The sequence below is a fragment of the Agelaius phoeniceus genome, chromosome 22 (assembly GCF_051311805.1).
Source record: "Agelaius phoeniceus isolate bAgePho1 chromosome 22, bAgePho1.hap1, whole genome shotgun sequence".
Taxonomy (NCBI): Eukaryota; Metazoa; Chordata; class Aves; order Passeriformes; family Icteridae; genus Agelaius; species Agelaius phoeniceus.
Window position 1 is genome coordinate 89,363 of NC_135286.1, and position 133,825 is coordinate 223,187.

The 133,825-nt window shown below is 53.2% G+C and overlaps 7 protein-coding genes, 1 long non-coding RNA gene and 1 other non-coding gene across 27 annotated transcripts; 3 read left to right on the top strand and 6 right to left on the bottom strand.

Moving 5' to 3' along the window:
* Positions 1 to 10,804: 10,804 nt before the first annotated feature.
* Positions 10,805 to 19,947, top strand: OPRD1 (opioid receptor delta 1). Of its 2 annotated transcripts, none has more exons than XM_077189739.1 (3): positions 10,805 to 10,924; positions 17,044 to 17,393; positions 18,112 to 19,947. In XM_077189739.1, the coding sequence occupies exons 2-3, from the start codon at positions 17,054 to 17,056 to the stop codon at positions 18,642 to 18,644; spliced, it is 873 nt and encodes a 290-aa protein (XP_077045854.1). In that variant the 5' UTR covers positions 10,805 to 10,924; positions 17,044 to 17,053; the 3' UTR covers positions 18,645 to 19,947. The 2 variants fall into 2 exon arrangements, with proteins under 2 accessions (XP_077045854.1, XP_077045852.1); XM_077189737.1 differs by lacking the exon at positions 10,805 to 10,924 and adding an exon at positions 10,939 to 11,420.
* A 4,452-nt stretch (positions 19,948 to 24,399) lies between these two features.
* RCC1 (regulator of chromosome condensation 1) lies at positions 24,400 to 32,312 on the bottom strand. Of its 5 annotated transcripts, XM_054648428.2 has the most exons (12): positions 32,271 to 32,312; positions 31,884 to 31,932; positions 29,435 to 29,512; positions 29,174 to 29,251; positions 28,884 to 29,071; positions 27,879 to 28,058; positions 27,699 to 27,795; positions 26,681 to 26,803; positions 26,337 to 26,492; positions 25,910 to 26,029; positions 25,345 to 25,497; positions 24,400 to 24,835 (listed from the first exon to the last, which is right to left on the bottom strand). In XM_054648428.2, the coding sequence occupies exons 3-12, from the start codon at positions 29,505 to 29,507 to the stop codon at positions 24,660 to 24,662; spliced, it is 1,344 nt and encodes a 447-aa protein (XP_054504403.2). In that variant the 5' UTR covers positions 29,508 to 29,512; positions 31,884 to 31,932; positions 32,271 to 32,312; the 3' UTR covers positions 24,400 to 24,659. The 5 variants fall into 5 exon arrangements, with proteins under 5 accessions (XP_054504403.2, XP_077045850.1, XP_077045849.1 ...); XM_077189735.1 differs by lacking the exons at positions 31,884 to 31,932; positions 32,271 to 32,312 and adding an exon at positions 30,349 to 30,372; XM_077189734.1 differs by lacking the exons at positions 31,884 to 31,932; positions 32,271 to 32,312 and adding an exon at positions 30,062 to 30,115.
* On the top strand, positions 30,066 to 30,704 carry LOC143695611 (uncharacterized). The gene is made up of 2 exons (XR_013185004.1): positions 30,066 to 30,201; positions 30,355 to 30,704. It is a non-coding gene; the product is annotated as an uncharacterized LOC143695611 (long non-coding RNA).
* PHACTR4 (phosphatase and actin regulator 4) lies at positions 31,792 to 82,458 on the bottom strand. 9 transcript variants are annotated; one of them, XM_054648423.2, is made up of 16 exons: positions 82,380 to 82,458; positions 64,995 to 65,041; positions 46,678 to 46,854; positions 46,162 to 46,242; positions 44,063 to 44,227; positions 43,580 to 43,939; positions 40,087 to 40,669; positions 39,265 to 39,488; positions 38,680 to 38,830; positions 38,028 to 38,083; positions 37,059 to 37,120; positions 36,159 to 36,296; positions 35,180 to 35,256; positions 32,725 to 32,771; positions 32,271 to 32,312; positions 31,792 to 31,932 (listed from the first exon to the last, which is right to left on the bottom strand). In XM_054648423.2, the coding sequence occupies exons 2-14, from the start codon at positions 65,008 to 65,010 to the stop codon at positions 32,726 to 32,728; spliced, it is 2,136 nt and encodes a 711-aa protein (XP_054504398.2). In that variant the 5' UTR covers positions 65,011 to 65,041; positions 82,380 to 82,458; the 3' UTR covers positions 31,792 to 31,932; positions 32,271 to 32,312; position 32,725. The 9 variants fall into 9 exon arrangements, with proteins under 9 accessions (XP_054504398.2, XP_077045846.1, XP_077045845.1 ...); XM_077189731.1 differs by lacking the exon at positions 82,380 to 82,458 and adding an exon at positions 62,728 to 62,826 and having other exon boundaries at positions 64,995 to 65,010; XM_077189730.1 differs by lacking the exons at positions 64,995 to 65,041; positions 82,380 to 82,458 and adding exons at positions 62,728 to 62,826; positions 64,705 to 64,947.
* Positions 32,421 to 32,625, bottom strand: LOC129130201 (small nucleolar RNA SNORA73 family). The gene has a single exon (XR_008535517.1). It is a non-coding gene; the product is annotated as a small nucleolar RNA SNORA73 family (small nucleolar RNA).
* Positions 82,459 to 84,027: 1,569 nt separating the features above from the next.
* SESN2 (sestrin 2) lies at positions 84,028 to 90,342 on the bottom strand. Of its 3 annotated transcripts, none has more exons than XM_054648413.2 (10): positions 90,194 to 90,342; positions 89,506 to 89,571; positions 88,557 to 88,751; positions 88,020 to 88,202; positions 87,545 to 87,754; positions 86,669 to 86,819; positions 86,385 to 86,500; positions 85,857 to 86,047; positions 85,140 to 85,284; positions 84,028 to 85,055 (listed from the first exon to the last, which is right to left on the bottom strand). In XM_054648413.2, exons 1-10 carry the CDS (start codon positions 90,269 to 90,271, stop codon positions 84,969 to 84,971), a joined length of 1,422 nt encoding a protein of 473 aa, XP_054504388.2. In that variant the 5' UTR covers positions 90,272 to 90,342; the 3' UTR covers positions 84,028 to 84,968. The 3 variants fall into 3 exon arrangements, with proteins under 3 accessions (XP_054504388.2, XP_054504390.2, XP_054504389.2); XM_054648415.2 differs by lacking the exon at positions 90,194 to 90,342 and adding an exon at positions 88,869 to 89,031 and having other exon boundaries at positions 89,506 to 89,565; XM_054648414.2 differs by lacking the exons at positions 89,506 to 89,571; positions 90,194 to 90,342 and adding an exon at positions 88,869 to 89,092.
* Positions 90,343 to 93,415: 3,073 nt separating this feature from the next.
* FAM76A (family with sequence similarity 76 member A) lies at positions 93,416 to 107,440 on the bottom strand. 2 transcript variants are annotated; one of them, XM_054648418.2, is made up of 10 exons: positions 107,339 to 107,440; positions 106,228 to 106,292; positions 105,375 to 105,429; positions 104,666 to 104,818; positions 103,680 to 103,837; positions 103,195 to 103,281; positions 102,261 to 102,392; positions 97,017 to 97,152; positions 96,622 to 96,723; positions 93,416 to 95,293 (listed from the first exon to the last, which is right to left on the bottom strand). In XM_054648418.2, exons 1-10 carry the CDS (start codon positions 107,417 to 107,419, stop codon positions 95,207 to 95,209), a joined length of 1,056 nt encoding a protein of 351 aa, XP_054504393.1. In that variant the 5' UTR covers positions 107,420 to 107,440; the 3' UTR covers positions 93,416 to 95,206. The 2 variants fall into 2 exon arrangements, with proteins under 2 accessions (XP_054504393.1, XP_054504392.1); XM_054648417.2 differs by lacking the exon at positions 102,261 to 102,392.
* Positions 107,441 to 113,000: 5,560 nt separating this feature from the next.
* Positions 113,001 to 118,778, bottom strand: LOC129129939 (digestive cysteine proteinase 1-like). Its single transcript, XM_077189671.1, is given in 11 exon segments — positions 113,001 to 113,365; positions 113,668 to 113,857; positions 114,431 to 114,592; positions 114,676 to 114,767; positions 115,399 to 115,592; positions 115,684 to 115,876; positions 115,948 to 116,191; positions 116,894 to 117,066; positions 117,143 to 117,235; positions 117,474 to 117,533; positions 118,595 to 118,778. Coding segments are annotated over 11 exon segments (1,743 nt in total). The 5' UTR covers positions 118,749 to 118,778; the 3' UTR covers positions 113,001 to 113,177.
* Positions 118,779 to 120,140: 1,362 nt separating this feature from the next.
* Positions 120,141 to 129,721, top strand: FGR (FGR proto-oncogene, Src family tyrosine kinase). 3 transcript variants are annotated; one of them, XM_077189594.1, is made up of 13 exons: positions 120,141 to 120,305; positions 124,016 to 124,076; positions 124,321 to 124,573; positions 124,680 to 124,782; positions 125,054 to 125,152; positions 125,297 to 125,400; positions 125,471 to 125,620; positions 126,034 to 126,198; positions 127,109 to 127,288; positions 127,370 to 127,446; positions 127,523 to 127,676; positions 128,204 to 128,335; positions 128,559 to 129,721. In XM_077189594.1, the coding sequence occupies exons 3-13, from the start codon at positions 124,333 to 124,335 to the stop codon at positions 128,765 to 128,767; spliced, it is 1,614 nt and encodes a 537-aa protein (XP_077045709.1). In that variant the 5' UTR covers positions 120,141 to 120,305; positions 124,016 to 124,076; positions 124,321 to 124,332; the 3' UTR covers positions 128,768 to 129,721. The 3 variants fall into 3 exon arrangements, with proteins under 3 accessions (XP_077045709.1, XP_054504084.1, XP_077045710.1); XM_054648109.2 differs by lacking the exon at positions 126,034 to 126,198 and adding an exon at positions 126,559 to 126,714; XM_077189595.1 differs by lacking the exon at positions 126,034 to 126,198.
* The last annotated feature ends 4,104 nt before the right edge of the window (positions 129,722 to 133,825 follow it).

Genomic DNA, 133,825 nt, shown 5'->3' on the forward strand with positions numbered 1-133,825 from the left:
CTCTCTGTGTGGGTCCTCTGTGCACAGGGTAGCCAGAGAAGCTGTGGCTGCCCTATCCCTGAAAGTGTCCAAGGCCAGCCTAAATAGGGCTTGGAGCAACCCACTCTAGTGGAAGGTGTCCCCGCCCATGGCAGGGGTGGAATGAGAAGAGCTTTAAGGTCCCTTCCAACCCAAACCATGCCATGATTCCATGACTGGCAGTCTCTGCAACAAACTGAGCAGATTCCCCTGCCCATTCCCATGCTTTCTTCCAATCAATAGGTAATGATCCCTGAGGCACAAGCACTCACTGCCTCCCCAGACCTCAAGCTTTTTGTTTTAATAAACCCCTAAGCACTGGTTTTCCTAAATTCAAGGTGCTGCCTCTGCTAGAAGGGCAGGAGAATGCATGGCTTTGGGTCTGGATTCCGTAGGGGTGCTTGTCAAAGGATGCAGTGGTGTGGTGGTCCCCAAACAGGGGGGAACCAGGGAGTGGTAACTGGCAGGACACTCCCAGCATTGAATGAGACACAAATAGCACTGAAATAGGAGGAAAAAATTGCTGAGCCTCCTTCTGGTTCCAGCCCCAGGTTGGGATGGAAATGGAATTTCCTTTCTCTTTCATTGTTTTGTCTTGATGTGAGTGATTCAATTGCTTTGGAGCAGCTCTGAAAAAATTAGTGATTGCCCAGGACAGCCACATGATCCAGCCTGGATCTTCAGCCAAGCCAAAATACTTGGAGCAAAGCCATGGATTTGAGCTGACTGGGTATTTGCTTAGGGATGTTTTTCTTGGGAGAAAAAAAAAAAAAAAAAAAAAAAAAAAAAAAAGAGGAAAATCAGTTTTCATCTGCAGTGTTTGCAGTCCATTGGAAGGAAATGATTCGTCAAGGTGCATGGCTGCAATTCTGCACACCAGGCTTTGTGATGATTAAAAGCATCAAAGGAGCCCAAACTGGACCCAGACCTTTATTTCTAAAGTGAAATGTGTTGCATGGAAAATTACAGAATATACCTTTCCTAAAGAAAAACCCTGTGCCTTTTCTTTTTCCTGGCCAGAAAGGTTTGCTGAGTCTGCAGAGCACTTTATTCTAAGCCTGCCTAAAATCACAGTGCTTGGCATGGACTTTTTTTTTTTTCCCTCCATTAGCTGAATACTCATAGAACTGAGCAAAGATCCCCCATTAAATGCAAAAATCCCTCCACAAAATACATTTTTTCCTCACTTTCAGCTGGAATCATGCACACTCTTCCCTCTTATAGCCAGGATGGAGAAGATGACAGCAAAAAACCCCCAATAAATGCTATAAAACACCCCCCCCCAATTCCCCCAAACTGCACAAATTCCCATCTCTGTGCTTCCCACATCGACCTAAATATTGCAGAGGAAAAAAACGACATTGGCTTTTTTGCCTGACACTTTTTTTCCCTCCCTGCCAGGAGCTCTTGGGCGCTCGGCAATTAGGAGCTGTGGATTAATCTTGAGTGAAATAATGAAGTGCCAGGTGGCTGGAGGACAGAGCTGGTGAACAAGGGGGGAGGGGAAGGGAGGGACAGTTGCTCTACAGATTGACTTGGTTTAGGACAGGTTTAGTGCAGGCAGAGCACCCAAAGTGATAGGAAATAGGAGGAGGAGCCTGGGGGGCTCAATGGGATATTCAGGCTCATCCCTACTCTGTGATCCTCTGCATCAAAATGCATGGACCAGGCAGGGCTTGTGTTGCAGAGGAAAAATCATCTTTGCACATTTTCTAACCCTCATTTGCTTGTAATGTCCCCAAAGTATCTTTCCACCTGCTTTACACCAGCCCCACGTCAATTATTTATTGAGGAAAAATGCCCCAGGAGGGCAGGTTGGCAGCTCTTCCCCCAGCCATATCTGTGCCCCCTTTCATAGTCATAGAACCATGGAGTTCTTGGAGTGTGAGGGGACCTTAAAGCCCATCTAGCCCCCTGCCACTAAAGCAGGTAACTCCAAGCCCTGTCCAGCCTGGCCTTGGACACTTCCAGGGATAGGGCACCCACAGGGGCTCTGTGCACCCTGTGCCAGGGCCTCTCCATCCTGACAGGGAAGAATTCCTTCCCAATACCCCATCTGACCCTGCCCTCTGGCAGTGGGAAGCCATAACCCTTGTCCTGGCACTCCAGACCCTTGTAAATAGTCTCTGTCTGTCTTTCTTGACAGCTCCTTCGGGTGCTGGAAGGCCACAATTAGGTGACCTCAAAAACTCTTTTCCAGGCTGAACAATCCTACCTGTCTCAGCTCTTTGCCTTTTCTCCAAGGTCTCTGGAAGCCTGAAAGTTGAGAGCAGCTGGCACTGAGGGCCACATTCTTCCAACAAAACGCCTTGTCTTTCCAAAATGAGAATATAAATAGTGTATATAATAGATCTTGAAGGTCTCTTCCAACCTAGAAATTCTGTGACTCTGTGATTCTGTGTCCTGTAACAACGTCATTACCCAGGAGCTCTGCCACCAGCACCAGCCACGCGCAGCAAACCCATCACCCACAGCAGCCAATTTATTCCCAACTCTGGCAGGGTCAGCAGCCATCAGGGAAACAAATGCTAATTAATAGCACTGTGCAAAGCAGCCAGTCTAGGCACGGCATGTAATTAGTGAGCCAACTGCACTCGCCACAGTGCTGGGGCTGTAGGGAAAGAGCAGCCACGGAGGAGGGACCCGCTGCAGCTTCCAGCTATAACTCAGGATGAGGGCACTAATTGTGCTGGAACACGTGTGTCACGCTGCCATCAGTGTGGCTGTGACACTCCGTGTGTGTGCTCCCATCCCTCTCATCCCTACACCACCCTCCCTGGTCCAGCCCCCATCCCTGCTGTCTCCTCGATGTGCTCCCTCTGCCCAGACGTTTTGCAGGTAAACGTGACAATTCCTCGGGGCAGGAAAGATGCTTGGAATATAAAAACTCCTGATGGTGGGAGATGCAGAGCCCAGGGAGGAATCGTACTAATGCCCTTACATCTCTGCTGTGGTGAGTCATCCAGGCCCTCAGAGGATCCTGGCTGTGCTTGGATACGGGGAAGGTAGAAGCACAAGGCAAAATGAAAAATTGCTTTGCTCAGAAGATATCTCGGTTACAGTAAGGACTAAAAACTGTCCCCTTGGCACCCACCCTCAGCTCTGGTCCCACAGCCATGGGGAAGAGGGGGTGTTGTGCTGTTGTGTGGGTAAGAAGGGCCCCATTTGTGGGAGAAATGGGAACACTTAGCCTAATGGAATGCAGTTATTAGTGGAAGGGAGGAGGATGGGTCTTTCCATCAGGCTGATGGGAAAAATCCATTCTGGGATTGGGAATTAGGTTGGAACATCACCTTGAAGATGGTTATGGGCAAACACTGCCTCCCTTCATCCCTGGCAACATTGCTGCTCTGATGCTCCCAGTCTCTCTGCCACATCCATATGGATGTGTGTGTGTTGCTCCTTGATGAGGACAGGGGGACAGCTCCCGAGAGCTGTGGCCATCTCTGACCAAGTTTTGCTGCCTACTGTGCCATGGGAGGGCAAGCCAAGAAGGGCAAGTTAAAAACCCAAATTTAAAAAATCCTTTAAATCAACAACATTTTCTCTAAGCCAACACCGTCCTGAGACAGGGCTGCTCTTGACATGGCTCTGCCTCCACCAAACCCAGCAGTGGGAAGGGATTTACACATCAAATATCCTCTCCCTCAACCTGCTGAAGCCAAAACCTTGGGAGAGGAAAAACCTGTTTCCAGCTGTTTTCTTCTCCATGTAAATAAGTATCTATTTGCAGAGTATTTCCTTCCACCTAAGGCTTTCATTGGACATCAGTTATTTAATATTGCTTTTTTAAATCCTTGTGTTTGGCCCTCAGCTGCTTCACCCATCTCAGAGCAGGGATGTTGGCACTTTGTGTTTAGAAAATATATATCTGTGTTTAGATAGGCAGACAGATAGCTGTGGAAGAAGAGCTGTTCCAATCATTAAATCACCACTTTCAATTTTTCCTTATTACTAGTCTTCATTTAACCACAGGCCAGGCTGGCCAAGTGCTCTCTGGAGACAGCCCAGCTGAGCCTAGCAGGTTTGCAGCTCTAAAAGGGGTCTTAAGAAAAAAAAAACCACAATCTGATAATCAGAGGGGATATCTTCCCTGAAAATGTCTTCCCAATGCGGAGGCATTCAGGAAGGGGACAATGATGTGGCTGGAGTGTGATACTGGCTTCCTGCTAGGCTGGGATATTTTCAGAGAGGAAGAGCAGGAGAGGGGGTGGGAGGAAGATCCCAGCACATCTGCAAAATGCAGGCAGCGAAAGGGTGGGTTTTGTGCCTTTCAGTAGAAGAAAGAAAAGAGGGAGAGAAATCACCTTCTCTGATCAGCTGTCTGAGGTTCTGCAGGCTAGAGAGGCTGGAGGAGGGGGAGCTGCCTTTGAAGCTGGGAGAGGCTGAGCACAGCAGCCTTTGCTGTCACTGCTCCTCTTCCTCCGGCTCTTTCCTATTCCTGTCTTCATCCTGGATTGGGAACCCACCCTCAGGACGGCCAAAACACCCAACATTGGCATGTCAGTGGTGCTCTCATGACAGGATACAAACAGAGCCAGAGATTTCCTCTGAGACCCAGCACTGATGGGTTTCAACTCCTTTCCCTGGTGTCTCTTGCTTTTCCCTGGGTATCACCATGGGCATGGAAGAGCTGTGCCATCCCACCTGCTCTCCAGAGGCTCCCAGTGCTGGCTGATGGACTGGCAATGTTGGCAGAGGCTCTGCCCCATGGCTTGGCTTTGCCCCTGGCAGCAGGGAGGGAAGCAGGTGGTTGTCCTGGAAGAATACAGCACAGGGCATGCACCCTGTGCTGCCCTCCCTGGGTGCTCTCCCAAGGCCACCAGGACCAGCCAGGACAGATGGGAGCAGGCACCTGGTGGAATCAGGCTGGGAACTGAAGCAAAGCAAGATCTCCAGCTCTGACAAAAGGCTGGAGGGGGAATCCCTAGAGGCAGCTGCATCAAGGTTGGCATCACCACAAATGTTCATCGCCAACAAGTGATGCAGTTGGCTTTTCTGCTGGAGATCCAGCTCAGACAAGTCAGGGATGAGCCAGGTGAAAAGCTGGCAGCTGCTGACCAAGAGTTCAGAGATAACCAGGAAAGAGCCTTAATCACATATTTAAAACACCTGTAACCACAACTGCTCCCGTGCCATTGCTTCCCTGACCTCTACGTCTTGGCTCCTGGCAGGGAATGACTGGCTCAAAAACTAAGAGCTGGTGGGAGTTGATGCAGCTCCTGATGCCTCCAGGTACAAATCACCTAAATCTCAATCCTTTAGCCCCAAACTAAACCGGATCCAAACCTTCCTATGCTTTTCCACCAGGTTTACATTGGAAGGAGGTTTCCTGTCCTCTCCCAGCCCCAAACCTAATCATCCCATGGACTTCTGTAGGAGCATGAAAAAGGGGAGGGAAGACCCAGGGTCTGAGTCCAGGGCAAGAGGCTCTGAAGCTGCGCTCTGTGATTGGCACAGTTAGAGAGCAGCAGGATTGCAGCTGACCTGGATTCCCAACATCAAAGATAATTCCCACTTCTTCCCCAGCATCTCCAGAGCCCTTCAAGTAGGTGAATCAATGAGCTGAGCAGCCACGTATCCATCTCATCTGGTACTGGCATCCAGGGCTGTGGGTGATGGCAGCACCATCTCCCCTGCACTGTGGCTCGGAGCTACAAAGCTGCACAAAATGTGACATTTATATGCTGAGAAAGAAGCCTGCCTCCGTCATGATCAGGGTGGTCAAAGGTGACCCTGGCGGTTCAAGCCACATTTGGTGGGGGTCTAACCCCCATCCTCTTGGTACAGTAACAGACATTGGCAAATCTCCTGTCAGACTCACAGGAGACAGACAAATAGACCTAATCCCTTGGGAAACCCAGACCTAACAGTCCTACCTGTCCCTTGGCAGCACTGCATGTGTGTCTGCCCATGTGCACAGGGTCCTTGGCTCTCCATCATGTCACGACCAGCCCGAGGCACCAGGACACCTGGTTCCAATGTTACAACCAGCCCCAAGCAATAGGACACTGAGTCCCCATGTCTCAGTCTAAAAGGACCTGCTCCCTGTCCAGAAAAACCCTGAAATCCCCTCAGGGAGCCCAGGGGTCACATTGACACCAATTCCTTCCACCAGCAGCAAAAAGCTTTATTTTTCCATGCTGCTGTGTTTCCCTGCTCCCTGTGATGGTTCATTTCTGAGATGACTCACAGGTTGTTAATGCATTGAATGGAAGCAGCTCTGCCACCTCTGAGCACCAAGCTGAGGGGGGCACAGCTCAGGCTCCCCGCCCCCCAAAATCCAGGGAGATGCCGCCAGTTCCCAGTCAATGCTCCATTGTCAGACAAAGGCAGCACAGAGGGGGCAGTGGGGTGGTGAAAATACCTAAATAAGCAACAATCAGGGAAAAAGGCTCCTGTGGGGACTGAGTTCCCCAGGGATGGGATGCAATGGCCGTCCTTCCTTCACTGCCAGCAGAGCTTGGTGCCCACAAGCCATTCGCTATCGCTGTCCCTGCCACAAGGCCAGGTATGAGCCTGGGTGAAGGAAAAGGGCTCATTAACCCCTCCGATGAAATAATCATCACTTTGGAGGCATTTTTCACGGAAGGGGATGAACTAGCAGATGCACTCGCCCTGTGCTAGTAAGGAGCCCTGCTACGCCCAGCCCTGGTGGGAACAGTGGGCGTGGGGAAGGCTGGCCCCGTCACCAGCTTGAGCCCGGCAGGAGGACAGCCCCTCTCACATTCAAGGACATCTCAGGGATTCTGGTGCCATCACCCTCAAGATATCACCACCTATGGGAGAGGGATTGTTGCCTGCAAGGTGGTGAGCAGAGATTTTCCATCCAGCCTCTGGACTCAGCTCTGACTCTGGCCATCTCAGGGTGCAGACACCTGGCCCCGAGGGACAGCCCCTCCACACACAATGCCGAGGAAACAATGCTGCAAACCCCCCAGCTCACATGCAGCCACGCAGAATGGTGAGGCAGAGAAGAATCTCATCTAATTTTAACTCCCCTGACGGATGGGCTTTGTTCTTTGCAGCAGCTGCCCCGCAAGGTATGAAAACACTCAGATATGTTGACATGGGAAAACAAAACACACAAATCAGCCCATTTTCCTCTTCAAGGCTGATTTATCTGGAGCTGTCAGTGGAGGGAGAGGAAGTGATGAGCCCTGGGGAGATGGAGGAGCAGCCTGGACTCGCAACTCAGTGGTTGCCAGTGCAGTTGGGCTGATGCTCATTAAGCATCTGGTCCATTCTCTCCCAAACCCCAAAACACCTCAGAGCTACAGAAAACAAAGTGACATTTTCTGCTGCAATTCCCCAAGGTGTGATTCTGTGCATGTCCTGGGTCATCCTTATAAATGAAGGAAGCTAGATGCCAATGAAGCCCCTGCAATGTGGTTCACCACAAGCTGAGCTCCTTTCTGGTGCCCCCATTGTGCTGACTACTTGGTTTTCTGAGTTGGGATGGGTGGGATCAGATACTGGAGAATGGTGAGAGGAGCACAGGGGGAGGAGAGGAGGCTAGGAAGGAAGGAAGGAAGGAAGGAACCTGGTCTAATGGAAGGTGTCCCTGCCAGTGGCAGCGTATGAAATTAGATGGGCTTTAAGGTCCCTTCCTACCCGAATAATTCCCTGATTCTATGAAGATAGGCACTATGAAGGGGGAATAAAAAATGGAGTTTCCTTTCTCTGCATCACAGCTCTGAAATGTACAGACAGGACTCAAGCTGGCTTCCAAAATGGAAATTATATAGAAATATCTAGATATTTTTATATATTTATATTTTAGATATTTTTATATTTCTATCATAGTTCTATACCAGGGCAGAATGCCCTGGCCTCCACCTCAGCAGAGGACACAGCCATCCCAGTGTCACCAGAGATCCAGTGCAAGGCTCTCCCTAACAGCATCATGGCAAGGTGAGAGCCATGGTACGGTTAGGGAGTGTCAGTGTCCTTCTGAATTTCTAAAAATCCTCGTGAAGAATTCATCTCCCCTGCTTCCTCCTTCATTAACCTCCAGAGGTTCCCATGAATTTTGACTGGAGTCCAGCCAGAGCAGATTAATGGCTCTTGCATGTTATTTTTATGTCCATTTTGATTAAAAGCAATAAATTCCAGAGGAGAGTATCTTCTCACCATGAAATACACTTTGTCAATTTCTCAGTCTCTGAGTAAATCAAAACACTGCCATTAGTGGCTCCAGCTGTAAATCCCCTTGGATGGACCTTAGCTCACCAGGCAAAGGAGCGACATGAATTGTGCTCCTCGACAGCCTCAGCATTGCTCTCACCATCTCAATTTGATATATTATTTATTTTTCAGAGTGTGGGTGAGAAAATAAGAGCTAAGGCATTGCTACACAGAACTTCCTAAGAGAAGCAATCCCTGCAAGATCACAGAATTACAGAATGCTTCAGGCTGGAAGGGACCTTAAAGCCCCTCCAGTTGTCACCCCCTGCCACGGCAGGGACACCTTTCACTATCCCAGGCTGCTCCAAGCCTTTTCCAACCTGGACACTCCTAGGGATGGAGCAGCCACAGCTTCTCTGGGCACCCTGTGCCAGGGCCTCCCCGCCCTCCCGGGGGGCCAAAGTGGCATTGATCAAACTCGGGATGCAGATGAAGTCCCAGCAGCAGTGCTGGGGGTCAGGACCTGCTAGACCCACCAGGCTGCATTAGGGTGATGCTCTCCCCTCCAACATACCTCAGTTTCCCCAATTTTGGAACTCCATTCATGGTGACAGCCAGGCTTGGCAGCTGGAGCAGCAACAGCTGAGAGCAGGAAGATGAGCACCAAAGCCCTTTAAAGATTTTCCATTTGTTTTATGTGTCCACTGGGTTTATTTTTAACATTCCAGCTGAAAAAAATTTCTAAAGAAATGCTGGAGCTGAGCCAAGAGGACATGTTTGCTGGAACCTGTCAGGATGATTAGTCCTTTGCAGATAACCCATTGGAAAAGGGTCAGTGTGGGGGCTCTGGCCATGCTGGGAGCCAAGCAAAGGGACGAGTTCTTTTCCAGAGAGCTCCTCAGCCATGCTAAAAGCTATTTCAAACTCCCCACCCTGATGTTTCCTTCCCACTGGGAGAGATCAGCAACCAGCCTGCACCAGAGCTGGGCACAGCAGATGCTCAACACCTCACTCTGGGTCTCGGAGGCTCTTTTCACCCAGGAAGGTGGTTAAATCCCGTATTCTGGACCACACACAGGTGCAGAACATCCCCCTCTGTCCTGCCTGGGCTTGTAAAAGCACTGCAGGAATGGGAACCCCCTCCAGGTAAGGAGGCTGATGCATCCAAAGTGCAGGGCCAAGATATACATGTTAAATCCATCCCTGTGCTCCCAATTCCTGCCTTTACCCATCCCACCAGCCCTGTGGGACACAGCCAGGACCACAGCCACCTCACACCGTGAGGACAGAAACACACAGCACATTGTTCCTGCCTCCCTGCTCAGAGGCGCTGGAGTTCTCATCCCATGGTTACCATCTGAACCATGGGATGATTGAAAAGCCATTAATTCCCTCCTGGGTGTTTTTATTAGGCTCTTGGTGAAATGTCTGAATGCTTCAGTACTGCAGGAGTTTGATACTGGCAGAGCTCTGTGCAAACTGAAAACCCCATCTCCAGCGTTGAACAAGCTGCTGGCCTCTCCTCCATGTCCTGTGTCTCCTGCTCAGTCTCTCTGGAGCCAAATGTACCCAAAATTGCAGCAAATCATCCTCTCTCTCTGTGCCAGCGCTGTCCCAGGCCACAGGGCAATGAATTAATCTATTCCCAAAGCAAATAGGAGATGGGGACACCCCAGGTGTGTGTACCCACAGCCTCCACCTCCATTTGGGCTCCAGGAAAAATAAGGCTCCTGCCTCTCAGCTTTGCAGACCCTGAAAGGGGCGAGCCCTGCCAGAGAAAGGCAGTCCTGCTCCAAGGCTGGAAAGGATCTTTGGAAAGGGGAGGGTGACCCTCAACATCCCTCAAAGCCCAGCTCTGCTAAGCAGGTGCTGCTGCTGGGTCTGTATTTGCACCTTCACTCTGCAGCATCTCCCTAAATCCCTTATCCTGCAGCAGCATCCCTCCTAAGTCCCCCAGAAACCTTTTTTAGCACCCCCATCGTTCCTTACTGCCTTCCAAGCATTTCTCCTAAATCCCCCAACATTGCTCCACAAATCCCTCTTCAGCATTCCAGCGTCATTCTCCCCCCAGCATCCCTCCAGTTCCTTCCTCCACCCCACAATATCCCTCTTAATCCCCCTGCAACATCCTCCCAGACCTCCTCAGCACCCCCAAACTCATCCAGCACCCCCTAACCCCACAACACATGATGGGGAGAGTGAAGGAGAGGAAGAAAAAGCAAAGCCAAGGGGGAACTGGAGACCACCCGTCTTTGCTTTGTGGACAAGAGGACTGCTTGTCCCCCTGCTTTCTTACAGACAAAGAAAACCCAGAACAATCAGAGCGTCTGGATCCATCCAGCTGGGGACCCGTGCGGGCTCCGGGGGTGGGTGACAGGCAGGGACCGGAGGAGAGACCGGGATTAGGAAGGCAAGCAGGGAGGGGAGGCAGAGGCAGGAATGAGGGAGGGGGGTGCAGGTAAGGAACTGGGTGGTGGGAAAAGAGGCAGGGGACTGGGGAGAGCGCGGCTCAGGCAGGGACTGAGGAGACAAGAACTGGGAGGGGAGGCTGGCAGAGATGGGGAGAGAAAGCGACAGGCTTTGGGCGGATGACTGGGGGGGCATAGAGGGGGGACGCAAGGAGGGAACCGTGGGGGAGAAAGGCAGGCAGGAATGAGGCATGGGGCGAGGCAGGCAGGGATGCGGGGAAAACGGGACCGTGGAGGGAAGACAAGGACCTGCCGAGAGAAGAAAGGCAGCCATCGACCGAGGTGGAGGAAGGCGGCGACGGGGGGGACAGGTAGGGAGCAAGGGGGAGAATAGCAGGCAGGGAGCGGGAGAGGTACAGACAGGCGAGGGGGCGGGCGGGCGAGCAGGGCCGCCCCCGGCCCCACGTGGCTTTGGGGACACGCGGGTTTATAAAGCATTCCGGGCCCGCGCGAGTGCGGGAGGAGGCGGCGGCACCGGCCGGGAGCGGGGCTCGAACCCGCGGGTTTCGGATGCGCGCGGCGGCTCCAGCGGGGCCACGGCCGCCCGCGGGCCACGGAGTTGCCCATGGATGTGACCATGGATGTGCCCGTGGAACTGCCCTCGGGGCTGCCCACGGCCACTGCCACCCCCTGGGGCAACGGCACCGCCTGGGCCCCCCTGCCCGGACACGGGGTCAACGACACGGGCCTGCAGCGGGCCAAGAATGCTACATCCATCCTCATCGCCATCGTCATCACTGCGCTCTACTCCGTGGTGTGCGTGGTGGGGCTGCTGGGCAACGTGCTGGTCATGTACGGCATCGTCAGGTGAGAGCTGGGCAGGGGTGGGGTATGCGCCGGGAACAAGGGGGCATTTTGGGCACACCGAGTGCGAAAGCACCGATGGGGCCAGGCGGTGCCACGGGTCAGTGTGCAGCACATGGGAGATGTGAGCTGGTGACACTGAGTGAGTGTGCACCAGGAGTGGGTGTGCACTAGGGGTGAGTGCGCACCAGGGTTGAGACAGAACCAGGAGGGAGTTTGCACTAAGAGAAAGTGTGCACAGGGGTGAGTGTGCGCTGCGTGTCAAACAGCAGCAGAAGTAAGTATGAACCAGGAGTGAGTGTGCAACGGTTGTGAGTGTGCACCAGGTGTGTCTGCACTGGGTGTGAGTTTGCCAGCAGCAGGAGGAGGGTTGGGTATGAACCGGCTGCTTGTGCGCATCGAGACGGCTGCGATGTGCGTGTGAGCAGTACGTGTGCAAGCTGTACAAGTGTGGGGGGTGCAGTGCTGTGCAAAGGGTGAAAGCAGAGGCCATGTGTGCCTGGAGCAGCTCGGGGAGTGCGAGGGAGATGTTTGGGCATGGGCGACACAGCCCGACCCCAAGTGGGTGCCTCTTGTCCTTTGTGAGGAAGAGAAGCCGCAGGGCTGGTGCCGCTGCGGGCTGGGAGCTGCCCTGTTCGCAGGGTGGGTCCAGACCCTGCCCCCCCGCCCTAGCCAGGGGCTGGCGGGTTCCCGCTGCTGCCACCTCACTCCATCAGTGGGAATTACCCACCCAACCCATCCCCAGCTCCTTCTTGTGCCAGCACCTCCTGCAGCTGCCTGACTTCTGTTTTTCTCTAACAAAGAGCGCAAACTGCACGGCCCAGCCCCATCTCCCACAACGGCTGAGCTGTCCTCTGGTCCCCTCAATGTGAGATACCAGCTCCAGTAGCCAAGAGACCTACTTCAGCTGCATCCAAGACCTTGGCACCTATGGTGAGGCTTTCCCTAGGCAGAGGCAGGGTCGGCAGGTTCTCTGCACCCCAGAACAAGCAACATGACCCAAATGCCCCCCACTTTAAAGATGGGGCATGGCAAGATACTGCTGTGTCCCGCAGACACTTGTGCTAAAGTACAAAACCTCATCAGTCCCTTTGTCCGAGACACTGGGCGGTCCTGCCTGGTTAAGATAGGTTGACACAGAAAATGGGACCATACAGCCAAGACCACAGGACCAGTGCCAGCAGCGAGGGCTGACAGAGCTCCTCCACAGCTCTGCCAGCAGCAAAGGATGAGGCTGTGCTTGCAGTCACACTCTGTGAGGGCACAGACCCCCAACACCTCCAGCCTGGCAGGAGGGAGCAGAAGAGTCTCACTAGGTGCCTGGGCTGCACAGCCACCCCCTTCGCACTGGAGGGGGTTTGGTCCTGTAGGTCCAGAATCTGTGGGGTGATTCCAATTTCCTCTGCCTCAGGTGATGCTGTAACCCCAGCTTGGCCAAAACACTGGTGGCTGGATTTAAACAAACCCTCCAAATTCACATTTTTTTACCATTTCCACCCTCATTTCCCCATCCCTTTCAGTCCATAGCTATTGTTACCAGAGGTCAGCACAGCCTGGCACTGCATGCGCACAAATAAATGTGGTGACTCACCGGAGGGAAGGAAACCATCCTGAAATGTGTCTGTGAGCCACCCTGGAGTGCCCATTGCCCTGGTATCAGGCTCTGCTGCCCCTGCTCCCCACTCTTTGTGGGGCTCTGCCGCGTGTTTTTAACCATCCAAGAGGGCAGGCAATGGGGAGTGGCATGGGGGAGTAACTCGCTGACCCGACCTGACCCCTAATGGGATTTTTCATCCACTCAAAAGGGGCATCAAAAATGAGCCCTGGTCTGAAAAAGCAAATTGAGGTAATTGCAGCAGAGACAGATGCCATGAATAATGTCAGGGTGAGGGATGAGTGTTATTAGACCCCTTCCAGCTGGTTCTGCTCAGAGAGGAGAGGGAAAGCATTTTAAAAAGAGTGATTTCATGTGCAAACATCCTCCCTGTTTTACTGAGTAACTCCATGTAACCCAGGCTTTAGCAAGCCTGACAGCCACAGATCCCTTCACCACACCTTCTAGCCCCACATTTTCCAACTGATGCTGGAATTAAACACAGAATCACAGAGTGGCTTGGGTTGGAAATGACCTTATAGACCACCTTGTTTCGCTACGCTGCCATAGGCAGGATTGCCTTCCACTAGACCAGGTGGCTCCAAGCCCTGTCCAAGCTGGCCTTGAACACTTCCAGGGATGGAGAGTATCTCCCATGAAATGAACAAGTATCATCCTCCAAGCCCCTGGGACAGGAGGGGCTGCAGGGACATGTGCCTTCGCCCCTTCCATGGCCAAAGCCATCTGGAGTTTCCCAGGGTCCTTGTCAGAGTCGCTCCATGTTGACAGGGTTTAGGCCAGGACTAGGGGAGACCTGTGTCCGTGGAAGAAAGGGCTATGAGGTAAGATCAGCTTGGATTTGGACCTCACTGCTAGGGAGATTTTGGGTGTTTGCCTTATGCTCTTCTCCTAATGCTACCTCTAAGTGCCCTTGGGGGTCCAGGCAGGGTGTCCAGGTAGTCTGGAAGCGCAGCTGGAGCACATCCTGGGGGTCAGGGACCTCTGGGACCACACTGAGTTTGCCACAAAGTCCATGAGTGCTAGGAGCTGGCAGATGCAGACACAGGACCCTGGTATATAGCTCTGTGAATGGACACACCGCGAGCCAAGCACAGCCAAATTCCAAATAAATCCCTCTCCAGAGCAGCCAAGCCCATCGCACACCTGGAGGGAGCCCAGCACACCCAGCACCCTCCCCACCACAGCTCTGACCAGCACTGCCATGCCCACTGTATTGTCAGATGCTTTTAAAAATACTCCTGGAAGTAATTTGCAGCTGTGAGCTCAGGGCTGCAAGTGCCCTCATCCCCACTAAGCCCATCAGCCCCCCACCAGCTCCCACACAGGCTGCAGGGACAGCTGGGTGCAGGCTTTGTTAAGTCAGGCTCTTTCAGGCAGCGGCTTTTAGCAGCTCCAGGAGTTTTTCTTTCACTTATTATTCACTTTTCTTTCACTTATTTAATTTCCAAGAGGTTTGGAGAGGGCGTCCCCACTTGGGAGTCGAGACTGGAATGCGGAGCTGCCCTGTGCTTGCCCCATCCCCTCCCATCTCTTCTCTCCATCAACACTACCCAGATTGTTCCATTCAAGTGCATAACTTCCCAATCAAGGCACTCACTTAATTGCAATGGGTTTCGAAGCCTGGGGAGGTCCATCAGCAGCAGTGGATGATTTGCTCTAATGTGGGCAATAAACCTCTTTCCTGGAGCAGCAGTTTCATTTGCAGCTCAGGAGGGTCACCAGGATGGATGCCTCAGCCTGTGCAGGAGGTTGAAACCTCAGCCCCAACCTGGAGAGAGCTGAATCTTCCCTCAAAACCCCTGTACTGGAAGCTAAATTGCCATCCTTATTATCCCAGTCATCCCTATCATCATCCCAAGTTATTCCCATCAACCCCATCATCCCAGTTATGTCCTTCATCATCCCAGTTATCCCCAGCCTCATCCCAGTTATCCCTGTTATTCCAGTCAAATGCATTGGCAGAGTCAATCCATCATCCTAGACATTACCATTATCATCCCAGTCATCCCTGTCACTGCTTTGCCCTCACCAGCCCCATCCTGCCTGGGGATGGGTGACAGCTCTGGCCCTCCAGTCCCCCACCCCTGGCACATCTGGCAGGGGGTTGGGAAGTGCTTACCCAGCACAGCTAAGCACATCTTGCAGATCATGGAATGAATAACAGATTTTTTTTACCATTTTACTCAAAAAACAGAGACCAAAGATGTGTGAATCTACCTGAACTGACTGTTCACATAGGAGAGGCAAAACCTGACAATACCACAAATTCTGAGCTTTTTGTTTAACCTGGGAGGAAACTTTTCTGCAAAAGCGCTTGGAAAATAACACTAAAGAGAACAGAAAAGGACTTTTCAAGGACAAGACATTTTTAATGCCATATTTAAATTTAAAAAAAAAGCTCAGCTTGAATATTTCCGCCCTTGGGCAATGGGCTGCCATTTGCAGCCATGGTGAAGGAGACAGGAATGCTCTTGGAGCTGGGAGCTGGGTTAAGCTGCTGTTTTCTGTTTTCTCCCAGAGAGAAATTAGTTTTTCAGCTCCAGTTCTCAGTTCAATTGACAATGCAACCTGGTGGGTCTCTGTCCCCACGAATACACTCTCCTGACCCTGCTGAGATGGGGAAAGGATAAGGGGAAGGGATTGGATACCACCATCAATCCCAAGAGCCTCTTTCCCACATCCGCCTGCTGTCCTGGGCTCCAGCCATGGCAGGACCACCTGAGATGGGAGCCACTCAATCCCCCCACCTTAACTTATTTCATGTACCCCCAACATGCAATGAGCTGTACTAATTATCACAGAATCATATCTGTGATAATCACATATCCTAGAATGCTTTAGATTGGAAGTGACCTTCAAGCCCATCTCATTCCACTCCCTGCCATGGGCAGGGACCCCTTCCACTATCCCAGGCTGCTCCAAGCCCTGTCCAATGTGGCCTGGAACACTTCCAGGGACGGGGCAGCCACAGATTCTCTGGGTACCCTGTGCCAGGTTATTACCACCCTCATATCTGCTTCAAACCTGCCCTCTGTCAGTTTAAAACTGTCTTACCCCTATCACACACGTGAAAAGTCACTTTCTGTCTATTTTATAAGTACACCAAGGAAAACAACCTCTTCAGCTCAGCAACAAAGGGGTCATTTCCCCCCTCTATGCCTTACCCTAGTGCTGCTACAGGCAGGCTTAGGCATGCAGAGATGGTTTTGGGCAAACTGACCCTGATGCTAATTAATGAGGGTACATCTAAAAAAGCTTGAGGCTGGGGAGGATGCTCTCTGAGCAATGGGGATTTGCTGGAAGGGAGCACAGGAAGAGCTGGAGCTGCTGGTGCAGCCCTGCAAAGAGCAGGGTCTTCATAGAGCCACTCCTGCCCCACATGTGTTGCCCTTTGGGGGTGCCCAGCAGATCACTCAGTATCTATTTCCAAGCCACCACACCATTCAAAGCATCCCTTTGACCAACATTTGCAGGATTGGATGCTCCTGGCACACACACACACACACACACACACATCCCTGCTTCTCTGGCATCTGCCATAACTTTGCCTCATCCCTTCAGGAAAGGTTTGGACATGAGGGACCACACATTTCTCTTGCCATGGCATGACAAGAACCAGAAGCAGAGCCAGCCCTTCCCAAATGCCCTGGGGGATACAGCCAGGCTTCCCCAAAGGCTCTGGAGCTCCAGGCTGGCTAATTGGGCCGCTTCCAGATGGCCTGTTTCCGGGGGTAATCGATCCAATTTCTGCAAGCAACCTTGTCAGGGAAGCAGGCTGGATAATCACAATTTACTAGGTGGAAAATCAGATGAAGGAGAGTTGAGGGGATAAAGGACATTGTGCAACTGGTTCAGGGAAATGCTGAGCACATTGGTGCTGCAGAAAGGCACATCACAACACTTTTGCCCACCAAGGCTGGTGTCACCTTGTGAGCAGACAGGCTGTGCCCCCTCCTCATCACATCAAGTGCCCTGACAACCTGTAACATGCCCTTTCTCTGCCACCCCCAGGTACACCAAGATGAAGACAGCCACCAACATCTACATCTTCAACCTGGCACTGGCTGATGCACTGGCCACCAGCACACTGCCCTTCCAGAGCGCCAAGTACCTCATGGAGACCTGGCCCTTTGGGGAGCTGCTCTGCAAGGTCGTGCTCTCTATTGACTACTACAACATGTTCACCAGCATCTTCACCCTCACCATGATGAGTGTGGACCGCTACATCGCCGTGTGCCACCCGGTCAAGGCCTTGGACTTCCGCACGCCGGCCAAAGCCAAGATCATCAATGTCTGCATCTGGGTGCTCTCCTCCCTCATCGGAGTGCCCATCATGGTCATGGCAGTCACCAAGTCAAAAGGCAAGTGTCTTGGGGTACATGTCCCCTCCTGTCCCATCAGTTCATCCCAGGGGTGATCTGGCAAACTTGAGCTCTGGTCCTGTAGCAGATTTGTGGTCAGTAGTGGGCACCTGTCTGTCACACCATAAATGTGCCCTGTCTTGGAAAAAGCATCACGGTGTTATTTCCCATCTTTGAAACTGAAATTGTCCTCCCTTCCCCTTAAGGGTAGGGATCCCACACCTTTCCCCATCTCCAGTCCAACCAGTGTCTCTCCCCACCTCCTGGTATGGAAAGCAGGGGGCCTAAAAAAACCCCAGAGGTGCTGCAAAGTCTCTAAGTGGCTCACACTAAGATCTGCAGCTCCTGTGTGGGGTCACTGGTCCTTAGCTGCTAGGAAAGCTCTGGGCATCTTGAGGAAGTGGACAGATTTCAGTGAAGGGTGATATGTGGATGTGACATGGGGATGTCCATCATGGGGATTGAGAGAAGGCAGGATTGGTCTTGAGTGGCCCAGGAGGCCCTGCAGGGAAAAGGTTCCAGAGTCACTGCATGCACTGCCTCTTCTCAGTGTCTTCTGGACAGGGGTCTGGTGGCACAGAGCTCTTGGGGAACCTCTGCCAGGAGCAGGCAGGTAGAAATGCATCTCCCCGGGGTTTTAACAAGCCATTACTAAGCAGAAGACAGAATATTCTCAGCAGACACTGAGCTTCCTCTTTGACCTTCCTCTCTCCTACAGATGGTATGGTCCTGTGCACTCTCCAGTTTCCTGACCCTCCCATCTACTGGGACACCGTGACCAAGATATGTGTCTTCATCTTTGCCTTCTTGGTCCCCATTTTGGTCATCACCATCTGCTACGGGCTGATGATCCTTCGCCTGAAGAGCGTCCGGCTCCTCTCAGGCTCTAAGGAGAAGGATCGCAACCTGCGGCGCATCACACGCATGGTGCTGGTGGTGGTGGCAGCCTTCATCATCTGCTGGACACCCATCCACATCTTCGTCATCGTCTGGACGCTGGTGGACATAGACAAGAAGAACCCCTATGTGGTGGCCAGCCTGCACTTCTGCATCGCTCTGGGCTACACCAACAGCAGCCTCAACCCTGTCCTTTATGCTTTCCTGGATGAAAACTTCAAGAGGTGCTTCCGAGAGTTCTGCCTGCCTTTCCGAGCTCGTGTGGACCAGAACAGCTTCTCCCGCGCCAGGAACACCACGCGGGAGCACGTCTCCACCTGCACCGCTTCTGAAGCCCGCAACAAGCCGGCATGACTAGACGTGGGCAGCCCCCAGCAGGGCTGCCAGGGACACAGAGGAGATGAGCTGCGCTCCGAAGTCACCCAGGTCACCACCACAGAGTTGTAGCAGAATGGTGGGCTGGGCGCTGCTCACTAACACTGCTGGGTTTGCATACAGACTGACTGCAAAAACTTTTTACATCCTGAGAAGGAAAAATGGGAGAATTGGGACTCACCAAATGATGTAGGGCTCTCCTACAGAGAGAACAAGAGGCAAGTTGGGCATCTCCTCAACCAACAACACCACCCAGCAGAGGCTGTCATCCTCCAACATGTGGCTCTTGGCAGAGCCCAGAGCACCAGAACTGCAATTTCCACGTGCTTATCCTCCTGCACAGGCCAGGATGACACCACAGCCCATGGCAAGAGAGGAAATACTCATATGGCAGAAAGGAACTGTGCCAGGATGTGATCATAGCATCACAGAATCATTCAGGTTGGAAAAGCCCTCCAAGATCATCAAGTTTAACTGTTCTTCTACCACTACAAAGGCCACCACTAGCCTATGTCCCCAAGTGCCACATCCACACGGTGATGGTTAAATCTCTTTGGTGATCGTTAACTCCACCACTGCCCTGGGCAGCTGTGCCAGGGCTGGACAACCCTTTCAAGAAACATTCCTTAATATCCAGCCTAATCCTCCCCTGGAATGACTTGAGGCCATTTTCTCTGCCATCATGGGACCTCATTCCATCCCACTCTGAGGAGGACAACTGGAGATGGAAAGAAAAACTTATGCCACTTCAGAGACAGTTTTCAAAAAGCTCCAGATCCATTGTAAAAACTCTCCTGGAGTTCCTCAAACTGGGATTGTTCCCAGTGAAAGCTTTCTACTGTTAATGTCATTGTTAGGTTGGTGTTATTTAGAGACCTCTGACTGCAGCTAAGGCTGCCCTGGACATGGATGTGATGCTGGGCTGAAAAACTGGGGAGAAATCCTAGTGCAAGCAAACAGCACTGGGAGGGCCTGCCCTGACTGGGCCATGCTTTAGCCAGTATGCTCGGAGGGAACTCTTTGTGTACTTTTATAAATATATATGTATGTCTGTCTATAGCTGTATGAAACTAAAGTGACCCCAAGGCCTCCCATAACACCTCCCACTACAGCAGCTGCTACATGTGTGATGGAGCTGAATATGCCGGATCCAGAGCATCTCACAAAGTACTTGAGACACTATTTCCAGCTCCAACCCTTGGGATATTTGCCTTACTGTGGCATTTCTGTACAGGAACCCTGCTTTCTAAAAGTTAAAGCAAAATAAAATCGAAGATAGGAAGCAGTTTCCAGCTCTCTTGTGACTCACAGGCATCAAAAATGAGCAAGGTCTGGTTCAGGGGGGTGGTCTGGGGAGTGATGAAAGTGCCTCTAAATTTACTCTTTCCTGTGAGAGTGGGGATAACCTGGCACAGGGTGCCCAGAGCAGCTGTGGCTGCCCCTGGATCCCTGGCAGTGCCCAAGGCCAGGCTGGATGGGGCTTGGAGCAGCCTGGGACAGTGGGAGGTGTCCCTGCACATGTCCCTGTGTCAGGGCATGAAACTGGATGGGCTTTAAGGTCTCTTCCAACTCAGGCTATTTGATGATTCTGAATTCAAGTTTTAAAAACATACCTGGACTTGGAAAAACTCACCTTTGTGAACACCTAAAGCCCTTTAGAGCTGAGATTGTTTGCAAGCCCTAGTCACCAAAAACCTCTTCTGCCAACAGTCATCAAGACATAATTTTATTTTAAAAGACAAGCAGCCCAAATTCTGGCCCAAATTACATTTGTAATTTAAATACAAATGAGGATTTAGCGGAAAAGCAACAGAAACGGGTGTTGGAGCCTGTAACTTTGCTCTGGCTTAACGAGACTTTGGACTTTAAGGTACTGATCACTTCTGCAGTGTAGGCTTCTTAGTTCCCCAAGAAGGAGAACCATAAAGAGTGCAGACTGGATGTGAAAACCACTTGAGGACCCCTATCCATTACCCAGCACCCTGGGAAAGCTGAGCCAGGCACCAATTCTGGAGATTTCACAGCCCAGTTAAACTAGCAGCCAGCCCAGATTAATTGTGCAGCAACCTGGGCTGGCACATGCCAACCAGCTATTTCCAGGGACATTTGCAGGCCAAAAGCATGTGCTATTGCAGGAAACATCCTTTCCCCAATTTTTTTTCTTTAATTAATTCACCAAATAATGAACCCTGATGTATTGAGCTTGTGATTAATTATGATGATGCCAGTTTCTTTGTCTGCAGGTTTAGGCTGACTTTGGAATTGCATTAATATGCAGATAGAAATGAATGGATCTGGCTTTCCTGGGGAGGACAGGAGCAAGAGCTCCCACCTTCTTGACCCTGGAGCAGCCTGGGGTGGACCCAGGCTCTCAGCTCAACAGAGATGCTTGTCTTGCAATTCATCATTTAATAGGGAAAGAAAATCACTATGAATAATTAATTCCTAGAGGATTTTTTTTCTCCTTTCAGAGTTACAAATTCTGCTTAATTCGTACTGTTTTATTCCCTGAGCAAATGGGACCAGGAGGAACATGCAGGGAGGGGATGTCTGGGGCACTGTATAAGCACTGGAGCTCCTCCAGGCAGGGAAAGAGCCAGGATCCCCCCCAGCTCCCAAGAGCTGAGTGAGCCATATGAGACTTTCCTTATTTTTGGCCTGTTGTAATGGGAAAGGAACCAGGATGTCAGCAGTTTGGGGAGGGGACAGAGACACCACCACATCACTATTTCAACCCAATTCTCATCCTAAAGAGACCCAAGACACCCTTGCATCAGGAGCCACACCAGAGCACTGCACATGGCAGTTATCCTGGGATATACTGGTCAGGCAACAGCCTCAATGATTGGAGAGACAGCCCAGCACAATGACTAAACCATCATTAAACCCTGTCACAGGCAGCTTGGCCATAATTAAAGCTCATTTCCTCTTCCAGGCAGGAAAGGAATAACAAGAAAACAGTCTGAATATCCTCCAAACCCTCCTGAAGATGCAATTCTCTCCCTGTAGATCCAGCAGCACCACTGCACAGGCAGAAATTTTCTATCTAAAACAGCAACATGTTAAAAAAACATGAAAAAAAATCCCTCACAAACCTTGCAAACAACACTCAAAGTGCTTTTAATCTGGGCCCAAAAGATCTTCACACTGCCAGGCCTCATCCTCCAGGGATGCTAAAGCCCTCGAATACCACTTTCCCAGCTTTTGTTTGTGAAGCAAAAGCCTTTTATGCACTTCCAATAGCAACAGATGGAGACCAGAGTGTGGAGCTGCCAGCTGGTGATGAGGGAGAGTCTGGAGGTGTCAGTGCTAGAAAAACTCCCCCATTGACTATGGCTGGATCCAGGGGTCCACTCCACAGGACCCAAATTCCTCCTCCTAATCCTCAAAATGCCCCCACTCACTCTGTGAGCAAAAAACCTTGTTAATGAGACATTTCCCTTCCCTCAATTAAGCTGTTTTCCTCCATCCACCCTCTCCCCTCTGTGTGGGGGCTCATCCTTCCCCCAGTTTCCAGCAGCTTCCCACTGAAGTGTCACTGGTTCCCAAGACAATTGCTTATTCATCAGTTCTGAATATTTTAAATCTTATTGTTCTCTCCCAGCCCTTTTCCCATGTTTCTTAAATATAACAACAAGCTTCCCATTCACAAGGACATGTTTTCCCCTTTCCAGAAACAGGAACAGCCCCTCAGGGATGGGTACAATCCCATCTTATTTAGGAATGATCTGGGTTTTCTCTGCACCCTCAGGAGCTGGAGCAGGGAATTGCATTGGCTCCTGGCAGGATCCAACCCTGTTGTGTCCACACCACTGATACTGTTCCTGCTGCCCGAATGTGGGAGATGCAAAAACCTGCCAATGCAGGGGACAGGGAGGAACTGGGAGCACTGGGATGTGGGATCTCCCCAATAGCTGAGGCTGGTTTTGGATAAATATTGCTGCTGGGAATCAAGCCTAAGTGAAGAGCAGTTTGTCCATCAGGTATCCAGCAGGTCACATTGCATTGAACAGTATCAAATGGTGATGGTCCCCAGGGAGCAAAATTAGCCACAGGATTAGAGAGCACTTGCCCATGGCTCAGCCTGCAGTGATTGCAAAATATGGGCTTGATCCCTCACAATACAACATTCCCTGTGGGCCCACATCCCAACCTTTTGCTTAGAGGTAAAAATAAAGTCCTTTGCAAGCCCAGGACTGCAACCACCAGAACAAACCCACCTGATGGGATGTGGGTGGCCCCAGCCCCCCAGAGCTGGACCCACTGAGGCCATCCCTGATTGTAAATCCAAGTTCATCCCACATGGGAGCAGCAGAGCTGCTCTCAGTGCCCAGGCTCACTAAGGAACCGGCTCCTGCCCAAATGAATTAAGTGCAAACAGCAACCTGGGGCTCCAGTCACACCAGGATGTGGGAATTTGCCCCATGGCTTCCAGTCTGCACACACATCTGGCTCAGCTCCAGCTGGGAGCACCCAGCACGGACATGCTAGGACCCTTCCAGGTGTGCCACGGGCTTGGCTGTGTTCCTGGAGACCCAAAGATACCTGGGGTGCCCCGTCAGACAGGCTGGGAACTGAAGAGGAGGCGACAGAGAGGACAGGGACCATGCCCTGTCTCCGTCCCAGTTCTCCCAGTGCCATGGCCCCACAGCTGCCAGCGCATCCTCCTGCTGCCACCTGGCGGCCACAGAACACTCGGACACAGCTGGGACCGGGACAGCGCCCCAAAAAGCAGCCACCTGTCCCGACTGTCCCCACGGGACAACTGCCCAGCCCTCCAAAGCGCAGGAAAAGCCTGGGTTTATCAAAACTCAGTTTATTCCAAATGTTAAAAGATTTTTTTTCGTCCTTTCTGCCTTGATTAATCAACCAAAATACATTTTCTTTTTTTTAAAAAATCCAACCCCTTTGGAACCATTGTATAACCCCAGACACCCCAGACCCCCCTCCCCAGCCACAACCCCCCTCCTATTGCTATAATTTAACTTTTTGCAGAGCCCTCCTCACTCCAGGTACCGGAAGGTACCTCCTATAAGGAGAGGATGGAGCAGGCTGGGCACAGGAATCAAGACCAGTTGGATCAGGGAGGAAATGGGGAGGAGTCCTGTTGCTCCCAGCAACTCCATGCATAGCTGGGGTCTGGATGCCTGCTCATTGAGGCCCTAACAGCAAATGAACCTCCTTCCTCAGCAAGTGAAAGAGAAGAAAACCAGTGTTCCCACCCCTGGGATGGATTTGGTTGGGTTTCCAAAGGCAATGGCAAAGAGGGAGTGGCCAGGACTGTGAAAAGTAGCATGAGGTGGCTGCTCCAGGCCATGGAGAGTGGGGAACCTGCTCCTGGCCTCATTGCCAGGCAGGGGCTCAGCTTGAGGGGATGGGAGGCAGGAGCCTCGAGTGGTCACACTGTGCTAGGCATCATCCAGCAGCATTCTCCCTCACCAGGCAGAATTTCCCCAGAGTAGTCACAAGCTCTGGATTAGAGGATGGAGCTTCCTGGGCACATTCCTGCTGGACTCAGATCCACCTGGAACAGGCTCAGAGGGGTTTGGGGGGTGGAAGCAGACAAATCCAGAGGTGATTTAGGTGAAGGGGGTGGAAGAGCATCCAGATATGGGGAACATGGGGACCTCAGGGAGACCATTACCCAAACCTGATTGCAGAGTGAAGAACAAAACCCTCAGCTTTGCTGGGCCAGGAAACATTAAAAAAAAAAAAAACAAACGAGAAGTGGAAATCCATCCAGGCACAGAACTGCGATCAGTTTAGGACCAAGCTGAGCCGGGGAGCTGACAGAGCACTGGGCACCACAGGAAAACAGACAAACGCTTGCAGAGAGAACCCACGGGCACCCTGTTCCAGCCACGCAGGCGCTGCTGGGCCGAGCTCTGTGAGCCTCCTGCCCTCCCCAAGTAATCGGCTCCCCAACCCAGGCAGAAGTTGTGGGGGGTCTGGGGGTGCTGTGATTCCGCTGGGTCCGGCTGCGGTGTCGCTTCATCAGCTCTGCTCCTTGTCACTGACCAGCAGCACAGTGTGCTGCCCACCACTGGACACGGCCAGCACCTGCCGGTTCTCCAGTTGCTTCCCCGTCATCTCCACGGGGCTCCAGACATCATCCTCCTCTCCGGTGCCCAGCTGGTAGTTAGTGCCCATTCCCCACGCAAACGCTCGTCCTGCAACAGAGGTGAAGCAAGCTTTGAGCTCTCAGTTGTTGCACAATGGGAAGGCGACCTCACACCCAGACAGTGCATTGCTATGAGTCCAAAACACAAGCAGGAGGAAGAGAACGAGCACTTGCAACTCAACAGGTGTTCCGTCACAGAGCCAAGGAACTTTCATCCCTTTGAGGGAGAAAAATAAACCCACAGCCCACTCCAAACCTTCCTTCCTGTGGACACTGCACACAGGCAGATGCAGCATCAGAGCATGGAGGTCTGGCATCAGCAGAGTCAGAGAAGAGACTGTCAGGCCAACAACCGCCTCCTGGTAAACACCACATGACCAACCCTGCTGCCCACAAACAGGCCCACAAACACATCTGAGCAGCCACTGCCCAGCTGCCCCCAGGAGATGGGCAGCAGGACCTGGCTCCAGTCCCAACCCAGCTGGCAGTGTGTGGTGACGGTGTGCAGGGCTGGATGGAGGAATGAAGGAAGTGCAGAAGCCAAGACCTGGCACTCACCATCACTGCTGACAGCATAACCAACTGACGCTCCGCAGGCCACCGAGACGATACTGGGGAGCTCTGGGATAACGGTGGGTGTGCTCTTCTCCTCTGCCCCTGTCCCAATGCCCAGCCGGCCATACTCTGCCCTGCCCAGGCTGTAGGCTTTACCTGGAGCACAGCGGACACACAAGACAGGAGACCTGAGCGGGGCAGAAGTTGCAGCAAGGCCAAAGCAGACCAGGACGTCTTCCCAGGCCTGACTCCTGAAGGAGCATCACTCCTCCACACCACACCCTGAGACCCATCCAGAAGGGGCAGGGTGGGATAGAGACCCCTTCAGCTCCTCAAAATCAGTAAGCTGAATAGGTGCAAGAGCAGAGTTCACAACTGAGTCCAGGTTTCTGTTGTCAGCTTCCCTTCGCTGCAATCTCACACCAACATTGTTTCCTTGAACACCGAGAGCTTGGAGGGCTCCAGCACATCACCCTCATCCCAACAGCTCCTTGGCCAGGTTGAGGGCCATGGGATTCCCCCCACCCTGCTGTGTGACTCCCAGCCCACCTGTCACAGAGTCACTCACCCTCAGAGTCGACGCAGACCGTGTGGTGCTGCCCGCCAGAGAACCCAACCCAAGACTTGGTGGAGTTCTTGAAGGACGTGAGGTTCTGCGGGGAGAAGCAGGGCTCGGTGTCCTGGGTCCCTGCAGGGTGGGACGCACAAACCCAGGCAGATCAGGTCCATGGGCATGGACGGCTCTGGCACTGAGCCATCCACCCTGGGACTCACCCTACCAGAGACCAGTACAGAACTGCCCAGCCCCAAAATCTAATTTCTGCTCAAACCCAGTGGGCACGAGGGCTGGGACCTAAACCCAGAGTGAGCCCCACCCCCATTTCCAGCTCTGGTGCATGCAGTGTTTAGATTCTGGGGCACCCAGCAGCTTCCCCCACCAGGCCAGGGCAGCAGTGGACTGGAAGGAGATCTGGAGGGACACAGGTGAAGCTCACCCAGCTGATGGTAGTTGGAGAGGCCAAATCCATAGATGTGTCCCTCATGCGTGACGGCGAAGGTGAAATACGCCCCACAGAAAGCGTCCTGGAAGCGCATTTTGCTTCTTCTCCCTCTTCCTCTGACAGGGACAAGCTGGGGGACCAGCATCCGTTCTGGGGTAGGAGACAAGGCGTTATGCAAGGACTAAGGATTTACACCCTCCCTGCATCTAAGGATCTGGTTCACTGCATTCACTGATTACACATAAGCCCTTGAGCATCAGGGACTGGGGCCCTTTGTTCCTCTGCAAAGGGCAGAGCCAAAGCCAAAGGCTGCACCTCTGAGAACTAAATCCACTCACCCAGTCCTCGCCGTCCTCCTCGGGTGGCAAAGAGTGCTGGCACTCTGCCCAGCTGGCCCTGTTCACCACAGCCACATGTGAACAGGTCGCCGTCCACTGTCAGCATCACCAAGTGGTCGTTTCCTGGGACAGGAAGGAAAAAGAAGTTATGGAGAAGTCTTCAACAAGTCCTCAGGACTGAGATCCCACAGGTAAACCCCAGTTGTCCCAGCTTATGGGGTTTACTGCACTTGATACCTCAACACCAATTGTGTCACCACCTAAAACTCCAGGATCTCCATCTTCCTGATCCCAGGAATTCAAAGCAGTTTGTCTGGGAAGTCGGTAAGGAGACAGAGGTGTGGCCCAACCACTCCTGGGTCCTGGACAAGCACCCTGGCTGCTGTGCTCAGCTTCTCCAGGCCTCATTAGAGAGTAAGTGCTCTGACCCCAGTGGGTCACAATTCAAGCCACTCTTGGAAGGCATTCTACATCAGACTGGTCAAATATTAACTCAATATGTGAATCTGTTGGCGCTAAGAGGTCTGATCTCTGGAAGAGTCAGAGATCAGCAAGTACACCCTTGTATCAGGCTTGGAACAAGCCAAGAGGGAGGAAAAGTTCGTGGACGTTCCTCAAGGGTTGTGACAACCTTGTGTACCTGCCTGACCCTGCACACCCCAGGGCCCTACTTGTGGAAGGGGCTCACAGCTGGTCTGTGAGTCAGAAAGAGATGAAGAAGAGAAGCTGATAAGAGTCGCCTTTGCCCCTGAAAGGAGTCCTACCAAGGCTGTCAGCATGTAAATGGAGAAGAAAAATAAACAAGGGGTCCTGCAGTTAGATCTTGACAGAAAACAGTGGTGTTGACTGCCTTGCACCAATGAACATTATGTTGATTTATTGTGGCCAATGAATAGGTATAAGCTTTGTGAGAGGATATAAAAAGACAGCATGCTGCTAAAATAAAAGAGAGAAGCTTTCTTAAATACACAGTGTTCTTCTGTTTGTTAGGACCATCTCAACAACTACACCTGCTCACCTGAAACTATTTTAACAACAGGTGTATCGAGCTGGAGCAGCACAGGAACGGAGCTCGTCTTCATGGGCTCCAGCAAGCCGATCACTCCATTGTTATCCTGAGGGAAGAGAGAGACACAGGGATCAGCCACAGGAGCAGCAGCCACCAGCGAAGCTTCCAGTATCTGAGGACTCAGCGTACCCGGAAGGAGCCCCAGACAAAGACCCTGCCATCCTCAGTCAGCGCGGCCGTGTGGCTGTCCCCCGCCGACACCTGCACCACCTTCTCCTGCAGCTCCACCAGCCCTGGAGAGCTCTCAGACCCTTCAGCTGAGGTGTCGCGTCCCAGGGCACCTTCATCATTGCAGCCAAAGGTGTAGATCTGCAGATTGGGTGCAAGTGGTCAGGATGGAGCACAGAGGGGCAACAGGCTGAGTACGAAGTCAGGGGACAGAGAGTCGTGAGGCTGAATTATTACAGAATCACAGAATGGTCTGGGATGGAAGGGACTTTAAAGCTCATTTCAGTCCACCCCCTGCCATGGGCAAGAACACCTTCCACTAGCTTGCTTTAAATCCTGTCCAACCTGGCCTGGAATACTTCCAGGGACGAGGTGTTGTCATCTTATTGCAAAGCTCTCATACCTTCTCAGTGATTTCTCACGGGCACCTCCTTGCAGCACTGACTCCTTCTTCCTCACAGCACAGCCAACAAACTCCAAGTCTCTCCTCACCCAGCTAACCCGCTCTTTTATAGCACTCATCCTTATTAGACACAGCTATGGCCTGTTAAGGGCAGGCCTGTTCCTAATCTTTGGTAATTAGTACAGCTGCAACTCCTCAGGGGTGAGATTACCTTCTACACTATCTTTATTTTCTTACATTCTAACCCCCCACAATGAGGCAGCCACAGCTTCTCTGTACCAGAGCCTCACCACCTTCACAAGGAAGAACTTCCCAATATCGCAGCTAAAATGGCAGTGTCATCCATCTACTCTGTCAGTGTGAAGCCATTCGCCCTTGACCTATCACTCCATGCTCTTATCCTAAGTCCGTCTCCAAATCCTTTCAGGTCCTCCTTTTGACCCGCTAAATTTTGTGGTCCATGAGACCAGGCTCACCCCTACAGCCGGAACAAGATGTGGGCAGAGCAGTGGCTGATTCCTACTCCCTGCTCCAGAACACATCCCAGAACCCACTGCACTTACCTTTCCAGTCTGGCTGAGGCACACTGTGTGCATCCCTCCAGCTTCCACCTGCACCACCATCTCCGGCAGCGTGACCAGAGCTGGCTTCTTCCTCTCCATGATGTCTTCACCCAGACCCAGCTGCCCGACATTACCCTGGCCCAGTGTCAGCACCAGCCCAGGCTGTGAGCGATGTGATGGGTGGCTGACTGCGGGGTGTGAGGGGGAGAAAGAACAAGTCAGGGTACAAGTTTCCTGGTAAAAATCCCCCCTGGGAAAGTGGAAGGAAAATTCCAAGGGATTTTTCTTACCTTTAACCTTTTTTGTCTCAGTAGATTCTTCTTCTGGTACCAGGATCTTCATTCTGCGTTTTGCTGGCATCTTGGAATCTAAATGCCAAAAAGAGCCAACATTACCCTGGCCCAGTGTCAGCACCATCCTAGGCTGTGAGCGATGTGATGGGTGGCTGACTGCAGGGAGGGAAGGGGAGAAAGAACACGTAGGGGTACAAATTTCCTGGTGAAAATCACCCCTGGGGAAGTGAAAGGAAAATTCCAAGGGATTTTTCTTACCTTTAACCTTTTTCATCTCAGTAGACACTTCTTCTGGGACCAGGATCTGCACTCTGCGTTTTCCTGGCATCATGGAATCTAAATGCCAAAAAGAGCCTGTTCAGTGAACCGGGCTGTTCACTGTCTGTGGTTCCCCCTCACACCCTAAAAACCACCTGAGGGACTGGTGACTGATCCCTTCTCCTACTCTGGGAAAATAGAAAGTTTTCCCTTGTATGTTTTATCCATACTCTCTATTTTATGTGAACGTCTCCAGATTTCAGGTCCAGGCAGGCGAGGAGAGAGGGAAGGGGAAGAGAAAGGAGAATGAAAACGGGAAAGGGGAGAATGTGAGCCAAGCCGTACCTGCGTCCTCACCCCCTGCCCCGTTCCGCATGGCCCGAGCACGGCCCCCGCCCCTTCCCGCCGTTCGAATTCCCCGCGGCGCCGCCCCACGTGGGGCGGCGGAGGCCACGGCCCGGCCCGGCGGCTCCTCCCGCCGCCTGCAGCTTCTCCCGCTGGCCTGTGGGCTGCGCCGAGGACGGCCCCGGGCCCGCCGGGACCCCCGCGGCCGCCCCCGTGTCCCCATGCCCGCCCCGCCGCTGCCTCCCGCCGCTCTCCCGGCTCGACCCCGCCGCGCTCCCTCACCGCCCGCCGGCGCCGCCGCGCTCCGCTCTGCGCATGCGCGCGCCGGCTCCTGGCGGCGCTGCGCCCCCTGGCGGCCGGCGGCCCCGCGCGGCCACAGCACTGCCCCCGCAGGACAAGGGGACAGGACAGAACGACGACAGGTGGGGCAGGACAGGGGGACAGAAGGGGCACAGGTGGGGCAGCACAGGGGGACAGAAAGGCACAGAAGGGCAGGCAGCACAAGGCGGCTAGCAATACGCTGCCCCACAGACACTAAATCCGAGTCACTAACTCATCCTGCTTCTAACCTGCAGGGATGCCTCCAGCCTCCTAGGCCGCAGCCAGCCGGGATGGAACAGAGCTGCTGCAAAAAACTGGCAATTAAACACGCTGAACAATGATAACGGAATATGGAAATCCAGCAAGTCTGCCACACCACTTTCTCCAGCAACCTACTGCTGCAAAGTGGAAAACACCTTTACTCTTGAAACAGGAACTAGACCAAACTCCTCCGGTTTATGGGAGGACAGCAAACTGTAGCTTCCCCTTCATCCCATGCGATTACCCTTATTCCAGTGATTAACTCTGCTGTTCCAGTCCGAAGGCCTGCATTAGGCCTTATTAGCTCTTATTTTTTAATAAAATAATGTTCCTATTTAACTAACATCTTGGCTGGTACAGCGGCCTTTATCTGCTTATCTACAGCCCATTGGCCAGGGGTCACCCACAGCCCCTGAGATTGGAAAATCTTGGAGAGACATCACCATTATTTATCCCAGGCTCATGCTGGGAGATACACAGCCACTCCCTTGTTTTCCCGGGCCACGTCATGGCCCAGAGCAGGACATCTGGGAAACTGCTGATGCCGGTATCATCGAAGCCACGGCAGCACCTCCCCTAAACCCTCCCTTTAACAGCACTCCTCTTTAAAAGGGCAAGGGAAAGCCGTGTGATCACCTTCCCTGCTCCCCCCCCCACCGGGGTAACAGACCCCACCAATCCTTCTCGATTTAGCCCTTGATATGATATGAAGGTTTTGTGCCCAAACCTGGACTGAAAGTAGGATCTGTTCCTAATCCAGCCCCAATAGAGTGCCACACAGCATTTCTACACACTTTTTCAAGATGGTTCAGCAGCAAACCAGAATTATACTCCTACACAGGAGAGGGACCACCCAGGGCACAAAGCTTCCCTTAATATTCAGATCACTCACCAAAAACACACACCAAGCCATAGCCAAATTCAGTTTATTGAGTTGTCTACTGTAGATAGGTACAGACTTGGACATCAACATGAGTGAGAGCTGTATTTCAGGGCCTAAACACAAACTGCGGCTCCCCCGCCCCCCCCCCCCCCCCCCACATCCTGTAATATAATCCACCCATTTTCAGTATCACCTTTCCTGTAATATCCTGGCCCCACAAGGTCGAATCCACTGGAAGCTTCTTTAGTGTGTTTCACAGGAGAGCACACGCATTATTTCCTTACCCCTTATACTTCCCTTAACCCTCCTCCCTTAGTTAGAAGCATCCCCAAAGCAGCTCTTTGCCAGCCAGACCAGCCAGCCCCTCAGCCCGTGAATTGCCTTTCCTTCCCGTGCAGCTCACCCATAACGTGTAGCTCCAGGCTCTGCTCCACAAAATCCAGCAAGTGCATGTCCCATCAAGGGACCAGGGCCATCTGTTATTTTTCATGCTCCAAGCACGTGCTTTAAAAAACCACTTAATTCACGCAGCCCTGCTTCCATCGCGTTTAGATTTCTGTGGCTACATTTTTATTACACGTAGTGCGCTAACAGGAACTGGGCAACCACCTAGCTTAGGCCAACTCTTAAAATACTCACCCTGTCCCACTAAAGGTGGATTTTCTTTGTCACTTCGCCCCAGCAGATTCTGCAATATTTTAGGAAAAAGAAAGGTATTTTTTCCTGCTTTTTTTCTCGTGTCCAACAATACATTAGTAGAGTTTTAAGTTTAGCACACAAATTTATCTGCAGTGTTTTTTTCTGTCTGCTAAGACTCATGGCTTTTTTTTCCCCCCCTTATTACTCAGGCATTTCTTTTCCCTGTCTATCCAAAATCGAACACAATCGTCAAAGCTAGGAGCCTCCAACCTGGACTCACTATATTACCACCCATGTCACCCGGAATGAAATTTTATCACTAAACCGACGCATTATTCTAGAAACATCTTTGATATACACAGCATATTACATTTTTCAGGCAATTACCTTCAAAAATCGTGTTTCACTCCAACCTTTTCAATTTTGGCACTGGAAATGAAAAAAATAAAAAGGTACTTTAAGGATTTGCTCAGGAGGTCGTGTTTTTATCTCTCTCCCTCCCAGCTCGGCACGTGTTACCCGTCCCACCCCGCGTGTCAGTGTTTCCTGCATGGTTTGTCTCCTCTGTCACAGCCCAAGGGCTCAGAGAAGCAGTAGGAATATGCAGGCTGCAGGCTCGGGGCCCGGCTTGCTCTCCAACGTCGTGGAAAGGGACTATACGTCATGGGCCCGAGGGCCTGCGCTCCCATGCGCCACACGGACAGAGCCGAGAGAGAGCGACTTCTCCGGATATCCACGTTGGACCTTTGCTTTAAACATTTGTAACCACCTTGCCCGCCCCAGGCCCCTGCGCGTCCCGGCTCCGCCAACCACGCGGCGGGGCCACGTGAAAGATACTCACGCTAGAGCGAACTGGGCAAACCAGGTTTAAACAGGCTTTGGTGGAACCTGTAGGAAAAGGAAATGGCTCTGAGGGGCGGCTGAAGTGGCGCGGACTGACTCCGCAGCACCCACAGCCACGTGCCACTCACAGCGTAGTTTAGCGGTAAAATGGGGATGGAGCGGGCATCCGCTGACACCGCAGCGCTGCGCGGCCAGCACGACCACGCGCCACAGCAAGAAAAAGGGTTTAAAGGGTAACAACGGTTAAAAGGGTAAAAGTGAAGCCAACTCTACCTGCATACCACGCCGCTCCTCACGCTGAAAGAGGCCGAACTAAACCGCGCGGCGATTTTTATAGGGGAGGGAGGCGGGGCTAAAATGCGCGCATGCGTCCCGAAAGAGGGGCGTGGACAGACCGTATATGGGCATAGGGGCCGGGGCCAACACCCAGCGGAAAGGGCGGGGCCTGCCGCGCCTGCGCAATGGCTGCAAGGGCGGTTGGTACATGCGCAGTCGGAAGTGAGCGAAAAGCCGCGGCTTCAGGGGAGGCGCTGCCATGGCTGACCCGCGCTCCACGCGTTCAGGAGCCGCCGGTGAGGCTCCTGCTGAGAGCAGTGGAAAAGACCAGACCACACAAGCAGGGTTTAAGAAAAAAAATTCTAAAATACTTTTATTTAATAATTAAAATCTGTTGTTGCGGAGACTGATATACAATGTAATGGCGGCTGTACAGGGGATGCTGTGAGGGAAGAGACGCCAGCGGATGCTGGGCCATGTGGTCTGTGGACAAGACAAAGTTCTTCTCCCCCCCACCCCAAACCCCCGCACAAGTGGCATCTCACAGATAGTTTAGTTTTGTGCATAATACAGCAGTGGCCCTATCAGATTTTTTTTTAAACCCGCATTGAGGAAGAATTTTTCTCTCAGAAGAGAAATACCATCTTTTTAAGGTCACTTTTTAAACCTATTCTTCCCCTCCTTTTGACCCAACACAGTGAAACGCTCAAGTTTCCAGTAGGTTTAGCTGTAAAAATGAGAAAAAGGCAAGCTTCAACCCTGATTTGGGAGAGCAAAAAACATTTGAGAGAAAGCCACAATAAAAAGGACTGACTACTCTCACAGTTTCCCCAAATTAAAAAGTTTTAAAAAGGCAACAGTAATTTTTCCTGGTTCTGTAATTTGTTAAACAAGCCTAAATATCTCAAGATCTGTTATTAAGATCACAGCAAGTGTGAGAGAGTGCAGAGCATTTATACATATATTGGGGTGGTTTTCTTTTTTCCTTTTTTTTTTTTTTTCTTAACAAAAAGATGCAGCATATGTTAATATCTACACAATTCCCTTCCAGGACAGCAAACCGTTGGTCAGTAGTGATTCAGGGCATTAAGGACATGACAAAAAAGCAAAACTCCCAAAACATAGCGAGTGCTATGTCAGTTGTCTGCCAGGGTTCTCTGTACACAGCTAATATACACACATTTGCTTCTGAGCACATGCTCTCCTCAGCTTCCCAACATCAGAGCTGCCTTTGTTTTTAATCTCCCTTCCTGATGGAAAGGAGAAGGGAATGAGGAGTTGCACTCCCCAAGAGAAGTCTGTACAGCTTGGGGAGGAAGGGGTCGTTCCCCTGGGCACGGTCTCCTGGCAGAGTCATATTGCTGAGCCACGCGAGGTATAGTGTCAGTTCCAGCCTGATGGCATGAGAGATGTGTTTGTTCCAGTGAAATGCTACATTCAGACAGGATTCCCCTTCCCTGGCCGAAAGCCCTTTTCTGGATATGTTTGGAAGGCAAATCTTGGAAGAGCTGAGGTTCCACCCTCACTGTATTGCCTGGGAGAGGGATGCAGAGGACTTCCAGCCCTCATGGGTTTCTTGCTCCCTCCTTGGAATATTATGGTCGATGGTATCTGAAAGTCAAGTGAAAAATCTGAGTGTTATCCTTGGAACTCAGGTTAAATGGTTACTTGGGCACTACAAATGGCCAAAGAGAGTAAATTGAATTATTATCTCAGAACTCTCAGCCCTCAGGGAAGCTGTGAACATCAAATAATTTCACTTCCTGTGCTCTGCACTCAACTTTGCCACACAGAGCTGGAAGGAAAGGAATCACTTGGGCCACAATCCAGACCTGACTACACAGATTACATCCAAGGTAACTCATTAGCAAGTTGTTTTGTGGCTACGGCTGCACATCTCTAGCCCCAGAAAAGCTGACTCCAGCTGCAGCTTCACACTAGTTTCAGATGGTCACTGAGCCTCCAGGATGGAAGCCCCAGTTTAAGGAAAACCAACCCACTTTGTGTCTGCTGCTGCTCCAGTCACCCCCCAGGACTCAGACAGAAAGGGACATTCAATCTCCAACTGCTGCACAAATAATTCTAAGGTTTTAGTGTTTTGCCACTGAGTACTGTCCTTGCAGCACAGCTCTGACAGCTCTAAAAGGTGGAAAACTCTTATGTTAACACATTCTCACCTCGTGAACTGCTTGCTCTCCTCGTGCACTTCCATTTCACAGCTCTTAAACTCATTCAGCTCCTTCCTGATGGCTGCCTGCACAGAGAGGGAGATTTTTTTGGAAAGGGCTCAGAGAAAGACTGGAGCAGCCACCCCAGTTTTCACAGTCCATTAATGCCAAGCTGAATTTAATCTGCCTTCCCTGATGAGGGCTGGGCAGTGCCCAGAGGTGGCCTGGGAGGACAAGGACAGGTAGTTCCCTGCCAGTTTCTTGAGCCTGCAGGGAACTGCACTGCCATGACCAATACTCGGTATCCTTGCTGTGTCGAGAAAAGAGAATGGGGCTGGGGAAGGGTCTGGAGCACCAAGAGCAGCTGGGCAGGCTGGGGGGCTGAGCCTGGAGAAAAGAAGTCTCAGGGGGATCTTCTCACTCTCTACAACTCCCTGACAGGAGGGTCAAGAGACTTGGGGGTTGGTCGCTTCTCCAGGTAACAAGTGACAGAACAAGGAGAAACTGCCTCAGGCTGAGGGAGAGGAAGTTTAGATGAGATACAAGGAAAAACTTCTTCATAGAAAGAGCTGTAGTAGAACCACCATCCCAGGAACTGTTCAAAAATGTGCAGATGGGGCACCCGGGGACATGGTTTACTGGTGAACATGGTGGTGCTGGGTAAACAGCTGGACTCCATCATCTTCAAGGGCTCTTCCAACCTTAACGATTCCATGATTTTATGATTCTTACATCACTCAGAAAGTGAGGCAGAAGCCATGCAAGGCTTTCAGACTGCACCCACCTGGGCTCCACCTTGCCATGAGGCAGCAGGAAGCAGAGCTGGGGCAGCACATGCAAGTGAAGGCACACAGGTGGGGTGGCAGAGGGAACGGTGAAGAGGTGAAGGAACAGAGGAACAGAGCAAATCTCCTTGGCTCACACCCGTTTGTGTGGGCCACCCTGGCTGGCTCCTCTTCCCATGTGGGGACAGGAGACTCTCAGTTACCTTGTCAGCTGGAGTCAGCTTTGTCCATGGCTTATCTGCTCGCCGGTCATAGTCTTGAGCATCTGTTACTTCCACATATTCATTAAACCTCAGGATCTTCCTGGCCTGCAGCTCTGCCACTGTAGGCCTTTGGCTAAGCTGAACACCAGGAAAAACAAAGGAGGTTAGTCTGAGCCTTGTCCACAAAGCAGATCCAGGACTAAGCACCCCAAGCAAAACTAAAACTAGTTCCCTCACTGTGCCTTAAGCACAGACACTACCAGATCCTGCCTGCAAGGGAATAGGTAAACCTCTTACAGACTGGATACTCCCACTGGGATCACAAAGCCAGGCTAGGGCAGAACCTGGACCACACTGTCATGGAGGAGGACACTGCAGGTTGTGGGAACAGCTGCTACAAGGGTGAGCCCTGCATGACAGCCCTAAACACAGCTTCAGCAACGGCAGCACTCACACTTCACACCCACAGGCCTTGGGGAAGCTTTTCCCAGCCATGAGCAACAATCACAGTAGCTTGGATGTAAGAGCTAAAAGCAGCTGTTACTTTAGAAATGGATTTCAGGGAGCCTGGTGTGAAGTGGTGGCTGCTGAAGCACTGTGTTAAAGCAGCCAGGCCAGCAAACCTTTAAAGTATCAGGTGCCAAATTTAGTTCTCATCTCACTTGTTACACTCACTGCCAGCTCAGATCTCAGATCTGTCACTGACAAACACACGGCCCTGGTGCCAATGGCTCACCGTGGGTGACAGACCACGTTCCAAAGTCACCGCAGTGCGAGGGCACTGGGGACACTTACACAAGAGCCCCGCTCATGGCCCGCAGCACGGCACCTGCAGCGTGCTCAGGGCCCCCGTGCCCGGCAGCCTGGCCAGGTGGCTGTCACCACAGGAGCCAGCAGTACCTTTCTGGTGAGCCGGCGCTTGATCTCCCGCTTCTCAGCTTGACGGTCAGCTTCATTTTTCGCTGCCAAGGGGGAAAAAAACATTTTTCATGTAAGCATCAGGCTTTGAAAAGTGCTTTCTAGGCTAGAACAAAGGACAGTATTGAGCTGGATCAGATTATCTACAGATCTAAAGGCTTAGGACAGGCAGAGAGCGCAGTACAACTCAATACCCTGTGTCACCTCCTGAACTGGCGGGGCAAATATGCCCCTTACACAGCAGCAGTGAGTCATTCACCTCAACGATTTAGGGCCATATCGCCAAAATACACCCAAGCCACTGTGCAGCCTGCTCCTTCACAAAGCTATTCTAGTTTAAGAGAAAATAACAGCACAGATAAATATTTTAAATGGAAACTTCCTGAACTGACATTCCCATTTCCTCAAGATGTTTATTTAAAACTTTTGCAGAACAAGATATGGCCAAGAGAAACAGTCCTGACTTTGTGATGCACTGCTGCTTTAGAGATCATGCAAGGCAATGCTGTAATGTCTGGAACACAGAAGTCCAGCCCAAACAAAAATACCTTTCACAGTCCTTGCTGTGCAACAGCAGAGTCTGAACCAACCCACACACTCTTCTCTGAGATGGCAGGCATGAGACAGCTATTCCATCCATAATCATATGATCACAGAATAGGTTTGGTTGGAAGGGACCCAATCCCACCCCTGCCATGGGCAGGGCACCTTCCACTCTCCCAGGTCACTCCAAGCCCTGTCCCACCTGGCCTTGGACACTTCCAGGGATGGGGCAGCCACAGCTTCTCTGGGCAACCTGTGCCAAGGGCCTCACCACCCTCACAGGGCAGAATTTGTTCCTAACATCTACTCTAAATCTCTTTCAATTTAAAACCACCCCCACCTGATACATAAAAATGTTAAAGGCAAACTTATGGTATTTCTCAGGACCACCAGAGAAATGCTACTCACGCTGAAGAATGTTCCTCTGTTCCAGTTCTTCTGCAGTTGGTCTCTGACTCAGTCGCCTGAAGAGAAGGGTGAGAAGTACAGAATGTTGTATCTGGTCACTCATCAATAGCAGATGAAGGATGAAACTGCCTGGTTTCAGTGCACTAGACAGCCTTCTCCACACTCCTCACTCACCACTGAGGATCACTGCTGCCCTGTTTTACACTATGCTCCTGTCAAACAGCTGCTCAGCCACTGGCACAGCTTTGGGAAGGGCTACGGGCTCTCCAGCTCAGAAGCAGCTTTGCAAGGAGCTCAGACAGCAGAGCCTGGACTGCCACCAGTCCCAGCTTCATCCACCACCAGCACCCACCCTGCATCCATCCACACCTTTTTATCCACACCTGTGTTTTACATGTCTGTAATCCTTGAGATTTTCCCCTCTCAGTCCATTTAACCTCTGGAAACAGGGGCCTGTCAGGGGGATATTGTTAACTCCAGGAGGAACTCCCAACTTTTCCAACGAAGGAGGAACAGCAACACAACCTCCCAGCCCTGGTCCAGCTGCCATGGCCAGCCACCCACCCTATTCCAGCACAAGCTGCTTGGACAAGGCCCCGACTTTGTGCAATCCCACTCCACACACACTGATCATCATCATCATCATCTGTACCTGATCAGCGTTGTCCCAATCTGGTGACGGATTTCGTTCCACTCCTCCTTGGTCTTCCGAGGGAAGATGCTCTTCTCCTCCTGTGGTGCAGTTGTGTTCCCCAGCTTTATAGCAAGCGTATCTTTCCTCTTCACTTTGTTGGCCAGCATGCCTGTGGAGAGGGAGAGCAACAGGATGCAGCTCAAGCCTGCCACAGCAATCCCAGCCCTGTGCCCCTCCCTGAGCGAGAGCAGTCCTCTCTCCTTGCTCTTCCCAAGCTCTGCACTCACTGCACAGCAGCAGCAGACAGCATTTTTTGTGTGACACCACATGGTCACCTAATGCTGTCCCACCTGAGGGGCTGGGACAGCACAGGCTGTCACAGGAGCCGTCAGGAACTGAAGGAGTGCACTCAGCAGGTGATTGCACAGGTTTGGCTGCAGAGCCTTGGAAAAAGCAAGGCAGAGGACATGTGCTACATCATGCAACCAAGAACCAGCTGCTTTGAGGCGCTGTGGGAACCAGTGCTTTGATCCAGATCTCAGTGCAGCCAGGCACGAGTTCAGCAGAGCAATAAAAATGACACCTGCAATGTCAAAGCCTTACTGTTATGGCTTTCATCTTCTTCCTCATCCTCATCATCTTTATACAGGATGGGCCCCTCCGAGTCAGAGTCGCTCATCCCTTCGTCTCCTTCCTGCTCCTCCGGGAGGACCTGGGGTACCAGTTTGGGGATGACTGTGACAGATGGCACATCTCCAATATACACATGAGGACCTGAATTCTGTTCCTCTTCCTGGTCATCATCTTCCTCTTCCTCATCGTCTGGACTAACAAAAAGCACGCTATTACACCTCTGAACACTTGGCACAGAGCCTGCAGAATATCCCTAGAATCAACATGCCCTTAGCTCTCCCCTCAGGGAAGCCCAGAAACCAGAGGTGCAAGAGGCACTGCAGGGTCCTGCACCATCCCCTCTCTTCAAAGCACAGGGAGCTCTGGCCAAGGAAATGACAGAGGCAGGTTCTGCAGAACCAAACTGCCCTCTGACCCCACTGCTCTGTGACTTGGAGATTCAGCTCTGCTATAACACAAGACAGTTCTTTTCCCATTTATGTTTAGCAAAATAAAAGGCTAAGGAAGGCCACAGATGGATGGAATCCGGGACCTTGTTTGATCTGGGTGCAGTTACAGATGGTCCAGGCCTGGATTCCTGACATCAGCCTGTGTTTGTAGTCTGGAACCCACTTCCCTTTGTGAGCAATAAAATCCCACAGCCAGGGGTAATTTCATGGGGAAGATGCTCTGGTTCTTAAGAGCCTGAAACACAGATTTGGACAACAGGGAAAATGGTTTCAGCAGAGACCTAAGCCCTGCCCAGCACTGCAGGAGCTGGGAGAGCCGGCACACAAACAATGAAGTACTCACACTTTGAGCATCTCAATGGTGACAGGCAGGGATCTTGTCCTGCCTAGGGTGCCATTGTCTTCTCCAAAACCATCGTTCTCAAAGAGCAATGAGTGAGCCCTGTGGGACCCCTCGGGAGGTGGAGTGACAGGCAGAGGGCTGGCCAGAGCCTGCTGGATACGAATGTGCAGTGGGATTTGGGGCAGGCGAGGCAGCACGTGGGGTTCACCAAAGCCTTGTTCTGCTGTCCTCTTCGACGCCTCCATGGACCTGAAGTCTTCAGGAAGAGCAGGAGGAGGAATCTCCTTGGGCAGGTCCAGGGAGCACGGTGGGTCTGGGACAGGGGTGGAGGCGGGCAGGGCCACGCGTGGGGGTTCGGGGGGCACGTGGGTGGGCAGCGGCGGCGAGGGCGAGGGCGGTGGATAAGCGGAGGTCACGTGCACTGGAATCGGTGCGGGGCGACTCCCTGTCACTGTCCTGTCATTTGGGGGCTTAGAGGCGACAGCCTCTGACGTGTTGTTAGGCAGGAGGCCTCTCTTTGGAGGGAGAGGAGGGGAAGGCTTGGACAAGGCTGTACCACTGGTCATTACCTGGGAAAGTTCAGCTGAAAATAAAAACCACAAAAGCCACAATGTTTAACGGTGTATTTTCCAGATAACTTTCCCCAGTGTGGAAGAAGCACGGCAATGCACTCAGAGCCTTGGACTAAGCGTTCTCTGCTACCTTTTATTGGAGCACCATACCAGAAATAGCCAGGTTACAAGGCCCTGGTTTGTCCTTCTAGCAGCAAAGGTAAGACTTGGGAGCACAGCCAAAACCAAGCAGGCTGAGACAGGTTTGTGCATCCTGCTGCTTCAGAGAGAGAGAGAGAGAGAAATGGCACCAGCCCTTCAAAGACGGCACAGGAGCCTGCCCAGGAATGCAGTTATGTGGGCACTTTATGGCTGTATTTACAGCATAAAAGGAATCCAAGACATCCAGGACCCCCCAGTCTTCAGTTGTGTTAACGGCTACCCTGCACATTAAAAAACTTCTCGGGAAGAATCAAAAATTCCTAAGGTCTTATTTTTTGCTCTGAGGCAAAAATCAGCACAGCTACAGGCAGCAGTGTGCGTCCCCCTCTGTGTTCATCCATCAGACCCAGCCCAAGAACGCCCTGCTGCCAGCAATCCTCAGGATGAGGTTCTGCTCTACTCCCTCTGACCTCTGCTCCTTAAGCCCCATATAAACTCATCTGCCACTACTAGAAAAACTTCGAAAGATACCTAAAGCCTTTAGTCTTAAATATTTGCCAATTGATGGAGAAGAGAGAAAGAAATAGAGACATGAAAAATGCCTCCAGTGAGCAGTCACAGGATCCTCAAACCCCCCTCTGTTCCTAGGGAAATTGCAGCAGTAAAGACTGCTGTTGCTTTAGGAGTTTGCAGTTTTAAACACCCATATATCCATGGCTTCTGGGGCTTGTAGAGGCTTTGCCTAAAGTGGCTGAGACTTGCAACACATTACCCTGGAGCGGGTGACAGTGACACCTGGATGCCCTCAGAACAGAGCTGGGGGAATCTGAGGTGCAGACACCACGAGAGGGTGCTGCGAGTGGGAGAGTTTCCCAAGATAAGGCCACATAACTGGAGAGAGGTGGGCACATTTGTGAGATGTTTAGCATTTTTAGACTTTCCCCTTGTAGATTAAGGGCCAGATTGTGCAAAACAGAGTGTCCTCAGCTCCTGCCCAAGGGACTCCAGTGTCTCCTGAGCAGTGCTTCAAGCCTGGCAGGACCAGGCCTGAGGCACCTCTGGGTGAGAGCAAAATTTGAAAGGGACCAAGGAGCTGGCAGAAGGAAGCTGCTGCTTGAGACACCAGAACTGCTCAGGGAATGAGCATCTTGGGGACAAACAAAGGGGTGACCTGCACAGTAACTCCCTCCCAATCCTCAGGCTGTGGCAGTGGCACAGAAGGACGCCCCTGCAGTCAGAGCAGGCACCAAAGAGCCCTGGAGAGCTCACAAAGCCAATTCCACTCCTGCTGTTCAACAGCAGTGACAACACAAGGCTCACCCAGCAACACCACAGCTCCAGCTCCACTGTGCCAGACAAGAGGGCTGTGGAGCCTCCTCTACATCTGTGTTCATACCCAGGGAACCAAAGAGAACTGCTGGTTCTCTCCTCCCCTGCACACCTGGCAGCTGCTCCCAGCCCAGCCCGTGCTGCTGGGATGAGGCAGGATGGCTCCAAACACCTTGGGTACACTGCTGTTTCCAGCCACATTTTTTGTTGCACAAGTACCTCCTCCAATTAGAGCTGGGGCATTTCAAATGCCACCTGCAGTGTGTGCAAGCAGCTTAAAGAAAACAAGAAGGTATTTCATGGAGTGCTCAAGCATGGTCAGGCTAATCAAGCTGGTCTGGCACATGGGGGTTGTTAATACCATACCAAGGTCACTTGCAAAACCTGCCAGAGCAAGGTGAGCCCCAAGCAGAGCAGAGCAATCTGTCCACACTGAAAGCAGTGGCCCAGGCTATTTCAGATATTTCAGATGGCAACTTGCACATCCAGCACTGCCTCTCAAACCACACCTGGGTAACACCTCCAGTTTCTGTGATAACAGTGCAAACCTGTCAGATTGATCTTCCCAGGAGCCTCCCTCCCGATCTGTGCTAACCTCTGCTAACCTGTCCAAAGATTAGGAGATGTCTGTGAAAGAACTACCTGAAATGCCAACAGGCCACTGCTGCATGGAAGCCATACCAACTCTCAAAATTGCATCTTTAAGATCCCCAGAACTCCCACAGAGAACAGAGATTAAACGAGCTTTAAGAAACTCTCACCAAATCTTCTGCTTAGAAAAATTACAAAGATAAAAAACATTTAATTCTCTAAATGGGAAGATTCAGTTCAAATTACAGTTGAGCTGATTTATCCGTGGGACAAGACATAGGGACAAGACTCATATGTCAATAGCCCAGCCACAGACCTTAGAGGAGGTGCCTGAGTATAACCAGGGAAGCCTGAATTATCCCTACCAGCTCCTGCCCTAAGTGGAAACCACATGGCCTGGCAGTGACAGCCATGCCAGACACATTGTTTGGTGGGATGTGGATTCTTTGGATTTGTTTCTTGGTTTGGGTTTTTTTTCCAAAAGCAGCTGAAAGAAGGAATTGTCACTAACCACAAAACCTCATGCACCATTCTCCAATCCCAGCCCCCAGTGAAGCATCAACATTCAGACACTGTCTCTTAGAGGTGACAGAGAAGAGGCAGGCAGGGATTCCTTCCTGCAGGTAGCTGTTGGGAACAGGGATAGCTCATGGCAGAAAACTCCAGTAATTACACTGTTCCCAGAACACCTGTGTCCTGGCTAAACATTGGCAGATTTGAGTCCAAACTGGACTGTTTTCAGGAAAGATGGTCAGACATTCGGATGCAACTAATAATCTTCCCTTATGAAGGGAAGAGTGTCTTGGAGCAGTGGCTCCAGAACATCTCAGGGTACAAAACCAGTTTATGGGGTCACTTACCTATGAGTGAGTTGCTGTTTCTGTTGACAGGTTTGGGAGGAGGAACGGGAGGCTGTTTGGCAGGAGCTGTGCTGGTTGTACTGGTGGGAGCAGTAGTGTTGGCACTGGCAGGAGCAGGGAGCAGAGTCCTGGGGGCTGGGGAAGGGGCAGCTGTGGAATTGACTGTCTTTGCTGCCGTGGGGGCTGTGCTGAAGGGGGCAGTTCTTGCAGTACTGCTGGCAGGTATTGGATCCTTTGCCTGTACTTCGTTTGCCTCCTGGGAAGTGGAGGGAGGTCTTTTTGGAGGAAGAAGAGGTTGTCTGGAAACATGTGGCTCCTGAGGTGGTTCCAGTTCAGGCCCAGGGTGGCTGCTGGAGGAGCCTGCAAAGGGAGGCAGCTCAGTTTAAGGCACCAGAGGGCCCACTGAGGGTGGGAAGGATCAGAATTCAGAAGTGGTTACAGGAGAATGCAAAGCCCTGATTTTGCACACGTCTGGTTCCTTACCCTGCCTCTTCTTTGGTTCCTCCCCTGGAGCAGGCTTCCTAAGGCTGGGTGGCTTTGTGGCCTCTTCCTCCTGGCTGGGCAGGTTACAGACCCCGGGGCCCCCAATGGGGACAGTGTGGCCATTCTTCAGTGCAGATGGGTTCAGCTTCTCTGGCTCTTCACCATCTGCAAGGGGACGGGAGGACACAGAAGCAAAGAGAAAACACTTAAAAGGCAGGGGAGAGGAGAGGTGGCTGAGCTGACTCAACCACCAGGGAACCACACCAACTTCCTTCTGGCTTCTGAAGGAGCTTCAGCCCCCTTCTGCACAGGACAGCACAGCAACTCAACCAGCTGGAGCTGAGAGCCCTTGATTTCATTATCAATGAGTAAATCACACAGCACTGTATGCTATGAAGGGCTTTTCTCCTCCCTGTCCTGCCCTTGCTCTTTTGTTACAGATCAGTGTGCCCAGTGCTGTGCTGCAGCACAAGGAAGCTGTAACTCAAGCCATAAATCTCCAGCAGCTTTTGGATCCACCCTCCATCACGGAGCAGTCACCAATTCCCTGCTGCAATGCAGATTCCAGCATGAGCCGAGTCAGCTACTGCATGTGCAATAATGGACTTTCATAAAGTCTTCAGATTAGCGGAAGCACCTCTGTTTTCCTCATTTCTACCCTGGATTTGGCACAAAAATTGCTGCTCAATCCAAAACATCAGCAAGGCAGATTTCCTCACTTTACCTTTGTTTCAATAAGATGTAATGACACAGCTCTAGAATTTTATGTAGCTCACTTTAAATATTTCTGCTTTTACAAATTCTAGCATGGAGGTTCCCGGTGTTAAAGCAAGACCTCTTTTTGGAAAAAACCCCATCCAATCCAACCCATGCTTTTGAGGGTCCTGAAACTCCTAATCCCCATGAGGAAATACTCCACCATTCTCAGTAATTTCCCTGACAGGACAAATTTTTGACAGTATTACTCTCAAAGAAAGACTCAGCATCCACCTCTGAGGGGAAATTGCCTATTTGGACTGAATTTCAACTCAAGAAAACTTAAATAAATACATTATCCATTTGATTAAAAATCTTTTTCAATTCATCTGCCATCTCTGAAGGAATTGGAGTGTGCGGCATCCATGCTCTCCAGGTGCTAGACCCCAGCACACTCTGCTATTCTGATTTTTGATAATTTATTCCACTGCCCTCCTCACCTTTCCTCTCCCTCTAAAGTGCTACCTCCCCTTCCCTAACCTGGTATTATTCAGAAGCTTCCCAGGATTTCTTTTCCACAAGAAGCAGCCTCGGTTCCTTTGAGGAGCTGGTAGACAGCCCTCACTGCCCTTCCCTGAAATGCAGCAGGCACAAACAGCAACAAGAGGGAGTTTCCTCCCCAGCCAGGGCTGAAACTCAAGGGATGAGACAGAGATTTTTATGACAGCAATGGCCTCTGGTTATCCAAAGTTTTTAGCAAGGGAGATACGAACAATATGATCCAGCTTTCCTCACCACTTTTCCACATCACACAAATCCCAGTCAGTTGAGTGGATGGTGATCTGACAACTTATTTTGGCAGCATGATCCCAACTTGGAGACATCAAAGATGAAAGAAAAGGGGATAAGACTTCCTAGACAGCAGTGCAAACTTTAATAAGCCTAGTGGTGACTATGACACCATACTGTGAAGCATCTCTTGGAAGATATGCCCCTACCCAAGCAGCTCAGAATTCATCCATTTATGATTGTTCTCCCAGCCTGAGCCCTGGGGGCAGAACCTCTCCCATTTGGAACAGCAGGAGATGGCGAGTGGCAGTGTGACAGCAGAGGCTGGCAGGACACCACAGAGGAGGACAGGATGGGAAGCGACCACAGCACTGCCCTCCCTCCCTGCAGGAAGGTGCTCCAGACAGGCACTGCACTTCCTCAGCACCATCTTCCTCCCTGAGCAGGCTGCCTTCCTCCCAGGTGGGAAAACAGAGAAGAGAGAGCATTGGAAAGGGTAAGGCAGGCAGGAATCACTTCAGCAGAAAGCCCTTAGATTTGTGTCCCAAGGGTGAGGTTTGGCCAGAGGAAGATCAGCCACACAGACACAGACAGAAGTTTGTTTGCAGACTCACCCTGCTCAGGCTCCTCCAACAGAACCCCTCTTTTTACCAGCTCCTCTCTTGGCTTTCGCATAGAAATCTTTCGTTCTAAAACTGATATTAAATTGAAAAAAAGCACTCAGAAAACAGGGCAAGCTTGAAGTTCAAGAAGGTTTGTTTTTTTGTTTTTTTTTTCCTTTTAAAGAGGTTCTCTAGAGGAAATAAAAGGGCTTCAAATTTCACTGGTTTTGCATGGATTAAGAGGAGAGAGAAGGAACTGCATGTTCAGACCTGCATTTCACACTGCACTGCTGATTGTGGAGCAAACCCTCCCTCCGCATAGCTGCTTGGGGAACTTCCTTGAAAGAAAGGAATTAATCTGTCTGATACTACAGCTCCATGGCAAGGTGTTTCTGGAGAGACTGCAGGTGCCAGCCCATCACCAAAGTCCCATTTTGGTTCTTGCACACGTCAGCACTCAGCTTGTGACAGCAAGCCCTTCTCAGATGGATGGAGGCAGGGACACCCACCCAGCCCCTGTCACTTTACCTTCTGAAGTCTCCTTGAATTTGTCACTGCTTTTCTTTTTCCTCCACTTCCAGGGTTTGAAAATCTTGCCAAAGCTTGAGAACTTGCTTTTCCTCTTTGTAGGAGGTGTGGTGTCACCTGACTCCAAAACATCTACCCCCATGCTGGCATCACTTGGGGCGTGATCCACGTCTTCAGCTGCACAGAAAGAAGGAAAAGAATAAAGAATTACTTCTGTGCTGCAAGTAACAGCTCCCATCTCCCACCAACCCACCCCACACTGGGAATGGTGGCACACGTTCATGCAGAAAAGTGAACAAGACTCTGTCTGTGGCTCCACTGAGCTCTCACAGCAGCTTGGGGAGACACAAGTGGGCTTCTCAACATAAACAGGGCAAAGGGAAACTGGCAAGGGCCTTCCTGATGAGACAAAGATTACAGAACCCCAGAATCATTAAGGTTGGAAAAGACCTCCAAGATTGTTGAATCCAGTCTGTGAACAACCTCCACCTTGTCACCAGCCCAGAGCACTGAATGCTATGTCCATTTGCTCCTTGGACACCCTTCAGGGGATGGGGCAGACTGTGCCAAGGACTGATAACTCTTTAAAAGAATAAATTCCTCCTGATGGCCAACCTGAACCTTCCCTGGCACAACTTGATGCTGTTTCCTCCTGTTCTGTTCCTTGTTCTCCAGGGGCAGAGCCTGACCCCCCCTGTCTGCACCTGCCTGTCAGGGAGTTGAAGGGAGTGGGAAGGTCCCCCCTGAGCCCCCTTTTCTCCAGGCTGAGTCCCCCCAGTTCTCTCAGCCACATATTAATTTAGTTTTGCAGTGTCACAGCTTTGCCCATGAACACAAACCACTTCCCTTCATTTTCTTATCTTCATTTGGAAGCAACTGGTGCTGGACACAAGTTCATGACCACAAACACCTTCCTGCCCACTGACCTGACATTCACAACTGTCTGCACCCCGAAATCACCGGACCCATTCCAGCAGCTGGATGTGCTAGATTTTCCCCGCTCTGATTTTCCTTCTATAAATAAGGGCAGCAAAGCTGGCCAAGAGCAACAACTCCACAGGAAAGCGACACAATACAGGCCTGTGCTCCACCTACTGCACAGGAGTCTCTGGAGAGCAGCACAAGAAGGACACGGAGGCGGGAAGGGACATGTGAAAAAACCAAGCAAAAAAAATCCCATCCCCAACTCAAAAAAAACCCACACTTCTGAAGCAGAACCTGAGCAGAAAACGCTAATTTGGGGACTATTGATCCTGCCTCGCCTGATGTTGCTGTTTTGGGGTATTTGATGGAACACAGAGAAGCACTTACAATGAGCAGAATCTAGCATTGTCTGAAAAAAAAAAAAAAAAAAAAAATATCAGTGTGCACAAGCTAAAAGTGAAGCCATCTGGTGCCCACTCCATGGCAGGATTTCCAGAGCCAGAATCCCTCAGCTTCAGCACTAGAGACAGGAACACTGCAGCCCTGGAGTTGTACATGCAATTTTAACAAGCAGTATTCACTGTGCTCAACAGAGCATTCCCAAATTTCACCAGGCAGGCACAAGCACTTGCCAAGCACAGGCTGTAGGTGGAATTTGAAGCCCAAGTGTCATCAAAGGCATTTCCCACACCTTTCCAAGGAGAACAGTGCTGAAGGCAGCAGTACCAAGCTTGCCTTATATCTACCCCTTCTTCCCTGGTGGCTCTGAGGAATGTCACTAATGTGCTGCCTACCACCCAACATGTCAGAATGCTGCACTAAGCGAAGTAAGTTATTAAAAGAAAACTCAACCATCAGCTCCAGGGATTAATGAAGAGCCCTCAGCACCCTGGAATGTCTCCATTTCCAGTTAGAAGGAGAATGACAAGCATTCCCCTGCCACAGTCCCCTGGTAACAGCCAGGGAGGAGCACAGGACCTGAAAGGACCAGCCAGAACTGCAGGAGACACACATACCTCCAAAGGAGGAGCAGCTAAGAGCAGAGAGGGTGGGGAGAACCCACATGTGACTCCTCCTGCTCCTCTTCCAGCAGCTCCTGCAGCCCAGGTCCAGCTGTCAAAGCAAATACCTTCCCAGGGTGGAGTTTCACTGCCAGAGCTGCAACCACGCAGGTGAACACAGGAGGTTTCACAAGACCTTCACATCCATAGCAAATCACCCGGCCCTGCTTCTCTGCCTCACCGCTCCCTCGGCCGTGGTACAACTGCTCACAGGCTCCTGCTGAGAGCCAGGTGTTGTCCAACAGGGAAACACTCGGTTTTGTTCATTTATAATCACTGCCATGCCCAAAAGCAGCTAGGCAAGAGGGGGAGACACGCACACTAGAACACAACACTGTCCACATCATTTCCACCACCCTTTTGCTCTGTGTAGACTAAAACTTGACATGTTACTAAGCATTCTGAGACCATTCCAGCCCACTGCTCACACTGCAGCCAGGGAAACACCTCCTCCCCTGATCCTCACTGGGATTCATTCTGTCCTGTTGTGCAGATGACAGGAGAGCCTGTCCGACCCTTCCACAGCACTCTTCCTTTTCCCATCCCCAATTACCACAGGGACGTAGACATCTAAAGCAGTCTGTTGTGAAGCAATTATGACACTGAGGACTAATGAGCGGGTGGATCAGCAGCTGGAGGTGAGATTCACAGATCTGCATTCAAATAACCTTATTGTTCAGTGATTGTTCACATTAGATAGTGCTCACACTCCCTCCAAAACGGACCATCCCTTCCATTCACAGCCCATTTCCAGCTGAAATCTCCATGAAATGGTGCAGAGAGGCCATCTCTTCCCTGCGAGGGCAAAGAATCCACCTTGCTGAGGTTGTGCCTCCTCCTGCTCTGCAAGGAGGGTCCTTAAGCTGCTTTGCAATGCAAGGGGGAAACCCTTCCTTATCCGAGTTATGCACTGGAAAACCGGGAAGGAACCACAGTGCCGTGCTAGGGGAACAAAATAGGGTAAAAACAGAGGATCCAGACTTGGAGGGAAGGGTGGGAAGCACCAGGAATCTGCTGCCTTCACCCGACCTGGCCCAGCAGCAAGGCTGTGTCCAAGCCTCACCCTCACCACGGGTGCCATTTAAAATACACGGAAAAGGTTAAACGAGGTCGCACAGCCCTGGTGAAGCCAGCACAGTCCTCACGAGAAGGTCAAGAGACTCCCAGCTGGCAGGTCCCTAAAGTGACCCACGCCAAAGCAGGACCTCGTTCAAGCCTTCTGGAAGCAGAAGTCCACGTTTTGGAAAAATGCCCCTGGAGCTGGGAGAGCCCCACAGAGCCCACCAGGACAGCTGGATGCTGTGTTTAATGTTCCAACAGAGCCCTGGCTGAGGAAAAATCAGGGATAAAATAGGTGGTGCAACTTCAGCATGCTGCCTGATGCTCCCAGAGGAGATGGCCTGGAACACTTGGAGCTCAGAACCCAGCTGGTCCAGGGACAGCCTGATGCCCCAGCTGCTTCCCAGCCACAGCCTCCTGCCATTTCAGATCCCCTCTCCCAAACACTTAAGCTGTTCTGAGCGCATTCTATCCAAACAAGCAGGTGAATTTGAGCTGTTTAAAACAGCAGATTTATGTTAACTCAAAATGTTTAGACTGAAATAATCTAGGGAAACGTCACAAAACTGGCACAGCCCGAACACACAAGAAGGCAGGAAGCTCCAGCAGTGCCAAGCAACTTGGAATGCAATTCCCTATTGCTTTGCCTGGCCACCTGGTCCTTCCAACTCTCCCCTGCAGACATGTTTTTGCTCAAATCTTGCAGTTAAATTTCATGCAGAAAAAAGCTCCTTTTCCACTGCATCTTGTGGTGTTGAGTGACCCCAGTCTTCTTTGTTTTTTCCAAAACAGAGAAACCATTTCAGTGGAAGGAGCTAGAGACCCACAGTTGGTCTCTCCCATCCTCAGCAAGTGGCTGCGGTGATGTCACCTGCTCCAAAACTTGGAGCTTGGGCCAGATTTCTTCCATCCACAAACCAGAGTTCACCCAGAACCCGATCCATCTCTTCTTGTAGCAGCTATACAGGATCCCCACAAATGCCAGGAGTTGCTGTTCATAAGGAGCTTGCTGGGCATTTCTGTCTTTGGGCCAATGAGGTACTTCAGTGCAGCAACTCTTCTTAACCACCTTTATTTCCTTCCCTAAGGAACACATATGCCTGAAGTTCTCCACTGAGCAGGCCCACAAGGTGCAGGGGAGGTTCTGCAGGGAATGCGGGTGCTCCTCGCACCCCTCAGGTACCTGAGCAGGACCACCAGAGCTCCCAGCCAGCGCCACGGCACTGCCACAAGCCTTCTTGCTGCCACCACCACGCTGTGGATGCACAGGCTGGAGAGAGCCCAACTCCCTCCTTCCCACCCTGCCATGTCCAGCAGAGCAGTCAAGAATCCGAGAAGCTTCCAAGCAAACAACAACAACTCAAAAAGCAAACACTCTTAGAGTGAAATGCTGTTAAAAGTATCCAAAAAAGCACTTTGGGTGAATGTTTCTAAGCTTCCCTAAAACAGCTTTAAAAACTTGTGTGTGTTTTCCTGAATCGTCCAGGGAAGACGTGAATCCTGACCTTAAAGGAATGAAAGGTTGTGGTCACAACACAGCCTCAAACAGTCCCAGCCCTCAGCTTCCCTGTGTTTTGTATGTTTCTAATCACCATAATCTTCACAGGACTCTCCTTAACAGCATCCTGACACAGTTAATGCAAGAACCATCTCTTCAAGTTCCAGATTTAATCAGTAGGAACCCTGAGAGCTGTGCCATGAAAAAAGACTTCAGGGAGCAAATGAGCAGTTGAGGAAACACCAGGTCTGCTGGCCCCAGTCTCCAGAAAGCACAATATCATTACACCAAGCCCACTTCCCTGGAAATTACCACTGTTCTTGGCATTTGATGAGAGAAAGAGCCCAAGACCGACCAGGTCAGCTTCTAACAGTGAGTAAATCCAAGCAGAAGATGCTGTTAATCTCCACAGTACAAAGACAACTGAAGTTTTACTTCCCCTCCACTCTATCACATTATTTTTAGCAACTCTTGAACCAGACTAGCTGGAGTGAACTGGTGGTGGGCAAGAGAATCACTGGTTTCATCTGAGCCCTAGAAATGCTTGATAGAGTCAAAGTTACAGAAGCGAAAAATAATGAAGATAATAGTCTGTATCTTGAGCGTGATCTTTGTCTGCCAATGTCCATTTCTTCTCTGAAAATCAGAAAATTCCACTTTATAGATGAGGGTGAACAACTGAGCCCAGCCAGCTAACAGCAGGTGGGAATGAGAGCAAGGCAGCAGCGGGATGTGGAAAGTCTCCTCACAGCCAGTGCTGGGAACAGCACCCACGACAGAGCTGGAGCAACACCGACCCCACACAGCGCTCGGGAAGCGGGGCTGCTCCGAGGGCTTACACAGTTGTGTTTTCTCCAGCCTGTTACTGAGATACTTCACAATGGAGAGAGAAAACAACCAGGGAGAGGATTGCCAAGCCCTTCTGCCCCCGAAACTGCTGCAGCTGCCCCAAAAGACGGGTGACATCAATCACAGAGAGGCAACTCTTGGTGGCTTTGGTCCCGGCTCACTCTCAGTGCTGACTCCTGCCCCATGCAGGTGAACATTCCCACTGTCCAAGTGCTTTGCAAAGGTACTATCCCTGAATCCACGCCAGCCAGAGGCTGTCCCTTAGAACAGCAGCTTGGAGCCTGTCTGAAGACCAGAGAACGTGTTGCACAGTGACCGCATGTGAAATCAGTAAGAGAATGGAAGGAAATGGAGTTATTTCTCTAGTTTCTCTCCCCAGCTGGGCGCAGGTTACACAAGTTCCACATTCCACTCCTCCCAACTCCTCCTGCAGTTTCACCTGCAGTGCTGGCCTGCTGCAGCCCCACGGCTCCCCGGTCTCCCCTGCCCTGCATTACTCACCAAAAGCACCTGGATTTACCGGTCTCGAGAAGTGCGGCTGCCCCATGGGATTCTGTTCAGACCGCTCTCCGGGAAGAGGTGGGAGGAGAACAGAGGAAAAGTCTACGCTGAGAACACTTCACCCTTTAAATGGTAAATCCACGCTCCGGATGGGGAAGGAGGCTGGCCAGGGAGGCACCCCCAGCTCTCAGGCCACGGTGTCCGACGGTCCGGCACAGCTCCTGCTCGCCCTGTGCCCCATGGCTGGGCACTTGATTCTCATAAATAAGTGTCCGTGCCAGCTCCCTTCACGCAGGAATGCCTGTCATTCCAGAGCAGAGCTGGCTAGGGCGAAGCTCAGGAAGGGGAGGAGACAGGCAGCCAGGATCCAGCCACTGAGCTGCACAATCCAAATTACCAACACCCCTCGCTCCTTCCTCGCATCCAGTTCAGCAAGAAGAGAGGAGAGCTGGGAGCGAGGAGAAGGAGAGCAGAGTGTTCTTCCCAGGGATGGGCTTGGAGAATCCATGCACAGCAACACACCAAGGGGTCTCACCTCACAAAATGGGATGAAGGAATTCCCAGCCTACCTGTGCCAGCTAAACACAAACTAAGGCAGTCAGGGATGAGACAGCCGTTCTCTAAGTGCTGTGGGAGCTGCATTACCCCCGAGCAAAGGGAATTTCAATGACAGCCTGAGCTGATATGCATCTAGCCAAATGTAAAAATACAATTTCATGCAATTCCCCTCTCCACTAAAGTTACCAGGAAGCATGTCTTCTCGTGTAATTTAAATTTAACAATGGAAAATTTAAATTTAACAAGGAAAGTAAAAGTTTAGTTTCTATTCATGTGTCACAACTTGATGGTTAAGGTAACAAACATCCCCCTCAGCCATCTGCCTCACAATAAAAGATCTCCAAAGTTTAAATATGTCCATTTGGATGCCTTCATTTATCATTATAATTTGGGCTAGGACTTCTGTGAACCTACAGCTTGTTTACCCTATACACCCTACAACAGAGAAGCAGGAAAATCTTTATTTATTCATTTAAAGTAGGGCTGTGGTGCTCGAGAAGCAAAGAGATACAAATCTGTGTTTCAAATTGCAGCTGGCTCTGGCCTTAAGCATCTTTCAGGAGTACCAGCCACTCTCTCCTCTTTTAGGGGAGAAAGCAAAACCCCACCAGAAAACAGCTGACAACATTCACAAAGCACCACAAATCCAAAAGTAACACCAGCATCATTATTTTCAAGGGAACTCATGGCCAGAAAAACCCATCAGTCCATCCTTCAGCTCCACACCTGAAAGGAAAGGTGCAAATTCTGTTCCAGAAAACAAAACATCAAAAAATGTTCCTGCCTCAGCTGCAGCCTGAGGTCAGAGCATGAGAGCAGCTCCTAAGAAACCCTCTGCTTTCAGAGGGCTTTGTTTCACCACTGGGGAAAAACACAGGACAAAGCAACCTGCCCTTGTCCCACTGGACATCCAGGATAAAGGAAAACCAACACTTCAAGCAAGGAAGAGTAATAAAAGGCAAAAATTCCCATAATAATGAGAAAGACCGTCTGACTTTGCTGCACAGCAACCAGAAGAAACCAGAGCAACTGTTTTACTCCTCAGGGACAGGTGATGACTTTCTTAAGATGAAAAAGTTGGAATAGCAAAAAGCTTTCTAAAGGAGAGCAAAATGGGAAACAGCTGATTGTCCCTTCAGCATTTTCTTTTAAAATACAGTAACGAAGAAACACCAGTTACATGAAAATTTTATGTGATTTAAGGAGAGGCAGATGGCTGAAATAAAAAAAAAACAGGCAGCAAACACTCAAACATGGAGTACATGAGCTTCTTCTGAAGTTTCATTTCCTCTCCATCCAGCCCAGCTTCCCATTAAACCCCTGGCATTTCCATGTTAATAATCTGTTTATATACATTGTAAAAGGAACTCTTCTGTATTGTTTCATTTTAAAATCTAATGAAAGCCATGAGCCCAATATTAGCTCCTCTAATAAAGGCAGCGCTGCTCACATTTCGGTTCACACCGACGTGAAATGCTACATTCACCCAGGGTGACTCAGACATTTGTGTTCCATGATTCAGCCACAGGAACATTAAAAAGGACTCCAGCATTATCCCATCCCTGCCGATGGAGCTGTTTAAAACCAGTGATACTGGGCGTTTTCCTTCAGAGCTCATCAGCAGAGAGTCAGGAGGAGCTACAGGGCCTTTAGGGCTCTTCCACTGTGGGAGATGCACCCACTAAAATCCTTCAGCCCTCTAATCAGTTTGGTTTCACCACAGTTTTTGTCTTCAGCTTTGGAAGAAGAAAATGAAAAAATCTTACAAGATCACATAACAGCTGTGTCTGCCCAGAGAGATGAACCCTTCTGAGCAGTGCAGCCATCACCAAGGGCAGCAGAGCAGGGAGTCACTCTGAACAAACGGGCACAACGCGACGCTCTTCCTTTCCCCTTACATGGAATGAAAGGCCAGTGTGGAAGTGGAAAATGGGTTATTTATAAGGCAGCTGGCATCACATTGTTTGCGTCCTGCAGACTTTGATGGCTCTGATGAGACAAACGGGAGCTGGGCTGCTCCTACACCACATGACTTCCTTCATGCTTCCTGTGACATTTCCAAGAGGGAAACTCCTATTTCCCAGAGCATTCCAGTTAGTCAGCATGGTGCTCCACCTCAGACAGCGAAGGGCAGCAGGTCCAGCACGTCAGGGGCTTGGTGCCACCACCCCGTGCTGGGAAGGTGAGCATGCCGTGTCCCACAGCAGCCCAGCTGCTGACCACGATGGAGCACAGCTGGATGGTTGTGCCAAGGAGCTGACTGGCAGCCCCACCTCTGGGAAGGCGAGGCCGTGCTCCTGGAGAGCCCTGTGCTCACGGCAGGTGGCTGGAGCACAAGGAATGGGCTCAAAACGTTGTAACTAAACTGGGCTGTGAGCCCAGAGGAGCTTAAGGCAAAAATACCCTCCAGCCTCGTTTTCTGGGGAAATACAACTTCCATTGGAAGTAAGCTTTAGCCAGTACTGGAAAAGCCTCACCGTCTCCTCACCGCTCCCTGCAATTACAACACAGGCCAAGTATTTTCTTGTTTACTAGTGAAGGAATGCTGAGGAATGTCATCTTGACAAAATTAAAGATTCAGTCACATCTTGGCTAACTTGACTAACCCTAATTTGATCACTATGGTGATTCATGGCTTTGCCATCTCAAGGCAAGGGAAACTCCAAAGCTGATGAACAACTTTTTGGAGCACCTTGTAGCAGCATTAAAAGAAAGTCTGGTCAGAAGCCAAAGGAAGCACACATATAGGATACATTCCAGCAAAGCATCAGGCATTAGCAAAGCATCAGCGTGTTCCCAACAGGGAAGCATTAAGAGGCAGGATACCCATCTGCCACTTCCAGCTACATTATTAGGAACGCATTAGGCAAAAACACGGAGAAGAAAATTACATTAATTATCGCATTGTTTAGAGAAGAAACAGGAATGGCATTTAGCTTAACTCTTGTTTAACCCTCTCCTGCAGCAAAAACTCAAGATACTCAGAGAAAAATGTATAAACTGACATCACCTGAGGCCCCCCATTTCAAAACACGGGGATGAAGAAAATCAAAATATATTCCCCTCCTTCCGAAGCATTGCCCAGCACGAGGTTTTAGAGCTGGCCCAGCACAGCACACAGTGCTCTTCCCAAGAGAGTGGCTGCTGCTGTACAGTCACATCCATCACAAACAGCCTTACAGGACAAACCCAACTCTTAAGACTTTACAGCTCTTTGCAGACATTATCCAACATAAACATGTCCTCCAGCAGAGTAAGTACATCTATGCCACTTATAAAACCCATGGGACAAACTCTGTTTTGCATAACATTGCAAGTTAACAACAAAAGCTAACAGCAAAAATATCAGTAAATATGAAACCTCTAAATTCAAATTAAGTTGCAATTAACCCTAAGAGGTAGGAGTATATTTAACTTTAAGTCAGTCTTCAGTGTATAGGTCAAAGTCCACAGACTCATGATCCCAAATTTCTCTTCCTACCTCTAATCCTTCAAGATGTCAAACTTCAGCTGCAAGCCTGTCTGCTCACACAGGAACTGGAAAGAAAGGCAGCAAGATTCCTCTGTAAAAGTTGTTTCCTCTTTTAAACGTTTCGCAAAAATCTCAGTAAATGGATTTGCTCTTCATACCCAAAGCTGAAACTGCAGCAAACACCTTTGCTCTGCCAACCCGACGGGCTTGCAGCAGCCCCACTGCACCAATAATCCAAATTATCCTTCAACACCTCCAGCTTTCCAGTCTGAAGTTACATTTTTTCCAAATTACTGCACAAGCCAGGCAGTGCCAGGGCATCCTACCAGCCCTCATCCGCCTGGCTCTGCTCAGGGAAGCTTACAAAAGCGCCTTGGTTTAGTTTTTGGGGAACACCCAATTTTCTGCACCTGCTCTGCTTTAATTATTGACTAGGCGAGGAGCTCCTGATTAAAATGCAAGGCAAGTCTGGCACACAACCTCGGCTTCTGATCATCGCCCGCAGATACAGTTGGAACAGAAACCCAAATTCCCTGCCACAGCTCAGGAATTAAAAGAAAGGGTGGATCAGTTTCACTTGGGGCACTTAAATTCAGCAAGGAAAATACTTTTTGTACCCTTGCAACTGAAAACTCTCACAACATTTGAAATTTTAAACCACAGCTTTAGGTTCACACACAGAGAGAAGGTTTAAAAGCTTCCTTTCAATTGTACTGTGTTTTTACAAGTCATTTCTGCCAGAGTAAACCTAACAGGTAATTACAGGTCTGACCTCCTTCTATTGCACAAATATGCCTTTGGAAACAACGTGGATAAATATTTGCCCAATACAAGAAGACAACTCCAAGAGGAACCATTCCAGTTTATCAACTCTGTGATTCATGTTGATACAAGCTCTATTCTCTATTTAAGGAACAAGATAACGCTTAGGAAGTGCATCTGCCCAAATTATGTTTCATAGATCTGCCATGGGCCACCCTAAACAGTGGCACTGCCAGACCTCAGGTCACACCCAGACAAGAGCCATCAGCAAGACAGGGAGTGAACTTCCACTGCAGATACTGACCCTTGCTCAACCACCAAGGTATCTCTGAGCAGCAGCCAGGCTGAGGACAGAAACATGAGTAAAACACTGCTGCTAATGTGAATAAAGCAGTGCTGGGGCTGTGCTGTGTAACATCCCGTTCTTCCCCTTTGGAACTGGGGAGATAATTATGGAGGCCCAAAGGAGCTGAAAACAGAACGAGAGCACTCCCCCTGCCCCTTCAGCCTTATCCTGAAATCCCAATCCCAGATGCTCCTATTTTCTGCCAGTACTAAGAGAACTTGGGAAAACAAGGTGGTGGCAGCCACAGCCACCAAAAGCCATCCAGGAAGAAGGCACAAAAATCAGACAGGATGATTGTGTCCCAAACCATGCAGACCTTGAGCCCCCCAAACCCAACGCTGTTTATGCATCACACTGGCTCACAGGAGTGCAGGGACAATGCCATGGGAATTGTTTACAGTGTCAAGGTCCTTTCATAGAATTAAAGGAAATGTCAAGAGATGAGATAACACCAACAGCTCTGAAGGTACAGAATCCTAACTTTATAGGAAGCTATTTCTCCCTGAGTTGCTTCTCTCTCTTGCAGGAACAATCCTTCACACATTCCCAGATTCCTCATTTCACATAATTCCCTAATCCGCTGTCTGTAGAGAACCAGCAGCAGAGTGGTACACAAAAATTATGGTGTATAAACAGATATTAAACTGTTTCTCTGTGCACTTTGGGTTTAAAATCAAGGATTTTCTCTTGTGCTGAATTGCCATCTCAAAAAGCTTGTGGAAGGTGCTGGCTCCCTTGCAGTGAGAATTATCCCCTGAGGTCCCTGGAATTGCAGGCTACTGCAATGCCATCTGAATCTGTCACCTTATCAGCAGCAGGGCTGGCTGGCCTCTGGGCACTTAAACTGGTCCTAAATCCCAGGTGTCCCCTTGGCTATACCAGCCCCCACATCCTCTAGGTGCCTTCTTTGAGACAGCCCAGACACTTTGTCATTAGCAACCCTGAGGGCTGTTTCTGCAGTAAATGAGCTCCTTGGATCTTCCAAAACAATTCTCACCTTCCTCAAGGGAACAGAAAAGAATAAAAATAAAACCTCACCAAAAAAATCTGCAGTTCTTAACAAGATCAGCCCTTAAAAAACAAAAAAAGAGAGAGAATCAAAGCTTGGAAACAAAAACCCGACATCCTTTAATAACAGAACTTTCCTGTATTTATGGAGATTTCTGGTTTGGCACAAAAACATCTGCTCATTTAGTGGGTGTTATAAGCATCACTTTATATTCTGGTGATGCTGAAACCAAGAGGCCTGGTTTAGTGGTAAATGAGCAGAGAAAAACATTTTCCATGACTTTGAAACCCAAATTCTAGTTCTCACTGGGGTGTAGGGCTTCACCTCTCCACTGTACGTGGCCATCTCCAGTCACTGTGTTCTGTGCTGCTGCTGCCACTGCTGGCAGTGACAGTGCCACTTGCCCTGGCAGTGACACCAACACCATTCCAGCTCGTTCAAACCCTGCACAGAAGGCAGGCCAGCACAGCCTGGAGGTCTGGGCCCAGCAGGAAAACAACCTGGCTGTAATGGCCACAGCCAGCGCCTGAACTATGGCTCTTCTGTCCTCCTTCCAGGGTCATTTTGGTTCCTGGTTTTCCTGACAATAGTTACCTTGCAATTTATCCCACTGCTTAAAACCAAGCTACAGATAATCCCTTTTAAGCACCCCACCCCACTTGTGTTTAGAACAATCACCACAGGCTATCACGGGTGCAAAATGTGATTTTCAAGCCAGAACTAACTACTCTCTGCAAATATGATGGCCCAGAGTAGTCTCCATCACAGAATGACATCATCTCACTCAATGGCAGATCCTTGATGCCAGGAAGGTGTGACACAGGGAAGTCTCCTTTTAAACTTGTCCTTGTTCTTCAGTTCTTTTCCTAAACATCTGTTTAGGGATGGGCTTAAGGGATCCTTGCTGTGGAGGAGTGAATGGCTTCAGGAGGCAAAAGGGTGCTCATTGTCAAACTCATTAAAAAAAAAATAACCCAGCACTGCTGCAACACACTGCCTGATCAATACTTTATCCTGAGAAGGAACATAAGAAAAAGCCCTGAACAGGGCAAGGGTGCCAGACTGACACACATAATCCCATTAGAGTTATCCAGAGCACTCCGTTTGCTCACTATCTGAGAGATAACAGGATTAACTTCATGTTCAACATAATTTCAGCCTAATAATTGCAGAATCACTCCTACACCCCTAATGTCATTGATTCAGCAGGGGATTCCCATCACCCCCCCACGAGTTCCAGCCTTGAAAGCCCCTTCATTAGCGTCAGCATCTTAAGTTAATTACTTGGAGAGATTTTCCTTTCCTCTCCCAAAGCAAAATGTAACTTAACCCCTGCAACCTACAATGCTTGGGCAGAACAAAGCCCTGCCTTCCCTGCAGGAAGGGACCCTGTTTATTTTCCTAATCACCACTTCAGTTTCCAAGAGTTAATGTTAAGACCAAAGAGCCGGAGGGGAGAAGGGCAGGTTTTTTCATAATTTTGGTTGAATTTCAACAAAAAACATGACAAAGGCTGGTTATAGTCCTCTCAAAGATCAAGGTTCAGCCCCAGATCCCTGCCTAACTCTGCCTTCCTGGGGAGAGGGGGCTGATCAGCCAGCCAGGAGCACCACAGAGCCTCCAGGAGCATTTTCCTTGCCAAGCCATGACTTGCTGCTCACCTCGCCTGGAAAGGAGTCCCTTAGAGCAGTGGGGCTGGGGGAGGAAAGGGAAAGCGCACAAAGCAAACAGCACAGAGAGCTGCTTCCGACCATAGGGGGAACAGAGCACAGGAACCGGGATGTGTTTTTATAGGGGATTTTCTCATGGAGCGCAGAACACCATTAAATTCTACCTTTCACGTGCAGTGGGAGGCTGTGCTATACCAATTAGGGCAGTGTTGCTATGCTGGCACTGAGCCTAACACGGTGCCAAATCAGACCCCACTGCACTGCCTGTGAAAGCCAGCGTCCACAGCCACTGCTTGGCTGCACCGTCACGGTTTGTCTCTTCTACCCCCCCAAAAAGGAGAGGGAGGGGGAAAATCTCCTACAGAAATTCAATTCACAAAATTCTTGAATGGTTTGAGTTGAAAGGGATCTTCAAATTTATCTCGTTCCACTCCCTGCCATAGTTCACTATCCCAGGGTGCTCCAAGCCCTGTTCAACCTGGCCTTGAACACCTGCAGGGATGGGGCAGCCACAGCTTCTCTGGACAGCCTGTGCCGGGGCCTGCCCTCCCTCACAGGGAAGGATTCCTGCCCAACATCGCACCCACCCTGCCCTGGCAGCGGGACGCCGTTCCCCTGTCCCCTGTTCCCCTTCTCGAGCCCGTGCAGCCCGGCCTGGCCTAGCCCGGCCTGGCCCGGCCCGGCCCCGCGCGCCCTCTGGCGGCCACAGCGCAGCTCTGCCCGGAGCCTGCGGGGCATTTCCCGGACAAACGCATCACAACCCACACAGTGAATTAATCCCTTTGGAATCTTAACATCTCCGCTTCGCAGAGCGAGACAAACTCCGGCTGGGCTGAAGAGCCATGTTCTCCCTAAGCAAGTCATGGTTTTCCACTCATTCCACACAACTGCAAGGGCCCAACCTGTAAAAAAGCCACCTGGTATCTCTGGTTTCTTGTTTGTTTCAGGATACAAAAGACACCTTCAGCAGCCAGAGCCAGGGCTCCTTTCCAAGACAAAGGAGAGCCAGGCAGATAAAGTGGTGATGTCAGCAGTGACAACATCCAAATGTTCACACTGGGATTGCACCTCAGGACCAGCCTGAGGGCCTGGGAGTAGCTTTGTGCAGCCAACAGCTCAGCTAATACTGGCAGGCACAGCTCACAAAGGCAGCAAGATAATGAGAACATTCGGTATTTTGTTTTTAAAAGACCAGGTTTACCACTCAACCTGGACACATTGCTCCTGTGTGAAGAAACAGTAATAACAAAAATCACATTTATACTAAACCTCCTTGCCCCTGGTTCCAGGCAGGCTCCTCTTCTATTTCCAAACCCAATAAAATCAGCTACTAAAATACCCGGACAGAATTTACAGGCAATGTTCCAGGAGCAAGGTGAATTTAAGGTCCAACAAGTTCAAAGGAAAACTAGAAACTCTGGGAACCTACTGCCCTGCTCCATGCCCTACTTACTGAGCCACAGGAGCTCCACACTCACTGTTTCACAGCAAATCACCCTGAATTGCCCAGAGGATCGATTGCATGTCCGACAAGGTCTTATCTCTTCACACAAGGAATGAGATTGTTCAATTCTGTCATGAAGCATTTCAGCAAAGACATTTCTCACTCAACATCAACCTTCCTATCTTGCTCCAACCAGCCTGGAGGCCGAGGCATCTCCATCCCAGCACATCCACAGCTGAGCCAGGAAACCACAAACCCAGCAGAATTAACCTCTGCTTTCCCCCAGCCAGAGATATGGGTACAAACTACAAGACCACTTAGCACACCACCTTCAAAAATCCCTCAAGATGGGGTGTCACAGCATAATGAAGTCTCTGGCAGGTCAGCAAATAATCTCTGTAAAACATTTGGCTCGTAGCTCAGGAGGGAAACGCAGCAAGAGTTCAGAGACCTCCTCAACTTGTTCAGGGAGGAATTATTGGGTATTAATTTTCAGAAATGCCATGCTAACTAGATGAATGGCTGAGCTGAACCACTTGCAAATGCAGCCAGAAAAACAGCACCAACATGCCATCAAGTGCCCCAAGCACCCTGACAGCACTCAGTACATTAATTACACGAAGAACTAGAACAAATTTAAGAACAAAAGGCTGTCAGGATAATGTCTCAAAGTATTTTGCTAACCTGTCAAGTGCACTTGACTTATTTCCGGTAATGCTTTCAGGTAGGTAAGGAAATGCTCTGTGCTGCACCTTGTTTAAAAGACAAATGCTTTGCACTGAGATCAGTTCCAGACTCTGGTAACCTGCCTAAGGAACAGCAGGAATTTGCCTTTCTACCTGCTTGCAAGTTAGTGCACATCGAGGCAGGGTTGTGAGCAAATTTTAAGCTGCGTACCTGTTCTAGAATACCATGTATGGACAGCTCTGAAACTTCACTGCAGCTGCCTGGAGACCTGGCTTCCACTCGTCCTCAGGGATGAGCACGAATTAAAATCTGAAGACAACAGCAAATTTCATTTTTAAATTAGCCAGGGCAGTGAGCCAAGGAAGGCTCCCCCACCCACCCATGGCTGGTGGAGGCTGACAGCTCAAAAGGATTTACGCTTCCCTGTGCATTCCCAGTGGCCATTCCAAGCACACCAGCTCAAACAAGCGCCAGCCATGCAGCATTGTGAGTGCAGTTAATATCCAACCAGGGAGGACAGCAATGCACACAAAGCACCAGGCTTGAAGGGAACAAAGGGCACCGACTTGGACTTCAGCTCAGCTCCATCTTACCTCAGCTCCGGGATCAACCCAGCAGTCCTGAGCCTAGCACTTGGAGAACAAATAGCCATAAACGCAGAGGAATTTCAAGGAAATTATAATACAAGATCCATCTTTTTATTCTGTCTTTAATACAGGGCTCTTGGCTTCCAGCACTAAGGAGGTAAAGCTTCGTGACCAGCCATGGGGACTGTCTGTGCATGCAAAGATAACCCAGGACGGATCCTCCATCCTGAACTGGCACTGCTCAATTGCTCAGAGGGAATGGGGAAGTAACTTCAGTAAAGTTGGCAAAATACAAACAGAACATACAGCTTTTCACATCCCAGCACTCATCAAAACATGCACTCTGAGAAACCTCAAAAGGCTCCAGAACTGTGTCTCACTGATGTAGCCAAAAAATGGGGTTCAACTGCCCGTGAAAAGGGACACAAAAGCTTTGTGATGGGAACAGAGGTGGCCAGTGACAGTCCCAGCCCTGGTGAATGAGGAGAGCTCACTGACCACAGAATGGCTGGGGATGGGAGCCATCCCACACCTTGAATATCTCTTGAATATCTTGTCCCAGCCCCTGGTGTGGCAGGGACACCTTCCCCTAGACCAGGTTGCTGAGAACCCCATCCAACCTGGCCTTGATGTTGCTCAGAGCCATCCCAGTAACTGAAGCTCTAGAGACTGAGAAATGGCCCTGCTCTGCTGTGTCCCAGGGCTGAGGAGGAGCTGCCACCTCCACAGGCACGGCTCCAGCCTCAGCTGCCAGCACCACACTCACTTCACCCGCCACCCCCTCCATAAGTCAGCTTTTGGAATTAGCTTGCCACGAGCAAATCAGAAGGGAAAGCAATCACCACAGATTAAATGTGCACTTTACAGCCTGACAAAGAGGGGGCACAGCAGTTCTTGCCACCAGGACTACAAGCACATTTATGCAGGAGTTCTTGGCTTGCAGATGATCTAACCAGGCCACTGGGCCCCAACACACCAGCTCTGTATGAAGCCAAAAACTGGCCTTCATCTGTCTCACCGAGCATACTGCCCTGCTGACAAGTACAACCATTCCCAAAGCTTTCAGGATGGCATCACTGACTGCACAGAATAACCTAGAAATATTATTTACGAGTTAGAACCACCAACTGCAGTGTCACAGTCCAGAAGATGTGAGGCCAATATGCTGTGTGGATACTGGTTTCCCATGGTGCAGGCAAGAGCTTTCACGCACACCTCATGTCAATGGCAGGGAAAAAATGGGCATTTAACTCCTTTCTTGTAGCCATTTTAGGCAAACAGATGGAAGAGCTCTTCAAGGCAATCTCTAAGCAAAAAATCTGTGAGTTTTAGTTACAACCATATCCTTGCATCAGTTAAACCTACCAGCAATGAATTTCATTGCTTCAGGGCAAGCACTACACACTGCCTAAAGCAAGAGATTTAAATTTTAATTTAAAAAAAAAATCCTGTATCTTCTGCAACACAGAGCAGCCTAAAGGAATAAATACAGAACAACAGGAACAACCAGAAGCTGATCCTCCTTTATGCCTTGCCATGTGCCTTGTTCAAACCAGCTAATTGCTTCTGGTCTCTTCCTTATTAAGAAAGGGGATGTTACCTGTTTTCAAGAACTCAGGATAGCCAAGAGACCAGTATTCCAGGTTTCACAGATGGGAGATTCCAAAAAAGATCTTCCATATGTACAGAGCTTCAGTCAGATCTGGTCCACACCACAGTACAAATGCAGCTGATGCATCTGCCAAACTACATTATTTCCTAATCACCTTCTACACTTGAAATGAAGACACCAAGTTTAAAGTAATCAGGTTCTTTATGATGCGTAGCCAAGGAGGACAGGTCAGGTCCATAATCTGTGGTGAGATACCGAAGACTGAAGACTGTACTCACCGGCGTTCTCTTCCATTCCTCTCGTACACTAGTGTCCAGAGAAATTCCTACAAAATAGGAAACAAAGTCAACACACAAATTAAAATTCCAAGTGTGAACAAAGCTCAGATTTGGTTTTATTTCTCTGTCAGCTCTGCTCAGCCTACACAAAACCAGTGTGGAGGGAACCTAGAGCAGAAATCCTGCCCCAAACTAGGAAGAGTGTGACATTGTCACCCCTCATTGAAGGCATAAGAAGCTTCTAATCACACACATGCGGTGATGGAAAGAAAAGAGAAACAAAATTAAGGTGACATAATTACAAGGCAGTGCTATTTGTTCCCAGGGAAAACATTCCACATCTGCCTCTTCAGGAAGGGATGTGCCTGCTGTAAAAGGGAACAGCCTACTGCTTATCTAGCAAAGGCAGCACAGCACGTGCACAGGAAGTATTTCAGATGTCACACAGCATCAAGGCACTTCTGAACATACTGGGGTGGGGGAACATAAAAAAAAAGGAACCAGGATTTTAGTAGAAAAGACTTTTTTTTTTCTGGAGAAAGTTCTGAAATGAGATGCCAGGGGAACTAAGTTTAGGGAAATCACAACGTGTCTTGATTTTGACAGATTCTGCAGCACAGTAAAAACAGGCTCAGTATTTTAGAAAAAGGGAGGTTCTGTCCTCAACATCTTGCAGTTCAAACTTAGACAACCACAACTGGACATGTCAGCAGGAACAGCATGGGGTGACTAGGGAAGAACTACAAAATCAGGTTGTTCCAGCGCTGTTCGAAGCCAGCCTTCATCCATAGCCCACTTCAGCCTAACCTTCTCCTCATGAAGCCCAGGCCAACGCATCCCCTTTGGCCCAGGCACAAAGCACAGTTTGGTGGCTTTAGTGTAACATCACATCAGCTCCTCATCTTCATGTGACAACGTGCTGAGTGTGCAGCACGTGCTCAGCTTGTTCAAGAGCATCCCAGGGCTGCAGTGTCAGCGGGCACAGCCGCACACACCATCGATGGAAGCTCTGCCAGTGGGGCTTTTCAGCTTTGCTTTGCTCAGCTGTGTGGGGGAAAATGCTTCTTTGGATCAGACAACCATGCTCCAGGCTACTTCTCTCTGATGTAGCTCAAATTCTATCGCAGCGATGTTCTCAGAATGGAAGGGGGAAACACCTCAACAGAGCCATTAAACCCTCAAAACACAATTGGGGATCACAGCTTTAAACAGCTTAGAAAAAGGAACAAGTATCTGTACAGGTTTCTGGGCAGCAAACGAGAACATCAGAAGGTTTTGATTTCAGAGGCAGACAGCCACAAGTTGCTCAGGAAACACCCTCAATCCCTCCAGTCTAATCCATTAACACTGTTAAAATACAGCTTTCACACACATTTGGATGCATGGTTTGGTGCATCCACGTGTTGCATCGAGGACACCACTTGCAAGAACTGGAATGAATGAACGACAGAATCGTTCAAGCTGGAAAAGCCCTCTAAGATGATTAAGTCCAAACACTAACCCGTGTCCTCAAGTGCGACACCCACATGTTTTTGACCGCTTCCAGGAATTCTGACTCCAACACTGCTCTGAGCAGCCTGTGCCATGGCTTGACCACCCTTTTGGTGAAGAAATTTTCCCTGATATCCAACCTAAAACTCCCTGACACAACTTGAGGCTGTTTTATCTTATCCTGTCCCTTACTCCCTAGGTGCAGAGCCTGCCCCTCATCTGCTCCAGTCTCCTGCCAGGGAATGTTCCCCCACTGAAGGCAGAAGAGCCACCACCATCCCTGCCTGCCCTTTCAAGCACGCCCTTGTGGGAAAGGAAAGCAGAAGGGAAACTGAAACCGCCACCTCAAGGCCTGCTTGAACCTCAGCACAAATGACAGCAGTGCTCCCACTGCTCCCCAGGAGCTGGGTTTGATTTGCCTTTCAAGGGCATTGCTGCACAGGCTGCGCTGAGCTCTGCACTGCGAGGGGCACATTTGTGCCTGGAATACTGATCCTGGCAGCAGCCACTGCTGGACACTCGCTGTGCACACCCCAGACATCTGTCACTGCCCAACGGCGCAGCTGGGAGCACCTCAGCCTGTGCTGGGAGGCTCTTTCTGAGCAGAACACTAAATCCTCAATATCTGGTTATCGACAGAATCAGCATAAAAGGCACACTGGGGGAAAAAAAGTAATGCCAGGGTAGAGGAAGAAGGAGCAAAGTCTGCGTTCCCGCAGCATTGCCTGCACTGAGGAACAGGCATCTCTACCAAAGAATGGATTAAGCAGTGCAGATCCTGCTGCCAGCATTAACTACGAGTGGCTAACTGGAAAGCTGTATTCTGGAATGATATTTGAGATAACCCACTCCACAGAACAGAAATTTGCTTTTATCCCCTACTGTCACAGGTTTCCCAGATACCTACTTCTGAGAAAACTTGGCTTTTTAATTTCCTCTAGCATGACATGCCACAGCTCTCTGAATATTCATGTCCTCTGAGTGCCCTACATTCCCCGGGCCTGACAGCTGTGTGAAATTCCTGTTCCTGAGAGCCCCGTTGCCGGCACAGCTCAGGACTCTCCCCTGCCCCTCTGGTACTCAGGCCATCACAGCAGCAGAACCATGTCTTTGTCTGCCTCGAGACTTCAAACACTTTACAGCTTTTTCCCCAGCTCTTTGTACCACTCTAAGAATATATTCCTGTTCCATTGACCCGGCTCTGAACTCCTGCAGAAAGGCGATGGCTTCTTTCCAGCTAGGCAGCTAATCCACACACAATAGAAAAGGACTGTTTCACAGCAATGCTGGAGTGTTTTGTACCCTGTTTCTTCAGTCTTAACACATTCCCTGTGCACAGGGAATTTTGTCTTTCCCAGCTCGGCCCATGTGCTCAGCTCTGTCACATTCTCTCCCAGCAACACAAACCAGCCCAATTCCAGATTTTGGATCTCCTTCCATGCCCTCCTACCCATTCCTTGCACCAGCACCAATGCAGCTGCTCTGGGAACACTCAAAGATGACCTGATGCACACCAAGCACATCCAGAGGAATGGGCTGGGGATGACAGGACCTCGGCCGGACCAAGAGCTGCACACCAAGGCGCCACTGTTTGCTCCAGCCTTGGGCAATCCACATCCGTGAGCTTTACTGAATGCCCTTTTACATCTTCACTCCTTCCTCACCATCTCATTTTCAGCAATCCTTACCCAGACTTCTGGAATATTAAGCATTCAGTTCCCTTCAGAATGAAGCTCATTAGCTGGACCCCTCTGTCCTGACTGCTCATCTCCTCCAGTAACATGAACAGCTTCCTTCAAAAGACTACAGCACATTTCCAAAAGTCCAGCTAAAACCGAAGCCAATGTTGGTTGTTTTCCCCAACTAAACTAGAAAACTGACAACTCTTCCAAGCAGAAGTGGCACATTACTTCTCCACAGTGGCTGCCAACAGGCTTGCCTTAGGCATGGAAACGCAGTTTCCACGCTGGCTCAGCTCTAAATCACCATCCCAGAGAGGGACACGACAGCAGCTGGGCAGCTACTACAGGGCTTTTACTGTAATGAGACACAAAACCCAAGGCTGTCTTGGAAAAAAACGCATGTGGGGGAGAGAAAGGATGCTCTTATAACTGTTTGGAACTATATCCACCAGCTGAAGGGAAAGGAAGGGTTAACACATACCCATAGCTTGAGGAACATGCTCCTGCATTAATATAGACCATGACCCATGAAATTAAACAAGCTCACCTGACAACTCCCAGATGATTATTCATTTTGACCCAATATGGTGCTAGTAACAGCCAATAAACAAATATTATATTATTGCCGCTTCAGCCCTTTGCTTTACACTACTTAAAAAACTACATTACTGCAGCAGCAGCCAGAAGGCTCCCACAGATGATGAGAGCCCAGCAAAGGGCTGGTGCTGCCCACAACAGCTCACCAGCATAACAAGACAAAGCAGACACCAGGAATAAGGCCAGTTGGGAGATGGCAGCCTCTGCTTCATCACTCAGACAACGTCCTGAGTCTTCCTCCCTGAATTGCCAAACTCCACCTGAATGGTTGATCCAAGCCATCAGGGCTCTCCCTAGCTGCAAATGTTTCTCAAGGGCCAGACTCACAAACCCTCCCCAACTAGCCCATGGATCTGGCTGCCTGTTCCTTTTTATACATGCAATTTCAAAAGTAAAATCAACATTTTATTCTCTCACCAATAACTACTCCTTCCAGGAAGACAGATGAGCGGATTTTTGCAAAGGTGAGATAGCTCCACCTAATGCCATGGGTCTGTTGGCAATGAAACTCCATCAGGTCCTCAGGGGGAGGGCTAAAGAAACTCATTTCATCTGCCAGCAGTGAGATTAAGAGCATGGTATGGTAAACAATATTAAAATTCTGTTCTACAAAGCAGAATACCTCAACAGCACCAAAGTATTCTCCCAAAGGAGAGATTATAGCACGGGTGCACAAGTGGAGTTTAAGTATTACAAGGGAAATTCTTAAAAAGCCTAAATAGATCAACCATGCCAAATGCCCTAGTACAGATTACAAGACAAGGTGTAAAGGTATAATTAACCTCTTGTTGGATAGTGGTACAAAGGGGAAGAGATGCACAAGCCCCTTTTCAATTCAGTGGATGACAAAAAGCTCATGTATTTTTCTGACTCCATCTAAAACAAACCAGCTCCACCTAAAAGTCTTGGTTTGCTCATGTCCTTTGCTCATATGGTTTGAGCACCATTTGCTGGTTTCTGCAAATTGCTGGAACTACAAATGCTGGTTTCAAAATCCTCTGAGCAGCCTCGGCTGACCCAGTTTGTTCTGCACTAATCACACACTGAGCAGTGGAGAGGTCAGTTGGAGGGAAATCAGAATACTCCTCCTCAGGAAAACCACACAGATTAAACCCAGTTGTTCTGCAGCCTAATGTGGCAACATGCCAATTAACGGGGTGCACCACTAATTAGCAGCCCAGCAGTTTTCCTCTCTTTCCAAGGATCCCAACACTACAAGCATTTCTGCACTTGTTGGGAAGCAATGGCTTTGAGCAGGAGCACAGCAGCTGGTTAGCACAAGGAATGGGTTTTGTGGAGGAAGTGGAAAAATCAGACATTAGCATAACAGCTCTATGTGCAATTTAAATAGAAAATTGGAATAACCAGGACTGAAAACCTCAACACAGTTCATATTACAGTCAATTAAACCGGTGGCTTTTTGTCACAGATTGAACATTTGATAAGTGGCTCCCCATGCAAACAGCAAATGCTTTCCAGCAGCTCAGTAGCTGCCTGTGGGTGGCACAGTAATATAAGGTTACCAGAGAGGAACTGGAAAGGGAAGGGAGCTGCATCCTCTAGGGCAGCCCCACGGGGAAGGTGAGTGCCTTTTTCCAACACCTGGGCAAAAGCAAGCCTTAAAAGTACTCACGGCCATGCTGTGCAGAACTCTGGAGTGGGACTCCTGACCCCGCATCCTTACTGCCCTGGCAAAGAATCTCTGAGGTTGGGAAAGATCTCCAGGATCATTGGGTCCAAGCTGTGACCACTCACCACCGTGTCAAGCAGAGCAGAGTGCCACATGCAGCTGTTCCTCGAGCACCTCCATGGACAGGGAGCAAACCTGTCATCCTGGGCCTGCTGTCCCGGAGAGCAGCTGAGGACTGGGGGCTGCACCATCAGCTGAGCTATAATAATCTTCATCAGTTCTCTAGCACGCCCCCAAAGGCACAAAATAACAGGGTTACTTACTTACCTACCTCTGGCTTCTGGGGTAAAATTCAAACCACCTCTGCCTTCATTTTGTGGTTTCTATTTTCATCAGACTTTGAATAAAAACTTAGCAGCAGAGTACTCACTTGGTGCTGTGGTCATGCCCCTGTAATTATGACTCGATAGACAATTTCATTTGCAACCACCATTTCCTCCCCAGAACGAGACCACTTTTCCTCTCTGCCACTGCAGAGCCCATTTGAAAAGTGTTTCTTTTTGCCTCCATTTAAAAAGTGAGAGGAATGAGCTTAACCACCATCAAAGCACTAAAATGAATTGGTTAGAAAGCTCACCTGAACTCCCAAAAATCCTGCAGCAGCAGAGCTGAATTTGCAATCCTGCCATAAGGGTCTTTCCCAAAGCACCCTGAATGCCCAACTGCTTCCTGGGATAAACAGCCCACAGGGTTTGTGCAATCAGATTAAACTCCATGCCTTCCCTGCCGCACGTTCCAGCACATAAACCAGGCATCTTTAATCAAATTCCACAAAGGCAATGCAACGTTCCCACTTGAAACAATACAGGATACAGGAAACTTAGGCTGTGTTGTCAACTCACCTGTTTGAAATTAAAGCTCTTTCTGAATCAACACTCTGGAATTACATCACTGAATCTAGAGGAGCATTACATTTCACCTTTTGAAGCAGATTTTGCCAAGCAGTTCAGGTAGTCTGAAATTCAGTTGTAGCCTTATTTTTTTCTTTCACAGACTCACTAGCATAATTTCTAATTATTGCTGATTAAGATATCAAATTTCCTTGAAGAAGCCCTCCTCAGGCAATTATTTTCTTGCACAGCTCCAGCTTTAATAAAAAGGTGCCCAGGCTTTAACTAGGACAGTAGAGAAATTAATTCCCACTACTGATCTGGCAGTCTTTATAACATAAGTGTAGGCAGCAAGGCATCCCATTGTGTAAATAAGCTCATAAAGCTTCTGAATGAGAACATTTTCTTAAAAACAAAACAAAAAAATCTTTTGTAGTTCTCATGGTGGTGCACAAAGTTTATGAAGCAGCAACACTGCCTGGGGATGGTGCTTAGTGCAGCCATCTGACCTACTGGGCCAAAGTTGATTTTAATCCCAGGTGGAAGTTGTGCCTTTCCTACTGCTCTTACAAGTGCTTTCAGGCAGGGACACAATCGCGGAATGGTTTGGGTTGGAAGGGTCTTTAAGGATCATCTCATTCCAACCTTCTGCCATAGGCAGAGACATCTTCCACTAGACTACGCTGCTCAGCACAGGGTCACTCATCTTTTAGCTTTTGGTCTGATATACTCCTCCAAATAATCTTTAATTAAATCTTAAATGGGATAGTCTTAAAGACAGTAATCTCCTGGAACTCCCCCAAGAACAGGAATGTTTCAGCTCTCTTCTCTCATCACCACTCTAAGTTTCCATTAGAAATTTTCCAGCCAACACATTTAGCTGCATTAAGAGCTCAACAAAACTATCAGGGCTTCTTTCCAGCCACAAAAGGACCTTCCACAGTAACAATGGTTGAAAAAACACCCAACTGAAGCGACAAATCTCTCCTCGTGCCCTGCAGGCAGGTTAGCTGACCTGGGCCAGGAAGGCAACCAGGAAAAAATGCTCTTCTCCAACTGTGCAAATTAAAGCAAGGGAATCATTATAACACCAAGGAGCAAGAGGACTTTAAAATTAGAGACAACGTCAACATTTCAACATTCTCGAGGCACAGGAGCTGAGGAAATGCCGTGGGATGGGCTGCATGAACAGGAAGGGTGCTGGACATGGCTCTGCATACGCAGCATGAGGATTCACAAGCAGAGGATGCTCCACAATGCCTTAGGAGCACTCTAGGTACATCCAGGAGCTCCCAGCCCTTCCCTGTACAGGAACCAGCGATCTCACAGAGCAGCTGGCTTGAACGCAGTTCAGTTCCTCAATTATTTTGTCGCGTGGGCCACAGGCAGTTGCTGGAGAACAAGGGAAGGGAGCGAATACGCAGGAGCTGCTCGGCAGCCACAGCAGCTCTGGAAGTTTACCCAGCTGCAGCCCCACACAGGGCTGCAGTGTCAGTCCTCGCAGCCACGGCTAGGACTGGGCTGGGGGGACATCGAGTCAGCCTTCCAGCACCAAACAGCCTTGAAAACCCGACAGAATCACAGATCCTGCCCACTCCTCTGCCCCTTGTCCCACTGCAAGCACCACAGGGAAGGTGCCACCCTTATCTCCCCATGCCGTTTGATCACCAAGCCATGAGAACCCATCCCGCATAATCGCAGAGCATCTGTGACAAACCAAGATTGTTTACTCATATTTACAAGATTATTTGAGTTTTCTGCTACAAAACTATTCTTAAACTCCTCCAGTACACCTAGAAGCAAAACCCTAAAGCACCAACTGATCCCAAAGCAGCAGGATTTCTCAGCACTATGTTTTGAAATAAGCAGGACCTCACTGATCATAACTCAAGGGCAGGCACTACCCAGGAATTCCAGTTTAACCAGTTCCATGCTTTCTACCCCTCATTCCTCCCACTTTTTTGGAACAATGGGCAGCAACAGAACCCTGCCCCAATCTATACCAGAATAAACAGTTCATTGGGATGAAAAGCCACCTGCTCCCCCCACACAGTTAAAAGCATTTCCAAATTCCAGCTCTCTCCCAGCCAGCACAGATGGACACACCAGGCACAGACACACGCTTTGCTTCCAGCACAGCCTTTGTCCTGCTGAGACACAAAGCCCAATGGCAGAGGCTGCCTCCATCAGAGCTGTTTTGTTAAGGGATCACGACATAAACCAGCAATCCTCCAGCCACAAAAACAGTTCAGACTCGCTCCTAGCACACTTAAATTGCAATCTGCTAAAACACACAGGCACTCTCTGGCTTTTGGGGACCACATCCCTCCACTGGCAGATCACATCCCGAGATCTGACTAATGCATCACCTGCCCCACATGTCCCCAGATGATTAAATTTAACATGGAACAGCTCAGTCATCACCAGAGATTTTCACTTTCTTGCACACCCTACTTCTGTCCAGGGCAATTCTGCAGGAAGTAAATAACTTCCTTTGCAAAGGAAGTGATAGCCCCAAGAGCAGGCAATAAAACACTAAAATGCAGCCTGAATTCTGCCTTGCTCACTCCTGCTGGACCTGCCCTGTAATCCCTCAAGTGTGGTGGCATTTAGGGTGGCCTTGCATTCGCAGCAGGAGCAGGGCTAGGCAAATGGAGGCCACCAGAGACTGCTGAATCCTCACTCAGACACTGAATCAGCACAGAGGCTGTTCTGCAGCGCACACCGAGCTCCAAAAGCACCAGACGCTGACATCTCCTTCCCTGCTCCTGGGCTCGTGGTTCCTGTGCTGCTCAGCAAGTCTGGCCATCTGCAGAGCGCTTCCATGAGGACCTGGCTACCCGCAGGACAGATTCCTGCTGTGCTTAATCACTGTCCCTGCAGGCCCAAGGCAGAGCCCCACAGCCCTCCTGTCCTCACTGCACTGCCTGGTGCCACTCTCTCCCTCTTGGCACCCCCAGCACAAGGGGAAGAGTTTCTGAGCACACTGATCACGTCGCCCAAGACCAATTTTTCCAGTCCCCTCAAGTGTACAGGGATCTCTAGCCACAAGATTCATTCATCCTATCAGAAGAGCTCAGGAACTGCTTCTGTCATCTTTTGCCTTTCAACTTTCTTTGAAGACAAATGCTAATATCCTTTACAAAAAATCCAAATCTGATCCAAAACTAGACACATCACTGGAATGAATCACACAGTGTTATTAATTCTCCCACCCATCAAAACAGAAATGTCTCACCTTGCAAAGCAATTGTAGTGGTTGCCCAGGCTCACAGAAATCTGTCCCATATGTTAAAAATCCGGGTGCACTAAATGAGACTATTTGACAAGCACTCTTCTGCAAGGCAGCAAACATTTCACCCCACAATGGCTACTTTAAACCTAGACAGTGATTACAGGGAGCTGAGCTAGGTTCCTATCAGCCACCACAAACACAGCCTCCCAAGAAAGAATTCCTTTTGAAGACTGAGCTTGCAGGGACACTAGATTCCAGGATCAAGCCTGCAACTGTGAGAAAGCTTCACAAAATTAAGCTTGGAAGATCTCGCACTCCAAACTGCTACAATCAAAAGCAGGGAACAAAGTGATCCTGCCTTCAACACTAACAGAAATGGCAAATAAACCAGGACCTCCACGTCACCTGCACACAGTGTGCCCAACAGGCAAAGCCTCTCCGATTTCCAGCTCCAAGGGACACCCACAATAAAACAGGAGCCATTCACTATGAAGGAGGAGGCAGGAATTGCACCCCAGAGCTGCGCATTGCTGGCATCCACCACCTCAGCTCCCCATGCACTGCACTCCCAAGTGCTTTAGTGCTGCATTTTGGACAGCAGGTTAACCCCTCACATTCACCTGGGCAAAAGTCAGCCTGCTGCTGCTGATCCCCACACACGGCAAGTTCAACACAACAACTTTCAGCATTTCAACATCTCCGACAGACTCTTGGCAAAGAACTCGTTCCCATGCCTGTTTAATGGAGATACAAATCCATTCCCAACACACTCCTGTTTCAACTGAAGTAGTTGTCACAAGCAAGTGACATGCCACATCAGGACAGGAATTTTTGATGAGGAAGCTTTATTTGCTTCTCAAGTGCTCAAAAGAGGGCAAGGATGAAGAGGGTATGATCAAGGCAGGCAAATGCTAAACTGTCACACTTCCCCAAAAGCAACCTCAATACCAGCTCCAAATGAGGTTTTGTTGAACCAAGCTCATCAGCAGCACTGTCAGCCATCCCAGAGAACTCTCATCCCACTGAGGGACCCAACAGTGCCCTTCTCCAGATCAACATTCTGCTCCAAGTTCAAGAAAACAACATATTTTGTAGGACACCAGAACAAGGCAACAAGTGGCTCTAAATCCACACAAAACTACTACCCACATTATCTTGAGGATGCATATCAAACCCCTTGCTGTTGGCATTAAGAATGAAAACTGTTTTCCTGCACCAAAGCCACCTAGGAAATACCAAAGAATTAAAGAATTTGAGTTTTCAGTACAACAGGACCAAACCACAGTCACATTATGAGACAACAGGTAATATCAAACCCTGAGGGATGTATTTGTGGAGAACACAGGAGGACTGAAGTCTACAATCACAGGTTCAATTATCTTAAATGATAATCAAAAGGTAGTAAGATAAACATTCACATCAGCATAAGGAATCCTACTCTGCATTTATTCAGCAGTACAGCCACACACGACAGGACAAAGCAATGCTCACAACATAATATTAAAAACGGTAATACTATTAAAATGAAAGAGCTGTTTCAGTACTCATTACATGCACCAGAAACACAGAATAGCCTTCAATGTTATCCCCTATGAAATGACTCTGCTCAGGAAGAACACAGGAATGAATCGGCCAGGACGTTCATGCGAACCCGCAGTGGACTAAGAGCAAACTCCACCTGCTTGTTAAAGATTTCACTGCTATAGAAACTATGATTAAACACACAGAGCCATGAATCAGCCACCTGAAACAAAGGTACACCTCAGCAGGCACAGCAGCACCCAGCACACTGACAGTCCAGTCACCATCGGCCCCCAAAACTGTGACATTATACAGAAAAACAGCTTTATCCGGACATTTCAGCTCCCTCAAACATTTCATCTTTCTTACCTTTGGGGCTGGTTGTTTTAGGGGCTCTCTTGGTTTTGGCAGCGCTTAAAGCTGCACATGCCCCTTGCAGGAACAGCAAACAGGCTCCAAATCCATTTTGCCACAACTGGATAAAGCAGCTAAAACCAAAGCCCTGCTGCCTCTGGACCAGCTGTGTCCCCGCACTGCAATTCCAATCAAGCCCAGAGAAACGCGGAGGGAAGATGGCAGGGCTTACCAGCAGTTCCTCTCTAGTCCCTGAACAAAGTGGATTTAAAAGAGGTTTAATTTTCCCAGAGGCTAATGCTCTCAAATCTAAATAAATCCTCCAAAAGAAGAGATTATCCATAAATTTACTAGTTAGAAATGTTAATGTATCCAGTGCTTATGCAAGGACTGCTGCTCTCCATGCAAGAGTATCACCTAAACAATTCCATATTAAAGGAGAAATGGATTTCTGGTAGTTTCTCCCCCATCTCCCTTTCCATGCTGAAATGTAGCCCAGCAGCTTTATAAATCCCACTTCCCAAGAGCAGTGGGAATTTACTGCAGAATCAAGGCAAACTTTTTTTTTTTTTCTATTTCACTGAAAAAGCTCTCAAAAATCTCCCCATGCAAAAGAACTTAATACAAATAGCAAGATCCACAGACAGGAAAGCCCAGTGTGAACCCTGAATAAGCATTTAAATAAAAACATTGCAGAGTTAAAACTTTAAATTACACATTCACAAAATACAGGACAAGGTGAAAATCAAGAAACAATTCCTTGAACACAGCTGATGCTGGACTTACCCAACATACCCAAACACTTCCTCCTGTTATTCATACTCTATTTACTAAAGGGCCCACCTACACACCATATGACACAGAGCAGGATGGGACTAGACCAGTAGAACCTGGCTGCTAATTATGGCCCTTAAGGCTGAGATGAATTAATTTGTCCCTCTAGCTATAAACAGGAGGATGACATCCTCACTAACCACAGGTAATTTTGGAGAGGATAGACAGAAGGCTGAAACAAGGAAAAAGTGACTTGCCTGACATCAAACACCACAACAGCTACATAGCTGGGAGCTAAACCAGGCCTCCTGCCCACCTGAGCATCCTTATTTTCCCTGGACTCACAGTTGATAAGTAGAGAGAACACAGTCATTAAAATACAGATTGAAGGCTTCATTTGGAGGCTAGAAGCAGATGTGGAATAATACTGGTTAGTGTAATCACTAGTGTCACATTGATTTTGGGGATCCAGCAGCCTCACAACAATCCTTCGTCCTACAATTATCTGTTCACCTCTGGCATGACACAAACACCCTTTACAAGGGAACAAATCTAGCAGGAGCTGGACTCCATGACCCTGATGGGTTCCCTTCCTACTCAGCATATTCCATGATTCTGTAACAGCTCTGCTCCTGTTTCACCTGGTTTGCAACAGACACTAAACTTAATATTGCCAAAAATAAAAGCCAAAATTTACTAGCACAAATCTGACATCACTATTTCAGTAATTATCCTCCTCCTTCTTAGTCCCAGCTGATAAAGATAACCTCATCAGCACAAGGTCATCCATCCAGGAACACAGAGCAGATATTCTGTGGATCCATCCAGATTTCCTCTGTCAGCATTGCAGCAGAGCAGCTTTAAAAATGCATTCCCACGGAACCTGAGGCAGCCAGCAAAGACCAGCTCAAATCCTCCTGACCTTGCCTCCACCCCTGCTCAAACCCACTTAAGTCTCCCCTGCACTGGAATCCAAAGGCTGGCGGGTGTTAGCTGTACCTGCAAACCTGCTTCCTGTGGATCTTGGCACTGCAGCAAACCAGCAAAAACTTTCAGGCAGCTCTGGAGAGGAGAGGGACGGACAACACACCAGCAGCAGCAGCATTTCTGTGCATCTGCAGGGGAGCTCTTGCCAGCACAGCAACAGCAGCGCCCAAAGCCCCTTTCCAGCAGGCGCGGTGAGAGCGGCCGAGCCCCCGAGCCACAGCAGCGAGCTCAGCTGGTGACAGACATCCCAGCCTTCATTTTGGGCAGGACAGGAGGGTAAGTCAAGAGAACACAACCTTCAAAGGCACGTGACTACAGCCAAAGTCCCTGAAAACTGGCACAGTGACAGGCTTTGTTCAAAGCTCAAATCCTCCAAAGACAACAACCTTTGGCTTTATCCCCCATCCACAAACACCTCTGGAAGCTTCACCTCCATGAGCACAGCCTGAGACACAGCTTGTGATCCCAACCTCAAGGCCACATCCAGTAATAATATCTTTTTTTGCTAAGTCACGCTCTGCAACACAGTGTTTACACAGTGAGAGGTCTGAGCGTGGCCCACCACTAAACACTGTGCAGACACCAAACAAGTCAGTGCCTCCCAAACTTTGATCCAAGTTTACAAACCAAGGCTTTCCTGTATGATTAGGGCCAAACTTTCCTTGATTACACCCTTAAAAGCCAAGGGAGAGAAAAGCACATTAAGAGAGGTTCATCCTTCCCCCAGACAAGTGTGAGGTGATGAAGGAAGCCCATATGGGGGAGCCTACAGTTTAAATCAATGGTGGGGATTAATCTTGATGTATTTTAGACTGAGTCTGTGGCAACACAGCTGTAATTAAGGGGTTAACTTTTGGGGCTTGGTTAACTAAAGGAAAACCTTTAGGTACTGGCAGCCAAGGGATTCCTGCTTTTGGCAGCAGCTTTCTGGAGCTGACAGCGAGAAGGTTCAAACCCCTAACAGCAGTAAACTTTACTGAAGTCCAATGATCTTTCCTAAAAGTGTTTCAAAAGGCACCGACTGCACAGAAGTGCCAGGCTTGCACAAATCGACCTCATCAGTATGCACCTTGTTTTGCCCCATGACACTCAGCAGCTGCGGTTAATTAGTCCTTGATAATGAATTGCCCATCACGACTGCACTAAGCTGGTAGGTGAGCGATTCCTGGCTGTGCTTTGGAATCAGTATGCAAAAAGCACAAACACTAAAGAGTAAAGTTAACAATCTGTTTACCCCTTCCCTCACTCCTCCAAAGCTGCTACCAGCCAAAGGCTCAGGGAAAAGAAATAATAAATCTATTTCCACGGTTCAGCAGAGAGAAACCATTTGGACTGCTCTCAATTTTCATATCTTTGCCACCAGTGCTTTGTGTTATTTCTCTCAACTCATTCGAGTTGGGAGATGAAGCCTGCTCTTTTGGCTAATAGCATTTAAAGCCTCTCTCTGGAGATAATTAGTCCTCCCTCCCCCATCCCATCCCCAGCAGAAAGGGCAGAGATTCACCAATAAACAAAGAAATCCAGGCAGTGACAAGCAGGGTATGGCTGAGACCAAAGCTGCCTCTCGCCTCCCTATCTCAGCACAGCTGAGGATCAAAAACAAGTGACACCACAAGGAATAGGATGAACAACACAAGAATTTTCAGATTAAGGGCTTCGTCATTTTGAAATCAGGAAAACACCAACTCCTCATCTACAAGAAGCAAAATACCAACGTGTAATCACTAGATGTTCTGCCTGGTCACCTTCCAAGCCAGATAAACCGTCCTGAGTCATTCAAAATCAGCAGATAAGAGCAAGAATTGGGAAAGCTGCAGCCTTTTACCTCTGGTTCCAGGCCTGTCACCCAGCCACGGGCAAATCACAACAACCTCCACACCTCAGCTCCTACAGTAAATCCTCTGGGCAGAGGAAAAATGAAGGGCAGTCAGCAATGGGAAGGCACCTCTGCTGAAGACTGACAAACTTCTGTTCAGCTGTATGCCAGCTCCTCCCACGGAATCGGCCCTCGGACTGAGGGGCACAGTTTGGAAGGAGTTAAACTCGGCCATGGGGATGAGCAGCCATGCTGGCTGCTGCATTCCGTGACCCCACTGTGCAGGGAAGAACTGGGAATAGTTATCACCACGGCACTGACATGTCAGCAACAGCGACTAATTAACTGATAAAAATAGATCTCTGAAAGGGCTTTTTTCCCCTCGACACAAAGCCCAGGCCCAACGCTGCCACAGTTGCACATACATTAGTTTTCCACAGGCTCGAAACTTGCCAGCAAAAAATAAAAGCATTCTCACACTCAGAAAAACAAAGCCACCTGGCATTTGTAGGCAGAAAATCACTGCTAAAGAGAATTAGGGAACTGATTATGAATGACCTGGAGCATCTCCACTCCCACCCTAATGGATGCAGGAGCAAGATGATGTCTTTGCCCCCAATAGTCCTACCAGCTTCCCTGCAGCCCAGAGTTCCAGTTTTGCCTGGAAAATTACATGTTTTGAGGTAATCCAAATGATCCCAAGGATATTTGCAGCTTTCTTCACTCATGGTATCACTGAGACCAACCAGAACAACCCAGTTGTGTTTTAAGCCCCCCACCACATACCCAGACACAGGTTTTGTACAGCTTGTAACTAAATATTCATCACCAGCTAATAAACCTGCAGGAACCACAGCCTCAGCAGTTTTTAATACATAGAATGCTGCAACACATACCAAACACAATGAAATTTGATCAAAATAGAAGCCATTTGTTTAAATACAAATTATTTGGCTCTCAAAACTGTTATCAAATTGAACTGGAAATGAAATTAACCAGTGACTGAATGAAGTAGAAGGCTGCACAATCACTGCTGCAGCAGCATGAAAACGAGGGTGCAATCACATCCCCCTTGCTTGTGGCACTGCCCCATGCTCCCAACAGGACTCCCACTCTATCTCCCAGAGGCTGAGGACGCTCTGTGCCTCAGACACAGCTCAGTCCTTGGTAATGCACAAAGAAAACGCTCCTTGCAAAAACACTCTGATACATTATCAGATAACAGAGAATCACCTGGGAAGGGACACACTTTGAAACCACCTTGACTTGGGACAGACCAGCGCAGTCATTCCCAGCACTGTTGGCAGGAACAGGTTTAATAAACCTGCTCTGAATGAGAAAGGGGTTTTGTTACCATCACTGTCCAGATAGCTTCAGCTGGTGTAACTGTGACAGTCCCTCACAATCGACCTGATTTTGGCTCGGTTTTGCCCTTTCCTTCACAAAAAGGAATTTAAACCATGTAAGTTGCCGATTTTTGGTATTGTCTACTCTTAAAGGCAGTTTGGATTCATTTAAAAGGTCCGCCTGAAGAGCACCAGGCACTCCTGAGGAAATCGCAGCAGGGAGAGGAATCCGGTTACACTCCCTTGCATCTCCTGCAGCACATCAAACTAACTCAGCTGAACATCCTTTACCCACCAAGAGTAAGGGGAAACTTCATCAATCCCCCTCCCTGATCCTGCACCGGACTTGCTTTTCAAAAACAGGAGCATCACGAAACTTCAATGTTCGGTTTATTTCAGCCTCAGCTGAGCACCGTCTCACTTCATTTACTTTTTTTTGGAGCATTTCAGTGCCAGAGAAGGGCACCAAGCCCTCGCCTAACTCCACCTGGACAAACACAACCCAATGCAAGGCACAGAGGTAAATAATTCATCTGCGTGCAAACAGAGGGAAAGAACAATTAAGCCAGAAAGCACAACGGGGACGTTTCAAATTTCAGTCAACATTAAGGCAGGAGAGATCAAACAAAGAAATACCAACGGGGCTGCCTCAGAGGGAACTTTGGGGAAGCTGGAAACTCTCACGGCAAGGCACGGGAGGGCAGCGGGAAGCCAACCCGGGTTTTACCGGAGTGCCAGCCCCAGCCGCTCTGGGTTCCCGAACCGCCCTTCGGAGGACAGCGGCGAACTCCGCTTCTCGCGTTCGGAGCCAGCGAGCGGCTGCGTTTGACCCGCGAACCGATGCCCGGGAGCCGATGCCCGGACGCCCCCGACGCGGTGCCCGCACAGCCCCGGCCCTCCCGCGGCATCCCCGGGGCGCCCCCTCTTCCCCTCCGGGACCGCCCCCGTCCCGCAGCGCTGCCCCCGGGCAGGGAGCAGGGCCGGCCCGGGGCTCTCCAGGCCCGGGGCTCCCCCGCGGTTCCCCAGCCGTGCCGGCGCTCCCGGGCCCCCGCCCGCCCTCACCTGCCGCCGCCGCTGCCGCCGCTACCGGGACGCGCCGCCGGAAGCCACGCGTGGGGCATGCCGGGAGATGTAGTGCGGGCGGCGCGGACACGCCCTGGGCGGGGGGACACGCCCCCAGAACGGAGAACACGCCCCCGGAACTGGGGACACGCCCCCGAACCGGGAGGACACGCCTCCCGGAACGGGGGGGACACGCCGGGATTTGGGGTCGGGGGCGTTTGGAGCGAGGCTTTGGGGTCAGGGGCATGATGAGGTGCTGGGAGAGGCTGGAGGGAGGCTCTGAGGCCAGGGAGTGACTGGTGATGGGGGTTTGGGGTGGGAGGATGAGCTTTTGGGGTCAGGGCGTGAGCAGGACTCTGGGGCTTTGGCACCGGCTCTGTGATTGTTCATTTCAGCCCATGCAGCGGATCCAGGTGTCTGCCTGCACCTGTCGGGAATGAGCCACCCACACTCAGGTGCTTCTCATCTCCAGCCCCACGTGAACCCTGCACAGCGAGGGCAGCTCAGCCCCAGGGATGCCGCCTTTGCAAAGCACTTCGGGCTCCATCAGTCGTAAAATGTTCCTTCAGCACTTATTACTATTATTATTATTATTATTATTACTACTACTACTACTACTATTAGGTTCCTGTTGCTTTGATGTGTGTTAAACACCACGAACACATTATGTTTTTAAATTGAGGGCAATTGCAGTGAGAAAAAAAAAAAAGCATTTACTGGGATCATAACTATCAGCTACAGGTAGGGAGATTATTAACACACCTGCCCTGCAAGAGAACAGTGAAAGCTGTGGATAAATTATAGATATGTACACAAATTGCAGGCTTTATTTATGCACTGGATGAAGAATTTATTGGTTTATAATTGTGACCAACTGAAAAAACAAAGGGGGTTGAAGTGATGCAATGAGCCAGGGTAGGGGCTGAAGGAGACCCAAGGGCTGGCTCAGCCCCCCAGGTCCCCCCCGTGCTCTCTGGTGCTATAGGGTGATACCCTGGAGCCCTGTCCCCTTGCCTCAATTTCCCCAAAAAAGCTGCCCTCAAACCTCTTTCCCCCAAAACAGAGAATCGGCCCCAGCATCCCCAGCCTCCCTCCTGGTCCCTCTGCCCTCCCCGTGCTCAGAGGGGCAGCACGGCAGGTCCCCCTCCCTGCAGGGTCCCGAGCAGCCCCAGAGCCAGGCCTGGCTCCTCAGGCACACAGGGAAGGCTCACAAACCTTCCCTGCAGCGCTGGCCCCTCCCCAGGGATCTTATCAGCAGCTCCCAGGGGCTCCTGCCCACACCCTGATAAGAGCTGGGCTCCACATCGTGGGCTTGGGGTGTCCTGTTTGCCCTCCAGCCCCACTGCAGAGGGTCAGAGCATCCCGTGGCACACACACAGGGGCGTGAGTGTCATGCCTCAATCCTGCCTTCCCAGGAAGGTGCTACAGCCAGGAAAGACTGGAAGCAGTCACCACAAGGAGAGTTTAGTAAAGTCAAACCCATCCCTCTCAGGCAAATGGGGAGGACTCAGACCTCCCACATCCTCCCTTGGACAGCTCGGGGATGCTCCTGGGTACTCCCAGAGCAGCAAGACCCTGCACTCCACACCTGCCATACAACACAACAGCTCCTGGGCTGACCAAGGGGAAAGTGAAACAGGAAAAAGAATTAAAAAATAATTATTTTATTTCTTCAAACAAGATCAATAGCAAAGTTACAGAGGCATTTCCATGCCTAGTCAGAAGTTAATACATAAAAAAAAAATAGAAATAACTTAACTGGAGCTATCATTCAACAGCCAAAGCAAGGGTGGCGATGCCGCTGGCCCTGGATCCGGCTCCCCAGCAGGCACCTCCATGTGCTGCTGAGGATGCTCTGGCAGATCTGGATGAAGCCATGGCCAGCCCATACCACCCTGCCACCTTCACAGCAGGAGAGGGGCTAAGGGAGCCTCATGCCCCAGCACAACTCCCCACCTCAGCCCCTGAAGCTGAGGCAGTGGAGATGTGCCAGTGGTTGGAAAACTGCAAAAAGGTGTAAAACACACTCAGGTATTCTTACCCTTTCCCTGCTCCTGCCCTGGCACTGAGGTTAAAGGCACTTCACGTCCCAAACTGCAGGGGATGAGGCAGAAAGGTGGGGAGGGGGTGCCTGGGCAGCACCCCCACCAGCAGCTATGTCTCCCAGCACAGCAGAACCCAAAAAGCAGGGGTGAAGCCCGTGACATCCTCTGGCCATCTCGGGCAGGGGGTCAGTCCTCTTCGGTGGCAGCCTTGGTGCAAGGACGTGTCACAGGGGTGTGACACAAGCACTGCAGCCACAGACATCCCAGTCTGGCTTCGCTCACGCCAGCCCCAAAAAGGCACGGAGCAGCAGAGCCCTTGCAGCTCTGTCAAGCCCAGGGCAACACTTTGGGGTCTTCCCAGCACCAACAGCTTCCTGGGGGCTCCCCTCTCCCAGGAGAAAGCGCAGGGAAGCTCCCACTTCCACAGCTCTAGGCCCGTGAAGCAGGGAGACAATACTCCAGTGGAATTTCAGGGCTCCAGCTGCCCCCTGGGCATTCCTGCACAGCCAGGACAGGAGCAGGAGCAGGAGCAGAGCAGCTCGGGTCAGGTCATGTAGCGGGTGACAGCCCTGAGGGCGTAGAGCAGAGCTGCCTGCATGCGTGCCTCCAGCAGGAGCAGGTTGATGTGCACCTACAGGAGAGGGGGGTCAGGCCCAGGGCCAGGCACAGGGTCAGCACCCCGAGCACCCTGCAGGGGGGAGGGACGGGGCAGCACCTTCTCGGAGTGCTTGAAGTGCCTCCAGAACTGTGCGTAGATCTGCTTGGTTGTCCTCTCTGGGTAGCAGGCCACTGTCTTGATGTAGACCTTTAGGTTGCGCTCCAGGAGCTGGTTCACCTCCCCGTAGTCGTAGTCGTCATAGCTGGAGAGAGGAGGTGGTTATTGCAGATACAAGCCTTGTGCACTCATAGAATCCAGAATGGTTTGGGTGGCAAGGGACCTTACAGCCCATCCGGTCCCACTCCCTGCCATGGGCAGCAACACCTTCCACTGTCCCAGGGTGCTCCAAGCCCTGTCCAGCCTGGCCTTGGGCACTGCCAGGGATCAGGATTCCACCACCTCTGTGGGCAAAATCTGCCAGAGCCCCACCACCCTTACTGCAACTTTGTACTAAATTCTCCTTTCCCAGGGTTGTTCTGAACCTCAGCCAAGCCCACCACCAGCACCACTTTGCCTTAGGGAAGCAGCAGTGCTCTAACCAAGACCAGGTCGCTGGAGCTGCTCCTGGGCCCTTCCCAAGGAGGAGCAGAAAGCCCAGCCAGGTTAACCCAGGACCTGCTCCTGCCCTTCCCAAGGGAGCAGAAAGCCCAGCCAGGTTAACCCAGGACCTGCTCCTGCCCTTCCCAAGGGAGCAGAAAGCCCAGCCAGGCTAACCCAGGACCTGCTCCTGCCCTTCCCAAGGGAGCAGAAAGCCCAGCCCCTCTGGGGACGCACCGGATGCCGAAGACGCAGTGCACGTAGTTCCAGATGGCGCGGCGCAGCACGGAGGTGTCCACGCCGCAGTGCATGGCAATGGTGTTGTAGGTCAGGTTGTAAACCACCTGGAACTTCTCATCCAGGAGCTGCCCCACGTCTGGGTACAGGCGGTTGATCAGCGAGTAGCCGTGGTCCTCCCAGGTGTAATCCTGGTGGAGAAAGGACGCCAGGGTAGGGGTTTGGTGGGGAAAAGTGGGGTCCCTCTGCCCTGGTTTCAGGAAGGGTGGAGTTAATTTCTTCTCAGTCACTGTTCCAGCGCTGTGTTTTGGATTTGGAATGAGAAGGGTGTTGGTAACACACTGATGGTCTGGATTTTTTGCTAGATATGGTTTATCCTGAGTCAAGGACTTTATTCCTCTTGTTTCAGGCACTGCCAGTTGGAGGGAGCACAGCCAGGACAGGGGACCTGAACTGTCCACAATCCTGGGAACAGCCCTGACATAAACAGGAGGCACCCCCAGACCTGAGCCACTGGCGAGCACCCACCTGTGCACGGAAAGTGGGGGGGGCCTGCTCCCCCCTCCGTGTGAAGTCCTTGTATCCAAATTCAGGGTCCTCCAGGAAGCAGCGGATGTTGGACTGCAGGGAGGGATCCAAAATACCTACAAGGCACCAACGCAGTGGCCATGAGCCCAGATGGAGTCAGCGCTGCACTGGGGAGCTGATCCCGCTCTCCCTCAGGCAGATTCTGGCTCCTTTCCCCCTGCCCCTCGGGCTCCCCTGGCCCATGGGGACCTCCTGCCCTAGAGTTGCCCCCTGCACCTCCTCACTTGAGGAAGGGACCAGCAAACTCTCCGTCTTCTCCAGCTCGAAGCGTGTTGCCATCTCCTCCTGTGTGACTCCTTCCTCCTCCAGCTGGTTTTCCTGCAGCAGCTTCATCCTCGCCATCAGCACCTCCACCTCCTGCATGGCATCTGTGCCCTGGGGAAGCACAGGGCAGGGTCAGCCCTGCCCCTGGTCGACCAGAGGGGCTCCCAACCCCAGATCTGCTGGCACTTGGGGGAACCCCTGGGCATCTCCCTCTGGGTTGGTCCTGCCCAGATTCCAGCATCTCCCATGACCCATCCCCAGGGTGGAGGGTGGGAAGTCCTGTGGAGGATGCGGGAAGTACTGCATGGCTCTAAAGCATCAGCTGTTCCCAATGAAGGCCACAGAGATTCTGCAAGAGCTGAGCCCCTCTAGTCTGGAGACAAGACTGGGAGAGCTGGGGGTGTTCAGCCTGGAGAAGAGAGGGCTTCAGGGAGACCTTAGAGCCCCTTCCTGTGCCTCAAGGGGCTCCAGGAGAGCTGGAGAGGGGCTTGGAACAAGAGCCTGGAGGGACAGGACAAGGGGGAATGGCTTCCCACTGCCAGAAGGCAGGGATAGATGGGATATTGGGAAGGAATCCTTCCCTGTGATGGTGGGGAGGCCCTGGCAGAGTTTGCCCAGAGAAACTGTGGCTGCCCCATCCCTAAAAGTGTTAAGGGCCAGACTGGACAGGGCTTGGAGCAGCCTGGGGCAGTGCAAGGTGTCCCTGCCCATGGCAGGGGGTGGAACAAAACAGGCTTTAGGGTCCCTCCAATCCAAGCCAATCTGTGATTCCCAGGGGCAGCCCCATAAAGCATCCCAGGGTACATTCACACCCTGCAAGGCAAAGCTCCTCTTACCCCAGAGCCCCCCATGCTGTCCCCAGAGGCAGGGCTGCTGTTGCTGTGGGGCGAGGGGGCCCAGCAGCTGCTGCCCACGTCCTGCTCCCCCTCGGGTCTGATGCCGCAGCCGAAGACAAAGGATGCCAGCGAGTGGTAGTGGGTGAGCAGCACCAGCGCCTGCACCAGCTCTGCCAGGGACCAGCTGTCCTGCCCCGGCCTCAGCAGAGCCTGTGACACACAGCAGGGGTTGGAGGGACCCCCCAGCCCTCAGGCACCACAGCCCAGTGCTGGGGCACGCCAAGGGCAGGGATACAGGAGTGTTTGGGAAGTGCCTCACCCATAGACCCGCCAGGGGCAAGTCACCCCTTCCCATCCCACTGCCTCGCTCAGCCCTGAAAGGGTTAAACCCTGGGGGCTGTGCACACAGGAGGGGACCTCTGAGATCAGGCTGTGTGTTCTGGGGGGGATCTGTGCTGGCAGCATCAGCTCTCACCTCGATGTGCTCCTTGGTGATGAGCCAGGGCCGGTGCGCCAGCAGCTTGTTGATCTCGTTGAGGTTCCGGAGTTTTTGGGGGGCACAGTGCAGCCCCTGCAGCCATGCAGGGCTGCCCCCCACCTGTAGGAACTCCCTCATGTGCAAGCCCACCAGGTAGGAGCACCGGTGCCGGGCTGCTGCCTGCGGGGGGAGCCAGCAGTCAGCCCCAGCCCTGCCGGGGGACCCAACCCTGCTACAAGCCCCCGAAGAAGCCAAGGCAGGGAGCCCGCTCGTCCCACGTCACTCCTGGAGGATTTTCCCTGGGGATGTGACTTCCAGACAGGGGGATTTCCCCCCTCACTATCAGTGCCAGTCCCCGGGGGCCTGGAGGGAGGGTGTTGGGGTACCCTGGGTGGGCACCAGCCCCAAAGGGGTTTGGGATGTCAGATCAGAAAGGGGCCCATCTCTGGGGTCCCAAACGCCTCCTGAGCAGCAGTGCTGGGACCCCACACAGCCCCTGTGTCCCCACAACACGCCCAGGGCCCCGCTGCTCACCATGATGGCAATGTAGTGGCGCTTGTGGTAGGGCAGGGGCCCGTCCATGCACAGCAGGAGGTACTGGGTCTTCCAGAAGCTGCTGAGGTACTGGGGGTGCAGCCCCATGACCATGGCGACGTGGTCCACCCTGCCTGCTGAGACGAAGGCCTTGAGGAGCTGGTGCAGGCTGCTCTCCCCGCCTTCCTGCGGGATCTGCACGAGGAGGAGAGGAGGGAAGTGAAGGGCTGCGAGCTCTTCCCAACCTCCCCTTACCTAATGGAGGCCCCCCCAACAAGCAGGAGCCCAAGAGCACCAAGGCTGGATCCTCACCCCACTGGAAGCGCCCTGCCTCCGGAACGGACACCGCCGGGCGCCCCCGCTGCCCGTGTCCCCCCTGCCAGCCCCGGGGGGCACAGGGGGCTCGGGGGTCTCCATGACAGAACCCACACAGCCCGTCCTGCTCAGTCTGTGCGCTGGGTTGTTTGTTTGGGCTCTGCAGTGCGAGGGAGGAGGAGATGGGGGCCAGCCCCCAGCGCAGTGACGAAACCACGGCGCTATCTCTGCCCAGGGCGGAACATCTGGAGCAGTGAATGTGGGTGCTGAGATAGGGCTCAGGTGCCCTGGGGATGTCAGGGCAGAATGTTGGGGTCGGGCAGGGCAAGGGTGTGGGTCTCCGAATCACAGGGGAAACACAGATGTGTCTGGCTGAGTGGGGAAACTGAGGCACAGGCAGGGCAAGCAAACACCAGGGTGAAATACAGCTGTTCCCCTAATCTCCAGGAAGACCCCCCCACAATGCCACAAGGATCCTCCTGGCGTGGGTGACCCCTCTCCACCCCATCCTCAGCATCCCATCCCCACCAGGCACTAGGAGTCGGGGGGTTGGGAATCCTTCCCACGGCAAGGAAGGGTGAAGGAGCCCCCAGCAGGGAGGAGACCCCACCCAAGCCAATCCTCATCGCTTTACCTCTCCCAGGGGAATGAAGGTGCTGGGGCCCCTCGCCAGCTCCCGGGCAGCCTCAATTCCTCTTTCCTAGGAAGGAAGGCAGAGCCGGGAGTCAGCGGAGCCCGGGAACGTCCCCGTCGGCGTCACCGGAAGGGGTGACTCAGGCGGACACCGGCAGGGGCCGCGGGGCCGTGTCCCCACACCCTCTGCGTCAGGCTGGCCTGATGAAACCGGGCTGCGATGTTGCTGCGCTGTGTGACACAGCGGGACAGCCACCTGTGACACCGCTGCGAGCGCGGGGCACCTCCGCCACGGGACAGCAGCGAGAAACGGGGCACGGGACGGCACTGGGCATCGGGAGCAGCCACGGCACCGTGCCTGCGGCCTCCTCCGGGGTCCCACTAACCCTCCCTGGGCACAAAACGCCACTGAACATCACGATTTCCCCCCGCACTTGCAGGGCTGCCCCTGCTCCAAGCACGAGGTTCGGGTCCTTTCTGCCCCACACTCCTCAGGGCTGGAGCTCCCGTGTGCGGCCAAAGGGCTGCTCCTGTCCCTGCCGCTTTCGGGACATGTCCCGGCTCCTCCCCTCCCTGCCGCCCGGCGGGGCGGGCAGCGGGGCACGGCCCCGGCGCCTCTCCGAGGGACGCCCGTGCGGGCTGCGCCGTGTGCGCTCGGGGACGGGGCGGTACAGCCCGGGAGCCCTTACCTGGCCGCCCCGCCGGGCCCCGCAGCCCCGGTGCTCCTCCAGCCCCGCGGGGCTGCACGGCGAGCCGGCGACCAGCATCACGTTGGGGCTGGGCGGTGGGGACAGCCCGGGACGGCCCCGGTCCCCCCCGGTCCCCGCAGCGACCCCCGGGACCCCGCGCCCGCCACGGTTACATAGCACGGGGCGGGGACACGCCCCCCACCCGTCTCGACCAATGGGAGCTCGCGGGCGTGACCACTCAGCAACAATCAGACCAATGACAATACGGGGCGGGGCCAGACGCAGCCATCGGGGCCGGCCGCGCTTCCCGACCCCGCGCCCGGGGCCAGAGAGAAACCGGGCCGAGCCAAACACCGGGCACGGGCATCACAGGGATATGGAACTGCTGGAGTGAGCCCAGGGGAGGAAAAAATGCTCCAAGGAGGGCTGGAACCCTCTGCACTGGAGAAAGACGGGGAGAGCTGAAGGTGTTCAGCCTGGAGAAGGCTCTGGGGAAACCTTAGAGCCCATTCCAGAGCCTAAAAGGGCTCCAGAAGAGCTGGAAAGGGACTTGGGAAAAGGGCCTGAAGTGCCAGGACAAGGGGGAATGGCTTCCTGCTGCCAGAAGGGAGGGATAGATGGGATATTGGGAAGGAATCCTTCCCTGTGAGGGTGGCAGGCCCTGGCACAGGGTGCCCAGAGAAGCTGCGGCTGCCCCTGGATCCCTGCAAGTGTCCAAGGCCAGGCTGGACAGGTGGATGGAAGGTGGGACGCTTCCACCATCCCTTCCACCTGGGATGGTGGAACGTGTCCTTGCCCATCAGAGGGGGGCAGAACAAGATGAGCTTCAAGATCTCTTCCAATCAAAATGGTCTGGGATTCTCTTGACTCTTTCACTGGGTTTGGTGTTTCTCCAAAGGGACAGAAGGAAAAAAAAAAAAAAAACGTGAAAAGAAGGGATAAAAATCCACCCTCACAACCATGGGCTGTCCCAGACACAGCATTGGTGCTGCCTGACAGCCCAGCAAACAGGAGTCACTGCACAAACAGCTCAGGCCTCTCCTGGCAACAGCCTCCTCTGGCTCTGGGCTGAGCTCCTGCCAGCAGGGGAACGTCAGTGCTCCTTGGCACTGCAGTGCCAGCCGCACAGCCCACGGCTGCAACAGCCACCCTCAGCACAGCCCACAGGCCCAGCTCTGCATGCAGGAGGGCACAGCCACTTGGGAATGTCCCTGGGCATTGCTCCTGGTCCTTGTCCTTTCCTGGGGCTATTTTTAGGGTGTTTTGCAAATACAGCTCTGTGCTGAGGCTGTGGACTCTGGGTGCCTCTGGCCAGCTCAAGGTTTCCACTTCTGTATTTCCAGTTGTGTCATTTCAGAGGCACGATTTGGGGGCTTCATTTCATATGATCCAGGGTCAGAGGTGCTGGTTTAGCCTCTGTCACCCCAGTCCAGCTGTGTCACCTGCTCCCTCAGCACTGCCACACCCCACAGAGCGGCAGGACAGGGGCACAAGCAGAGGTACTGCTGGTCACCAGCCAGCCCTGGGGCTGCCCAAAGAAGCTGTGGCTGCAAGTGCCCAAAGCCAGGCTGGACAGGGCTTGGAGCAACCTGGGACAGTGGGAGCTGTCCCTGCCCGTGGCAGGGGGAGGAACAAGATGAGCTTTAAGGCCTCTTCTAACCCAAACCATTCCATGATGACTCTGCAGATCCACCTGAGGCCATGAGCTCTGTGTTTGCTCTGGCTGAACACATCAGCCTGAAGGGGAAAACACATCTCTTCCTTTGCATCAGCAAAAGCAACACAGAGCAAGCAAAGTGGGGGTGGCAGAGAGGGGGAGGCTGCCTCTGTTCTCCCTCCCCTTTCTGCTCCCCAAAAAGCTCTGGATATTAGAGGGACAGGGCTGTGGGTGTGCATCAGGCGATGATCCAGCTGGAGAGATGGGCTGGAGATGCTGCCAAATATTTAATACAAAAATATCCCATCAGAAGACACGAAGGGCTGTGCCAGGAGGACACTTGTCCCACAGACAAGTCCTGCATGTCGAGCAGGGCTAGGAGGGGCCAAGCACTTCTGGGTGTGCACAGAGCTCTAGGTTCTGTGGCAGCACAGGATCCCCCACCTGTTCCTCACCCCTGCTCAGCACTAGGTTACCTGCAGCACTTTCCCCAGGTGGCTTCTGCTGGCTCGGGCTGTCAGCAGCATCCCCCTCCTGCACAGCAGCCTGCTGCAGGGAGCAGCTCACACCCTCCCAGGCTGGGAGCCAGGAGCAGGCCATGCTGGCCAGTGCAAAACAGCTTCAGCACCCCATAGAATCATGGAATTGTTCTGTTCAGAAAGCTCTCTACGATCATAGAGTTTAACTATTACCCCAGGATGGCCAAGGCCACCACTAACCCATGTCCCCAAGTGCCACATCTGTATGGCTCTTAAATCTCTCCAGGAACATAAAAACAAGCAATGGTGGGTAATTATTTTGGGATTGACAGTGCTCTGGTTACCATCCTGCTGACTGGACAAGTCTGGTGCTCCAGGAAAGCTGAACAGCAAGGGAAGGTCAATTGCTCAAGGTGTGTTACCTTACAGGGAGGTTGGCTGGGGACAACTCCTGCTTTTTTCAGCAGCTGGTGGTTTTGGGCAGCCCAGATTCTGAGGAGGAAGGGAAGCAGCAGAAACCATACAGGGACACTGAGGGAACACCTGGGGCAGGTAAGACATGGAAGATTGTTTCAGTGTCTCCTTTCCTTACATGCTCTGCTCGAAGATCAGCATGCTCCATGTACGCCAGGAGACTGGATACGAATAAGGAAAACAGTCAAAGCTAAGACCCCTTTAGACTCTCAGACCTCTGGAGATTTCCTTGGAAAAAGATGAGAGGCAGCCAAATTTTCTTCATGGAACTCTCATGGGAAAAGGGAAAACCTCCATGCCAAAGGAGCAGGTCCCTCTGTCGGTGCCAATTGTATCCCCTTGCCAAGATCAGGAATACATCTTGTCAGATACAGCCGGATGGGTCCTGGGAAGCTGGATGTAACCAAGTAACCAGGATCCTAGCAACAGGCTTGAGGGGAGGATTTAAAGATAGAAAAAAAAGTAGGAGCAAAGCAAACAACGGGAAAATATTGTCTCATTCCCCAAACTCCCAACCCTAGAGCAGGAGATAAATCAGCTCCAGGCAGGGAGAGGTACTTTGGTTGTTTTGGTTTTTTCCCTTTTCAAAGCAAACAAAGTATCAGTCACAGATGAGGATTTTTTTAAACCACTTTTACAGGTGTCATTTGTACAAATCAAAGCATCCCTTGAAAATCTCATCATTACAAACATACAAAGAAACGATGTTGGTGCTACAAATCAGCTATGCAACGGCAGGAGCAATTTACCACGATTAAAAACCCTACTGAACAGTATTTACAGGGCCTTTCTCCCTCTTTTTTATTTCTTTATGTTGAGGGAAGGAAAAAAGCAAAGCCCACAGTTAAAAAAACTCCCACCAATGCACTTCATTTTCTAAAAGTATAAAACTGGGTGAGTTTTTGCCACACTCAGGCAAAGTGTAACAATTTCTGGTTTTGCTTGTTTTCACATCAAAAGTCTCTTATAAAAACCAAAAACAAACCCATGGCAGTGTGCGATGAAATGTGCTCCTTCCATGCCAGAAGCCAACATCATCCCAAAAAAGTGCCTTTGAGTAAAATCAACTTTAGTAACAAATAAGAAACAAAAGGATGAAAAAAGTAATCACAAGCTCTAGTTAAAAGCTTCATCAAAGCCCTGACAGAGCAGCCGCCCTGCAGCAAAAGCACGAGCTCTCTCACCTACCTCCAGCCCCTGCCGGGGGTCTCCAAGCCCTGAGATGTTTCTCCGCTCCCTGACTGGCGGCCGGGATGTCGAGGAGCTCCTGCCAGCCCGGAGTTGTGTGGTGCTCCCCCTCCAAGTGCTTTTTATCCACCACCATCACCCCAAAAGAGGTGCCTGCGGGGACCTAGCCCAGCTGGTCTGGCTGTAAGGGTCAGTGGCAACCGTGCTGTTTTGGAGCAGCACATCCCTGGTACAGGGAACTCTCATAGCCCTTTGATCCTGCTGGTTTGGAATCAGCAGTGAGAAAAATCCCTGGAGTGCCCCAAAAAACACCCCCTGGCTCGGGTTGCTGCCTGAGTAAGTGCTTTCCTGGAGCCAACCTGGCCCCTGCATCTGGAAGGGGCAGGGAAAGGGGGAAGAGAGGGAATATCCGAGCCTTGAGCTCTCTGTGTAAAGAAATGGAGTAAGAGACACTTGATCGCACCAAGCTGCAGAAATCATCAAAATCCCAGAGGTCACCACATAACCAGGGCACTGGGGGGGTGGGGGGAATTCTGGGTGGGTTGGGGGCTGTATCATTCCACTTTGGCTCCCAACCCAAAAGCTCTGATCAGGAAAACAAGGAAACACAAAACCAGGCAGTTTGGTTTGCCAAGTTGACAGAGAAAATAAGAAAAAAACCAAAACAAAACACAAAAATCTTCCAAGATAAATACATGGCCCCCATTGTGGAAGCATCTTCAAAAAGCTGGATCAACTGTTGTCAGCAGTGGCACAACCTTCAAGGAATACCTGCTGGGCTGGTGAATTCTCAGCTCTCTTTTGAAGAAGGAACAGTTCAAGGGAAAAAAAAAAATCCAGCTCCCATCACACGCAGCTCCCACTTTATCTGCAGAACAACTGGCCATGGCAATTCCCTCACAGCAGCAGGATGGGAACCAGCAAGGAGCCACTAATGCAGCAGGTTCCTGTTTGCTCATGGAAAGGGCTGGCAGTGGTAGCAACTGGTTAGGAAAAGATTTCTTCCAGAAAACAGTACTTTGGGGGGATTTAGGAAGGCTGGGACCTCTCCCCATGGACTGAAACTGGCCACACTCAAGCATGCTGTCAGAAGGTAACACGCACCAGGAATCCCAGGGAGTCCACAAGACAGAGGTTTGGGCTTCCAGCGATCCTGCAGGCCTCCCACACTCCTCAGCTACTGCTGGGGAAAGCTCCCAGGCTGGGGGCTTGGCTTTAAGGGGACGTTATTGCTCCTGACTTCTCAGGCTTTTTGCCTTTTGACAGGGCAGCTGCTTGCTTCAGGAGTTCTCTGTTCTTGGCCTAGAAATGGGGAAAATGGGTATTTAGTGGCATGGATCATCATTAGCTCTTGGGATCCCTGTGCAGAAACTGCTGACATCCTGCACACAGCTGGAAAGGGGCACAGATGTTGAGCTCCCCTCTAACCTCCTAGAGAGGGCTCTCCCATCCCAGCCCCACAGGAAAAGACAACTACAAAATGATAGAACCCACGAGACCGTTCAAAAATTAATCATATGAACAGTTCAAAGTACCTACAATACACTGAGAGGATCTGAACTTTGATTTTGCAGCCATTGAAAAAGATTTCCAGAGACTCAACCAATAGCAGCAGAAATAAAACATCTGGACACCAGAGAGTTCAGGGCAGTCCCAGCCTGAGCTGAGCACAGACGTGGAAAGGCCCAAGAGAGGGAAGTGGCTGGGACACACCTGCTCCTGGATCTGATGCTCCTCGACCTTCAGCAACAGCACACCCAGCCCTCTCCACACCACATCCCAGCATTCCACATGCCCTGTGAAGGGATTCTGGCAGGCACCAGCACTCTGACAGCAGCTGGAGGCCTCCAGCCTGCCTTCCACTGGGATCTTCCCCAGAGTGGGTGTGGATGGAGGAGGGGCTGTTTCCTCAGGGGCAACAGAAGCCTTTTGTCTCATCCCCTCCCAGCTCTCATTGCTGGGGCTTTAGATCTTTGTATACCCAAAGTAATTAAACGGTGCAAAGTTCATTTCTGTGTCTGATTTCTTCCCCTTTGACCCGATCCCTTCAGTGGCTCAAGCTATTCATGCTGATAGTCTGCTGTGTGTTTCCACAGCCATGACAAGAATCCTGCTCTCCCTGCTTCCATCAGCTCAGGGACTTCTTTATTTGGACTAGAGATACTGGGTGAAAAGAACTGCCAATTGTTCCTTTGTTCTCTCTGGTTACTGCTCACACAAATCACAGGGAGGCGATTTAGAGGCTCGGGAAGCTGACAAAGGTTCTGCAGACTGGAGAAACAGGTTCAAACCTGATTTTGGCAATAAGTAAAATGAGTCTGATGGCTCCTGTCTAGTCCATAAGGGACACAACATAGCACTTTAAAGACAGTAAGTGTGAGCCTGAGTAGAGAGCAGCAAGGTAGGTGTAAATGGTGGTTGGGATGCAATGCAGAGCTGAGGAGGGGCTTGCCTGGCAGCACAGAGGCTGTAGGACACGGTTGAGAAACATTAGCAGAGCTTTGTGGGCAGTAGCTCACAGGGTGTCCCGATCAGGAGTGTCCTCAGTCCCTCCTGGACACAGCTCAGGAATGTCCTCAGTCACTCCTGGATACAACACAGCTCAGCAGTTAAACCGACAATGCTGTCACCTGTAACTGCTCCATGACCTCCTTGTGTGTCTTCTCCATTTGGTTCATCTTTGCCCTCATCTGTGATTCCTGGTACTGCAGGTCAGCTTTCAGCTCCGTGATCTGTGCAGAAACCAGGAAGGAGCAAGTGAGCTGGAAGAGGCAACAACTGCCCTCACCACAGACCCCCCCTGCCATGGAAAGTGTCTCTACAGAAGCTCTGTGGGACTGGCTGAGGTCACAGACATGAGATCCCCTGGGTGGCTCCAGAGGGCCTCTTTGGCTTTGGAAAGGAGGCAGCCTGGAAACAGCGAGACATGTTAGCTCCAAGATAAAAAGCCAGGCTGTGTCAGAGTGTGATCTGACATGTGAGAACATGTCAGCCTGCTGGGGGGGAAGCAAGCCAAGGACTGTACCTTCTTCTCCTTCTCCAAAATCATCTGATCCTTTTGGTGAAGCATCTTTTTTAAAGTAGCCACTTCCTCCTTCAGCTGGGCAATGATGACAAAGTGGTCGGTGCCAGGGGAGTCCAGGGCGAGGTCCGGAGAAAAACTGCAGCAAAGAACAGGGAGAGGCCCTCAACAAAACCCTCCTCTTGACTAGGCAGGGAAACTCCCACGGATGCTCTCAAAGGAGACTGGGAATCATTTCATGATCATTCATGATCCTTTTTCAAACCAGAGAGCTGAAGACAGCAATCAGAGAGATAATTAAACTTTATGCATCCCTTTGGAAATCTTTTTTGCTCACAAGCAGTCCTTGGATGCACTGCAAAACTTCCCACTGAATGTAAGCAAACATTCTGGCAAGGAGGGGACATGAAAGAGAAAGAAATAACCTCCAAGTTCAACAAACAGAGCAAAAGGAAACAGCTAAATTTTTCTGAACAAGGAAAAGGCGTAAAAAACATACTGGACCTTGTAATATGATTCTGCCATGATAAAGCAATTTAGGGAGAAGCTTCATTATTCCAGAGTAGGAAAAACTCTCCAGGAAGACAGAGAAATAGCTGAGCACATCACCTGTACACTACCAGGTACTCTAAATCTAAGCAACCACCAGCAGAGCTATCTGTGCATGAGTCACTGCTGCACTGGTAAATCACAAACCTCCCTAGGAGACACCAGTGACCCAGGCAAGCACATGCAGTCCTGTGCTATGGGAATAGGCCAGACCATAAGATACAACAAGCTGCAGCCACAAGGCCCAGGGAGCCCACCTGATTTTTCCCTGCCTTCTGTTCCATCCCTAGAGCTGATTTTTATCTCCTCCTGCTAAGGGGGCAGCACACTCCCAGCCACTTGCACCTGAAACTGCTGTATAAAAATTGAACTGTAATAAGACAACAAAGCTTCACCTAGATTACTTCAAGTCTGGCTGTTATCAGATAAATAGAAATAAATCATCCAGGTCACCCAAAGCCTGACTTTTTTTAAAAAGCCTCCAGAGTAGGTTAACACTCAGCTTTAAAGCTGGGAGCTGCAGCAGAGTGGGAAAAGCATGGTCTCAACCCAAAATTCTGCCTCTCTCCAGGATGTTTCTACCTCTGAGCTTCCAGTCCCCAGCATGTACCCTAAGGCAGAGAGTACTTGCTGCTCACTTCACATGGGGTCTCCTCCAGCACCTGGAAATGATCCATTTTCTAATTAAAAGCACTACAGTCTGCTGTGACAGGACTCATTAGTAAGGATGTGGCAGGGGAAAAGGCTCGCTCCCCACTGTGCTGGGGATCTACAGAGGGAAACAAAGCAGAGGCAGCTTCCCAGATCTGAGAGTCAGAGGATGGCCCTGAGGCACTGGGAGAGAAAACCTGGCAGAGGAAAACTCAGAACTGAGGGTCTGCAAGAGACAGCCCAGAGCAGAGGAGCCCTGCATGGCTAAAACATGCTGACAGCAGAGTCCACACTAAGATGTGGCAGCTCTCTGGGGACACTGGATCCAGCTCTGGGCTAGGCAGAGAGGTTCATACCCACACACTAGCACAGAACAACTCCATTTTAAAGCTTTCCCAATAGTTTTCCCAAGTGGAGGCTGTGCAAGATGATGGTGTGTGCTCCAGCACCTTTCTGTGTGCAAGCACATTATTAACAGCAGCTTTAATTTCCCACTCACTGCAAATATGCTGGGGAGGAGAGAAATAAATTAAAAAAAACAAAAACAACAGTAACCAACAGCACAGAGAAAAGAAAGACTTCCTCACTAATTCCCTCTGGCTGAAAACAATCCCTAGACACACCATTCCTTTGCCCAGGCACGCTTCCCTCCTGCCATACCCTGGGGTGATAAAGAGTGCCAGGGGATGCCCACAATTCCCTGAGCAGCTCCAGCATGAAAAGTTCCCTGCCCGGCAACTGCTGCTCCCAGCAAAGCCAGGAAGGTGAGAGCCAGCCCTGCCACCCAGTGGGGAGAAGGAGGGGACAGAGGGCCACCAGCCTGCACAGAGCACCCATCCCTGGGGCTCCGAGGGTTCTGCACCCACCAGTAGGGAACAGCCAGCCTGAGACCTCCTCCTGGAGGGCTATAAAATACCAGACTGGTATTTTCCTGTCCAGCTGCTGCAAAATGCCCCTTCAAATGTGTTAAGGTGCTAAATAAAGAAGCAGATTTTTTTCCTCTTCCTTTGTATTTTTTTTAAAGACTGACAATATAGTAATGAAAGGTTCCTCTGTCTTAAACCCCACGAAGCAGCTGAGACTCCAAAATTTGAAGGAAAACTGCCAAACACAAGTCAGTCTTTAACAAACAGATCAAGAATTAAAACAACCAACCAAAAAAAACAAAAAAGCCATTTCCTCTACAAATAAACTCAAGATCCAGCCCCTTGGGATAGGTCAGGGGGACATGAGCTCTCCATGTCTGAACAGCCTAAAAGGCACACCACTAATTAAAGGCAAATGATGAGCTCCTGTTGTTTTCAGCAGAGACAGAAGACAAAAATGGAGCTGTTCCCAAGGCACCTGCCTCTCTCTATTGATTGGAATAGAAACCAAATCGACTGCTTTAAACTCCACACCTGTTAAATGGCAGAAATTAGGCAAGGCAAATGCCAAGATTAAAGATTTAGCTATTCAAGTCAGGCTGGCATGAAGAGGCAGAGACCAGGCACTAAACCAGCATCCACATTTCACCTTAGACAAAAACCACCTGCATAGCTGCCTCCAGCTCTGAGCCCCCAACATCAAAAGGATGTGAACTGCTGGAACAAGCCCAGAGGAGGCCATGGAGATGTTCCAAGAGCTGGAACCCTCCTGCTCTGAACCCAGGCTGGGAGAGCTGAAGGTGTTCAGCTTGGAGAAGAGAAAGCTCCGGGGAAACCTTAGAGCCCATTCCAGAGCCTAAAGGGGCTCCAGGAGAGCTGGAGAGGGACTGGTGACAAGAGCCTGAAGTGCCAGGACAAGGGGGAATGGCTTCCCACTCCCAGAAGGGAGGGAGAGATTCCTTGGGAAGGAATTCTTCCCTGTGAGGGTAGTGAAACCCTGGCAGGATTTACCCAGAGCAGCTGTAGCTGCCCCTGGATCCCTGCAAGGGTCCAGGGCAAGGTTGGAGAGGCCTTGGAGCAACCTGGGATAGTGGAAGATGTCCCTGCTCATGGAAAGGGGCAGATAGAGATGAGCTTTAAGGTCCCTTCCAACCCAAACCATTCTGGGATTCTATGAAAAAACATCCTCTGCTCAGTGCAGTACAGCCCAAGTCACAGAGCTTTAAACTATGCCAGGACTTTCCTATGCAAATAAGAATCTTTTACAAATGAACTTCACTGCTGAGCATCCTGAGGCACTGCTGCCCTCCCCCTGCCAGCAGTGCTGTCACTGCCTGGTGTTACAAGCACAATTTAGCACCTTGTCTGCAGTGACAGGAGAAGGGACTGCAGTGTGCTCATCTGCGGAGTCTGCAGCATGAAAACACTTTGCCAGCATTGGCACAGATGATGGGGACACCAAGAGTGCCCCAGTTAGGACCAGCAGAGCTGCAGGGGCTGGAGGTGAAGCTGGTGTGCTGGGCACTGGCAGCACAGAAGGATTAGTAAGGCCAGGTCTGCTGCAAGATGTGCTGCGAGTCACTGAGAGAGAAAACTACTCCCAGTGCAGCAGCAACAGAGCTGTTTGCTCCTCCCAGAACTCAGCCAGAACAAACCATTCAATACCCTTTAAATGACTGCTGGAAATCACCCTGTCCACATATCATAGCTATTGTGACCAACAACCACCCTGAAATATGTAAACAGAGGGAATCCAGTACGACACAGTAAAGGAATTTCTACCATATCCAAGAAGAAGCAGTAATTTCAGAGAAGCTGGACCCCAACTGAAGGTGTTGCCAAAGTCAACTGAGCTCAAGCATGCCCAAATTTTGCCCAGTTGAGGGCTACAGCAGAGGTTTGGCTGGAGCTGGGGTACAGGATGTTGGGGCTGATCTCAGCAGGGAGGAGGTGCTGGTTGAGTCAGTTTACTCCAGACTCTGCTGCTGCAAACTCCCTTATGCTGCAGCAGGCCTTAACTCCATGCTCAGGCGGTGCCCCAGACACCAGCATGACTCTGGGAGGGACAATAGTTGTATAAAGGGGAGGGATTTGGGGGCTCACTCATAAAAGAACACTCAGCCACTCCAAACCCACACTTAAGGAACCCCCATTATTACTCCTCTCAAGACATGCAGCCATTTGTCTATTTAAGGAAGCTGCAGCTTGCCTTTTCTGCTGCATGTCGCTGAAGCTCTTTAGTTGCTAAATTTACACTTGGTTTGTTACTGGAACTCATCAAAAAAAGCCTGTGGCAAGGCCTACAGCCTTAGCAGGAGCCAGACTGACAATATCTGACATGAGAGCAAAAGGAAGGCTGTTGATTCCTCCAATACATGCTCCTGCTTTCCAAACAGACAGCTGACCAACTCAGAGCACAGGTCATTTTGCTTTTTGGGTCTTTTTAAGCCAGCAGGGCTGTTACAATGAGTTGTGAGATCTCAGCCCAGGATTTAATGAGGAGATAAAAACAGCTGGTGCTGTGCTACAGCCCAGAGCAGCGGCCTCTCTGATGGGCTGCACCAGTTCTACCAGGGCCCTGTTTCCATTCTCTCCTCTGGCTCCACCAGCACTGAAGGCAATGGAATTCTAACCCTCCACACTCAGCCACGGCTCCTAAGTCACAATTAGTCCTTAAATTTTTCCAGCTTTTAACTGAAAATGCTGTTCAGATGATAAAAGGTACTTCACACTTCTCTGTGGGTGCCACTGCCCTATAAAATTATTAAAGGTCTATTTCACAGAATCATAGAATCCCAGAATGGTTTGGGTCAAAGGGACCTTAAAGCTCATCTCGTTCTGCCCCCTGCCACAGGCAGTGTCACCTTCCACTAGATGAGGCTGCCCTAAGCCCCATCCAATCTGGCCATGAACACTTCCAGGATGGACATTTCCCATGGGAGCATTTTACAGTGACAAGGTGTCAACGGTATCTACAGGAGAGATCTGTGATCTCAGAGACACTGAAGGCAGGTAGTGATTAATTAATTACCAGTGTCTTTAGCAAACCCTTTGGCACTAACTGTGCTCTGGTCCATGCTCCCAAATCCCTGCTGTTCAGAAAGAGATCTGTTGAGAGGGACAGTTCCCGTGTAGGAGGCAGTTCCCAGGGAGGGAGGGAGAAAACAATAGGTGATCTCACTTCAGGATGTCAATGCCTTGAGCAACAGGACAATGGTGGGCCCCGAGAGTCTGTTGGGAAGCAGCCCACTGCGCCAACGTGGACGGGGCCCTCTGGATAAGGGGGCAAAGCATCTCGGGAGAGGAAGGAACGCTGAGAATCAGAGAGGAAAGGCAGGAATGAAAATATGCATGCACAAGACCATAAAAATACAAATCCATCTCAATCTCCTGTTTCTGCTAGTGACTCCCATTCTGCTGCACAGGCGGCCGGCATCAACGTGATCCAGCATCAAGTGTGACAGCAGAACGGGGTCGATGCTTTCCCAGAACCAGAGAACCATGGAACGGTTTGGGCTGGAACGAATCTTAAAGAGCATCTTGTTCCATCCCCTTGCCATGGGAAGGGACACCTTCCACTAGACAGAGCTGCTCCATGACCCATCCAACCTGGCCTGGAACACCTCCAGGATGGGGAGTACACAACCTTTCAAGCAAAGCTGTTGGATTGCTTGTCTCTCCCCCAAAAGCAGGAGGGGACATGGGAAGTGGGTCTGGATCTTCTCCTGTCCTCTGAGGCTCTCCCTGCAGATCAGTCTGACAGACCTCAAAGCACAAAACCTGCAGGCCTCACCAGACCCTCTCTCCTGTGGCTGCAGGAGAGATGATAAAGTTGGTTTGCCTGCAGTTTTCCTGACTGTTGGGGAGCTCAGCCAACATCACCTCGATCCTACTCCATCCAAGCAGGTACAGGTGCTCAGTATTCTCTTCTTCAAATCTATGTCTAGATTCCAGGTAGCACTGCCCTGCCAGGTTCTAGGACAGCCCCTCGAGGTCTCAAAGCCCAAGGCCCCTGCTCTAGCATAAGAGCTTCCTGTTATTCACACACAACTCTGTCTTATATAAACTTAGCAAACAAACCACTCGCCCACAATTTCCCCATGTAACAGGCTCACCTGTCACCATTGGCAGATATGGCATCAAACTTGGCTTTCTTCTTTGGGATTTCATTCTGAATGGAAGACGTGGATAAGGTTTTCTGGCTAGAAAAAGGAGGAAATTGTATGTCAGAACCTGAATGACTTTCAGTCTAAGACAGAGAGGCAGATAAATATTCCCACCCACTTTGATCCTATTAAAACAGTATTTCCCAGTGCTAAAACGATAAAAAAATCATTCCTTGAAGAATAGCTGGAGACTAAAAATAAACAGAAAACAATGAGTCAGAGTAGCATGTAGGTGAAGAACTCCTGCTTAAAATCTGCATTTTAATAATTAAATTTTACAAATGCAACTTTGCTTTCACAGTGTACAAGTTCAGTAAGTTGGATCACTAAGAAGCACAAGGCTGTACCAGCACAGTGAGGTTTGCAAACAAGCAACGCGTGACTTAGCCAGACTGTCCTAGCTCAGACCATGCCCAAACCCCTCCTAAGGTTACCTGTTATAGTGGCTGCCGCTGCTGAGCCTACTGAACTGCTCCTTCTCCTGCAGGCTGCCTCGGGAAGAACTGCTCAGGTGTTTGCACTGCTCTTTGGTCTTCTGCAGGACTCGTTTATAGGACAGTGTGCACAACCAGCACAGCAGCTTGCCATCCACCTGGAACGGGAGACAGAAAGCAGCTTTGGTCTTTTTTCCTGCCCACAAAGCAAATACAGAAAAGACAAGAAGCACTTTCAAGCTTAGGGTTACAGCAGTCACTGGAGACCAAAACAGCAAGGGTGTCTGCTCCAGGAGGCTCAGCAGGGCACCGATTATGGCTGCAGCATTCCAAACAACAGATGTTTACAGTATGCCTCGAGAAGAACACCTCCTACACAGCACTCAGGCTGTACAGAAGCCATGAAGGGGTTTCCTGGTAGAGGTATGACACTTGTAGCTCCTCAGGCTATGGAACAAATGTCATTCTCCATCCCTCTCCCCAGATCGCACCTCACACTTCATTCAGAGGTCTCTGCTCCTCTGCCAGCTCTTGGGCCAAATTCAAGAGATCTTTCTTAGAAGATCTGGCAGAGCCACACAGGGGTTCAAAGATTAAACAGCTCTAAACCAGAGCAAAGCTCAACTCTAGAAAACACTTTATAACCAAGAGATATGGTTTGGGTTGAAAGCAACCTTAAACCTCACCCAGTCCCACCCCCTGCCATGGCAGGGACACCTTCCACTGTCCCAGACTGCTCCAATCCCTGTCCAGCCTGGCCTTGGGCACCGCCAGGGATCCAGGGGCAGCCACAGCTGCTCTGGGCACCTGTGCCAGGGCATCACCACCCTGACAGGGAGGAATTCCATCTAACCCTGCCATCTGGCAGTGGGAAGCCTTTCCCCATGTCCTGTCAGAAATGCTGCAGAAGATGTAAAGAAGATGGAGAGAGGGTCAGTGTGATCAGCCCTTTTACCTTTTCAGCCTTCTTTAACACAAATACTGACCTTCTTCCTGTCATCCTTCCGGTCGAAGGCGCACTGCTGCTTGCACTGCTCACACGAGTGAGGAGGGCCATACTTCTTCTCTGAGTTGGTGCAACGCTGGCACTTGTTTCCAATAAATGCTGCTATGATGTTGCAGTACTGGCAGGGTTTTGGCTTTAAAAAATAAGAACAACTGCTACAGCCTTCAAGCTACAATAGTGCACTGCTCCTTCCCATTCTCCCCATAATTTCAAACTTTTATTTCCTTATTCTACACAGAGTATAATGCTGATCCAGGAGACAAAATTCCATTTGGATCCCTGGCCTCCAGCTAAGTGTATTTAGCCATGGCACTCAGATAATTTATCAAGTGCTGTGAAATCTTTAGAAAAAACAACAAAATAGAACTAATCAAAATCTCTATTTCAGATTTCAGACAAGAAGGAAATAAAGATTTATCACTGCTTCCTGCAGCAATCTCAGTCTGTGTAAGCACAGTCTTGTTTCTACTGGGTATCAAACAGATAATTTCCTGGCCTCAAACGATGCAAAGCTCTTTTTTGTGCTAAAAGAATAGAAAAAGTAAAAGCTTTACATTTGAGTGACCCATATTATTGATCAGTCATGCTCTTACAGCTGAGCCAGTCCATAAACTGCTCTGATTTCAGCAGGATAAAGACAAGAGAGATGAAAGGAAGAGAGGCTGGGGAGGCTGAGCCCCCTCACTTACTGTGCCATAGAGCTTCACGTTCTGAGCACACTTCTTGCATATCGTGTTGGTTTTGCTGTGAAGGAGGACAGATCATTCTATCAACACATTCCAAGAGAAATGAAACCTCTGTGATTAGGGTGCCCGCCTCAGATCCCAGGATCCCTGCTTAGGCTCCCAGCCTCCCCTCAGCTCTGCCTCTGGTGATGAGGCTGGATTCAACCTCTCTAGCAACTCAGATACCAAAATGCTTTTCCCATCCCCATCTGGCTGAGGATAAATAGCCAAAAATTACAAAGGAGGTGTCTTTTAATTAAGGCATCTCCAGATGACACCCGGTTTTTGTCCATACAAGCACAGGATTTGATCACTGGCTAATTGGCAGCATGAGTGATTCAGCATCAGGGCAGGCTTCACTCTGGAGGTCATGGCAGGAGAGGGCAGAGGTATATTTGTTCAACAAACACGGGAAGGAACACCTCACACGACGGCCACACACAGCCCTGGGTTCACCAATCCTCCCTCTGACAGCTACACAACTTGTCAAAATGCAAAAAGACACGAGCCCAGCTAGAGGACACATAGCAGGAAATAAATGTTGGATGCCAGACATCAGGCAAGAGGAAAACTCATGGGAAAATGCATCTGAGCTCTGACTGAAAAAAAAACCCGAGCAAAAGGTGTGATCCAAGTGCACTGCAGACACTGCAACTTGCCCAGCAGATCTTTGGAGGTGGCCAAAGGTCTCCCAAGCTCTCCACAGCAACAATCTACAGGTTAAGGCTCAGTCACTGAAGGTGTGGAAGCATTACAGCTCCCGAGGTGTGATCGTTCTACCAGAAACCTGGAACTCCCCAGCTCAGAAGGCATTTACCTTTCCTGCTGGAATTCAGTCCTGCAGTAAGTGCATTTAACAATGGGATGAGCAATCCGGCACTCCTGCAACAACAGAGGTGTTTCATGAGGTGCAGTGCTGCTCCCCAAGCCCCAGATCTCCTGCTGCCCTCCACTCCCACCACATCCACACACTTGCAAGCATTCCCTCCCTGTACAGTCATGCTGAGAGAAGAGGAAGGGTACTGGGAATGCCATGTGTCACAGGTGAGCCAGGTGTGCCTCACACCCACAGAGGAGGGTCACGGGGCAGCCCGGCTCCCAGGGCAGGAACACAGCTCTGCCTCAGGTATTCGCCAGTTCCCTGTACATCTGACCATGCTCTCCTCTCATCCCAGCTTCCCCAGATTCCCCCACGTTCACCTGCCTTGTCCCAGCCTCAGTGATCCCAGGCTACTCCAGTTCCTGCTCCGTGTTCCCAATTTCACCAATTTCGATCTTGTTCTTCCCCACCCCGTCAGGCTGTCTCCAAAACCCACCTTACTCCCTTCAGGACACCATCAGACCTCCTAGAGTGGTCCCCACATCCTCCCAGGCCTTTGCTCAGGAAGAGCTCCCACCTCCCCTCTGTTCCCCACAACAACCCCATGACTTCCACTGCAGCACCTCCAAACTGCCTTCGGTGGCCCCAGGCCCCCCTGACAATCAGCTCCCCTAAAGAGCCCTTCAGCATATCCCCCTAACAGCCTCAGGGCTTTAGCCCCATGCTCCAGCCCCTCAAAACCTCCCGGCCCTCACACACACCTCCCACTGCTCCCCACGGACCCGAAACACACACCTCAAGGCCCCACTCTTCCTAAATACTCCCAGGATCTCCCCACAAACAGCCTCCCAGTTATCCTCAGCTCCTCTAAGAGCCTGCAGACCCCTTAAAAACACTCCCTTGCTTGCTCTCCCTCACAAACAAGCTCCAGGAGGCCCTTTACCCCTCAGACCCCCCACAGCCTCTCACAGACCACCCCCCTCAAATCTCCTCACAGATCACCCCCCACTTCCCTCAGAGCCCTCCTCAGACTCCTCTCGCATCAGCCTCCTCCCACATTAGCCCCCATAAGCCCCCTCGCAGCGCGCCCCCAGCCCCTCTCCTGGACCTTGCAGAGCTGCTGGCCCTGGCTGAGCGCCTCGAAGGGGAAGCGCTGGTGGCACTTGGTGCAGGCGTACAGCGCCGCCATCCCGCCGCCCCGCTGACAGGCGCGGCCCACCCGCCCTCCCGCCCGGCCCGAGCGGCACCGCCCCCGACCGTCGCCCATTGGCCGCGCGCCGCATCATTCACGCTTTAGCCGCTTCTCATTGGTGACTGTGCCGTCACTCACAGCCCCGGGGCGGGGCGCGGGGCACGCCGAGGAAGCGTTAACGTCACGGGGAGCGCCGTGACGCAGCCTCTCGGCCCCGCGTGACGCGACGCGCGGGGGAGGTCGCGCGAGATCGCGAGTGGAAAAGGGGGCGGGGACTGGGGCGGGGCCAGACAGGGCTGGGATGGACAGGGATGGACACGGACATGGCCAGAGAGCCTGGGCTGGACATGGACAGGGCCGGAGAGCCTGGGCTGGACAGGGCTGGGCATGGCTGGAGAGCCTGGAATAGACAGGGCTGGACAGGGTCGGAGAGCCTGGGATGGACATGGCCGGACTGGGCTGAAGTGGGCCAAGGCTGGGAAAAGAGGCTGAGCTGGGCTGGGCCAGGCCAGGCCAGGGTCGAGTGGGGCTGAGCTGAGCCTGGACAGTGCTGAGAGAAGGGCCTGAGCTGAGCTGGGTCGAGGAAAGAGCTGAGGACAGGGTGAAGGGCTGGTGGCAGGGCTAAAGCAGAACCAGGTGAAAGGGAGATCCACGGCTGCGGAGCAGTGTGGGAGCTGGCGCAGGCTGGGCTGGGGAGAGGAGCTGCTGCAGGGAGGGAGGGCTCTGTGGAGGTGGGTGAGGAGGGTCAGCACTGCAGGAAGGAAGGAAGGGAGCCCAGGAATGCAGGGAGGAGGAGGCATCTCCGCCTTGAGATGGAGGTGAAAGGAGCAGAGGCACCACTCCAGGGAGGGCTGAAGACACCAGCAGGGCAGGGGCAGTGGGAATGCCGTGGCTGGAGGCTGTGTCTGCAGGGAAAGGAAAACCACCATGTGAACGTGCTTCCTCTCTCGTGTGCCTCCAGCAGCTGCAGCTGCTCACCCACGGCACAGCCTGGCTGATTTCACAGCTGGACCTGCCCCTCGTGGGCAGCAGGGCAGAGCAAACTGCAGCGCCCTGTGCTCACACCGCAGACTGGGAGAGCTCCAGGTGGGAACAGGGAGGAGATTTGGCCCCATTTCCTTCTGGGAATGAGGCTGGACTCAAGCTGCTGCAGCAAGGACAGATCATACACTGCACATATGAAATAACTGTTCTTTTTTTAATCAAGTAGTTGTCATTTTGTACAACGTGACACAGAACAGGTGCTTTGAGAAACGGGGGAAATTAAGGCGTTTTGGTGTTAAAAGTTCATTCTAAATCCAAGATGGAATGAGCAAAAGGCAGCAACTGCTCACAGTTGTGTGATCTGCTCCATTTGCTGGATGTTCTTGTGCTCCTACACCCTTCCCTCTTTCTCACACCTTAAGGGATACCTTAAACCTTTGGGAAACTTCTGTCCTTACCTTTTTTCCTACACCAGATGACAGAGCATTCCCGGTCCTGGCTGGTGCAAGCGGTGAAGCTGAAATCTGAGCTGCTTAGGCTTTCCCAAGAAGGACTGGGGGAGTGTCTTGGGTTTTTAGCTTGGCTGCGTGGGTGTGCATAATGAACCGGAATTCTGCTGTGCTTGGCTACCTCGGGGACTCGTTTTAATCACCGGGCAAATGTGCTGTGTGTAGGAGAAATACTTAATTTCATGACAGGAGTTGCATTGTGCTGGATGCCGGGCTGTGATTGGGAAATGTCCGTCGGTGGGAAGCAGGAGGCAGAGCTGGGATGCAGGGAACGCTCCCTCCTCGCTGCTCGGGGCTGCTCCGGGGGCGGGCTCTGCGGGAGGAGGAGGAGGGCTGGGGATGCTCACATTTGGGGCTTTGACAGCGCACCTGGAGAGGGGCAGCGCAGCCTGCGCTCTGGTACGGTAAATCGTGGAGTCCTGAAATGGTTTGGGTTGGAAGGGACCTTAAAGAGCACCCAGTGCCACCCCTGCCATGGCAGGGACACCTCAAACTGTCCCAGGCTGCTCCCAGCCCTGTCCAACCTGGCCTGAGACGCTTGCAGGGGTAAGGCAGCCACAGCTGCTCTGGGCACCCCTTGCAAGGGCCTCTCCACCTTCACAGCAAAGAAATTTTTCCTAAAATAAAATCTAACCCTCCCCTTTTTTAGTTTGAATCCATTCCCCCTTAACCTGTCAATTAAAACCTAAAGATCGGGGAGGGGGGTATGGAGTGGTGAATAGCTGGGGCTGAAGGAGAAGGAATGGTTTGAGAATGTGAACAACAAACCTGCCAGAGCAGCCACGGGTGCCAAGGGAGAAGCATTTGGCTGAGGGAGAGAGTTTGTAAAGCTGCTACTGAAGGAAGTGTGAGAAGAAACGCTTGGAAAGCCTCTGCCTCGGTGATTTTCCAGCAGAGCCACACTGGCAGCAAAGCAGTTCCAAGCCCTCAGAGTTTAGAAGGCTGCTCAGATCTATCAGATGCACTCTTTCACTGTGGCATGGCTTGGGCTGGAAGGAATTGGAAAGATTATCTCTCTAATGCCCTGCCATGGGCAGGGACATCTATTTGTGCCCCAAAAACCTCTGGTTACTGTGTGAGACAGCAAAAGTCTCCCCTGGATCATGGTCTTTGCCATCCCAAGATGCCAGGGTTTCATGTAAAGCACATCCTTCCCCTTTATGGAGCACCTGGGGAGACAGAGACCCCCAGGAGCCCTTCCCCTGGCGCAGGAGGACTCTGTGAGCTCTCCATCAGCCCCTCTGGAGCATTTGGGAGCCACGAGGCTGCCAAAGCAAGTTTGGTTCAGCTGCTGTTCCTTGACACCGTCTGTGGCTCTCTGTAAATCACTAACAGATAATAATTTCATACTCTGGCTCTGCGGATCCCCCGCCTGCTGAATAATTACCTTGTTTTGTGCGAGCCATGAGAGGTTTTCACAGATAATTCATCCAGCAGGGAAAGGCAGCCAGATTTTGGGCTGGAGCACATTTTCTGGCCACCTGGCATTGCTGCACAGAGGTCTGCAGCTGCCTCCGGAGGGAAATGCTGTATCCAGGACAGCCGAGGGCAGGGCGAGAAACCAAACCCAGATGAAATCCCAGCCGCCCTTCCTCGGAGAATAATTCAGCTTGGCAAACTCAGCCCACCCCGAGTTTCTGGATGTGTGGACAGATTGATCCCGCAGATCTGGATGCTCTCGCTCACAGAGGAGCTGTTTCACTGGAAACAGAGCTCCTCCCAGAGCTGCTTGTGGTGGTGACCTCCATGTTGCCTCACTCCCCGTGTCCTGCCTGGCCTCGGGTGGGTGGTTGGAGCCCAGCACAGAGCTAAGATCACCCCCAGGCTGCCATCCCCGTCCCAGGGCTGGGTTGATGCAGGGCACGAGGAGGAAGGATCATCCCTGTGTCAGTTTATCTCAGCACTCCCAAACCACCCCACAGACTAAGGAGGAGATGAGGTTCTCAAGGTGGGTCCCAAATCCTCTCAGCTCCCACTCTGAACAGTTCTCACTCCATTAAACACCAACCTCAGCTGATATCTCCCCACCAATTTATCAAATTTGGGGAGTTTCCTGCAAGGTGCCTCTCCCAAAGGAAACCTTAAATGCAGAGCTTTGCTTCCAATAAATAGCAGGATTCAGAGCGCCTGTGCTTTGCTGTGCTCTGCAAAACTTGAAGCCACTCTGAGGTTTGGGTGTCCAGGGAAGTCTGGAGGTCACAGCTCAGCTGGGCTGGGAGCCAGAACCTACATCTGGCTCTGCAAACAGCAAACTTTCCTCCAGGTCTGTCCTTTCTTATTTTTTTCCTTTTTCAAATACAATAAACAGATAGTTTTTTAAGTTCCCAGCCATCTGAACTACCCACACTCAGGACTGTGATATGCCTAATGCCATGAATGCAGAATTTCAGTAAATGCTTCCTGGGGATACAAAACTTGCAGCTCTGTGTTCAGCAGCAAATTCAGGACATCACCTATCCAAAGGGAGCCTGAAAGTCACGGTTCCCTGAAAGTCAAAGCATGTTTTATTGACTGCAGTCAAGAGAATCAAAGATCTGGAGACCTGGACTCCCACGGCATAAACCACATTATTCCTGTGCAGTGATCATTCCTCTCCCAGACGTGAATTCCAGCCAGCCTCCCTGCTGGGAATGATTAAAGACCCCTTCAACAATCAGCAAATTGTCAAATAAGCAGGTGAACAAGTGAAAGAAAACAAGGGAATATGGTGACCTGCCACCAGTGATGAGAGCAGCTGTGTCACCTGGAGGGAAGCGCAGCTCCCTGGGTGCTGCCTGTGGTTTGCTGTACAAAACTGGGGTGTAGCCGTGGGGGATGTCCCTTCTCAACTATCAAAACCCCATTTGGGGGAAGGTAGAGCCTGTGCAGCTGCAGCTACAGGTCAGGGATGGCATTTCCCTTCTTCAAGGTTCCCTTCCCAGCTGCCTGCTGCTACCTGGGCTCTTGAATCGGGGAGCAGAGCCTGGCAGTGCCCGCAGCTCTCACTGGGAGCCCTGGGCTGCCCACTGCAGCTGCCAGCCCAGCTCCATGCCCAGGGTGGGCATCACCAAATGGCACCAGAACCCCCACAGTGTCAGAACTGTGCTGACCTGTGGCCTGCACACCCCAAGAACAGCACCAGACCCTTGGCTCGGGATGAGGCTTCTCCATGGCTGTGAGGTCTTGGGGTGGAGCAAGAAAAGAGATGGAAGGAGTGTGACAGCTCTGGGGTGCGACCAGCTCAGGAGCACCCCAGTGTTGCCATCATATTTCAAAAGCTCTCATACCCTCTCGGTGATCTCTCATGGGCACCTCCTTGCAGCACTGACTCCTTGTTCTTCACAGCACAGCCAACAAACTCCAACTCTTCACAGCCAAAAACACCAGCTCTCTAGACCAGCTAACCCACTCCTTTATAGCACTCTTCCTTACTAGTCACAGCTGTGGCCTATCAAGGGCAGGCCTGTTCCTAGTCTTTGGTAATAGTACAGCTGCAACTTCCCAGGGGCAAGATTACCTTCTGCACCATCTTTATTTTCTTACATTCTATCCCCCCACACCCCAAAACCCCCTGTGCACCCCACAAAAAAGGGTGGGAGACTACCAGGGTCAGGGCAGGGAGAACTTCCCAGCCTGTTTTAGTATTCCTGTGCTCTGATCCTGCTCTCCAGGATGGCTGGAGCCCAGAATAAGAGCCCAGCTGAGCCACAGCCAGGGCGCAAAGGGAGCAGCCCCAGGAGTGAAGGGGCCTGGCTGGTGGCACTGACAAACAGCCCAGTGACAAAGATCCCACCTGCAGCCACAGCAGGCGCTCAGGCAGTGGGGCACAGGGTGGAGGCCTTCCCCCACGCCAGGAATTCCTCATCTCAGCAGAAATCCCTGGGGTTGTTTGTGCTCCACCTCAGAGCTGGAAGAGCCGCTCCCCTTGCCCCGGGTGTCTGGGACTGGCTCTGAGAGCCAGCTGGCTCTGCCAGGTGGGATTGTCCCCTCCCCAGGAGGCCCTTGGTGTCCCACAGGACCAAGAAAACCAGGCTGGGGACAGGGATCTGTGTCCCTGGGGCACAGCTGTGAGCAGCAATTGAATCCCTCCTGTAGAAGCCATCCAGTATTTTTCCAGTGTCTTTATTGGCAAGCCCAGTGCTGAGTCCCCATCCTGCCCCGTGTGCAGCACTGAATGGGGCTGTCCCACTGTGTCCCAGCTTCCTGTGGTTCCACTGAGGGGCCTGGTCCAGGGCTGAGCGCTGAGGATGCCACCAGGGCTCTCCCTGCAGAGCCGGGGTGGCTCAGGCCAGGATGGGGTAGGTGGCCTCAGTGGCCACCCCACAGTTGTTGTCCTTCATGGCCATGAGGATGTAGCCGTCGTTGCCCCAGTACGTGGACCAGGAGTTCTTGATGAGCCAGTAGGTCTCTCCCTGCAGGACCCCGTAGCCCACGGCCAGCACGGCATGGTCCAGAGATCCTGGAGTGTTGTCTGCAGGGAAGGACACAGGAGGGGTCACTGAAGAGCCCCCCTGCCTGGGGAGCATCCTTGTCCTCCCTTTCCAGAGACCATTCCTTTCTGGAGACCATCCCAGCCTGGAGAAGATCCCTGCCCACTAATCCCTGTCCAGAGGACATCCCAGTCTGGACAGCATCAGGGCTACCCTCAGTGCTGCAGAGGACTTCAGGGCTCATCCCCTCCACCCCTCCCTTGACCAAAAAGCTGGTCCCAGGTGCTCTGGCATCTCCCTGGGCACCCAGGCCCTGCCATGCCCCGCGTGCTGCCTGTCTCACCGCACTTGGGCTCGTAGTAGATGCCGTTGGAGTAGAAGGAGAAGCTCTTGTGTGAGGCGTCGATGCTGACGGCCACGGGGCCGTGCTTGTAGATGGCAGCTTTGACTGCTGTGATGTTGCCCGAGGTGACATTGACGTAACCCGTGATCTTGGCCAGCATCTCAGACTGGTTGTAGTGGCACAGGCCGTTCTGCACACCCAGGGGACACACAGTGTCACCAGGACCCCCGGGATCCCTCACTGGGACCCTGCTCCCCCGGCTCGACCCTGCGGATGCAGGCAGTGATCTGGAATTTGGGCTGTGAGAGCATCCTGGCTCTGACCCCGCCGTCCTCCCAAGCCCAGGGTGCTGGGGGTGTTTTCCCAGTTGCTCAAGGACACAAAGTGGGGAGCTGGCTCTGCACCCAACCCCTGCAGGGCTGTTGCCTGCATCTTGCTGCCACACCCCCATCCCCAGGCAGCTTTGCTCCATCCCTGGGTACCCCGGGGCATGGAGTGACTCATGGCACCACGCACAGGTGGAGGAGCCTTGTCCCTGTTTTGCAAGAAGAGAAACTGAGGAACACGGTGGCAAAACAGCCTGGATGAGCCCTGGGGCTTGGCTTTGACAGTACTGTGAACCACAGAAGCCTGGTCCTTGGGGACGAGGTGACATCCTCATCTCAAGAGCCTGTTAGTGCCTCTGACACATCTGGGTGTGTCCCACCGTGGCATTAAAGCCCCAAGATGCTGGGATGGCCACCAGGGACAAGGGCCTCCTCACCTGGCCCTTGTAGGTACCATAGGACTCGGTGCTGGCAATGCCCCCGTGCTTTTTGATCCACTCGTAGGCTCGCCACTCCTCACCCCCGTCGCAGGCGAAGTTCCCAAAGCCCCAGGAGCAGTCAATGAGGACTTGCTGGGACAGGGGGGTCAGCACGCCGGTCTGCAGGGGGGACACAGCCCAAGGATGGGGACAGGGTCCCTGCAGGCTCCCATCCACACCAAGGGGCTCAGCCCTGCTCCCACCTTAAGGAAGAGGGCACCTTCCATGGCTCCCGTTGTGGCAAAGCTCCAGCACGACCCACAGACAGCCTGATCCTTCACAGGCGTGACAGCACCTGGGGACAACAGAGCAGGGCAGGGCAGGAGAAACTGGGTTGGCACCGAGGGGTGGAGGCAGGTGGAAGGGAAACCGAGGCAGGAGTTGAGGCCCAGAGGCAGCACAGCCAGATCTCAGTGCTAACTGAGAAGGGGGGAAATGCACTAGCAAACCTGGGACCCCCACCCTTGGCTAGGGGCAAGCTCTGGGGGTGTCACTCCCAGCTGAAGGGGACATGGGTGAAGCCAGATGTTGCTTCAGATGTCACATCTGTCCCTGGGGCACCAGAGTGAATTCAGGACCAAGTGCTGATCCAGCTACCTTTAGTCATAGAAACACAGAATGGTTTCGGTTGGAAGGGACCTCAAACACCATCTGGTTCCACCCCCTGCCATGGGCAGGGACACCTTCCACTGTCCCAGGTTGCTCCAAGCCCCGTCCATCCTGGCCTTGGACAGCCCTGGGTGCTCTGTACAGCCTGTTCCAGTGCCTCACCACCCTCACAGATGTGCACCCCAAGGGACAGCACAGTCCCACAGGCTCTCAGTGTAGTGATGGGGAGCAGGGGGGCTCTGTGGGACTGAGCGCAGGTCTGGGTGAGGAGCGCTCGCTCCCGAAGCGCCCCGGTGTCCCCCTGACCGCACACGTACCGTACATGCGCCAGTCCAGGCTCTCGGGCAGGATGATGCCGGCGTAGAGCTCGGTGGGGAAGGGCAGCCCGTGGTTGGGGGTCCCGCTGCGGCGGCGGCCCCGCAGCGCTGCCAGCTCCTGTGGCGTGCGGTCGGCCAGGTGGTTCAGGGACAGCGTGTAGGAGAGCGCGGCGCGGTTCCGCGAGTGCACAAACCTGCACACGGCGGGGACAGCGCCAGCTGGCCCTGCCGCCGCCCCCTCGCAGTGACAGCACCCCTAGAGGGTCCTCATGCCCCCAGCTGTACCTCATGTTGTGCACGAAGATGCTCTGCCGGTGCTCCAGCTCCCGCGCGGAGCCGTAGCGCCGCCCCAGCTGCCGGCGGTACTCGTGGAAAACGCGGTGAGCCCAGGGCTGGTGCTGGCCCACCAGGTCCTCCATGGGGTTTGCCAGCACGCGGTGCTCCGCCACCGTCCCCGGCAGCACCCCACACTTGGTCTCTGGGGACCGAGGAGAGGGCCCTGTCAGCCCGAGCCGCACAGACGGGACGGGGGGCCCCTCCCTGGCTCACCGTTGACGGGGAGGTCGAAGACGGAGGGCGGGTAGCTGTTGTCGAAGTCAGTGTAGGCGATTTCATACTTGTCGTAGTGGGAGCCCAGCAGGCTGTTGTACCCCCGCATCTCATAGTGCACGGGGGCCACCCCGCAGCTGGAGTTGGTCACTCACAGGGTGTAGACGTTCTTCTTCTGCGCCCAGCGGGTGACGTTCTGCCACACGGCACAGTACCGGCCCTCGTAGTACTCCTCCCGCAGGAACTGGGGGGACACGGCCTCAGGGAGGGGACCCCAGCCTCCCCCAGGCCACCTGCTGCCCAGCCAGCCCCTTTGCACAGCCCAGTGCTCTCTGGCTGGATCCAGTGGCTCCATGGCCATTGGCACACAGCCATGCATGGGATGGAAACTGGGGCAAGGATATGGGGTGCAACACAGGGCAGACCCCCCTGTCTGGCTCAGCGGTGCCCTGGGGACACTCCACTGTGCGCAGCAATCTGTGCACCCATAGCAGGGAGTCTGGCTGCACCATTTCTCCAAAAACCTGAAGAGATTTCAGGGTTTTCCTGCGTGTTTCCAAGCTCTCGCCATGCAGGCATGTGTCCAGCTCAGGGACAAGCTGCTGTCCCCACTGCTCACGTGCTGTGCCCAGCCCTGACACAGGCTGGGGCCGGCAGGAGCTGAGCTGCCGTGCAGAGGCTTGCCCAAACCATGCTGAAATGCCAGCGTTTGTGTGGGATGTGACACGTCCCAACACGGCTGCTGGAGTTGGGAAAGGAGCCAGGAGTCCGGCCCCGAGCCGGGTGGGGAAGTGACCCTCCCTGCACCCTGGGCTGTGGGGACGGGTCCTGGCTGGCCCCAGCGCCCTGCAGCCCTCGGACAGAGAGGAGAGTCTCCCAGCACCTCCTCCCACAGCCTGGAGATGCTTTGGGAGGCAGGGCAGGTCTGGGCTCTGAGGATTCCCACCTTAAAGCCCCTCATGCTGGGGAAGACGCTCTGAGCCGTGACCACGTCCTCCTTGGAGCCAGGCAGCTGGAAGCACTTCCTGGTGTTCACCTCCTTCTCAGTTGTCTCTGGCGTGATCTTGTACCGCATCCCATAGGGCTTCACCGCTGCCAGCTGGTAGGTTATCACCTGCCCTGTGCCAGGGAAGGGGAAACTGAGGCACAGAGTCCTGCTGGTGCAGGGTGGGCACAGCTGGGTGCCACCTCTTACCTCCGTAGTACTGGATCCGGCTCTTGTTCCCCGTCAGGTTGTACCAGGCTTCAAAGGGCTCCTCGATCTCGGCGTAGGGCAGCTTAATGACCCCTGCACAGGAGCCCCCGGCACAGGACACAGCTCAGCCCAAAGCCTCAGCACCCCAACATCCCTCCCTGAGCCCCCCAGCGTCTGCAGACCCACAGTTGACCAAGACAGCGCCCCAGGGGTGATGGGGCAGGAAGGGCACCCGGCTGGGGGAGCCTGCCCCAGTTTGGCACTGGGACAGCCTGGTCTGACCCATGCTGAGCATCCTCTGTCCCCCACACAGGGCTGGGGGTCCCCTTACCTCGGACATGGTAGATGGAGCCGAACTGAGGGGGTGGGCGGGAGAGCCCATAGTCCTGTCCTGGAAGGCAGAGAGGGCAGGGTGAGGGGGCTGTGATGGGGATGGGAGGCTGCCAAGACAGTGCCCCCCTTCCCTGCAGCCTGGGGCTTCCCTCCTTGGCCAAAAGAGCTTCCTGAGCTCATCCAAAGGCACATCCAAGGGACGCTGAGGCACGGACACCCTCCAGGGTCAGCACCCTGCCACAACCTGCTGTGACACTGCAGCAAGCCCTGCACTGCTGCACCCCCAGGGAACCCCAGCTCCTGGGTGACTCTTGGGGTGGTGCCCCAGTGTCACCCCCAGCACTGGTGGCCCTGGCCTGGAATATTTCCACGGTGGGACCAGCCAAGCTGCCCCCCCCCCCACAGGGCATGTTTGAGGGGTGCCAGGGACATAACCGGTCCTGCCTGGCATCTTCCAGTGACCTCCCCAGCCTCCCCCCGGGCTCCCAGCTTGTGCAACCCCACGCCAACACAACTGCTGGGAACGAGCCCTTCCCTCCCTCAGCATCTTGCTCCCTCCTCGCCGGGAGCGAGGCAGCACCTGCCCGGACCCAGACAGCGCCTGCCCCGCCCGGCAGGGCCGGGAGCAGCCCTGCCCCCGACCCTGGGGAGGCGGGGATGGACAGACCCCCGGCTGCAGCCCAGGCTGTGCCATGGTGCCCATCACACCCCATCCCGGGGCGCCCACAGGCAGCAACGGCTGCAGCCACCTCCCAGCCCTGCTCGCTTTTTCAGCACCCAGAAAGGGGGGGTCCCACGGGGACACGGCTGCCCTGCCACCCCTGTCCCCTCACACCTGGCTGTCCTGCCTGCTTGGGTTAAACCCCTTGGGTTAAAGCCTCAATTTAGTTTTATTTTTACGCCCCCAGCCCCTCCAAGCCCTCAAGGCACCTGCCCTCTTTGCCGCCCATCTCAGCTGTGTCTTGGAGGAACTGCAAATGTTGGGGCCCAACGAGCAGTAAAACCACTTCCCCAGACTCCAACCTCCCCTGCAGGGCAGCGGGAGCAGATCTGGTGGGCGCCCCCGCCGCCCTCCCCTGCCCGGGGTGTCCCCAGCGCCGGACTGGGGCTCACACTCACCCCGGACGGCGATGCAGAGAGCAGAGACCGCGAGCCAGCGGAGCGCTCCCATCCCGGCCCCGGCTCCCTCGGCAGAGACCGCGAGCCAGCGGAGCGCTCCCATCCCGGCCCCGGCTCCCTCGGCAGAGACCGCGAGCCAGCGGAGCGCTCCCATCCCGGAGCTCCCCGGCACCGGCCCGGCGGCTTTAAGCGAAACCCGGCGGAGCCAATGCGGCGGCCGGGCCCTCCCCGGGGAGGGCAGGAACCGGCACCGGGTGGTGCCTGGCGGGGGACGGGCACCCCGGGCTCGGCGTGTCCCGGCAGGGCCCCGCGGACGGGGATGGAGCAACGCGGGCCCCGCGGGGCGCGGGAGGTGCGGGATGAGCCCCAGAACGCCCCAAGCCGCATTCGGGTGGGTGCAGGGATGGATCTGTGGGGCACCCCCAAGCCGGGGTCAGCCCCGCTTCCTTCCCTCTCAGGATGAGTCAGGAGGTCACAAGTTGAGGGCTAACTGCAGGGCGAGGAGCAGGAGGAGGAGGAGGAGGAGGAAGGCTCTGGAGAGATGGGAAGGATCCCACTCCAGCCCAGCTGTGTGGGAGGACAGCGTGGCAGAGCCGGGACAGAGCCGGTTCCAGGGGGCTCAGGCAGGGCTGGGGAGGCTCTGACAGGGCGCAGGGGAATCACACAGGGTGCGGGGGGCTCAGGAGGGGTGCAGGGGGATCATACAGGGTGTGAGGGGCTCAGACAGGGCTGGGAGGCTCTGACAGGATGCAGGGGAATCACACAGGGTGCGGGGGGCTCAGACGGGGTGCAGGGGCACTCAGGGGTCTGCATGGTTTACCCCAATCCCAGAGCTCACTGAAGTTTGTGGCTTGGTATGACCGATGCCAAATCTTGGGGTCATCCCACCAGCAACTTTATCAGGACAAGGGGTAAATAAGGGCTTTGATGTCTAGTGGGCAATCCATGGACACAGGACTGGCTTGAGCCATATAAGAGCTGCACCCCATCTGGGGGGGATGTGTGGGACGCCCCTAGAACACAACCCAGAGCTACCTGCCATTCCCCAGGCATGGCGGGCTGTTCACTGCCCCCGGAGCCTGTGCCAGCAGGACGGGTGGCTGCTGTGCGTGTCCTGCCACCGGCCGGGCTGCTTGCTCCTGTCCTTGCAGGGCCACAGCGCTCTGTGCTCACTTTGATGTCCCCTTGTTGTGCCCTGCCGGGGATGCTCCCTGGGGGTCTCGGGGAGGCTGTGCCAGGCTTTGGGGACGGGCGCGGGCAGCCCCGCCGTGGCACGGGCTGGACCCGCACATCCCCCGTAAATCCCCGCAGGCAGAGCCTGGCAATCCGCGCCGGTGTCTGCCGGTGCTGCTGGGGACCGGAGAGCCCCTGACGCTGTTGGCGCCGTGGCAGCCCCGCGGGCAGGCTGCGGTCCCCGCCGTGGCCCGGAGGGTGACCCGGAGGGCGATCCGGCAGCGGCGGGGCCGGCTGGTACAATGAACCATTGCTGCGAGCGCGGGGAGGAAGGGGGGGCGAGGGGAGGGGAAGCTCTTGCTCGGCTGCCAGAGCCGAGCAGAGACAGGGGAAGCTCACGGCCGGGCGCTCCCGCTCTCCCACGGCCGCCGCCCCCGCAGCCCCGGCGCGGGCCGGAGCGGGGCTGCCCGGTGGTCCCGGAGGGAGCCCCGTGCGAGGGGGGTCCATGCCAGCCGGACAGGAGGGCTGACGGCAGGAGGTACGTGTGCGCTGTGAGGGGCAGGGTGTGGGGCTCAGCCCCGTAACAGCGGGGGGGTCTCCATCCCCTTGCCCTGTGCTGCTGGGAGATGCCCCCTCCGTGTGCGGGGTGGCTCTGGGTGCCGGGGGAGGCGGCCACTGAGCTGGGGGGACAGAGAGTCCCGCGACACTGGTGGGGACTGCTGGGGGGGCTCGCTCTCACTGTGCCCTCCCTGCTTCCCTGGGAATGCCCGAGGGTGGGAGGAGACCCCCGTCCTCGCCATCCTGGGGGGCAGCAGGCCAGCAGGGGCTGCGGGGTGTGTGTGAAGGTCTGGGGGCACCCACCAGCTCCAGCTCACCATCCCGGGGGGCAGCAGGTCAGCGGGGTGTGTGTGAAGGTCTGGGGGCACCCTCCAGCTCCAGCTCACCGTCCCGGCACGAACTGGGATTAACACCACGTCGGGGAGCCTGCGGAGCACATGGTGCCCTCACCGTGCGGGACCTGCGGGCCGGGGAGGGGACGGGACACCCTGGGGGACACACACACACCTGTGCCCTCCGTCCCCGCGGGTGCCCGTGGGCTCCCAGCCCAGCCAGCGCTCGGGGCGATGCTGCGGGCTGAGCTCTCCGCGGCTGAGGCTGGGGGAGCTGCAGGGGCTCAGGCCCTGGCCGGGGCGGATGCTCCCCCCGGTCCCTGCAGCTCTGCTTCGTCCCTGATCCTTGGTGTGTCCCAAGGAGGGACAGGAACTCGCTGCTTCCTGCCCTGCACAATTCCCTCCCCACCCCGCTCCTCCCGGGACATTGTATTTGGAGCCCTGGCCGGCTCCCTCCCTCCGCCCCTGCAGCCCCTTGGATCCGGGAATTGCTCTTCTTCCAGCGGAAATCCTGCTTTCCCAGCCAGCGATGGGGCTGGAAGGCTGGGGAAGGGGGGCTCCCTCTCCTCTGAGCATCTTGTGCCAGGGCGGGGGGCAGGGGACCCCTCTGTCGTGGGGCCTGCGGCTGACAGATGGCCTTGCAGAGATCACTTTTGGGGTTGGCAAGTCCTTCAAATTTCATCCCAGGGACCAGCCCTGCTTGTGGGCATGCAGGGGATGGGGGGCCATCCCTCCGTGCACCCCTTGTTCTGGAGGAGCCTGCTCCCACCGGGAGCCACAGGGGACTCACCAGGCACTGGGTGAACTGGGAGAGCTGGAGCTGAAGCAGGGCTCCTTGGGGCTGGGGGCAGTGGGGAGGGGGCAGGGACACGCCACCACCTGCCACAGAGCTGGAACAAGGAGCAGATGTGGGCTCCTGTCCCCTCCCCGGGTCTGTGGGGTCCTGGGCATGGTGACACAGCTCCAGGTCCTGTGTCCTCATGAGCCACTTTCCCCTTCTGCACTGCAGCTGCCTCATGCCCAAGTTTTCCTGCTGGGCCCAGGGAGCTCCAGAGCCACAGGGGGACAGAGGAACCTCAGTGGCACCAGGCTGGGCTGTGCAGCCCTCTCGGTTCCTCTTCCCAGGGAGCAGGAGCCGGGGCTGCACGCAGCAATGCAGGATGACAGTGTGGGACAAGGCATGGAGGGATCCAGGATAGCCAGGGGCTGCAGCCCTGCTATCAGCCCTGCCTGACCCTACCAGCTGTCACCATCCCCAGCGCACAAGGTCCTGCCAGTCCTGTGGCCCCTTGATGGCCACAGCACCATCCTCTTCCTCCCCCCAGCCCACACCGTGCTCCTGCTGCTTCCTCTTCCCACTGCCGAGCTGCTGTGTGAGTTCCTCTGGCAGCCACCTCCTGCCCAGGGCGCCGTGGCCCCCTCAGCCTGGCAAATGCCACCATGGGTGGGACATTCCCAGCACCCCACATGGCTCCATGTGGCTGCATCCCCCCAGAGCCTGACTTACCCCATGAGGGGAGTGGATGCAGGGCAGGCAGGGAGCCCCAGGGGTACCTCAGCACTGTGGGTGACATGTGGGGTGGTGTGCAAGGGATATTGTGCCCTGTCTAGCAGCTGGGGATGGGGCTGAGCTGTCCCGTGTCCCAGGGGCCGGGGGAACAGATGGAGGGGCAGCCGGGGCTGTGGCTGCTCCGTGCCCAGCCCTGCCCGGCGGGACAGGGGTGATGAATTGGCTGGGGCTCAGCGCGGGCGGGACCTGGCAGCTCGGGAAGGGCTCAGCTGCCATCTGCTCCCCAGCTCCAACAGCTCCTTTTGGGGAGAGCTGGAGCCAGACACCGCCGTGCAGCCATCGGACACGGCACCAGCTGCGTCCCCTTCCCGTGGGCAGTGAGGGGATGGAGCCACCCTGGGGTGAGCTCGGGGGCTCTTGGGTGCACAGGGAAGGGGAAGCCTGGGTGCCATGCTGCTGCACATCACCTAAACCCTCAATGTGGCACAGGGGGTTCCACTTGCCCGGAAGATGCTCTTTGGCATCCCCGTCCCTGCTGGCACCTGTGGCAGCTCCACTGCTTGGTCAGCACTGAAATTCAGCAAAATGGGAAGTTTCTGAATGTGGTGGGGGGGTGATTCCCACCCAGGGGTACAGGGTTTGCGAGAGCCAGGGTTGTTCATCAGTTTAAATAGCCACTAATTATGAGGAATAAAACCCCCAACCAGCCGAGTTTCCTCAGATTTGGCAACGCTGCCCTGTTGGCAACGGCTGAGGCCTTGCCACACCACCAGTGTGGAAAGCAGAGATGGAAGGGGAGAGCTGGGCTCTTTCCACCCCTACTGAGAGAGAGGAAAGGGAATCAATAACCATGATTGAGAAAACCTGCCTGAAACATCTCATCCACCCCAAACCTATGTCTCCTCCTGCTTGCTGGAGTGCAGAGGACAGGACACCTTCCTGCTCCTTCCCTCCGCTCTCAGCTGGAGACAGAGCCATGCTGTAGACTGGTGGGGGTGGCTGTCCAGCAGCCAGGGCAGTAACAGGGCTGGGGATGGACGTCTCCGTATAGCCATGACAGGAGAGGTCTGATTTCCCCCTCCTCCTCCTCTGTGACACCTTCTCTCTCTCCACATGTGGCCGGAAGAGCCTGTGCTGACCACAGCAATGTGAGCGAGGACCTCGCTCCCCAAAACACCCACACCCACCGAGCAGAGGGTGTGGGGATGGGGACGCTTTGGGGTCTGGCTCCCCTTCAGCCTCGGGGACACACATGCCCTGAAAGGACGTGAGCAGTGTGGTGAGGACGCAGTGAGAGAAAAACCCACTTGAGGATGTGGTTTCAGCCCACACCGGGGTGTTGCAGCCCTTGGAGGAATGCTGCAGCTTTGTGGGGGTGTTGCAGATCATGCAGATCATTTTAGCTCATGCAGGGGGGTTGCAGCCTGTGAAGGGATGTTGTAGCCCATGCAGGGGTGTTGTGGCTCGTGCAGGGTTATCACAGCCTGTGCATGGTGCTTCGGTCTGTGCAGGGGTGTTGTAACTCAGGCAGGGGTGTTACAGCCCAAGCAAGTGGTGTTGCAGCCCATGTCGTTGGTGTTGCAGCCCGTGTAGAGGTGTTGTAGCCCATAGCAGGGGTGTTGCATCCTGTTATGGGGTGTTTCAGTATATTCAGGGGTATTTGGCAGAAGTGTTTCAGCATGTGCAGGGTGCAGCAGCCCTGGAAGAGGTGCCTCAGTCCATGCAGAGGTGTTGCAGCCTGTACATGGGTATTTTATCCCATGGAGGGGTGTTACAGCCCACGGCAAGGGTGTTTGAACCCCTGCAAGGGTGTTGCCCCACACCTGACGCCCTCCCTGGTGTCCACAGGTGACCCTTCTCCTCCCTGGAGGGACATGGAGCAGCTGGAGTGACCTGAGGAGCCGTCGCAGTGAGTGGGGCCGCCGTGGAGCACCCAGGGGTGCCAGGGGGACATCGTGGGGTCCCCCGGGCAGCACAGCCCTCCTGCAGCAGTGCCACTGGCCGTGCCCACGGGGACCCCCGTGTCCCCCTGCTGGCCGGTGTGAGCCGGGGGGTGGCAGGGTGCCCCCAGGGCCTCTCCCCATGTGTGCACTGGCACCCGTGGGTGCCCCCTGCCGGGGGGGCGCGGGGCTCACGGACCCTCTGTCCCACAGGCGGTGCCCAGGATGGGCTGCGTGCCCTGCAAAGAGAGGGGGGCTGGCAAGGGGCAGGCAGGGGGCGAGGGGGGCTCCCTGCAGCCCCCTGCCTCCCAGTACGACCCCGACCCCACGCAGCCAGGGGCCATCTTCACCCGCATCCCCGACTTCAACAACTTCCAGGGGCCAGCCCTGCCCTCGGCGCCGTCCTTTGCGGAGCCGGGGGGCTTCACCTCCGGCGTGCTGCAGACGCGGAGCGGGGCCATCTCAGGTCAGCGGGCGGCTCGGTGCTGGGGAGGGAGGGAGGGAGGGAGGGGTGTCCTGCCCAGCCCTGGGCTGGAGCCCGGGGTCACCGCGGTCCCCTCCGTGTGCCACAGGCGGGGGGGTGACACTCTTCATCGCCCTGTACGACTATGAGGCCAGGACGGAGGATGACTTGACATTCCAGAAAGGGGAGAAATTCCACATCATCAACAACACGTGAGCCCCCCCGGACCTCCTGCCACCCCCAGCACCCCCATGGCACCCCAGGGAGGGGCCTTGGTGCCTTGGGTAGCCCCCCCAGGAGCCAGGCTGGGCACCCAAGCTCTGTCTGGGCTCCATCACTCAGTACCAGGGCCAGGGTCATGAGCTGAGTGCTCTCAGCAGAGATGGGTGGGGGAGAGCAGGGTCTGGGGAGGCACACGGTGCCTCCTGTGCCTTGTCTGTCTGTCTGTCCCTCCTCCTCCACGTTCTCTGTTTCCCTGCCCAGGGAGGGGGACTGGTGGGAGGCCAGGTCACTGAGCTCGGGAGCCACGGGCTACATCCCCAGCAACTACGTGGCCCCTGTGGACTCCATCCAGGCAGAAGAGTGAGTAGCGGGGACAAAGGAGGGAGACACACCCCAACCCCACCTGCCTTGGGCCCAGGTGTCCTTGTGAGCCCCGGCAGTGCCACAGTGCTGGCACGGGGGTTCCATGGTCCCCTCCTGGCACTGAGCCCCTCGCCGTGGCAGGTGGTACTTTGGGAAGATCGGGCGCAAAGACGCGGAGCGGCAGCTGCTGTGCCACGGCAACTCCAGGGGCACCTTCCTCATTCGGGAGAGTGAGACCACCAAAGGTACAGGCACAGGGCTGGGGACACCAGGGGCTGTGCCCCACATCCCTCCCTGACCCGTGTCCCCATGTAGGTGCCTACTCCCTCTCCATCCGGGACTGGGATGAGGCCAAGGGAGACCACGTGAAGCACTATAAGATTCGGAAACTGGACAGTGGGGGCTACTACATCACCACCCGTGCCCAGTTCAGCACCGTCCAGCAGCTGGTCCAGCACTATATAGGTAGGGTGGGCTGAGGGGTGCAAGGGCGGCAATAGGAGGGGTAGGGAAAGCTCAGAAGACCCTTTGGTAAGAGACTGGGCTGAGGGGGTTGAGCTGGGGAAGGAGGGGGCTGTTCTGTTGGTGGCATTCGGGGGCTCCCTGAGTCTCCCCTTTTCCATGCCCGGGTGCAGGGAGTTCCTGTTGTCTCTGGTGAGTGGGCATGAGCCCAGGTGCAGCTGGGGGGACTGGGGGTCCAGCCCAGCCGAGGGGCTGTGGGGCTGAGCCTGGGGCAGGTGGAGGGGGTGCATTTCTGTGCTGGGGGTGAGCGGGTGGTCCAGGAGCCTCGGTGATGCCTGGGGCGGTGGGAGGGGAGCCGAGGGCTGGGGGCTCCGAGCCCACTCTGACTCCTGTCCCTCCCTGCTCCCGTGCCGCAGAGCGGGCGGCTGGGCTGTGCTGCCGCCTGGCTGTGCCGTGCCACAAGGGAACCCCCAAACTGGCCGACCTCTCAGTCAAAACCAAAGACGTGTGGGAGATCCCCCGCGAGTCCCTCCAGCTCCTCAAGAAGCTGGGAAATGGGCAGTTCGGGGAAGTCTGGATGGGTAGGGCCTGGTGGGCAAGCCAGGCAAGAGGCAGGGGGGACATGGGGGTACCCCCAGGCCTGGTGCCCCACTGGGAAAAGCTCATGCCTGCCAGGACAGGCTGAGAGACACCGATTTGCTGGCATGAGGAATTATCCATGTCCTGCTCTGGGTTCACATGGGTCCCCCAGGATGCCCCATGTCACCTCTGCATGGGCAAGCAGACCCCCACCGCAGATGGGACCACAGCACCAGGCCAGGGGGTCCCACCTTTGTCATCCTCTTCCTCTGGCATCACCTGCTTCCTCCACTCATGCATGCTGCCTTCATCCCATCACATCCCCTCCCTCCTCTTCCCTGGCTGCCCCCCATCCCCCGCAGAGTACAATGACGGGTTGTGCCATCTCCTCACCCACCCGTGCCCTGCTGTGAAGCCCCAGACCCTGGGATTAGCTAAGGACGCCTGGGAGATAGCTCGGGAATCCGTCACCCTGGACAGGAAACTTGGCATGGGATGTTTCGGAGACGTGTGGATGGGTAAGGCTGGCCCGGCCGGCCAGGGCTGGGGGAGCACAGTGGGTAGGAGAAGGTTCCTTCTGTCCTGCAGGGAGCACCACAGGGTACCCACTTCTGTGGGGGAGATTGAAACTTGGCACAGAATCCACAAAGGGTTTGGGAATGGGGTGAGGTTGGTACGGGGTTGAGGGGAACTCCTTGTCCTGGGTGGGATGCAGTGGGATCACAATCCCTGCCCAGGGATCCCTTCCTTGCCCTGCCCTGATTCCTTATCCATCCATCCATCCATCCATCCATCCATCCATCCATCCATCCATCCACACAAGCATGCACGCACACACCTCTCCATCACACAGCCCTCTGTCCTGGGCTGGCTGTCCCCTGGACTCACGGTGACTCCGTATCCCCAACTCAGGGACATGGAATGGCACCACGAAGGTGGCAGTGAAGACGCTGAAGCCAGGGACCATGTCCCCCGAGGCCTTCCTGGAGGAGGCCCAGATCATGAAGCGGCTGCGGCACGACAAGCTGGTGCAGCTCTACGCCGTGGTGTCGGAGGAGCCCATCTACATCGTCACCGAGTTCATGAGCCAGGGTGAGCAGGGGCACTGCGGGCTCACAGGGCGGGCACCCGTGGGGTTTGGGGGTCTTTGATGGCAGCTCCTTCTTTCTGCAGGCAGCTTGTTGGATTTCCTGAAGGACGGGGACGGGCGCTACCTGAAGCTGCCCCAGCTGGTGGACATGGCTGCCCAGGTACGGGGGGCTGGCGCAGGGTGGGGGGCGCCCCCAGGGTCTGTGCTGGGGGTCTCCAGCGCTCCGTGCCCCTCAGATTGCGGCGGGCATGGCGTACATCGAGCGCATGAACTACATCCACCGGGACCTGCGTGCCGCCAACATCCTGGTGGGAGACAACCTCGTCTGCAAGATCGCTGACTTCGGCCTCGCGCGCCTCATCGAGGATGATGAGTACACGGCACGGCAGGGTGGGAGCTCCTGCACTCTGTCCCTCTGCTGTGTCCCCTGGCCTGGAGATGGCCATCCCGGGGCTGGGTGACCTGGGCTTGGATGCCCCAAGTTATGGTGTGCTGGGAATGGGTGTTCTGGGTGATGGACACCCCAAATTTATGGGTATTTGAGGTGATGGATGCCTTGGATCCCCCCAGGGAATGGGTACCCCCAGGGACAGGTGCCCCAGGGCGTGGGTACTTTGGTTGATGGATGTCCCAAGTGATGGGGGCAGCGTGTCCCCAGTGCCTTGTGTGCAGGGTGTCCCGTGTGTGAGCTGCCCCAGGCAGGGGGTGTCACGGGGGGTGGGTGCTCCTAGTGCAGGGTGCCCCCCGTTCAGGGTACCCCGGGGGCAGGCCACCCTCAGCAGGGGCAGTTCAGGTGATGGAGCCTCTGGTGCGGGATGTCCCAGGTGTGGGCTGTCCCCAGAGGTGGGTGCACCAGGTGCAGGGTACTCTGGGTGCAGGGGCAGCCCCAGCCAGGGCTCACCTGTGCCCCATTGCAGGTGCCAAGTTCCCCATCAAGTGGACGGCTCCGGAGGCTGCGCTTTTTGGGAGGTTCACCATCAAGTCAGACGTCTGGTCCTTTGGCATCCTCCTGACGGAGCTGGTGACCAAAGGCCGCGTGCCCTATCCAGGTATGGCCCACTGGGGCAGGTGCACCCCCGGGGTGGGCTGGGCAGGGCACAGACAGGGGCTGACCTCCTCCCATGCCTCAGTTTCCCCCTCAGAGGGACCGATGCTGAACTGGGCTCCTACCCAAACCACAGGGCAGTGCCACTGTGTGCCTCAGTTTCCCCCCTCAGTCCTGGCTGGTGCCAGGGGGTGCGGTCACTGAGCAGGAGGGTCCCTGTCCCGCAGGGATGAACAACCGCGAGGTGCTGGAGCAGGTGGAGCGGGGGTACCGCATGCAGTGCCCGGGGAGCTGCCCCCCTTCCCTGCACGAGCTGATGGTGCAGTGCTGGAAGAGGGAGCCCGAGGAGCGCCCCACCTTCGAGTACCTCCAGTCCTTCCTCGAGGACTATTTCACTGCCACCGAGCCCCAGTACCAGCCCGGGGACAACCAGTGACCCAGTGCTGGCACTGCCAGGGGGCTCTGGGGCGGCTTCGGGGTGAATCTCTTTTTTCCTTTAGATGTGGTTGCTTCCTTTGTCTGTGCTCAGGGCGGACACAGGGCTTTGCACAAGGATGCTGGACTCAGAAGACAAAACTGTGTGTCCCAGCCCCCCCCTCTTCCACTCCCTTTATTGCCTTCACACCCAGCTTTGAACCTGAGAAGGGCTTTGGCTGCAGGGGGGACTGTGGGGGGCCCCCATGAACCCCCCAGACACCCCCAGACCCACAGAGTGGCAGAGGGCAAGGGGGGAGCCCCCCGTGCCGGCCCCAATCTCTTCTGGGAGCACAGCTGGGTGGGTTCAGCCCCCCAAAGTCCCGGCACTGACCTGTGGGAGGTCACCTAAACCCTCCCTCCCCTGGTGTCTCCTTTAATTTATGAGATTTTATATGCCTCCCCCAAGCAGCCATCGACCCCCCAAGGGATCCCAGTACTCGGGGGACCCCCTTGTCCCCCACATTATCTCCTCTGCTTTATGGTAGAGCCAAGTCCTGAAAGCCAAACACCCACCCTGCTTGCCCTGGGGGCCAGGGGGGACACAGGGAGTGCTGGGGGGCCCAGGCAGGCGGGGGCAGCTCTGCCCCAGGGGCTGTTCCCTCCTGCCCCGCGGGGCAGGACGAGGGTACGGGATGGGGGCAGCCCCAGCTTGGCTCTGCCCTCTGCAGCAGGAATCCAGGGGGCACTGGGGGGTGTCAATGTGAATGGAGGGTGCTCCCCTGCCTGCTGCCCCTCCAGGCACCCCCGTTTTGAGCGGGTCCCAGTCCTGCGCCCCATGGCCAGTAACGCCCCCGCACCCCCAGGGCAGGGCTGTGGGTGGGCAGGGCCATGGGGAGAGGGAAGGGCAGGGCAGGGATTTGTTGTTTATTTTTTTTTAATGAAGTCTGTAAATACAGAGAAATAAAACCTTTCTAACAAACTGGGGGCAGCCCCGGTCCTTCTGCCCCTACCCTGCCCCAAGAGAAGAGCTGCCCCAGGTGGGTAAAAGCACTGGGGGTGCCCAGAGCTGGGGAGCAACACTGAGTTACAGGGTTTGGGTGGGAACACCCATCCCAGGGGGCAGGGGGCTCCCAGGATGGGTAATGCCCCTCACCCCCTCCAGCCCCAGGGCACAGGTCTGGGGGGCTCCTCCAAGGGGGAGCAGAGAAACCCCCCTGCCCCCAAGGCCACGTGGGGAGGGCACACACCAACTTCCCTTGCGAATAAAAGCCTGGAAACGCTGGGCTGGGAGGAATTTGGGTTTGCAAAGCTGCCCCCATGCAGAGCACCCTGCAGCCCCCAGCACTCCCCAGGAGGGGACAGTCCCTCCTGCCAGCTGTGACAGGGAGGGGCCCTGTGCTGGCAGGCTGGGGAGGAAGGGGTTAATTTTCCTTGCAGCTTGGCCTCCCCAGCAGGGCCCAGCTGTGCCGGTAATGAATTCCTCAGCACTGATGGGAAGGAGGGACCGGCCCCCACCCCAGTCAGGGGGGCTCAGGCTATGGGGAAAATGCTGGGCATATGGGGAGGGGGGCAGGGTTTGGGGACATAGCAGGGGCTGTGGGGATATCCTGAGGGGTTTGGGGACATACCAGGAGGCCTGGGACATGCCACCATCCCTGGGTGCCAGCAGGCATCCTCACACCTCCGACAAGGGCATTTGATCCCCGGCACATGTGGTGGAGTGGAGCGGGGCTGGACGTGCCCCTGCTTGCCCATCCCTGGGGAAGGGCCAGGCCCCAGCCAGGCGGGTGGCAGGCTGCCCGGGGCAGGGGCACAGAGCAGATGGTGTGGCAGGGACAGGAGAGGCAGCGGCTGCTGCCAGCAGCCCCAGGCACAGCCCTGGTGCCTGATCGTGGCCAAGGGCTCTGCACGGGGCTGGCCCTGGGGGACACGGCCAGGGCACCCCATGGCCACGGCCCTGGCACTGCCATCCCCTGACGTGTGGCACCCACCCAGAGCCCCAAACCCCCTCTCCCTCTGGGTGGGCACACACATCTCACCCACCCAATGTGTCCCTTGTCCCCACAGCCACGGGGACATGTGCTGTCCCCCTCCACCACTGAGGGGACAAAAAGCCTTCAGACCAGGGGAGCACCCCAGTCCAAACCCTGGCACGACACTGGCACAAGACAGGGTTGGAGTGCCCAGTCTGTACCCACTGGTGCTGGGCAGGGTCCATTTGATTCATCCCAAGTAATTAAAGCCCCTATTTAATCACAGCTGGAGGTTTCATAGACCAGGGCTGGCCTGAGGGGCCATGGGGACCCCAACCCCATCCAGGGAACAATGGACTGAGAGGTGCTTCTGGATGGGCCCTGGTGTGTGAGCTCCAGCTACGCCAGCCCCAGCTCCATCCCTGTTCCTGCCTGCTCATGCCCTCAGAGGGGCCGATCCCACCCTTCTCTGTCCAGCCCCAGCTTGAAGTGATGCCACTCTTCCATGTCCAGCCAAGGCCCCTCGTGTCCAGCAGTGCTGGTGGCAGGAGGGGTCAGGACCCGGGAGGATTTGCCACGGTAACCCCTGTGCCACCACGGCCACGTCACCAGAGCGTGTCCCCATCTTGCTGTCATTGCTGTGAAGGCTCTTGGGGATGTGGGGCCCCAGATTGCAGGTGCCTGTGTGAGGGGGCTGAAGGGGGGACCCCCGTCCTGGTCCCCATCCTTCCATACTCCTCCTCCCCCAGCAGGAGGGTGAGGGGCTTAAAGGATTTTGCTGCGGGGTGACCACAGGCTGGGCAGGGGAGGGGCATCGATTTTATGTTAATGCTGAGCAGCATTGATCGGGGTGGAGGGGCAGCTGTGGGTGGGCACAGCCCAGGGTCACCCTCCCCAGAGCTCCAGCAGCGATGGGCAGGTGGGCAGCGAGGTTAGGACCCCTCCTAAGGTGCTGCAGGCTTGTGTCTGCTTCAGAGCTTGCTGGGGGCTCGAGGGAAGAGCACAGCTCGGAGCTGGGGGCTGTGTTCATCCCCTTCCCGTCCCGGCCGGCTGGTCCCTGCAGCAGCTCCAGAGGGGAGAGAGAGCAGCCCGGCCCCCTCGCCGGCCCTGCCCTGCCCCCGAGGGTCCCTCCAGCGCCCCCAGGTCCCCCCGGTGCTCCGGACCCTGCTCCCCGTGGTGCCGAGCCCCCTTGCCCTTTCCTGCCCGCACACCTGCCCGGCCCAGGTGGCCCGGCTGTGCCTGGCTGCTCTGCCAGCCTGGGCCAGCCCGGGCCAGCCCGGGGGGCTCTGGAGGCAGCGAGCGCCCCCGTGGCAGGGCACAGGGTGGGGACACTGCAGAGCCCGGCACGGGCAGCAGAGCCACCCTGCCCTCACCCCGGGGGCTGCTGGGGACCCTCGGGACCCCCCAGGAGCCATCCCCACCCACAGCAGGGCGGGGGCTCGGCCCTGTGCCCCTGGCCCCGGCTCCCCGGGGACTGGCAGAGCCCGCAGAGCCCTGGGTCGTGGAGCAGAGCCACGTCTCCGCGGCAGCGGTGGCCAGACAACAGTGGAAAATGGCCAAAAATGTGGGTTTAGGCTTGACCAGGCTTGAGCCTGCCCATCCAGGCCTGCAGGCACTGTCCCCTCAGAGGGGAAACTGAGGCACAGATGGATTTATCTGCAGTCACCCAGCAGCTCAGCAGCAGTCGCTGTGAGGGGACACCTTTTTCCACGGAAAAACAACAGATAATTGGGAAGAGCTGTGCACTGACAACAGCAGCATCTGTGGCAGCAGTCTGTGGGGGAGCAGCAGGATTTGAGGACGGGGTTTTCTGGGTGTGGGAATGGTCGGGTGACAGCACCAGCACAGGAGATGGGGAGGGGCACAGCGGGAGCCTTGCTCTGCTGGCCACGGGGCTGCTCGGAAATGGTTTTATTGGGAGAAACTGGGAAAGGTTTTGCTGCTGCTCCAGGGCAGCCTGGTGCTGGAATTCGGGGGTGAATTGGGCTTTTCTGCCGCAGTTGCCTTCATGGAGACAAAAACCTGGCTGGCCACAACTCTCCACAGGCCTTGGAAGGTCAGGACCACCCCCCCACCCCCAGACCCCATCAGGGTCTCTGGACCGTGCTCCCCACAACAACTCCTCTATCCCAGCACAGCATCAATCAAACGCCTTCCTCTGCCTCCTCGCCCTCTGTCCCCGTGCCCCAGATCTCCCCACAGCACCCCAGAGCCCCCTAGCCCTGCTCCCATCCCGGGAGCTGGTGGCTTTGGGGGGGACAGCTGCCACCCCCAGCCCGGCCAGGCTCAGCCTTCGGGGCCAAACCCGGGCAGCTCGGCCTGGCCCCGGGCTCGGGGGGCTGCTCGGGGGCGGCTGGCGGGGACACGGCCCGAGCGGGGACAGCGGCGGCAGAGCAGCCGCTAGATGGTAGCGTTAGTCCACGCCAACGCTGCTGACACAGCACTTGGCTGGGAGAGCGCGTCCGGTGACCCGGGCGGCCCCGGGGACCCGCCTGCGCCACCCCCTCCCCGGCTGAAGTGAAATCCTGGCAGGGCTGAGCACGCGCGGAGCGGTGACACGAGTGGCACGGGCACAGCTCACCCGCCCCAGCGCCACTGCCGGAGCCACCTGCGCCCGCGGGGACGAGTGGGGGACCCCGCTGCCAGCCCCACCTCCACCCCAAACTCTGACCCCAAACGCACCCCAGACCACACGGGGCACGAGCCTGGCGTGGGACGGATCAAAGCCAGGCCTGGGCACCAGCAGGATGAGGCACCCAGCTCAGTGTGGGTGCTGGGCACCCACGGGAGTCTGGCAGGGCCAGGTCGGGGGGTTCCTCCCACTGCAAAGCCCCTCTCAAGTCCTCATCCTCCTCCAGCCCTGCCCGGGGCTCCATGCCAGACTGATATATATATTTTATGATAACTATAGAGATGCACTTCAAACCTGACAAAGGACTTTGACAGTTTTAAGCATCTCTTTGATTAATACATGACCTTTTAATGCTTTGGATTAAATTAATAAATCTTTTACATTCTAACCCATTCTGCTTGCAATGTCATGGGTTTTGCACGACCTCTCTCTCTTCCCTGCCCTGTCCCTCTGTCCCTCTCCCCCCGTCCCT

Bases quoted from the DNA above. Each gene is read 5' to 3' on its own strand.
- OPRD1 (XM_077189737.1), top strand. From the start codon at position 11,179: ATGGATGTGACCATGGATGTGCCCGTGGAACTGCCCTCGGGGCTGCCC. The intron at 11,421-17,043 runs GTGAGAGCTGGG...TGCCACCCCCAG, and splicing joins GTCATGTACGGCATCGTCAG to GTACACCAAGATGAAGACAG. The intron at 17,394-18,111 runs GCAAGTGTCTTG...TCTCTCCTACAG, and splicing joins GGCAGTCACCAAGTCAAAAG to ATGGTATGGTCCTGTGCACT.
- RCC1 (XM_077189733.1), bottom strand. From the start codon at position 29,810: ATGCGGAACGGGGCAGGGGGTGAGGACGCAG. The intron at 26,493-26,680 runs GTGAGTGGATTT...CTCCTACCCCAG, and splicing joins AGGAGGACGGCGAGGACTGG to AACGGATGCTGGTCCCCCAG. The intron at 26,030-26,336 runs GTGAGCTTCACC...CCCACCCTGCAG, and splicing joins CTCCAACTACCATCAGCTGG to GGACCCAGGACACCGAGCCC.
- PHACTR4 (XM_077189727.1), bottom strand. From the start codon at position 52,615: ATGGGGCAGCCGCACTTCTCGAGACCGGTAAATCCAGGTGCTTTTG. The intron at 44,228-46,161 runs GTGAGTCTGCAA...GTCCCCTTGCAG, and splicing joins GTTGGAGGAGCCTGAGCAGG to ATGGTGAAGAGCCAGAGAAG. The intron at 38,831-39,264 runs GTAAGGCTTTGA...CCCTCTCCACAG, and splicing joins AGAAGATGAAAGCCATAACA to GCATGCTGGCCAACAAAGTG.
- SESN2 (XM_054648413.2), bottom strand. From the start codon at position 90,271: ATGCTGGTCGCCGGCTCGCCGTGCAGCCCCGCGGGGCTGGAGGAGCAC. The intron at 89,572-90,193 runs GTAAGGGCTCCC...CTTCCTTCCTAG, and splicing joins GGGCCCGGCGGGGCGGCCAG to GAAAGAGGAATTGAGGCTGC. The intron at 86,048-86,384 runs GTGGGTGCTCGC...TTTCTCCACCAG, and splicing joins CCCCCACTTTCCGTGCACAG to GATTACACCTGGGAGGACCA.
- FAM76A (XM_054648418.2), bottom strand. From the start codon at position 107,419: ATGGCGGCGCTGTACGCCTGCACCAAGTGCCACCAGCGCTTCCCCTTC. The intron at 105,430-106,227 runs GTAAATGCCTTC...CCTCCTTCACAG, and splicing joins ACTGAATTCCAGCAGGAAAG to CAAAACCAACACGATATGCA. The intron at 103,838-104,665 runs GTCAGTATTTGT...CTCCCGTTCCAG, and splicing joins GGAAGGATGACAGGAAGAAG to GTGGATGGCAAGCTGCTGTG.
- FGR (XM_077189594.1), top strand. From the start codon at position 124,333: ATGGGCTGCGTGCCCTGCAAAGAGAGGGGGGCTGGCAAGGGGCAGGCA. The intron at 124,783-125,053 runs GTGAGCCCCCCC...TTCCCTGCCCAG, and splicing joins TTCCACATCATCAACAACAC to GGAGGGGGACTGGTGGGAGG. The intron at 128,336-128,558 runs GTATGGCCCACT...CCTGTCCCGCAG, and splicing joins AGGCCGCGTGCCCTATCCAG to GGATGAACAACCGCGAGGTG.